Source organism: Engystomops pustulosus, chromosome 6 (genome assembly GCF_040894005.1).
Source record: "Engystomops pustulosus chromosome 6, aEngPut4.maternal, whole genome shotgun sequence".
NCBI lineage: Eukaryota > Metazoa > Chordata > Amphibia > Anura > Leptodactylidae > Engystomops > Engystomops pustulosus.
In genome coordinates this window covers 102,325,416-102,447,311 of record NC_092416.1, presented here as the reverse complement: position 1 = coordinate 102,447,311, position 121,896 = coordinate 102,325,416, and the positions used below count along the sequence as shown (strand labels likewise).

The 121,896-nt window shown below is 41.9% G+C and overlaps 1 protein-coding gene across 1 annotated transcript; it reads left to right on the top strand.

Moving 5' to 3' along the window:
- Positions 1–2,218: 2,218 nt before the first annotated feature.
- DBP (D-box binding PAR bZIP transcription factor) lies at positions 2,219–64,678 on the top strand. Its single transcript, XM_072110506.1, has 4 exons — positions 2,219–2,832; positions 15,931–16,263; positions 54,154–54,374; positions 55,166–64,678. The coding sequence occupies exons 1-4, from the start codon at positions 2,670–2,672 to the stop codon at positions 55,379–55,381; spliced, it is 933 nt and encodes a 310-aa protein (XP_071966607.1). The 5' UTR covers positions 2,219–2,669; the 3' UTR covers positions 55,382–64,678.
- Positions 64,679–121,896: the final 57,218 nt, after the last annotated feature.

Sequence of the window (121,896 nt, the reverse complement as noted above, 5' to 3'; positions counted from 1 at the left end):
TGAGTCACTGTTGCCTTTTTATCAGCTCGAACCAGTCTGCCCATTTTCCACTGACCTCTGGCATCAACAAGGCATTTCCGCCCACAGACCTGCCGCTCACTGGATGTTTTTTCTTTTTCGGACCATTCTCTGTAAACCCTAGAGATGGTTGTGCGTGAAAATCCCAGTAGATCAGCAGTTTCTGAAATACTCAGACCAGCCCTTCTGGCACCAACAACCATGCCACGTTCAAAGGCACTCAAATCCCCTTTCTTCTCCATACTGATGCTCGGTTTGAACTGCAGGAGATTGTCTTGACCATGTCTACATGCCTAAATGCACTGAGTTGCCGCCATGTGATTGGCTGATTAGAAATTAAATGTTAACAAGCAGTTGGACAGGTGTACCTAATAAAGTGGCCGGTGAGTGTATGTGCGATCAGCACATTGTAATGAATGAGGAGGAAAATCCCCATATACTTCCATACTGTAGTATGGCAGTATATGATAGGATTGATCAGACAACCTTGGGTTTAAGCACCCTAGGGAGTCTGAAAAATAGGAAAAATTAAATAAAAAAAAAAAGTTTAAAAAAAATTATAATAAAAAATCCTAAGAATTCAAATCACCCCCCTTTCCCTAGAGCTAATATCAATATAAATAAACAGTACAAATCATCAACACATTAGGCATCGCCACGTCTGAAAATGCCAATGTATTAAAATATAATAACGGTTTTTCACTGCGTTTAACCCCTTAACATAAAACACCCAAAGTCGAAAATGGGACTTTTTTGCCATTTTAAAATTATAAGAAGTCCTAGAAAAAAGTGATCAAAAGGTCATACAGTCCCAAAAATTATAGAATTAAAAACGTGATCAAAAGTCGCAAAAATAACACTACTCACAGCTCCATACACTAAAGTATAAAAAAGCTATGATCGCCAGAAGATGGCAAAATTTTATTTATTTATTTATTTTGTACAGGAGGTTTCAATTTTTGTAAATGTATGAAAACATTATAAAACCTATTTGGTATCCCCATAATCGTACCGACCCAAAGAATAAATAATACATGTCATTTGGGGCGTACAGGAAAAATCCAAGCCCACAAGAATACTGCGCAAATGGGTTTCTTTCCTTGCATTTGGAATTTTTTTTCCGCTTCCCAGTACATGGCATGGAATGTTCAATACAATCAATATGAAGTGCAATTTGTTATGCAGAAAACAAGCCATCACACAGCTCTGTACATGGAAAAATAAAAAAGTTATAGATTTCTGAAAGTGGGGAGTGAAAAATGAAAATGAAAAAAGAGCTGTGGCCATTTTATGTAATGAAGAACATCTTTTGAAATTTTAACAATTTGAGCGCTTTTTATTATTTATAATAGGCACAAATGCAGTTATGTAGAAACTGAAGCTGCACATTACTGTGCAAGACAAGGTGCTCTAAGGGTGCGGTCATGCGTACCGCTTTGATTACGCTTATAAACTAAATCAAAGAGCATTGGGCCGTGCCACAGTGCAATCGCATATGCATTTCTAAGGACACAAATGTGGTCAGTGTCTTGTATTGTTTAAATGCAAGACACCGGGTACTGGTTACCGACCACGAGGTACGAATGACCAAACCCTGAGACGCTCTGGTGACATAGCCGAAGCGCCCCATTTTAATTAGCATAATTACTTCTTAGTAGGAGTCTACCATCAGTAAACCTGACGGTAAATGTCCTTTTAGCATCCTTGTGCCATGTGTTCAGTAGCTTTTAGTTATCACACAGGGAAAGCTGTGGACAAGCCTCTTAGGAAACGTTTTACAAGGCATTTTGACAGAAAGCAGACAGTCGCATGTATTATTTTGTTGTGCCTTTTGATGCAGGGTTTTATGTCAAAACTTTCTTTTCTTATTTATAAATGAATTTAATTTTCTTATATAACTTGCCTTTTATTGTCCAATCTTTGCTTAAAAAGTGCATACAATCCTGCATCAAACAGCAATTGTAAACCTTTCCTATAAGCAGCTAACACATGCCTGCACACACACATATAATCAGCTCTCTCCATTCCCAGAGAGCACAGCCAGGTGACACATGCCTGTCCATGTGTACCTAACACTCATCCGCCTGCCCATCCTCCATGTTCATTGGTTATAACTGGGTCAAGCTCCTCCTGCCTACACTGTGATTGGACAAAAATAGGTCAGAGTCCACCTGCCTCTCCCCATGTCACTGCCACATGACTATCCCAGTGAAACTTGGAAAACACAAACACATTGAGGCAGACGACACTGACAATACAGCGGAGGCACTGCTGAAATAGGAAATAAATAAATAAATGGTGCACAGAAAAAATGCTGCAAACTCAGGAGCTGATTGGTTGTCCAAAACGTCTCATTACATGGATGTAGCTGCTGCAGACTCCTCCTGGATTCTCACTGCTGGAGAGGAAAAGAAGAGAAAAAACAAACATTTTTCGATTGATCAGGAAATGGGGGAACTCCTGGTCTCTCCCCTTTCCCAGCACATCCAGTGCCAACTAGGACCCTGCTGAACTGCTGTCACCCTATGTGCTCGCTCCCTGCAGGCAGCATTCACATTGAGTCTTTCTGATTAGAAACAAGAGAAGAAGACAACCTGTAATAGGCCTTATTATCGGTCTCATTGTATTCTATAGTAGTGTCAGAAGTGGAGATGGCACGGCCAACAGCCCAGCTGGCTGGCAATGAGAAGCTCCAGGGCCAGCAGCATCACACGCCTCCTATAGGGGTACCAGGGGCTGGTATGGTAAGCCTGAAGAGCTTGCTGCAAGGACCTATTAAGGGGCAAGATCGCAGGGCAAAGGAACTATCCAATTGTAAGTACCACATAAAGCAAATCGTAAGTACATTTATCCTTAATGCAGATGTGTCAGTCCCACAGCTGTTAATGTATCCAATGTGTCTTTTCTGCTTCCTGCTATACTTTGTGTTGGAGCTAGTAAAAGACTATGAAACCCAAATTTCAATCAAAATGCATTTGGCTACCTGTATATTTAACCATTTTATTGTGTGTGGGTTGACTTTAGCTTACACAATCATATGCTATGTTATCTGAGAAGCATTTAAATTCAAACCAATGGATGGGTAAAGTATTTATAGAGCTTGTTTTATCATTCTCCATCTTATACCTATTGAGTGGTCTGTAGTATAGATGTGCATTAAAATTTTGGGTTGATCATGTCAGATGTGTAATTAAAGAGCTAGAAAATTGATTTATCCCATTACTTTGTATGATCCTTTTTCAAGATCTAAGATATTTAATCCCCCTTAATGTAATATACATGGAATGACACATTTTGTTGGCAGTTCTCACCAAATATCTAGTCTCTATTATGTTCCCACTACTCCTGATTCCTAAAGCAAGCACAGTGCCATTGGAATCTTTTATACATTTTTATATACCTGTGTTCCTGCCCTGCATCCTATACAAATGTCAATTTAAGAAGCAATCTTCTCCATTTATCTTCTCCATATATAAGTATATATTTCTTGGCCTTTGTCAGAAGAAAATAAAGCCTACACAGTCATGCAGTGTTTAATCACTATAATATATATATATATATATATATATAAATATATATATATATATATATTTATTTTTTTTATTTTTTTTTCTTTTCAGTATTATTTTACATTCATTAATATTTATGTCTATTTATTTCCCACTAGCGTGATATGGGGTCAGTCCGCATACCATAATTCACAATTTATTTCCACAATATGTGAATGGGATCTTTAAAATCCTATTCAGAGTCTTTGCTCTAAATTTTCCTTTAACTTGTGACTCATGCCTCTCAACCTCCGACACCTAAGTTTATTTGGAACCAAAATGACATTGATAATAAATATGTTGATTTAATGCCTGCATACATACCACCATATAATAGACAGACATTTTCTCTATGACATTTTCTCAAGTTCATAAAATTTCTATAATGGCAACAGACACAGACCTATGTTATCTACATATGGATTTTTTTTTTAGTCTATTACGGTTAAGCTGTAATAGTCGGGCCTCTTGCATACGAAAGTATTATGGGGACACGTGGCAGCCGTTGTTTCAGTGGCTTGCACACGTTCCAAACTACTTTTTGGGATTATGCCCAAGACTGTTGATTCCAAGACCGCATGCATGACTGCTTGGGCCGCATATTACAGAGCAGGTCCTTTTCCTGCCTGAGTTTGCTGCATGAGGCTCCCACGATTATGAGAGATGGGCCACAAACAAGGGATCTGGACCCATTGTTTGAACCCCAGAAATAGCACACATTTGTGTGGAAGAGGCTTCATCAATGGCGGATGGGCAGGCGCCTAGGGCCTTATATGAAGATCCGTGAACTTCTAAAAAAAACCCTCTATACTCAACTTTGGTTTCTTCTCCCTGGCTCCATCTTTTCCTTCTGGCCCAGGCGGTGTCGCGGCCGTGTAACGTCATATCGTGTGTGCGCCGCACCAACAGAAAGAAAAGAGGATGAAGCTGCGGGGTTGGGAAGAAGAAGCCGAAAGTGAGTATATATAGAGGTTTTTTTTTTTTCAAGAGGTCCCTGTTGTGGACTTTTCACTAATAGGGGGAGGGGGCTGTGGATATTCTGTAAAGGGGCCGGGGCGGCTTTAGACATGTAAAGGGGTGCATCTTTTCTTTAAAGGGGGCATCTGCTGTGAACATTTCATTAAATGGGGCATCTCATGTGGACATTTCTGTAAAGGGGGCTTCTCTGTGGACATGTTATTAAAGGGGAGCTCTGCTGTTGACATTATTAAAGGGGGTCTCTGCTGTTAACATTCCATCAACCTGTTACTGCTCTGCGTCCAATATATAGGACTCACAGCATTGGGCGCTAACGCTCAGCGTCCAATATATGGGACGCAGAGCTGAGACCGGAGCTGGGCCAACATCATAAAACATGGAGTAACACCGCCGTGGGTGTTAAACCCGTTAAATGCCGCTTTTGTGGAGTCTGGCAAAGGTCTCCCCCCCCCCACACCATCTTCGATTGTTTCTATGGTAGCCCTGAGGTCTGATCAGGACCCCAGGGATATCCGCAGGCAGTGCCTGTAAGATCTTGTCTGTGATGTTAAAAGGTGCAGTGTCAGCCTATGCATGTGCATATATCAGTATTGCAGGGTATTATCAGATGATTGCTTTATGTGCCATGGTGGAAGGAATAAAAAAAGTAATCCAATAAAACAGAAATTAATAAAAATGCCAAAATCCACATAAAATGACAAATAATGTCATGATTTTGTGAAATAGGTCAAAATCATAAAAAAAAAAAAAATGATTTGTACCTATTTATCCCAAAAAAAATGTAATTAAAAAACATATCTACTCCTGAATGATACTGGTACAAAGTAGTACATGTCCCTGCAAAAAAACAAGCCATCAACCAGCTACGTCGACAAAAAAATAAAAGTGCCACTTGGAAGACAGCGATGCAAAATCGATTGATTTTTCCCCATATTAGGTTTTATTGTGAGAAATGGTATCCACGTCATCATACTGACCCATAGAATAAAAATAAGAAGTTTATATAAATATGGTAAACATAAAAAAACTAAAGTAAAAAATCAATTACATAATTCAGGCTTTTTTACTCCTCCACCCCCAAAAAAGTTATTACGTTTTTAACAATGGGGCTTACCAACCACAAAGTGGTATCTTTGGAAAATACAAAAGGGCGCCAGTGAGGAAACTAAAATCCTCTAAGTTCTATAGGATAAAACTGGAAGCTGCAGGGTGCACCTTCCCTTCTGCAGCTCTCTGTACGCCCATGCAACAAGTAACATCCACATGTGGAGTGTCTCCGTACTCAGGAGAAATTGCATAACAAATTTTAAGATGGTTTTTCTTTTTTTTATCTTTTGGAAACATGTAAATTTTAGGGATAAATGAATATAAATTCAAATTAAATGTATTACTGACAAAATGAGACCATTCTAAATTTCAACTACATTTTGTTTTATTTACTACGCACCGCTCAAAGCAATCCTAAAAGCAGTTTTTAATAGTTTGAAGGGTGTGCTTTTGAAAATGGGGGATTCATAGGGGGATTTTTATATTTCAAACTCATTTAAAACAAAATTGATCCCAAAAACTGCTCCGAAGCCGGAGCTGCACAGACACGGGCCTGCTGTTCGGCGCATGCACAGACAGCAGATTCATCGGACGAGGGCGCGCAGTTCCTCGTAGCTGCGTGCCGAAGATTTTCGGTAGGAGGAAAAAAGAGGCTACCGGGGCGTGGAGTAGCCGCCTCGTGTAACCTCAGATGCGGCTACTCCACGCCCCAGTAGCCGCATAAGGAAATTTGAATATTGGGGCAATAAAACTTTTCTAAACATTGCAGGGACGTGAGGATTAGCCCTTAAAAGGGCTATCCTCACGTCCTATTGATCCACCTACCACCCGATCTACCTTTATAGGTAGATTTGTGGTGTTAGGTTCCCTTTAAGAAGTGCCTGCGCCACATTTGTGTCGTACACAACCCTTTTGCGACACCTGCCAGATTACAAGCCAGATTGCGTGTTGAAGGGGTTAAAGGGGAGCTCATCTGTTGACATTTCATTAAAGGGGGGCTTTGCTGTGGACATTTCATTAAAGGAGGGGGTTTGCTGTGGAGATTTCATTAAAGGGGGTGGGGGCTTTGCTGTGGACATTTAATTAATGAGGCGTGGCTGTTGCTGGACATTTTATTAGAGTAGGTTCTCCATTTCCTACCCTAAGGCTTTTTTCAGTTTTTTTATTGTTATGGTAATATAAGGAGCCTTGGCTTATATGCAAGTATTTACAGTATGAGGAGGAGTTCAGCTGCAGAGTGCACAGAGGCTGGGCCAGGGGCAGCATCCACATCTCCTACACTGTCTGGTAGATCTGTTCTGGACGGTTTCATGCAGTTAGGGAATGTGATTGGCTTTCCTAAATAGATGGGCCATAAGAGCACATTTGAAGTTCTTCATTAAATTACTTTTATGAACAGTACAAAATTAAGAATATAGAGTATTTAGAGTAGTACTAAAGTACTAACATCCGGGCATGTGTATTTTGGACGCTGGGGGGGCCCTAGTTGTGTGAACAGCGCAGGGCCCGTCGGACAATTAATCCACCACTGGGCTTCATCATGGTTCATCAATTTCATCAGAGGAAATACTGTAACATGTATTATAGCCTTACTTGGGTGGTTTACTTTACACAGTGCAAAATGAACAAAGCACAATAAATGCTCACAGTTTTACAATAGGGAACTATAGGTAATGTGTGTGTTTTGCCATACAGGCGCTACACTCAACACTTTATGCTGCACACATTTTAGGCCTCATGAGGATTTAGGTGCAGTGAACTGTATGGAGACAAACAAAGTTTCCTGCAGTACAACTTGCTTTCAGTTTCTTGGAATTTCATAGATCACAGTTGAATTTTGCAAATTATATTCTCAGAATTAGTTTCCTGTATTCAGAAAATGTTCTGAATCTATTTAATGTTCATTGTTATGAATATGTTTGGAGTATACAGAAGAGCTTTATTGCACAATAACTTGGAACAATGCCCATAAGCCATAGAAGGCAGGACGTAAGTAAAGGGCATTCCAGGTGAGAAAGGAAGCTCAAACTTGATTGTCTTACATCAGACTGGGTGACTTGCTGCATCACGTGTAGCGCTAGCGTTTACAGGACAAACCATGTGGTTATTTTAATGTATCTATAAGAAAAATCTGTGGACCGTTTATAGCAGCATGTCTTTAACAAGCAAGTAACATACTGCATAGTATCAGTATAGAAGAGCTCATTGTAGTAACTTTGGACTAAACTTTGGGAACATTAAAATGAAAAAATACTCAGTTGATATTCTCTTTTGTGGTCCTGAATCTCACATTATTATTTTATTTACAATGACAATTTAAATGCTCTAGAAGCAAGTGTACAAATTATTGGTGTTAATGTAGTATGAGGTATAAAACTACCAGTTTCATCATTATCCTAGCTTTTATATTTTACCTCAAAAGAGACACTTTTGTTGGATGGGATCACATTTTTATACTGGCAAACTGTAATTCAGTGAAATCCAAGTGAAAACAGCTCCTCATTTAATTATTGTTCAGAGGTTTTACACTCATTAGTTGATAATAATATTCATTACAAATTGACTAGTATTCCCCCTTTGCTGATATTAAACCTCATTCAGCATGATGTGTAGCAGGTTTTTGTTCATGGGCATTTTAGGGTATGTAGAACCCGTTTTCAAGTAACGCAACATTCAAATATGGCCTAATGCACACAAAAGCTAATGTACACTGAGCTAGGCCTGTAAGACAGGACCCTGTGAACCCATAGAACTCTCTGCTTTGGAAGTGTACATTATGTGCCTTTTGTATGAAGCAAATCCCAAAGGTGATAAAACAAGCTAATAAAGACGAGAGGGCACTGTCCCCGTTTGGAGAAATCAAGGTTTAATTACCAGAGACGACAGGGCTTTTTTACTATGAGAACTGTCAATCTGTGAAATAGCCTGCCTCAGGTGCTGGTCACAGCAGGGACAGCAGAGAGCTTCAAGAAGGGTCTAGATGCCTTTTTACACCTAAATAACATTGATGGTTATGTTTTATAGAATTGTTTCCCCTAAATCTCTTCCTCATCCAATCCCTTCCCTAAGACTAAAAAATGAACTAGAAGGAAAGCTGGAAGGTAGATCTTGATATGCGTCACAAAAATATATTTTTTCACAAAATATCATTGATTGATATGTTTAGCTGCCACAAAAAATTTAATTTGTTTGAAATTTGATATTTTTATTTTGCAAAAAATTTTTTTGACCTAATATGTTTGTTTTTAAAAACACAGGGGCAGATTTATCAAGCTGTCTGAAAGTCCTAGTTGCCCATGGCAACCAATCATAGTGCCCCTTTAAAATATTCATGAGCACTGGTAAAATGAGAGGGGGGTGTGCTACGGGACGGCGGGCACACGTTAATGTCAGTGTAGCCTAATATGGTTATCCAGCATATATGGTCTCGCGAACAATAAAATAATAGTAGTAGATCAAATAGATGATGGAAATAACATAAAATAAAACTAATAGTAAAAGCAATATATTGATAAAATGTTCAGTATTCTTATATGTAAACTGAGCCAGGCAGGGAAATACCGGTAGTTATGATAAATATGTGTATTTTTCGAATATAAGAAGCTCCTAAATTTAAGACCCCTCCCAGATTTAGTAATAAAAAAAAGGAGAAATATATTTGACACAAAAAAAATTCCCAGTGGTCACACAGCTCTGCTAAATCCATTAGCCCACATACAAAGTTGATTTTTTGTTATTTTCATTTATATTTTATATTGGTCAATATTTTATGTTATCACATAATATTTGATCTACATTTTAACTGCCATATATTTTGGTAACCATATGTTAGATGTATGTGTTTTTAAAAACAAAAATATTAGGTCAAAAATACAATATATAAATGACAAATTTCAATTTACAATTTACTTTTGATGCTACCAGCTAAACTTATCTATCTATGCAACATTTCCATGTTAGAATGTCATCTAACATCTTTCAGTTTGAAGAAAATTGTAGAGAAAATAAGGAAAGGTGCTCCTTGTATCCAATATTGCTGTCACAACTGTGTCCTAGGTGACTAAAAACCTCTGCTCAACCTGACCCAGATTCCAAGTATTTCATTATGTAATGAGGTTTGTAACATGTATGACATTATAGGAATGGGACATAATATGATGACATGACATTATTGAATAAAGTATGGACTGCTTTTTGGGATTATGCCCAAGACTGTTGATTCCAAGACCGCATGCATGACTGCTTGGGCCGCATATTACAGAGCAGGTCCTTTTCCTGCCTGAGTTTGCTGCATGAGGCTCCCACGATTATGAGAGATGGGCCACAAACAAGGGATCTGGACCCATTGTTTGAACCCCAGAAATAGCACACATTTGTGTGGAAGAGGCTTCATCAATGGCGGATGGGCAGGCGCCTAGGGCCTTATATGAAGATCCGTGAACTTCTAAAAAAAACCCTCTATACTCAACTTTGGTTTCTTCTCCCTGGCTCCATCTTTTCCTTCTGGCCCAGGCGGTGTCGCGGCCGTGTAACGTCATATCGTGTGTGCGCCGCACCAACAGAAAGAAAAGAGGATGAAGCTGCGGGGTTGGGAAGAAGAAGCCGAAAGTGAGTATATATAGAGGTTTTTTTTTTTTCAAGAGGTCCCTGTTGTGGACTTTTCACTAATAGGGGGAGGGGGCTGTGGATATTCTGTAAAGGGGCCGGGGCGGCTTTAGACATGTAAAGGGGTGCATCTTTTCTTTAAAGGGGGCATCTGCTGTGAACATTTCATTAAATGGGGCATCTCATGTGGACATTTCTGTAAAGGGGGCTTCTCTGTGGACATGTTATTAAAGGGGAGCTCTGCTGTTGACATTATTAAAGGGGGTCTCTGCTGTTAACATTCCATCAACCTGTTACTGCTCTGCGTCCAATATATAGGACTCACAGCATTGGGCGCTAACGCTCAGCGTCCAATATATGGGACGCAGAGCTGAGACCGGAGCTGGGCCAACATCATAAAACATGGAGTAACACCGCCGTGGGTGTTAAACCCGTTAAATGCCGCTTTTGTGGAGTCTGGCAAAGGTCTCCCCCCCCCCACACCATCTTCGATTGTTTCTATGGTAGCCCTGAGGTCTGATCAGGACCCCAGGGATATCCGCAGGCAGTGCCTGTAAGATCTTGTCTGTGATGTTAAAAGGTGCAGTGTCAGCCTATGCATGTGCATATATCAGTATTGCAGGGTATTATCAGATGATTGCTTTATGTGCCATGGTGGAAGGAATAAAAAAAGTAATCCAATAAAACAGAAATTAATAAAAATGCCAAAATCCACATAAAATGACAAATAATGTCATGATTTTGTGAAATAGGTCAAAATCATAAAAAAAAAAAAAATGATTTGTACCTATTTATCCCAAAAAAAATGTAATTAAAAAACATATCTACTCCTGAATGATACTGGTACAAAGTAGTACATGTCCCTGCAAAAAAACAAGCCATCAACCAGCTACGTCGACAAAAAAATAAAAGTGCCACTTGGAAGACAGCGATGCAAAATCGATTGATTTTTCCCCATATTAGGTTTTATTGTGAGAAATGGTATCCACGTCATCATACTGACCCATAGAATAAAAATAAGAAGTTTATATAAATATGGTAAACATAAAAAAACTAAAGTAAAAAATCAATTACATAATTCAGGCTTTTTTACTCCTCCACCCCCAAAAAAGTTATTACGTTTTTAACAATGGGGCTTACCAACCACAAAGTGGTATCTTTGGAAAATACAAAAGGGCGCCAGTGAGGAAACTAAAATCCTCTAAGTTCTATAGGATAAAACTGGAAGCTGCAGGGTGCACCTTCCCTTCTGCAGCTCTCTGTACGCCCATGCAACAAGTAACATCCACATGTGGAGTGTCTCCGTACTCAGGAGAAATTGCATAACAAATTTTAAGATGGTTTTTCTTTTTTTTATCTTTTGGAAACATGTAAATTTTAGGGATAAATGAATATAAATTCAAATTAAATGTATTACTGACAAAATGAGACCATTCTAAATTTCAACTACATTTTGTTTTATTTACTACGCACCGCTCAAAGCAATCCTAAAAGCAGTTTTTAATAGTTTGAAGGGTGTGCTTTTGAAAATGGGGGATTCATAGGGGGATTTTTATATTTCAAACTCATTTAAAACAAAATTGATCCCAAAAACTGCTCCGAAGCCGGAGCTGCACAGACACGGGCCTGCTGTTCGGCGCATGCACAGACAGCAGATTCATCGGACGAGGGCGCGCAGTTCCTCGTAGCTGCGTGCCGAAGATTTTCGGTAGGAGGAAAAAAGAGGCTACCGGGGCGTGGAGTAGCCGCCTCGTGTAACCTCAGATGCGGCTACTCCACGCCCCAGTAGCCGCATAAGGAAATTTGAATATTGGGGCAATAAAACTTTTCTAAACATTGCAGGGATGTGAGGATTAGCCCTTAAAAGGGCTATCCTCACGTCCTATTGATCCACCTACCACCCGATCTACCTTTATAGGTAGATTTGTGGTGTTAGGTTCCCTTTAAGAAGTGCCTGCGCCACATTTGTGTCGTACACAACCCTTTTGCGACACCTGCCAGATTACAAGCCAGATTGCGTGTTGAAGGGGTTAAAGGGGAGCTCATCTGTTGACATTTCATTAAAGGGGGGCTTTGCTGTGGACATTTCATTAAAGGAGGGGGTTTGCTGTGGAGATTTCATTAAAGGGGGTGGGGGCTTTGCTGTGGACATTTAATTAATGAGGCGTGGCTGTTGCTGGACATTTTATTAGAGTAGGTTCTCCATTTCCTACCCTAAGGCTTTTTTCAGTTTTTTTATTGTTATGGTAATATAAGGAGCCTTGGCTTATATGCAAGTATTTACAGTATGAGGAGGAGTTCAGCTGCAGAGTGCACAGAGGCTGGGCCAGGGGCAGCATCCACATCTCCTACACTGTCTGGTAGATCTGTTCTGGACGGTTTCATGCAGTTAGGGAATGTGATTGGCTTTCCTAAATAGATGGGCCATAAGAGCACATTTGAAGTTCTTCATTAAATTACTTTTATGAACAGTACAAAATTAAGAATATAGAGTATTTAGAGTAGTACTAAAGTACTAACATCCGGGCATGTGTATTTTGGACGCTGGGGGGGCCCTAGTTGTGTGAACAGCGCAGGGCCCGTCGGACAATTAATCCACCACTGGGCTTCATCATGGTTCATCAATTTCATCAGAGGAAATACTGTAACATGTATTATAGCCTTACTTGGGTGGTTTACTTTACACAGTGCAAAATGAACAAAGCACAATAAATGCTCACAGTTTTACAATAGGGAACTATAGGTAATGTGTGTGTTTTGCCATACAGGCGCTACACTCAACACTTTATGCTGCACACATTTTAGGCCTCATGAGGATTTAGGTGCAGTGAACTGTATGGAGACAAACAAAGTTTCCTGCAGTACAACTTGCTTTCAGTTTCTTGGAATTTCATAGATCACAGTTGAATTTTGCAAATTATATTCTCAGAATTAGTTTCCTGTATTCAGAAAATGTTCTGAATCTATTTAATGTTCATTGTTATGAATATGTTTGGAGTATACAGAAGAGCTTTATTGCACAATAACTTGGAACAATGCCCATAAGCCATAGAAGGCAGGACGTAAGTAAAGGGCATTCCAGGTGAGAAAGGAAGCTCAAACTTGATTGTCTTACATCAGACTGGGTGACTTGCTGCATCACGTGTAGCGCTAGCGTTTACAGGACAAACCATGTGGTTATTTTAATGTATCTATAAGAAAAATCTGTGGACCGTTTATAGCAGCATGTCTTTAACAAGCAAGTAACATACTGCATAGTATCAGTATAGAAGAGCTCATTGTAGTAACTTTGGACTAAACTTTGGGAACATTAAAATGAAAAAATACTCAGTTGATATTCTCTTTTGTGGTCCTGAATCTCACATTATTATTTTATTTACAATGACAATTTAAATGCTCTAGAAGCAAGTGTACAAATTATTGGTGTTAATGTAGTATGAGGTATAAAACTACCAGTTTCATCATTATCCTAGCTTTTATATTTTACCTCAAAAGAGACACTTTTGTTGGATGGGATCACATTTTTATACTGGCAAACTGTAATTCAGTGAAATCCAAGTGAAAACAGCTCCTCATTTAATTATTGTTCAGAGGTTTTACACTCATTAGTTGATAATAATATTCATTACAAATTGACTAGTATTCCCCCTTTGCTGATATTAAACCTCATTCAGCATGATGTGTAGCAGGTTTTTGTTCATGGGCATTTTAGGGTATGTAGAACCCGTTTTCAAGTAACGCAACATTCAAATATGGCCTAATGCACACAAAAGCTAATGTACACTGAGCTAGGCCTGTAAGACAGGACCCTGTGAACCCATAGAACTCTCTGCTTTGGAAGTGTACATTATGTGCCTTTTGTATGAAGCAAATCCCAAAGGTGATAAAACAAGCTAATAAAGACGAGAGGGCACTGTCCCCGTTTGGAGAAATCAAGGTTTAATTACCAGAGACGACAGGGCTTTTTTACTATGAGAACTGTCAATCTGTGAAATAGCCTGCCTCAGGTGCTGGTCACAGCAGGGACAGCAGAGAGCTTCAAGAAGGGTCTAGATGCCTTTTTACACCTAAATAACATTGATGGTTATGTTTTATAGAATTGTTTCCCCTAAATCTCTTCCTCATCCAATCCCTTCCCTAAGACTAAAAAATGAACTAGAAGGAAAGCTGGAAGGTAGATCTTGATATGCGTCACAAAAATATATTTTTTCACAAAATATCATTGATTGATATGTTTAGCTGCCACAAAAAATTTAATTTGTTTGAAATTTGATATTTTTATTTTGCAAAAAATTTTTTTGACCTAATATGTTTGTTTTTAAAAACACAGGGGCAGATTTATCAAGCTGTCTGAAAGTCCTAGTTGCCCATGGCAACCAATCATAGTGCCCCTTTAAAATATTCATGAGCACTGGTAAAATGAGAGGGGGGTGTGCTACGGGACGGCGGGCACACGTTAATGTCAGTGTAGCCTAATATGGTTATCCAGCATATATGGTCTCGCGAACAATAAAATAATAGTAGTAGATCAAATAGATGATGGAAATAACATAAAATAAAACTAATAGTAAAAGCAATATATTGATAAAATGTTCAGTATTCTTATATGTAAACTGAGCCAGGCAGGGAAATACCGGTAGTTATGATAAATATGTGTATTTTTCGAATATAAGAAGCTCCTAAATTTAAGACCCCTCCCAGATTTAGTAATAAAAAAAAGGAGAAATATATTTGACACAAAAAAAATTCCCAGTGGTCACACAGCTCTGCTAAATCCATTAGCCCACATACAAAGTTGATTTTTTGTTATTTTCATTTATATTTTATATTGGTCAATATTTTATGTTATCACATAATATTTGATCTACATTTTAACTGCCATATATTTTGGTAACCATATGTTAGATGTATGTGTTTTTAAAAACAAAAATATTAGGTCAAAAATACAATATATAAATGACAAATTTCAATTTACAATTTACTTTTGATGCTACCAGCTAAACTTATCTATCTATGCAACATTTCCATGTTAGAATGTCATCTAACATCTTTCAGTTTGAAGAAAATTGTAGAGAAAATAAGGAAAGGTGCTCCTTGTATCCAATATTGCTGTCACAACTGTGTCCTAGGTGACTAAAAACCTCTGCTCAACCTGACCCAGATTCCAAGTATTTCATTATGTAATGAGGTTTGTAACATGTATGACATTATAGGAATGGGACATAATATGATGACATGACATTATTGAATAAAGTATGGACTGCTAACAATTATCCAAAACCAAAGGAGCTATGGTGCTTTAAGATAATATTCTTAAACATACAGTGTAATGCTAAATATAGGTACGTAAGTGAAGAGGTTGTTTGTAATTTGCCAAAAAAAAACAAATAACTCTGTCATGTTTTACAATGTAATTTTTGTTTATAGTACCATAGTGTCTCCTTCATTTGGCTGCCAGCCTTTGCAAACACATATGCACACTTTATTCAGCCGATAATGCACATACTGTTATTGTGTTGAAGTAAAAACTCCTGACTTGAAAATCATAGACTTTACATGGCCATTGACTTTCTAGTCCAAAACCATAAGAATAAACCACAATCCTTACTTTTAGAGTTCAATTAAAAAAGTGCCAAGTCTTCAGACAAACTAACTTGTATTTATTTTATTTGTAAGAAAATGGAAATCAATATCAATGATTACCATCTAATTTTCTGAATTGCTTCTGTTGCAGGCATTATAAAAGACAAGGAGAGAAAACTAGAAGACGAAATTGCCGGGCCTCGTACTTCTCATTGTGCATTCCTTGGATCACTACTATGGGAACGCACTTTGCCATACAATGAAATAGAATATGTTGATCTCGATGAGTTCCTATTAGAAAATGGCCTACCCTCAAGCCCATCTCATCAGCCTTTTTCACCAGCTAACTTGACTCCACCACCATCAAACCAGTCAGTTGTTGACCTTAGTCGACCAGCCTCATGCGCCTCTTCTACCTCTGCATGTTCCTCTCCCGTGCAGAGTAGGATGGGTAGTGAATTTGAACATCCTAACTGCAAAGCAGGTAGTACACATTAAGCTATTGTAAAATATTGTGTTGAATACAATGTACAAAGTAACTAGTGATTTTCTTTATGGCATCTATATACACATCTCCTGCAGGTTGTTATTTGTAGGTTGCAACTTGCAAGGGAGGTTGATTTCTAGGGGTGGGTAAACCAAAGTACTGCTTGTAATTCATCCTTAAATGAGTTGACCCATCTATACAATCTCAGTGCATATGATCTATAAGGACATATGGATGACATATTAGTGGTGTCTATTTTGTTGTCTTCATTAGAACATATCAGACAATTGAACTTTTTTACCTTTTGTCACATTGCAAGCTTCAAACATAAAGATATAAAATTTTAATTTTTGGTCAGAATCAACAACAAGTCAGACACAGTTGTGAAATCGAACAAAATTTATTGGACATTATAAACTTTTGTAAAAGATAACACAAACTTAAAAGTTGGGTGTGCAATATTATTAGGCCCCCTTAAGTTAATACTTACCGCAAGCAACTTAAAGCTGTATAGTTATGTCCATATCAGTTTTGCACATCTAGAGACTGAAATTCTTGCCCATTTTTCCTTGGAAAACAGCTTGAGCTCAGTGAGGTTGGATGGAGAGCGTTTGTGAACAGCAGTTTTCAGCTCTTTTCACAGATTCTCGATTGGATTCAGGTCTGGACTTTGACTTGGCCATTCTAACACCTGGATATGTTTATCTGTTTATACGGAGTTCTGCATAGGGCCCCCTTCCCCTTTAAAAATATATACATATTTGTACACAATTATACAATCACACACATTTATGCACTCATAGACATACACACACATTTATAAAATAAAATATATACATATTTATATTATATACACACGTATAAAGTTCTACACTCACTTATATTTACTAGTACATACATGTATACACTTATACCCACACATTGATGAGTAATACATGCTACATATACAAACTCAAACAGTATATATACACACACAGTATACAGTTTGTAAACATCCATACATTTATACAGACATACTGTTTGGTACATAGACTATAGTATTTCACATCACAGGTGTGCCCTGTCAGGTTTAATAAGTGGGATTTCTTGCCTTATAAGGCAGAGTGAAGGCAAAAGGGCCAACAAGTGCTAATCATTTCAGGTGAAGCTCATGAAAGTCATGAAAATACATACAACTCTTCAAATGAGAAGGTGTGTCCAAACTTTTGTTCTGTACTGAATATACATATGTATATATACACAGATAAATAAAAAGTTATTTGCTTTCTCATTGCTCAGGAAGGGGGTGGTGCAGGCAGGCAGACAGCTGTGCAATTGGGTGGGTGTTCCGGCGGCCGTGCCAACTGATGTGCAGGCGTTCGATAATCAGTGCAGTCGGCTAGCTGTGCCAGGGGAGTTTGGGTGCTGAGATTGTCATCAGGAAGTTGGAAGTGGATTGCTGTTGCGCTGGGGGCAGGGTGATAGCTGTGCTGTCGGCCAGGAGTGAGGGAGAGTGGCTGTGCCGTCGGCTGGGTGGAAGTTGAGGGCGGCTGTGCGGGCGGGAGAGTGGGTGATCCGTACAGGTGGGCAGACCTGGTCAGTACAGCAGGCAGACCTCATTACTACTGTGCTGTTGCCGTCAGCAGGGTGTGAGGGCCTGGGAGAACAGCAGTGATGAATTTGGGTTCTACCATCCATCTTGGGCCCCTCAACAACACGGGCCAAGTAGCAGCTGCTACAGCTGTTGAAATGCCCCTGAACTCCGCACCAGTCTTTTGCAGACTCCAACAGTTTTCTTAAAAAAATGGTCCTTTATCTGGCTCCATCTATCTTCCCATCAATTTTAACCATCTTCCCTGCCGAAGAAAAGCAGGCCCAAACCATGATGCTGCCACCACCATGTTTGACAGTGGATGTGTGTTCAGGGTGATGAGCTATGTTGGTTTTACACAAAACATATTATTTGGCATTGTGGCCATTTGGCACTCTGACGAGAGCAGCTTCTTACACATGTTTGCTGTGTCTCCCAGGTGGCTTGTGGCAAACTTTAAACAAGACTTTTTATGGATGTCTTTGAGAAATGTGTTTCTTCTTGCCAATCTTCACAAAGGCCAGATTTGTGAAGTGTATCACTGATAGTTGGACAGACTTTCCCACCTCAGCTGTAGATCTCTGCAGTTCATCCAGAGAGATCATAGGCCTCTTGGCTGCATCTCTTATTAGTCTTCTCCTTGTAGAGATGTTAGTTTAGTAGATTTGGTAGATTTGCAGTGGTCTGATACTTATTCCATTTTAATATGATCACTTATACAGTTTTCCTTGGGTTATTTAAAGCTTGTGAAATCTTTTTGCATCCAAATCTGGCTTTAAACTTCTCTACTACAGTATCACGGACCTGCCTAGTGTATTCTTTGGTCTTCATGATGCTTTCTGCTCTTTAACCCCTTAGTGACCAAGCTCATTTGCGCCTTGATGACCAAGGCCTATTTTTCAAAACCAGCATGTGTCACTTTGTCTGGTTATAACTTTAGAATGCTTTAACTTACCCAAGTGTTTTTGAGTTTATTTTTCCGTGTCATTTTCTACTTCAAGTTAGTGGGAAATTTATTTATGAAAAATAGGTGAATTTGGTAAGCATTTTGAAAAAATTTGCTATTTTCAAACTTCAAAATGTTCTGTTTTACAAACTGATAGTCTTACTACCCAAATTACAGTGGTTACTAACTAACATTTACCATATCTTAGCTTTGGCGTCATTTTAGAAGTATACCTTTTGTTTTATTGTAATGCTAGAAAGATCAAAAGTCGAACAGCATTCTCTCAAATTTTTAAGAAAATTTTAGGATAAATTACTTAAGGGACTATTTAATTTCTATTGGGGCTTTGGAAGTTCTGTTAATAGAAAGCCCCCACATATAATTCCGTTCTATTAACTGCACCCCTCAAACTATTCAAAACAGCAGATAGGAAGCTTGTTATGTATTTTACAGAAATTCTAACAAAATGAAGGTTTGATTTGGAATTCACTAATATTTATCATTAATACATTTACTTAGCTGCAAAATCTACCCACATTAACTGAATAAAAGTAGAAAATGCATCTAGCAATATATTCAGCAGTTTTTTCCGAGTAAGAGGAAACCCCACATGTGGATGTAACCCACTGTTTGGCCAATGGCGAAGTGCGGAAGGGAAGGAGCCAATGAGCTTTTGTAGGGCACAATAGTTTTTCAGGTGCCATGATGTGTTTTTAGGGCCCCTAAGGCATGAGGCCACGTTCACACATGCAGTAAAGCGCCAACAGGCAGTTTTCAGCTCCAACCACGTATCTTTACCTATGTGGGCTGTACTTCCCGTAAATTCAAAACAAGAATGCTAGAACATTTAAATGACATTGTGGACAGAGAAAACAGAAGCATTAGTGGAGCATCTGCACTTTCGAAACATTCATAATAAACAGATTAATAATTTTACTGCATTTATCATTGAGAAGGTGTCTGTCTCCAGAAGAGGTGGTGATGTTAGGAGGCTTCTCTTAGATCGGGAAGCATACTGGATCATGCTGTTGGACACCATGACACCAGCAGGCATGAATGTGAGAAATGAATTGATGTTACATTATCATTAATTTCAATTCTTTCACACATATTTTTGTTTAATTCCACTGCTCTCCCTCCCCCCCCCCTCTTCTTTTCTTTGCCTGTATTCATGGTGTGCCTAAAAGCATTGATATTCTAAAATACTGATGTAAACTCAGCACAGATCTTTCTTTTAACATTATTATATTGTTCTTACCTTTTATTTTGTCACGCTATAATCTCTGAAAAAATATGTGAACAATGTTCCGATTTTTGAGGAACAGTCTGTTTTTGCATTGTGCACTGCGCAACCACAGATTTTATTTCTGTGTTGCCTACCAAGTTAGATTGCTTCATGTTTTCTCAAAAACAAATTTTTACTATCTTGTGATTAAGTACATACATTATAGCATGTTAAACTGATGTGTACCAACAAAACAGGATCATCACAGAAATACTATGTTCACGTGTTGTGACTGGGCACTCCCCTCCGGGAAGTTTACTTTTCCGTAACCTAGGAGATTGGTGTTAATTTCCTGTATGACGCCCACAGGCACAAGCCCTCTCCAATGGGAGTGTCCACCTTATCACGTGTCTCACACAGATGATTTAAATAGCATACTTTGTCACAAAAATGTATCCATGATTAAGGGCACATACTGCGCCTGAAACGTGTTGGAAATTACGGTGTGTCCATTGTATTTTATATGATGTCCGAATAAAGAAAAGTTTTTATCCAATTCCTTGACTCGTGGGATTTGAGCTGGAAACGTACTGTTTACACGTTCACACATGGCATTTTGGTTGTGTTTTGAAACACAGACCTAAGGCTGCACCTGCATGGCACGTTAAGCTAAGATTTCATTTACTTTGCGTTTAGTTAATGTGTTGGAAACACAATGTTACCTAAATATGTGTTTGGATTGTGTTTCCAAACGGAACCAAAATGCCACGTGTGAATGTGGCCTCAGGTACCACAAACCATTATTATAGAGAAATTGTAAACTTTTTATCTTGTGGTACAGGGGGCATACTAACCCCTTGCCACTGATAGGTTTTCTCCATTTTACTTTCTGTTTATCGCTCCTGACTTGCTTTTTTATTTTTCCATGTAGAGAGCTGTATGACGGCTTATTTTCTGCATAACAAATTGTACTTCCTAGTGACTGTATTTTATATTCCATACCTTGTACTGGGAAGTAGAAATACAATTCCAAATGCAGTAATATTGACAAGAACCCACATTTGCACCATTTCCTTCTGGGCTCTGTTTTTACTTCTTTCACTGTACATTCCAAATAGCATCTCTAATATATTATTTGGTTTGGTATGATCACAGGAATACCAAATTCATATAGGTTTTATTAGGTGTTTATAGATTTTACCAAAAATTACAAATTTTTGTACCCAAAACAAATTATTACTTTTACAACATTTTGACTCCAATAACTTTTTCATACTTAGGAATACGGAGTTGGCTTAGATGTAATTTTTTTCTGGGACAAGCTGACATTTTCGAGACTGTGAGATCTTTAGATCAGTTTTTATTACATTTTATTTGTGTTGTGAAAGGTCAAAAAAGTGGCGAATCGGATATTTGAGCACATTTTTCTGTTACAGGGTTCACCACCAGGAATAACCGTTTTTATATTTTTATAGATTGTGATTTTTATCTTTTCCACTTTTTTAAAAATTATTTATTGTTTTATATGTGTTAGGGGCTTTTGAGACATTCTGAGGCATCTGCTCGATCCAGCCCAGCAAGCACATGCCGATGGCAGACCCAGGGACCTTCATTAGGTTCCAGTCTGTGTGGCTGAGAAGACTGCACCCCGCAATTGGATTGCAGGATGCCATGAGGAGAGGGAGGGAGCTCCCTCCCTCTACAGGTATCTAGAACCCACTATCACATTGACCGCGGGATCTAACAGGTTAACAGCCGGATCCGAACTCTGTTGAGAAACCTGTCCGCCTAGCCTAAGGCCTGTTAGTGACGGAGAAATCCGTATGGGCTGTCACTAAGGAGTTAAACAGAACCCTGAGACTATCACAGAGCAGGTGTATTTTTATACGGCGAATTGATTACACACAGCTAAATTATATTTATCATCATTAGTAATTTAGGACAACATTGGATCATTCAGAGATCCTCGCTGAACCTCTGGAGTGAGTTTGCTGCACTGAAAGTAAGGGGGCTGAATACAAAAGGTATTGTTTTTTCACTATAAAATTTACAATTTTATATCTTTACGTTTGAAAGAAAAAATATAAATGTTATTCCCATTAATACATGGTGATGCAAAAACAAGCAAATTTCTCAAAAATGAGTTCTATATTCTATATAATAATAATCTTTATTTATAAAGCGCCATCAAATTCCGTAGCATTTTACAAATCATAGGGGGCATACAGTATACAAATATAATGTTACATTACTGAGTACAATTCATATGGAACAATAGGAAAAAAAGCTGTTTATTAGCTATTGAACCCCTCGTAATTAATGTACCTGAAAAGTGGAACTCCACAAAAAAATAATCCCCCATATGTCCAAATTACAAAAAAATAAACCTTCTATAGCCTGTAAAATGTGACAATGCAGATCTGCCCTGAATGGCGCTCCTTCATTTCTATGCCCGGCCGTGTGCCCATACAGCACTTTACCAACACATATGGGGAATCCTCATACTCTGGAGAAATTGGGTATCAAACTTTGTGGAGTTCTTTATCATTTACTATTTTGCGACAGCTTAATTTTTGGCCAAAATTAATGTATTATCTAAAAAAAATTACAGCTTGTAAATTACACCTATATTTTGTTTTAACCCCTAAGAAACATCTAAAGCGTTAACACATTTCTTAAAGTTGATTTTTCACACATTGACAGGTGTTGCTTCTGAAATGGGATCATTTACGGGGTTTAACTGCTATTTAGGCATCTCAAAGTCACTTAAACCTGTGCAGGTGCCTCCAAAATAAGGTTTTTGCGATTTTCCAAAAAATGAGAAAAATTGCACCCAAAATTCTGAACCTCCTAACCTGAAAAAGAGAGAGGATGCATAAAAACCCATGCCGATATAAAACAGACATTTGGGAAATGTGAGAAATAAAGTTACTTGGGTGCTCTGACTATCTGCCCTAAAACATTTTTGCAAAATTTCCATTTATTTTTTTCATAACTAAATACAAAAGATATCATCAAATTTTTTCTATTACTATGAAGTACAAGAAAGTGACAAGAAAACAAAGAAAGCTCTAGTTCTCGTGATTAAAACGTACCCCCATATTTAGGTACATCAGGTTTGGAAAAATCTCATGAAAAATACAACTTTAACCGCGCTCCCGGTAAATAAAATTCATACACTAACTTTCACAGTGTTAGTAGTAAAGATGGTAAAGTTTGTTAAAAGTACCTGAACTCCTTCTTTATGATAGATTGTTTTCTAGATGTGTTGTGTACTCCACAATACAGCAAAATCCTCCTGCTTGGTACCGGTATCGCCCCGGCCAGTGGCTATATCCGGATGCCAACAAAAATGTGCCCGAAACGATACACTATCGGTTCATGGTGACATCACCTTCTTGGCTACGGAACGCCGTTTGGAACAAAAAACATCCAACGTATTTCTGAAAAGAATCATCTTCCTTTGTCAGGGATGCCGTCTCCTGTCCTCCTGGTTCCTTTTATAGCCTCAAGTGGATCTGATCGCTGCAACTTTTTGTCAGCAAGGATGATAATGCTATCTGAATGCAAATCTCTCTATTTCGCTGTTCAACCCCTCCCCGTTTTTGCATTTTAATTTTTTTTGTAAAAAAAATGACATATTTCATGCCGTGTACTGGGAAACGGGAAAAAAATTCCAAATGCAGTGAAATTGATGAAATAATGCATTCGTGCCGTATTCTTGTGGGCTTGGATTTTACAGATTTCACTGTGTGCCCCAAATGACATGTCTACTTCATTCTTTGGGTCGGTACAATTACGGGGATACCAAATTTGTAAAGGTTTTATAATGTTTTCATACATTTACAAAAATTAAAACCTCCTGTACAAAAAATTTGGGGAGGATTTTACCATCTGGCGCTAATAACTTTTTTATACTTTGGTATACAGAGCTTAGGGAGGTGTCATTTTTTGCGACTTTTGATGTCGTTTTCAATGTTATCATTTTTAGAACTATATGATCTTTTGATCACTTTTTATAGAATTTTTTATATTTTTTAAAATGGCTCTATTTTCCATTACGGGGTTAAACGCAGTGAAAAACCATTATTATATTTTGATAGATCGGGCATTTTCGGACATGTCGATACCTAATTTTATTTATATTTACAGTCATGGCCATATGTTTTGAGAATGACACAAATATTATATTTTCACATGATCTGTTTTTTATTTGTGTTTGTCAGATGTTTTTATCACATACAGAAATACAAGTGCAATCATATTATGAGTAACAAAAGCTTTTATTGACAGTTAGAATGAGTTAATGCAGCAAGTCAATATTTGCAGTGTTGACCCTTCTTGTTCAGGACCTCTGCAATTCTCCCTCTGCAGGACCTCTGCAGAGAAAATTACTTTATCCCAGTCCTCAGGGAGTACAGGTACTCCCTGTACCTTTTGCAGAATATCAATCTGTCTCTGATGTTTATTTCTGGAGAGAAGTGGCTTCTTTGCTGCCCTCCTTGACACCAGCCCTTTCTCCAAGAGTCTCCACCTCACAGTGCGTGCAGATGCACTCACACCTGCCTGCATCCATTCCTGAGCAAGCTCTGCACTGGTGGTAGCCCGATCTTTAAGCTGAAACACTATGAAGAGACGGTCCTGACGCTTGCTGGTCTTTCTTGGGCGCCCTGGAGCCTTTTTGACAACAATGGAACTTCTCTCCTTGAATTCCTTGATGATGCGATAGATTGTTGACTGAGGTGCAATCTTTCTAGCTGCGATATTCTTCCCTGTTAGGCCAGTTTTGTGCAGTGCAATGATGACTGCATGTGTTTCTTTAGAGATAACCATGGTTAACAGAAGAGAAACAATGATGCCAACCACCAGCCTCCTTTTAAAGTGTCCAGTTGTGTGATTCTTACTTAATCATGACAGATTGATCTCCAGCCCTGTCCTCATCAATACCCACATCTGTGTTACTGGAGCAATCACTGAAACAATGTTAGCTGCTCCTTTTAAGGCAGGCCTGCAATAAGGTTGAAATGTGTTTTGGGGAAAAAAGGTAATTTTCTAGACAAATATTGACTTTGATCAGCTTAACAGCAATTAATTGCACTCTTTGAACCAAGCAAGATTTGAGAGGGGAAAATAATGCAATAGACAAATAACACATCCAAATAATGATACTTTAGAAAAGAGAGGGAAAGCGGATGTGCAAACAAGATAAATTTTATTATTTCATCAATATACAAAGATAAAAACATTTAAAAACCCAAAAAATGGGAAAAAGAACACAATGGTCTCTCCTCTTAGAAATATTTCATATATGTACAACCAACAATGGATAACAAAGCTGCTAAATATAAAGGTGTAAAAATATGCACAAAATCACATGTAATAATAAGGTGCAAAGTGCCTAGGCTGAATACATACAAAGGTTCTTGGACTGTGTGCTGTGTGGTGTACAAGACAAGTAGAGACAGTGTCTCAATGCAAGGTGTTTACATATTATGAGATCAAAAAACGAAACAAAACATAGATAAAGTGCTGCGTGCAGAAAATAGCAGCTAGTGGTGTAGATACACAATTCAAGTAGATACAATAAAGCAGTACATCACATTATATTACCTAATGTAGAGCATGAAGAGGAGAGACCACAAAAGGCTGGCAGGTTAAAACATTTTGGTGCCAAAGATTGTAACACTAGTTCAGTGTTCACTGTTCACTGGGCAAAGGGTAATTATATAAAAATATATGAATATATTTATACATAGGAATACACATGACTTCATGCTATCTGACTTCACCCTATCTTTTTGAGTGTAAATGTAAGCTAGGTCTATGAAATGAATCGAGAGAATAAGTACCAAGATAGTACATGGACTATGTACTCCTGCAGGCAGCAAGGAGTCTTCTAAGTTCATCATGTTTCATACACAAGCTTAGGGAGGAGCCGAGCCAACGGTAATCTACCGTTGACATCCCCGACTAACACCCGCGGTCGGAGTGGGCTCTGATCGCGGGTGTTTAACATGCCTTCTGGGGGTCTTTACCCGACGATCGCCCACCCCCCCCCCCGCGCACCGTTTTCGAGGGGGGGGGGCGATCGCTGTTTTGGCACCTCTGGGGTCCAATCGGGACCCCATAGAAGCCTGGAGGGATTGCCTTTAAGATGGCGTCTGTGACATGTTTAGATGGAGGAGGGGGTCCTGCTATAAAACCCAAAACAAAAATTTGCTATAAAATCCAAAACAGAATGTGTTTGCCAGGGAAAGAATTAATATAGTGTTTCATCTACTAACAGTATTTATGGTCAGTATAGAACAGGGTATATAGTAGGGCTGCACAATGTATCAAAACCTCCATACTTATTCAATACTTTCAAAGTGGTTCAATACAGGCTTTCTTTCATTTTTTGTACTAAAAGACTCGTGCTTTTCTACAGACTCCTAGTATCTGGCTGCAGGGGATTCCTCAGAGAACACATCGGGCCAGGGGATCCTTTGAATAGATGTGTTGGGCCAGCGGTAGAGCAGGAACCACATCATCAGAGAAATATAATGAACTGTCCATATATGGTGTATCTCTCAGGGCTTCCCCTGACACAAGGAGTGATATATATCACTCCTACGCTGTTCTCCCCTTTGTCACGGCAAATAGGTCTACTGATGTACCCTGAGGACAGCACGGGCATCAAGCAAAACTACGCCAGTTTAGAAAGAATGCAGGCAAGAACGCAGGCCCGTGGCTGAGCAGCCACAGCTCCAAGGCCGGAGCTACTGCGCATGCGCAGTAGCTGGCTTGTAGGACGAGGGCGTGCAGCTCCTCGTAGCTGCGCGCCGCACACAACAGGATAGGAGGAGTGACGTGGCTACGGGGGCGTGTAGCCGCACAACAAAATTTACATATTAGGGGAATAAAGTTTACCAAAAGTTAGCGGGGACGTGAGGATTAGCTCTAAAAAGAGCTATCCTCACATCCCTTACATCCACCTACCACCCGTTCTACCTTTAAATTGTAGATCCATTTGCTTTCTGCTTGTGACAATTCGTTAATGTAATCTCCCCCTTTTCAGTCGGGTTTAACCTTTTCTATGTTTGGCATAGATCAACCCCTTACCGACATGTGACGTAATATTATACCTAATAGGCAGGGCAATACTTCTGTAGATGTAATAGAAGGTGACTTAAAGGCAGGGGCGTTGCTAGGGTGGTAAAAGATTCGGGGCACGGGCCCCAATGCATGTGTATTGTACTTTCAGTAATGCCCCCTCCTGTACATAACCCCCTCACATGTGGTTGTGCCAATAACAAGGTTACTTCTGGTATATACAGCTACAGAGAACAAAGGAGAAATCCCCATCACCACATCTTATGTTCCTCATTGTTCCTACATCTTTGTTCCCTGGCAGTGTTATCCTGCTGCCGCCCCTAACAATCTCCCCAAATACTGTAAGGCTGCGTTCACATGTTTGTCTTGCATTTAAACAAAACCAGGTGCGTGTTACCCATCACTTGTGTGTTACTGGAAAATATAGGATTAGAGACTGGGATCGGCACCACTAAAGTAAAAAGCATACAATGGCCCTGAGGACCCCTGAGGAAGCTAGGCGACTAGCGATACGCGTGGGGTCTTCTCCCCAGCTCTTCTCCTTCCCCCCACCGCATTCTACGACAGTACTTTGATCTTTACAGGTAAAACCGAGCGTGGACCCTGGGCTAGCGCCCATCACCCTTTTTTTAGTATCTTGGGTTTTTTTCCCCCCAGACTTTGTACATTTGTACACTTAGTCAAACCGCACCTTGGTTTTGGGACATAGCAAGGTTTTTTCCAACTGATTCATCATCGTACATTGCCTTACACTTGTGCAGAGGAAGGGGTTCTCTGCAGGTAGGGGGAGCTGGTGGTGTGCAGAGCAACCAGCACTATCATATGCTGGGTTGCTCTGCCTGTTGAATTTGTGTGCTTCGCACACTTTTTAATGGTTTTTATTGTTGTTTGTTCTTGCTGTGCTCTTTTTGCATTATTAATAAAATTGTATATCTTTGGTCATATAGCGTACATCTGTGTTCATTTATAATTTTACTGGAAAATATGTGATCAAACCAAGGCCTGTCCTAGTGCCATGTGTGAACACGCTCCAAGAAATGTCCCCCACACAGCCCCCCCAGTAAGTAATGTCCTCACACAGCCCCCCAGTAAGTAATGTCCTCACACAACCCCCCAGTAAATAATGTTCCCCACACAGACCCCCAGTAAATAATGTGCCTCACACAGTCCCCCCAGTAAATAATGTGCCCCACACAGACCCCCAGTAAATAATGTGCCCCACACAGTCCCCCCAGTAAATAATGTGCCCACACAGCCCCCCAGTAAATAATGTGCCCCACACAGTCCCCCCAGTAAATGATGTGCCCCAAACAGTCCCCCCAGTAAATAATGTGCCCCACACAGTCCCCCCCCAGTAAATAATGTGCCCCCACAGTCCCCACAGTAAATAATGTGCCCACACAGTCCCCCCAGTAAGTAATGTGCACACACAGCCCCCCAGTAAATAATGTGCCCCACACAGTCCCCCCAGTAAATAATATGCCTCACACAGCCCCCCAGTAAATAATGTGCCTCACACAGCCCCCCAGGAAATAATGTGCCTCACACAGCCCCCCAGTAAATAATGTGCCCCACGCAGTCCCTACTACTACCTGTTGGAGCAGCTCACAAGGATCCCATCCCAGCCTTTATCTAGTTATTTCATACATTATTCATTGTAAAATCACATATTTTTTATCATGTAAACGAGGCTGGTCACATGGTCAGAGGCAGTGATGTCACCCGTTACCCCTCCCCTCTCCTCCCCCTGCTCATGTCTGTGTAATGTATAGTAAAGTATTGCTAGTGTGTGTGCTGCATCTGCTGACATGTGAGAGACATCAGCTACACATGAATCTGACATGTTCTGCTGTAACATGGCTGCATCCTCCTAATACACAGAGACACAGACATCAGCTACACATGAATCTGACATGTTCTGCTGTAACATGGCTGCCTGGAGCTGCTGTATCTCTCCTAAACACACACACACATGCACACACAGGCTGCAGGGGGTGTGGCCACCAGCACCAGGAAGCACATCATTATACAGCCTCACATCATTATACAGGCTGTCAGTCATGCACTGGGGGTGTGGATGTGCCTCCCACTCATGAATAAGGTGGACAGCTTGAATATGCTAATGCTTCATTGGACATTTCACAGGTCATTTGCATACAGCTTTAGGACCTCATTGCTTAGGTTTACAGGCATGTAGAAAGACAATGAAGGGATAGAGGCAATGCTCTCTAATGAAAATATATTTAGTTTAGGGGGGTTATTTTGCATGACGGGTTCTCTTTAACTCGAATAATAGTCAGCAGTTTATATACAGTGCAGTACAGAACAGTGTTATTTTCCGATAACAGCCAAACTTTATCTGTTTGCTACAAAGCTGAATCAAAACTGTTACATTCTATCTTCTCTGTTGTTATATCAGCATATACATCAGAGACAACTTAACACTTAATGGTCAGTGGCATACAGAAAACACTTTTTTAAAAGTGACCTTTCACCAAACTGCTGTAAATTATTCTTTATCCTCACTTCTGTTACCCATACCGTATATACCAGCGTCCAGCAGCAGAGATCTCATGCGGAGGCCATGCAGGCCCAGCAGGAGACAAACCAACTTCTGGTCTGACAGCTTGCCGGACTAATAGAGACAGTCAGAAAGGATGACATAACTCCTGCTGGAAAAAGTGACAGAGTATGGAAGTCAGTGAGGGATGCACTACAGAAAATGACACCTATGGATGATGTTGAGGCCTTTTTAACCATCTTTGAAAGATTAGCTGAGAGAGAAAAGCTGCCACCAGAGCAATGGGCAGAAGTGCTGGCTCCCTATCTCAGTGGGGAACCTCAAAAAGCCTATTATGATTTAATCTAAAGTTATTAAAACACACTGGCGCAATCAGTATATGAGTGAACTTGACGGTGTGAATTGCCTTCGCTGGTAATGACACTATGCCCTTATACTGACAAAATAACCAAAGGTTATATTACTTAAACGATTTATATAAATTACCTGCACTGGCTATTAATCGAAGTTATATTTTAAAAAATCACACTGAATGCAATGGTATTTGCGCTAATCTATATTGGATGTTGTTCAGATGTTGCTGCTTCCTCGTTACCGTTGTGTGTTGAGGGGATCATCTGCTTAGTTGTGGGACACTGGTGCTGCATCGGATGATGCTCAGAAACTTGGGTAAACTTGGACCAAATCGTGATCTTTTTGGATAATCCTCATAGATCGATAATTTTTGTTGGAACAGTTGCCGCGTAGAATCCCCGGCCAGCGGCTTTGCTGGCACTGTCGGAGGTACCTGTGACATCACTTTTATTGGTACTGAGAGTTTGATGGAGCAAGACACACTACCATCTAATGTGTTTTCGAAAGCTCCAGCTTTCTTCCTTCACGGTATGTGATTGAGTGGTCAGTACAGTGCTGGGTTGTTCAGGGAGATCCTCAAAATGATGATGATGATCTGGTGGGCCTTGTGGAAATGTACCAGGCAGTGGAAAGCTCCTTGACAGACCAGTTGGCGGAAGATTGTTGTCCATGCATTCCAAGCGTGGCTCAGAACCCCCAAAGAAGGGACTTAAACCCTCTTCAGAGTGGTGTACCAAAAACCTGTAGGGGCCACAGGTTGTTGAGGGGGAAAGACTCGCCCTGGGTTGCTGTGTATTCTGAGGTAATAGATGAATTTCCTCTCACAGTGTTAGTAGGGGATGAGGGTGAAGAATTATCCCGAATGACTAAAATCACTAATCTCGAGGTGTCCCGAGAAAATTTTGGGACTGCCCAGCTCAGGGATCTTACTTTAAAAAGTGCTTTGGACAATGTCAAGGTATTGAATGGTGTTCCCCAAGAACCAGGTGCAGATAACAGGTTTTTACACTTGTTATATCATGTAAACAAAATGAGGGATGTGGTCATAGAACAACTCCTGGTACCAGATCCATATAGACAAATGGTGTTAGACATGGCCCACTTCCATGCGTTGGGTGGTCACTTGGGAGTAGATAAAACCCAGGAGCAGATTTTACAAACGTTTTACTGGCCAGGCTGTTATCGAGAGATATCTAATTTTTGTCAGTCCTGTCCTTATGCTAATTAACTGCTCCAGTCTCTCATTTCCAGAGCCCTATAGTACCTCTGCCCATCATAGAAACTACATTTGAGCACATAGCCATGGATCTGGTAGGTCCACTAATAAAATCTGCTAGAATGCACCAGCATATCTTAGTCATCATGGACTATGCAACAAGGTACCCAGAAACAGTGCCTTTAAGAAATGCCTCTTCAAAATGTATAGCACGTGAGAGTTGTTCCATATTTTTACCAGAACAGGTCTGTCTTTACTGATGAGGGAACACCCTTCATGTCACATGTTATGAGGGAGCTTTGGTTTCCCAAGAGGTGGAACGAATGCTAAAGTAAGGGGTCATTGAGGAATCTAAGAGCGGATGGTCAAGTCCAATAGTGTTGGTGCCCAAACCAAATGGGGAGTGGCGTTTCATTAACAATTATAGAAAGCTTAATGAGGTCTCCAATGTGGATGCCTACCCATGCCAAGAGTGGATGAAGTAGTTGAAAGGTTAGGGCCAGCCCGTTACATTACTACATTAGATCTCATGAAGGAGTATTGGCAGATCCCACTGTCAAAGGAGGCCAAGGAAAAGACTGCCTTTCCACCTCTGAAGGATGCTACCAGTACATAAGGATGTATTTTGGGCTGCAGGGGGCTCCTGCCATGTTTCAAAGGGTAACGGATTGCATACTGCTTCTTCATAAGAAATATGCCACTGTATACCTAGATGAAATTGTTATATTCAGCCATGATTGGGACAGTCATCTTAATAAAGTACAAGCAGTTTTAGATGCTTTAAGGAAAGCCGGGTTTACCATCAACCCAAAGAAATGTGCCATTAGCATGGAGGAAACAAAATATCTAGGTTAAATCGTAAGAAGGGGCTTAATTAAACTCCAAATAAGCAACGTTGAAGCCATTAAAAATTGGCCATGCCCACTATAAAAAATAAAACAAGTGAGGGCATTCTTGGGCTATTATAGGCGGTTTGTCCCTGACTTTGCCACCATTGCTGCCCCACTAATGGAGCTCACAAAAGGGACAAAATCAGTCATGGTGTAGTACAGACAGAAGCTTCTAATGAAGGGTTGGGTGCGATATTGTCACAGGAAATAAATGGTGAAAAGCACCCTGTAATGTAAACTTTCCCCAGCAGAAAATTATTATTTCAATAATTATTCCATAGTAGAAAGAGAATGTCTGGCCATTAAATGGGCAGTAGATTCCCTTAGGTATTAACTACTGGCCAGAAAGTTCAAATTGGTCTCAGATCATGCCCCACTGAAGTGGATGAGAAGGGAAAAGGGGAATAATGCCCGGATAACATGCTGGTTTCTTGCATTACAGGACTTCAGGTTTAATGTGGAACACAGAGATGGTAAATTCCATGCAGATGCAGGGTGCACTGTTTGCTGGTTGAAGGTGCCCAGCCCCTCGGCTTTGGGCAAAGGAGGGGGGTATGCGACAAGGCACAAGGTATTGTGGTTGAGGACCGATACGTGTCATCGAGGTACCTGACCAATTTGGCATGCTTTGTGCAGCGCTGCGTAATCTGTAGGTGCTATATAAAAAAAGAATTACTGTTATTACTAAGTAAGCTGCTACTCTTTTGTCAGTAACCTTGGGTTGCTGACCCTTATTTAAAAGTAGTATAGCTGATTACTGCAGTTGATCCGGGTTGGCTTTTAGTGGAGTAGTCTGAGAGTTGGGTGGGATGCCTACTCCCATGTATCCAGGCCAGGAGTTGCCTTGCATTTATTAGCCAGGATGTTTAGCAGAGTTGAGAGTGTGTGGTCTGGTGTCCTTCTCCTGCTGTTGTCTTAAGAAGGGGTGCACCTGCCATGAAAGGAAGTTGAGAATTTTGCCTCAGGCGGCACGCCACCTGCTGGACGAGGGAGGGGCGTCCTGCTCCCGCCCGCCTGTGCTGCCGCTGGCCCGCTCATGCTGCTGCCCATGCTGGCGGGCACATCCCCCATTCCAAGCGGTCGGCACATCCTCCCCAGCCTGATGTGCAGCCCCACCTGTCCGCTCCTGTCCGCCTCCCCACCCCACATAACCCCCCTCCACTACCGTTGCATGCTGTATGCATTTTATACTACATGGCGGCACGCTGTATGCATTTTATACTACATGGCAATATGCGGTATGCATTTTATACTACATGGCAGCTTGCTGCATGCCTTTTATACTACATGGTGGTACGCTGTATGAATTTTATATTACATGGCAGTACGCTGTATGTATTTTATACTACATGGCGGTACTCTGTATGTATTTTATACTACATAGCGGTACTCTGTATGCATTTTATACTACATGGTGGCACGCTCTATGCATTTTATACTACATGGCGGCACGCTGTATGTATTGTGCATTGCTTTATTTTCACACTAAACCAATATGATAGATGTGGTCCTGACATTCCCTGATATATTACATACATGGGGGGGCGTCTCTTTATGGCACGCCTCGGGCAGCAAAAAGGCTAGGTTCACCCCTGGTATCAGGACTGGGTCAGAGACGCTGGTGGACTCTGCTGCCTGAAGAAAAGTCAACTTTATGTTATGCCTTCATTTTGCACCCTGTGGAAGAAAGCTGGAATAGCTAGCATTCCATATTTAAATGTAGACTACAATGATAATGGAAGTATGTGGTTTTACATTTAGATTTTTTTAGGATGAGGAGGCAGCAGGCAGGTTATAAGCACTGTGGTGGGAAAGCTGAAGCCAGAGCCCAGAACAACCACACCGCAGCACCTCAGGCTAATTTAAATTAGGAGTTTACCAGCAATAAGCCGGTAATTATCTTTTATAAAAGTTTGGTGTCCTTCGGATTATTAACCTCTACAAAGCACTGGTGATGCTTTGTAGAGGTTAAGTAATGTATATAATGTGGATTTTGAACATTTTGGGTTGTCATATTTAAAAGGAGCAATAATAAAGCTTAATTTTAGACATCTTTCTTAACTCGTACAGTTCATTATTGCAGCCTGGGACAAATTACAGTAAGTTACCAGCACCCAGTTGTTGCAGTGGCAAGGGTAGTCCATTTGTAACTAGGAGTCATCCAGTGGCGTAACAAGACTCTACTTTGCCCTGGTGCAAAGTTTGGATTGGGGTCCCCATACACCTAAACTCTCACTGCCACCCCTGACCTGCGCAATACACATATATGCTACACAGAATTATACTCATAGAACCAAACTCCATATACACCTTATATGTAGTGTCCAGCAGCCTCCCTTATTAATATACTTTCCAGAAGCTCTTATTACAGAAATACTCACAGCAGAGACCCTCTTAACGAAATGTCAGCAGACACCCTCTTCATGAAACAAAAACAATAAACTCTGTACTCGCCTCACCCAGCGATCCCACGGCTTCCTCTTCTCTCTGGCAGCAGAGAGAGCAGATGTACGGCCATTAGTGTGTGCAAGCACAGCACATAGACGTGCATCTGCCTGCGCTGCTATTGTTTTCAATTGTATGTGTGTCTGACATGCATAGAATTGGTTCACTTCACCTCTGAGGGGACCCATCAGGCAGTCTGTGGGCCCAGGTCCATCGTCGGGCCTGGTTGAGGACGGGCCCAGGTCCATCGTCGGGCCTGGTCGAGGTCGCACCTGCTGCAAACACGATCATTACGCCATTGGAGTCGTAGTAATAAAATCATATTAAATTAGTTGACCAATGTAATACTGAACTGTGGTCTTTTAGGGTTCAGAAGTTGATAAGGATTCCTCATCAAAACTGTTGTCATTTACACTCACTCATTACAAATGACTCATTTGGCAAGCTCTGTGTAGGAGTGAAAAAGTTAAAGATTTAAGGACTAACCAAAACATGATTTATATTGAGCATTACATGCTCTTTAAAAAACTGAAAAATTCCCATTGTGATGGCAGGTTCCCTTTAAGATCCTGAAGTATTTGCTTTCTGCTTCCAGCAAATCTGCTATACGTATGGGCTATAAAGGAAAGCATCCTCCACAGAAAGTTACCTGAACAAATGCATCTAGCTTGCTAGTGTGCTGCCAAGGTATTAGTGGTGTACCTGTGTTCCTGTTGCCACCCTGAGCTTGTTCCAGCACTTCTGAATTTGCTCTGCCTGCCTTGACCTGTTACCTCACTTTTGTCTTTTTACAAACTTTGCCTGGCTTGACCTTGGATTTGCTGTTTGACTACATTCTCTGCCTGTCCCTTTGTGCCAAGTTTCTGAGATATTTACTGTGCCTGTGCCAGCTGCCACTAGCACAAAGTCGGTCTGGTGGTACAGTGGGTCCACAACCTGAAGCCTGTTAAAATTTTAATCTGCTTCAAAACCTTGAAAGGACCGAGTCGCGAACTTGCAGAAATTGGATGTTTCTTGATGACAACCAGACCTGGAGAAAATTGCAGTGGAGATTGCCATAATTTTTCGTCATTTGGATGTATGACTGGACTAAATCAGATTGTGGAGACGCAGGCCACCAATAACTGGATAGAATTGCAGCCATGTGAAACAGAAAGATTACCGTATATACTCGAGTATAAGCCGACCCGAGTATAAGCCGAGGCCCCTAATTCTATCACCAAAAATTGGGAAAATCTATTGACTCGAATATAAGCCGAGGGTGGGAAATGCATTGGTCACAGCCCCCCCCCCCAGTATATAGCCTGCCAACCCCCTGTAGTATATAGCCTACCAGCCCCTGTAGTATATAGCCTACCAGCCCCTGTAGTATATAGCCTACCAGCCCCTGTAGTATATAGCCTGCCAGCCCCTACGCCAGTATATAGCCATATAGCCATATAGCCCTGTAGTATATAACCTGCCAGTCCCTACCCCAGTACATAGCCATCCAGCCCCTGTAGTATATAACCTGCCAGCCCCTGCCCAGTATATAACCTGCCAGCCCCTGCCCCAGAATATAGCCATCCAGCCCCTGCCCCAGTATATAGCCATCTTGCCCCAGTATATAGCCATCCAGAACGTGCCACAGTATATACCCATCTAGCCCATGCCCTACCTTTGTATAGCCTGCCAGCCCCCGTGCACCAGTATATAACCATCACCTACCCCGTAATGCAGAGGCCCCCCCCGATCTGTCTGCCTAAAAGACCGCGTTATGTAGCCCCTACCCTGCCCCGTTATACAGACATTAGATTTTAAAAAAACAAACAAACCTCACCTCTCCGGCGCCCCTGCAGGTCTTCTGTGTGATGCATCAGTCAGCGGCAATCCCGTGCAGCGCACACCTCTGACGTCAGCGGCCGCCGCTGACATCAGTGTGTGTGCCGGCTACCGGCACACACAATACTATTCCAGCGGCCGCCGCTGACATCAATGTGTGTGCCAGTAGCCGGCACACACAATACTATTCCAGCGGCCGCCGCTGACATCAATGTGTGTGCCGGTAGCCGGTGTGCCAGAGCCTGCGACGTCACAGGGACCTGCCGGGGCGCCGGAGAGGTGAGGGTTTTTTCTTTGTTTTTTCTTTCACTCGAGTATAAGCCGAGTTTGGGCTTTTCAGCACATTTTTGTGCTGAAAAACTCATCTTATACTCGAGTATATACGGTAGTTCTAAATTATATTGCAGTATCCTGCCAAGAATGGTCAGGAACTAGAATTGGTAGTAGTAAAGCAAACAACAATTCCCTTGGAATCTTATACAAGGCACAACTGAGACATGTGAATGAATGGTCAGGAACTAGAGTTGGTAGTATTAGAGCAGCCAGCAACCACTTTCAACTAGCTGAGAAAGATGTAAAAGGCAATACATTATCCAAATTTTTTTAGACCATTGATCAATCTGCAGAGTGCCCATACATCAGTGATCTTCCCTGTATTATCTTGCTTGCTTCGGTTCAATTAAAGGAAATCTACCATCAAAATCAAGCATGAATAAACCAGGTGCACTCACTCATAGATCCAGACACTGTGATTGTGGTTATTTGTTATCTAGGGTGCCCTTCCTTATAAAATAAACCTTTAAAATTATGCCAAAGAGTCAGAGGGGCTTTGGTGGGTGTTTCCGGAGCCCCTCAGTGCTGCCTTTTTACAGGCTGTTACACTGAGCAGAGCAGGTCTCCACCCCGGCATATTGCAGAAAACACCCAACGGTAACAACCAAGATTGGTGCTAGCCATATTGGCTTAGATTGTCACTCCCCTTGACGTCATCGGGGAGCTGTGATCTGTTATCACGACAGCCTCGGGTTATACTGTCTCGTTTTAGCCTATTACAGTGTTTCATTGTAATAGATGATGTGGAAAATCCCCATATACTGGCATACTGTAGTATGGCAGTATAAGGTAGGATCAATCAGACAACCTGAAGTACTCTAGGGGTAGTAAATCATTGAAAAAAAACCTGAAAAATTAAAATCACCCCACTATCCCTAGAAGATATAAAAATAAACAATCAAAATATAATAAAAACGGTTATACCAGGTGTTTCACACTGGGAAAGGCAAACATAGTCCAGCTTCAAGCAGAGTCCACGTGGAATAAAATCAGACTTTTATTGAAGTAGCTAAAAACAGCTTGTGACACATAGTTTGGACACAGGTATGAGCGTAGGGTAGTGAGCAGACCACAATTTCCTACGCATTTCGGAAAACCCTTTCCTTATTCATGGCTCAGCCATGGGAAATGTTATTCAGCAAATTATTTAGGTGGTAAATCTATGTGCCTGAAAATGAGATGATTTCGAATTTCAAAAATGACACATTTTACTATAATTTTTTTTCATTTTTTTTGGAAATAAACGCAAAACTTATCAGCCAAAATTTACCACTAAAATGAAGTACAGAGTGTGAGTAAAAAAACTATCTCAGAATCGTTTTGATAAGTACCAGTGTTCACAAGTTATAACCATATAAAGCGGTGCAAGTCAGAATCCAAAAAATGGGGCTTAGCCTTAAGCTATAAAATGGCTGCGTCCTTAATGGGTTAAATACCGTTACTATGAAGTGCAATTTGTTACACAGAAAACAAGCCCTCACAGAGCTCTTTACATGAAAATATACAAAAGTTATAGATTTGGAAAGGTGGTGAGTGGAAAAAAAAATGTTAATGAAAAAACAAAAAAGGCCTGGTCTTTAAGGGGTTAAAGAAGCTGTGTTTATGAAGGGATAATGTTACCATTGATATTTTAGGAATCTTTTAGCAAACCGATTTATTTGTGCTGTTGATTATGACGTGAGATTATCATGCTCGATTTTGATTGTAGATTTTCTTTAAAAATACATGTTAATTTAACTGATGCCAATGATTGATGTAATCATCAGTTTAAATGATTGATTTGATCATGTTTCCCTCTTGTTTTAGCCTTTATACCACCCACTTCCAAAGCAATTTCTGTGCAGGGTACAAGGAAACCTACTACTGTGCCATGTCTTCATAGTATGATGGCAACCTTAACCATGTCATAGTGTATCATACAGCTTTAGTGGGCATACATCCTTCCACATGAGCTAGCAACAAGGCTGTGCAGTAGGATAGCAGTTTGCTCTGCCCCCTCCCATGGAATGTGGGATTTCACATCAATTAGTCTCGCTCTGCCGGCTTCCTTTGTACAAGCTCTCTCGCTGTGCCGCCCCCCTCCTTTGCATTCCCTTCCCTGGGGCCGCCTCACACTCCAGCTCCATGTGCGTGCTCACTGCAAACAAACCGCGCCCTCCCTGCCGCCTCCAATAGAGCGTGGCCAGCCAGGGAAATCCGCTCTCACGAGGAACAGCTGCAGGAGCAGCCATGTGCTCGACCTGTGTGGGAGGCGGGGAGGACTCGGCACATGGCAAGACATGACTAAGCTCAGCCGCAGCATGACACTAGCACACTCCTCCAGCAGGGAGCGCAGCTCATGACTGGACGAGTCATGGCTCAGAGGGACACAAGCTGCACTCCAAGTGGACTGTTGCGCAGCAGCTATTAAGGAGTGCTTGTGTTTGGCCAAAGGTCTAGGACAGTGATGGCAAACCTTTTAGAGACCGAGTGCCCAAACTACAACAAAGACCTGCTTATTTATCGCAAAGTGCCAACACAGAAATTTAATTTGTGATTTATACTCCCTTCTTTGTCAGGGCACGTTCACACGTTGCGTTTTGACCTGCGTTTTCATTGTGTTTGAAATGCATATACAACAGCTAAGGGGGGGATAATTTGTCTAATTACATCACTGTTAACATTTCCGTTGACAAAAAGCATCATAAACGTGATGTTAACGCATGCGTTTTGTTAACACATGCATTAACCCCTTAACGCTGAAGCCACTTTTCACCTTCCTGACACGGCCCATTTTTTCAAATCTGCCCTGTGTCACTATAAATGGTTATAACTTTGGAACGCTTTAACATATCCAAGTGATTTTGAAATTGTTTTCTCGTGACACTTTGTACTTCATGTTAGTTAAAAAATTTTGGTGGTATGTTTTGCATTTATTTATGAGAAAATCAGATATTTGGTGAAAATTTGGAAAAATTAGCAATTTTCAAAATTCTAAATTTTCTACTTTTTCCATACATAGTCATAACCGCAAAAAAACGTAATAACTAACATTCACTAAATGTCTAATTTATGTGGACATGGTTTTTTATGCATACTCTTATTTTTGTAGGATGTTATGGGCCTTTGAACATTAGGTGCAATTTTTCACATTTTCATAAAAAAAGCAAAATCCTGCTATTGAGGGACCTGCTCAGGTTTCAAGTCACTTTGAGAGGCCTAAATAAAGTAAAACCCCATAAATTACCCCATTATAGAAACTAAACCCCTCAACGTACGTAAAACAACTTTTATGAAGTTTGTTAACCCTTTAATTGGTTTACAGGGGTTAAAACAAAATCGGATGCAATTTCGAAATTGCATTTTATTTGGCTAAATGAATGTGTTTTTCATAAAATGTACAAATTCTCAGTGGATAAAATTCCAAAACGCTCCTCAAAATTTGATCCCCAATCTCTCCCGCGTATAACAATACCCCATATGTGGTGGTAACCTCCTGTATGGGCACACGCCAGGGCATTGAGGGGGGAGCTGTGCCATTCAGAGCAGATTATGCATGGTCACTTTTTATTGGCTATACAATCTTTATTTTTTTGGCAATTTGGACATATAAGGGCTTATTTTTTGCGACATGAGATGCACTTTACAAATACTTCATTTAAGTGGATCTGTAGCTTTTCGATGAGATTTCATTAACTCTTTAATGTATGGAGGAAAAGAAAATTGTCAATTTGGGGTTTCTTTTTTTTTGTATATTTTGGGGGTCGTACACCATACACTAAAAATACTATAATATTTTCATTCTACAGATCACTACGATTACGGTGATACCTCATTTATATAGTTTTTCATTTATTTTTACAATTTTACTGGAGAAAAACTAATATAGAGGAAATCTCATTTGTTTCTGCATCGCCATCTTTTCGGGAACTTAACCTTAATATTTTTTGGTTGACAGAGCTAGTTTAGGGCTTATTTTTTACGTGTTGAGTTGTTCTTTCAATTGGTACCATTTTGGGGCACATAACTTTTTTTGATCACTTTTTAGAACATTTTTGTGAAGGGATTTTATGAAAATTTATATTTTTGGCGAGTTTTTCGGGTTTTGTTTTTACGGTGTTCACCGTACGGGTCAAATAATGTTTCTAACTTATTGTACAGATTGTTACGGACGCGGCAATACCAAATATGTGGGGGGTTTGGGTGATTTTCAGGTATTTTTACTTTATTAGATGTGTATAGGGAATGTTTGTGTTTAGGGGACTTTAACTCTATTTAATTCATTATTTTTATTAAAAAATGTGTTTATTCAGTGTTTTTAACTTTTTTTCTTTACTTTTACAGGTTAGCTTGAACAAGTGATCCACTGATCACTTGTTCAAGCTATTCTTCACCTAATACAGTGTAATACAGATGTATTACACTGTATTATGTGAAACACTGAGCATGCTGCGCATGCTCAGTGTGTCACAGCCGGGTCCTGCCAGGAGGCAGGACCCGGCTCCCCGGAAGGAGATCGCGCAGTCCCGGGGCTGCGATCAGAGGAGCGGGACCCCCCCGGTAAGCGCCGCGGGGGGGTCCGAATCTAGTTAAATGCCCCTAGCACGCCGCGGTCAGCGCGACCGCGGCGTGTTAGGGGTTAAGACCGCGATCGGAGAAATCTCCGATCGTGGGTGTTAGAGGAGGGTGTCGGCTATAATATATAGCAGACACTCGCAGCTTCTGGCCCCGGCTCCATTCAGGAGCCGGGGCCAGAAGTTTGACGTACTATTACTGCATATTGTGGGAACGCACCTCCCGCCATGCAGTAATAGTACGTCAAATGTCGGGAAGGGGTTAACATTGCGTTTACAAACATAAATGGTAATGTCATTTGGCAAATCACCTCTCATCAGCTCTTGTATATGCGTTTCAAAGGCAATGAAAATGCGACCAAAACGCAACGTGTGAACGCACCCTCACAGTTTTCATTGACATCAGCACTCTGAGGACACCAATAAAGCAGAAAATAGTCCCAGGTCGAGCTGTCACTTTAAAATAGCTCTGTAGACAGTAAGGCCTGGGCTGTCTGGGACTGCAGGAAGATACCTGGTGTCATCTCGGGTGTTTTGCGTTAAATTAATGCAAAACACCGGCGGCTTGTTCCCGATCGCAGGCGTTTACATAGAAATGGCGATGCGATCGGGCCGTGGCCCGCCCTGGTAGGCGAGGCTTCATCTGCGTTTGCGTTTTTCAAACGCAGACAAAGCGGTGCGTGTGGCACTAGCCTCTGGGGTGACAGGTTTGACTAATTATCTTAATTAAAACTGGTTAAAAACGGATGCGTTTTCAAAAAATGCATGCGTTTTTTAACGGACTGCTCAAAAAGGGACCAAAAACGGGTTGCAACACCCTAATGAGGCAAATCTCCTCTTCGCACCTTATGGAAACTTTCTCACATTATCAGGGATCAGGACTTGAGACTATGGTTTACTATGTTTGATTGTGCTGTGTCATGCTGTAAAGCACACCCAATGTACTTCTGGAACCTAAGTACAGCACGGTCCTAGCTATCCAAGAAGGGAATGTCCTTGGTGAAAGGGTGTGTGTGTGGATTTACTGGAAGGAGCATATTGTACAGTAAGCTGCTGTGTGTGTCTGAACTCGTGCAGAGTGTAATGGTTTCCTCCCATACACGTGCATTCCCCTGTCTCCCAGCTGTTCAGCTGCATGCTGTAGGCTTGCTAATCAGTAAAGAAGTTGATGTGTAATGTGCAGGCCATAAACTGCTGCTGAAAACATGGGATTTCAAATATATTTACAGATACATAATGTAATAATTAATGTACAACAGTTATGGAGGAAAGCTGCTGATTGAAAAACTAGTAGCATTTGTCTATTGCAGAGGTAGCTTATATGCGTTTACAGCAAGAGATTATTAACCAGCCCCTGGTATCTTGTATTTAACCCTTACAGAACCCTTTTTCGTTTTTGCGTTTGCTTTTTACTCCCCTCATTCTAAAAGGGGAGGCCCCCTGCGCTTTGAATCGCAGCACTAGCAGAATTGTGTGCCTTACCCTGAGGACGCGTTCACACATTCCGCTAGCGTCGCGTTATGAACGCACAGGGGTCGGGGCACAGGGCAATCGCATATGTGTTTCCAGAGAAATGCATGCGATCGCATTATCAATCGCATGCATTTCCCGGGAAACGCATATGCGATCGGCCTGAGCCCCGCCCCCTGTGCGCTAGCGTCGCGCTATGAACGCGCTGCTCGATAAGTTTTTGACACATTCAAAAGGCTTCGGCCTTGATCACACGCTGAGGTTACATTGCATTTTAGCAAATGCAGTCGAAATGTAACCTAAGGCCGGCGCCACACAGGGCGCTTTGTCTGCGCTTGCAAACGCAAACGCAGACAAAGTCGCGCCCACCGGGGCGGGCCTCGGCCCGATCACATCGGCGTTTCTATGGAAACGCCTGCGATCGGGAACGAGCCGCCGGTGTTTTGCGTTAATTTAACGCGAAACACCGGCGGCTCGTTCCCGATCGCAGGCGCAGACACAAACGCAGACAAAGCTGCACCTACCAGGGCGGGCCGCGGCCTGATCGCATCATCGTTTCTACGGAAACGCCTGCGATTGGGAATGCGCTGCTGGTGTTTTGCATTAATTGGCGTACGTGTGGCACCAGCCTAAGCATGTAATCAAGGCTGAAGCCTTTGGGTGATGCCACACATGGCGTTTTGAAACCGTTTTGGTCCGTTTTTAAGCAGTCCATTAAAAATTGTGTGCGCTAAAAAACACATCCTTTTTTTTTTTAAAGGCATCAGTTTTTGACAGGTTTTCCAAATTTGCGCAATAAAAAAACGAACAAAAACGCATGCGTTTTCAAAAAACATATGCATTTTTTAACAAGGTGCTTAATAATGGACCAAAAACGGTTTCAAAATGCCATGTGTGGCATCACCCTTTGGAATGCATCAAAAGAGGGAAAATTCACACATTCCGCTAGCGTTGTGTTCATAACGCAATGCTAGCCCACAGGAGGCTCAGGCCGATCGCAAGTGTTTCTCGGGTTATGAATCGCATGCATTTCCAGGGAAACACATATGTGAGCCTCCTGTGGGCTAGCGTCACGTTATGAACGCGACGTTAGCGGAACGTGTGAACGCGCCCTGAGGGTGATCTCATACATGGCGTTTTGAACCCCTTTTTTGGTCCGTTATTTAAGCAGTTCGTTAAAAACTCATGCATTTAATGACGAAGCCTGTTTTTAAGTTAATGCTCAGACTTTTTTTTTTTAAATTTGACTAGTGTCTCTTCCTGTGGTAATAACTTTTCAAAACTTTGGCACTAGTGCCATAGGTTAGCCATCACTGTCCTAGAGGTGGCACTCAGAGCCCTTTCTGTGGGCACTCAGGCCATCACCAGAGATTACTCCAGGTATCTTCCTGCAGTCCTAGACAGCCCAGGACTTGCTGTGCACAGAGCTATTTTAAAGTGACATCTGTACCTGGGACTATTTTCTGCTTTATTGGCGTCCTCAGGGTGATGGTATCAATGAAAACTGTGACAGAGAAGGGAGTATAAATCACAAATTAAATTTCTGTGTTGGCACTTTGCGATAAATAAATGGGTCTTTGTTGTAGTTTGGGCACTCGATCTCTAAAAGGTTCCCCATCACTGCTTTAGGATATCTCTGTGATTTTGAGATTGTTTGTTTTCTCGTGAGACATTGTAAATTATGTTAGTATTATCATTTCGGTGATGAATTTCTTTTTTGGGGGGTAAAAATTCAATAATTTAGGAAAAAATTTTTAAAAATGACAATTTTCAAAGTTTCAAATCTTCTACTCTTTAGACAAAAAGTCAAAACAATTTTTTTTTGTAGAAACCTTTTGCCATTGGTCTTCTTTTTATTTCCATAATCTGTTTTACAGTTCCCTATTTTTTACGGATCTGAGAAGGTTTCAAGTTTTAGTAGCAACTTCTCATATTTTCAAGAGATTTGAAAAATTATACATTTTTAGTGACCAATTCAATTTGGAAGTGCTCTACAAAAGCGTATGTGCTATATACCCCCACAAGTAACACCATTTTATGAACCCAACATCTCAATTCAGCATTTGAGAAGTCTGCAAACCCTTTAAATCTTTCTCTGGAAGCAAACAAAGATGGATTGGAAATTTCAATTTTTTAATAAGATTATTCTCATTTAGCCCTAAAATTGACACATTCAGAAGGAACTTGACGTAAACATACATCCTAAAATATCTGCTCTGCTTCTTCCGAGTACGGTAATACCAACCATGTGGATGTCAGCTGCTTTTTCCCTGCACAGTGATGTCCAGAACAGAGTTTGTACCATTGGGTTTTTGGAATGCCAATTTGGCTGCAAATGTTTTGTGGTGCCACAGTGTACTTGAAGAGCCCCTGAAGTAACCGTACAATAGAAAACTTCCAAAGATGTCACCATTTGGGAAACTAAACCCCTCCAAGAATTTATCTGGGGTTGGGGGGGTGAGCATTTTAACCCCCAACATGCTGGCCAAAATCTAATGCAAAGTAAATGGTGCAGAGTAAAAAATGCGTTTTTATCTCAAAAAATTCATTTTAGTGCCTAATATATTGTGTCCCACCCATGCCACTTTAGACAAACACCCCAAAAATAATTCTGTGGGTCGTCCCGAGTACGGCAATACCACATATGTGCCAATAATTGACAGGCTGGGCACACGGCAGGGATGAGAATGGAAGGAGCGAAATTTTGCTTTTGCAGCTCCGTTTTCACACGTTTGGATTTGGAGTGCCATGTCATGTTCGCAGGGCCCGTGAGGTACCAGTGCAATAGAAACCCCCAAGAAATTATACCATTTTGGAAATTAGACCCCTCAGAGAATTCACCTGGGGTTGTGGTGAGCATTTTAACCCCCAAAATGCTGGTAAAAATCTAGTGCAGTGCAAAAATTGCATTTTTATCTCAAAAATGTCATTTTAGTGCCTAATATATTGTGCCCAACCCACGTCAATTTAGACAATCACCGCAAAAATCATTCTGTGGGTTGACCCGAGTACGGAAATACCACACATGTGCCAAAAATTGACAGACTGGAGTCATGGCAGGGCTGAGAAATGAAGGAGCGAAATTTTGCTTTTGGAGCACCCTTGTCACTAGACTGGTGTTGGGGTGCCCCTAAAATACCAGTACAATAGAACCCCCCCCCCCCAAGTAGTGACCCCATTTTAGGAAATTGGACCCCGCAAAAAATTTATCTAAGGTTGTATGAACATTTTAACCCCTGAGAAATGTAATACAAAATGATGGGGGCAGTTTAAAAATTGCATTTTTTTCTCAAATGTGCGAAAGTAGAAGAGATTTATTCATCCCAACTCATGCCACTGCAGATAAACACCCCAAAAATCATTCTGTGGGTTACTACGGGTATGGCAATGCATGGGGCAATAGTGTATCAATAGTCTACAGGCTGAGGACACAGCAGGCCTGAGAGGTGACAAACAAAATTTAGCTCTTGGAGCACCCTTTTCACTAGCCTGGTGTTGGGGTGCTCCTGAGGTACCAGTACAATAGAAACCCCCAAGTAGTGACCGCATTTTAGGAAAGGGCATTTTATTTAGGGTTGTATGAGCATTTTAACCCATAAAATTCTGTCTTAGGCCCGTTCCACACTTGCGAGTGTGATGCGATGAACTCGCATCACACTCGCAACGCATGCTGCCGGGAATGCATGGCCCGAACGCTGCACCGCGGGAGTGAACTGACATGTTGAGTTCACTCCCGCGGTGCAACGTTCGGGCCATGCGTTCCCGGCAGCATGCGTTGCGAGTGTGATGCGAGTTCATCGCATCACACTCGCAAGTGTGGAATGGGTAACACAAATTGAATGGTGTCGAATAAAATTTGCTTTGCAATTTCTCTTACTTTCTCATTGTAGTGTCAAAAGTATTTTTCCCAATTCATGCCATTGGAGACAAACACCCCAAAAATCATCAAGCAAGTTCTCCTGGATACGTGGCAATAATCGACAAGATGGAGACATGGCAGGGCTTGGAAGAGAATGGCATTTACCTTTTTTTGGCACCATAAAGCATTTGTAGATGTCCTTAGGGATCAGTACAGTAGAAACAGAACAACGCCTGCCTCTCCACACAACCTACGCAGAACAACGCCCTTCCCTCCACACAACCTACGCAGAACAACGCCCGCTCCTCCACACAACGCCTGCTCCTCCAAACAACGCCCGCTCCTCCACACAACCTACGCAGAACAACGCCCGCTCCTCCACACAACGCCCGCTCCTCTACACAACGCCCGCTCCTCTACACAACGCCCGCTCCTCTACACAAAGCCCGCCCCTCCACACAACGCCCGCTCCTCCACGCAACGCCCGCTCCTCCACGCAACGCCCCCTCCTCCACGCAACGCCCGCCGTTCCACGCAACGCCCGCCGTTCCACGCAACGCCCGCCGCTCCACGCAACGCCCGCCGCTCCACGCAACGCCCCCGCCGCTCCACGCAACGCCCGCCGCTCCACGCAAAGCCCGCCAATCCACACAACGCCCGCTTCTCCACACAACGCCCGCTCCTTCACGCTACGCCCGCTCCTCCACGCTACGCCGCCCACTCCTTCACGCTACGCCCGCTCCTTTACTCTACGTCCGCTCCTTCACGCTAAGTCCGCTCCTTCACGCTACGCCCACTCCTTCACGCTACTACTACTCCACGCTACTACTACTACTCTCCTCCACGCTGCTGCTACTACTCTCCTCCACGCTACTACTACTACTCCTCCACGCTACTACTACTTTCCTCCACGCTACTACTCCTAACAGATTGCACTTGAGCGGTTGTGGGGGATAGGGAAAACCTACAATGGGGGGGGGGGGGCATTGTGTGTTTTTGTGTACAGGAAAGGGACAGATCACTAGCACAACTCACTCCAATACCACTCACAAAATGGCGATATTGTAGAGCGTTTGACTAGTAAGATATGCCCAAAAAATCGTCACAGATCGATGTCATTGGCCAGTCTGTATTGACTGGCCAATGGCGACGATCAAATTGGTCCTGTGATGTCATCAGAGGGGTGTCGGCTGGCAATGTCGACACCTCCCACAGAGGTGTCACCCTGTCTCACGACAGGGTGACATCCAAAATGCTAATGGCGCTCGCATCCGATATATCGGACACTGAGCATTATGACACTGTGCTCAGCGTCGGAGATATCGGATGCGAGCGCCATTTGCGGAACGTGAACGGGTTAATTTTTTTTGTGTGTGTTTTTACTTTAGATGTCCCCCATCAGGTCATAAAAGACCCCTGGGGGACATTATCACTTTTTTTTTTTAAATTGTATTATTTTTTTTTTTTCTATTGTAAGTTTTCCCCTGTAACTGAAGCATCTATAAGAGCCTCAGTTACAGGGGAAATGCCCACCTGTCACTGGGGACAGATGATCAGAGCTGGAGGCTCTGGGCTCCTGTGGGCTCCTGGCAGGACCCGGCTGTAACTAACTGAGAATGCTCAGTTACTTGCATTGTACACTGCAATACAAGTGTACCGCAGTGTAAGGACTTAAACAAGCGATCGGATGAACTCTTGTTCAAGCCCAAGAGTGGAAAAATTTAAAAATGTAAAAAAAAAACCCTAGTAAAAATTATTTTATAATAATTAAAACAATAACTAAAATAAAAGTCCTCTAGTCACCACAGCTACATATAAAATCCAAATAGATGTATATAGAACACAAAAAAGTAAATTTTGGTATCACCGCGTCTGTACAATAAATGTATCAATCTGTACAATAAATCTAAATCAATATTGAACCTGCTCAGTGAATGACGTAAACAAAAACATGAAAAACTTCCCGTGATATACAATTTTTCATCAAATATCCGCACAAAAAATGTTCTAAAAAGTAATCAAAAAAATGTATGCGCCTTAATACTATACAACTGTAAAGAACTACTCTTTAAAAAAAAAAAAAAGCCCTCAACCAGATATTTCAAATACAGAAAAATACAGAAGTTATGGCCCTGAAAAATGTTGTTGATAGTAAGTAAAAACAATGGGATTTTCTCCAATATTGGTTTTGCTCAGTAAAACTCAGCAAAGATAAGAAAAACTATTTAAATGAGGCATCAATGTAATCGTAGTAAACCAGAGAATAAAGATAAAATACATTACAGTCAGCGGGAAAAAAATTTTTTGCTAAAAATCGAAAATAAAAATGATTTTGTTAGTGTCCCCCTTGAAATAGTTGATAAAATTTTGTGAATAAGCTAAAGACCCCCATAAATGAATTACCTATACATTGTATCTCACCCCACAAATAAAAAGCCATCATATGTTTGCATTACCAAAAATGTTTTATTTTAAAGCCTGTACAATGCAGTCACAACCACATAGGGTATGGGGTATCAGTACATTCGGGAAAAATTGGGCATCAAACTTTGCAGAGCATTTCATCATTTTATTAATTGTGTAAGTGTCATTTTTGGCCTAAATGAATGTATTTTTTTTAAAAATTAAAAAGTTTCTAAATAGCACTTCTATTTTGTTTTACCCCATGTGAAACACTTAAAGGGTTAATAGACTTGATAGAAGTTAGTTTCTATAATGTATATTGTAATTTATGGGGTTTTACTATTATTTAGGCCTTTCAAAATCACTTGAAAGCTGAGCAGCTTTGGCAAGTTTCATGAAAATTCTAAGTTCTAGGCCTCATAGCATCCTAGAAAAATGAGAGGGCGCATAAAATATAATTCCAACATAAAGCAGAGGAGACTGCAACAAAAAATAAAAGGACTCAAAGGCGCTCATAGGGAAAACACCGTTGGTTCAATGGAATCCTTGCCTTGGAGAGAGAGTGTTAGCCACTGCAGTGGAACGTGATTACCACTGCTTTTCAGTCTGCAAAATTCCTCCTCCAATTAGATCACAAATATTTAAGAACCTGACGAAGGGAGTGGTCCGTCCCCGAAACGCGTAGTTCACTATTCGATACTTTGTGAATAAAGTGAATTTGTGATCAAACATTGGTTGAGCCTGAAATCGGATTAGCAGCACAGTCCACTTTTTTCCCTTTAATCCAACATAAAGCAGATATTCCGGATGTGTTAGTTACCTAGCTTTTTGGGAATTTTAACTATCTGCCTGGAAAGCAGAACATTTCATACTTTGAAAATGAAGGATTTTTCCTAACTTTTGCCAAATTTTACATTTTTTTTAAGATTGAAACACAAAATTTATCAATTCAAATTTTCAATTAACATGAAGTGGAATGTGTCTCAAGAAAACAAATCTCAAAATCACGTGGATATGTTAAAGCATTCCAAAGTTATAACCAAATATCGTGACACTTGTCAGATTCTAAAAATTGACTCTGGCCACTTAGCTGAAAACAAGCGTTGGTGATAAGGGGTTAACGCTTTGTTAACTTATGCATTTTGTAAACACATTGTTGACAGCTATGTAATTAGGCAAATCCCCTCTTCTCAGCTGTTTTGATGCATTTGAAAACGCATGCGTTAACGCAAGCCAAGCGTTGTTCTCTCTATTGCCTCTATAAAAAAATAAACTTTTATACTTGCTTAGTATAAGTTCAATAATATCATTAAGTACTACACCTTGGCTTCTTTGCACAATCTCCCTATCTATAGCACATACGCAGTAAAGCAGGAGTGTAATGTGTAAGATCATTGGCTGACTGGGTAAGCGACGGGAGCAACATACAGTACGAATGTAAGTATACAAGTTTTTTGCCACCCATTAAAAAAAAAACGTACTTACAGGTTCCCTTTAAGGGTGCGTCCACGTGTTCAGTTTTTTAGATGCAGTTTTTGAAACCAAAAGCAAATATGGATGATAATGGGTTGAGACAAATAATTGAAAGGTGCTACTCCTCTGCCTACTTTAACTCCTTTTCAGGTTTGGACATCGAAAACTGCATCTGAAAAACTGAAGGTGTGGTCACACCCCATGGAGGTTGTTTAGTGAGAGACAAATGGTAAAGGGTTCTACTTCTTGATGATCTTCAAACAATGATTGCCTGGGCAGACATTTTATGTGTGTTGACATGGAAACAAGAAGTGGAAGTCAACTGGGACCAAGTGGGGGAGATGTTTCAATCTGTCCAAGCCAGAATATTCTGCATTGGTACAATACATCTCCCTAGTAGGCATTTGAATAGGAAAGGCCGGGGACAGGCGAGTAACATTTCTTTCATTGTAATAAAGCAATATTCCCTAAGATAGATATGGTCTGTTTTTATTTACAACAGTTTTTACTGTAATATAACATTGACCCCTTTCAGCACCAAGACTTTCTCCAACACCCGCAAACGATGCCACAATCGGTGCCCCCCCCCCCACCCCCACTCCTGTACATTGTCGGGAGGGGGGGGCAATCCATTGCTGTTACTGCTGGGAGTCTATGTGAGACTTCCAGTAATGTCATTAAGCACAATCTGCAGGGTGTAACATAAAGGTCTGAACAGTGGTATATCTCTCAAATACACAACACATTGAAAGACTAAAAGTATAGGTTTTTCAAAAATGTATCCAATGATACCAAACTCGCCTGCCTAACCCCACCATCTTTTTCCGTCTACAATATGAATAGTGACAAGTGTGTACTCTTTCTACAATGTCGCGCACAATGCACTCTTATGGCAACTCTATGCTAGTTGCTGTTCATATGGCTAGCATACAGCCACCATATAGGGTTGTGTGAAAGGGGCCTAAAACTCATATTGACTGAACTGTTGCTCTACAGCTTCACCTGCAAAACAAGAGTTGAGTTTAGTTACATTGACATTCAAATTCTAGTTTCTTGTGTTGATTTTTGAAACCAGGAATTAGAACAGATCCCAGCTGAAACAAGGAAAATATTTGAAATTTGGAAACATTTTCTTTTTGCTCTCTCATGGGACCTGTTCCCATTTTAGGTAAATAAATAAAAAAAATGGAGAACTATGCCCCTGGGCAGTCATGGGTAGAAGACGGGCTTTCTACATTGAACAGCTCCTTTCATGCAGAGAAACACTCTGGAAGCCATTGAGTTAAGCTCTGTGATTGCTAAAGTGCCGCAGTACTGTACACTCAGATGTAATGCTCCAGCTTATCAGCTCCTTAGTATTGTCGGCGTGGGAGTTTCTGCTTCAAGCAGACTGCGATGGGAATAAAAATAGACATGGCTTGCATTTTACAGGCTTTATCTGAATTATGTTCACTTGAATTACTAGCATAGCTGCAATAGAGCTCAAGCATATAACATTTTCAGCCTAGCTAGTCTTAATGGCACAAATGGATAGCTGCTATACATAGGAGTTTTTCTACCTTAAAGGGGTTTGACCATGAAAGAAAATTATCAAATTTCAACCCCTAGTGATGATTGCACAATAAAGATAATATTTAACACCTTACTTTACAATTTTACTCAGTTTTATTGCGGTTTTAGCTCCTATAACTCAATGATGGTTAGTGTAAGATTTTTGGATGGGGACTCTCCAACCAGACACTTAATGATCCCTCTAGTGCTGTGTGGTAACAATGTAATTGGATTATCAGGGTAAAGGTTTATACACACTTTAATTTAGCTTCTGAACATTGTACTAGTATCTGACACATAGAAAGAGAGATGAGATAGATACTCAGATGAGATCCATGAGATGGATATAACACATAATGACACTGTCAGCTCTGCTAACTCACCTATGGCATACACAGTTCTGCTATATACCTTCCTCCCCTCCCCCTCTCCTGGATAAAGATCTTAACTGTCTGTAGCTTGTAGCTTTACTCTCCTCTTGTGTTGCTTGCCAGCGAGAAGTCAGTGTCTGTGTGAGCTCGTCCTGGAATGCAAGACGTTAGACAGAAAGACAAGATGTCTGCTGACCCTCAACCCAGGAGATACAAAGTTGGGTCTGGGGGCAACCAAAATATTGTGCACCAGGACTGATAGAGACAGGTTGGAATTATATGTGTGAAATGTTATATTTATGAAGAAAAACTTGGCACTCCTTTATGTGAAATCAGAAAATCTTATTTTATTTTTTGTTCAAATTTGATCGAGAAGAGCAATCCAAATAACAATTTATGCAACGTTTCGGTCTTAATTCAGACCTTCATCAGGCACTATGGTAAAACAATGAATACAAAATAAACATGAGTACATAATATCAATATAACAGCATTGAATATTTATAATGAATAATATACAAAGAGCGAAAAAATAGCTATGACTGCTTCAGCGCTTGGAGCGAGGTGTAGCAGTCATAGCACTGCACTTCCTCTTTACACTCCTTATACCTAGCAATCCGGTAAGTATCTGCTTTCTACCATACATACACTACTTATTGCAGAATATTGTGCATATTCTGTTTGTGCCTTGAGTTAGACTGTCTTTGCTCTACCATACCTCTCCATTTTTTCCTTGTCATTTGCCTACCATGGTCGTACTTGCTAGTACCTATGATGCACTGTATTACTGTCTCAACTAACCTGACATACATAAGTCTCTAATCACGACGCCTTTATTTCCAGTAATACTCACCCACTCTCGTGTTATCATATACACCTTCTTACACCATTCAGCTTGGAACCCAGTACACCACTCCACGTACCAGCCTCCGGCCATATTTAAACCCCATGCTGGACTGTATTTTTTCGCTATTTTTTCGCTCTTTGTATATTATTCATTATAAATATTCAATGCTGTTATATTGATATTATGTACTCATGTTTATTTTGTATTCATTGTTTTACCATAGTGCCTGATGAAGGTCTGAATTAAGACCGAAACGTTGCATAAATTGTTATTTGGATTGCTCTTCTCGATCAAATTTGAACAAAAAATAAAATAAGATTTTCTGATTTCACATAAAGGAGTGCCAAGTTTTTCTTCATTGATGAACAGGGTTTGGTAACCTACTTGTGCACCCGTCAAGCTCTACATATTTCGAGTGACGTGTATTCTTTGTACTATATTTTTATTAATAACATTGAATTAGAGAATGTGTTATTTTGTTATCCTGTGTGCATTTAATAAACTTGTCTTTGTGGGAATACCCCTTCAACAAATACTCCATTTATAATATTTTGCTTGTAGGATTCCTACTAATATACAGAAAACATTGCTTATGAGTTTAAATAATTTGTGTGGGTTTGTGCATTGCTTGATTACAATAAACAATGATTTATGGAAATCAATGTAAAAATATAATCCAATCCATGAAAATAACTATGCAAGCACATATTATCCATAAAGTTACCATCTTTCTGTTGTTGCCACTTTCCCCCACTATATTTCCTGAACACCAAACACTTAAATAAAGGTATAGAAGGGTTTGCACAGATGTAGATGTACCATAGTATTCTATACAGCCTCTGGGATCCACAGGAGTGAAAAAAAAAATTGTGTGGTTAAAGTGGGGTAACAGTATTACCTGTAGTATAAAGTATTGTTATATTTATGCGTGCTGTTTTGCTTTATAGGTCAAATAACACCTTTATCCAGAGACAGTCCAAGTCCAGTTGACCCAGAGTCTGTGGAAGTAATGATGAATTTTGACCCAGACCCGGCTGATCTTGCTCTGTCCAGTGTGCCAGGACATGAAACATTTGACCCTAGGAAACATAGATTTTCTGAAGAGGAACTGAAGCCTCAGCCGATAATGAAAAAAGCAAGAAAAATCCAGGTGCCTGATGAACAGAAGGTAAAAGTAGACCCCAGACATGCCTGTACTATTATAGCAAAATATGCTTTTTTAGAAGGCTGGACACTGTTTGAAAGACTATGCATCCTACTATGCTATTATTTGCCTTATTGGTGCATTAATCACAGTTTCTTTGCTATATACTCGCATAAAAAAAAAAAAATCAACTTTGTATGTTCCTTCTGTTATTTCTCCTAGAAATGTATGGGAAACTTCATAGCTGGATATTATGAGTTGGTTGTGTCGCAGTCTGTCATCAGTGTTCACAGTGTAGGAACACTGTGCATTTGTTACTCTTGGCAAGGGACATATAAACACCTAGTTCTTTAAGGGATCATCTTAGGGTGATTTGGAACACTGAACCACAGGTCCATAAAGACCAGTAGTTGATTTAGTGTCCCAAAACGGCCTGTAACATCTGTCAGTAGCGGCTGTGAAAAAATAAAATTGATTCTGATAAAGTGTATTTCATATATATTTCATATGTTTCCCAGAGGGATTACTGGGAAATCATAAGTTCAAAATTTCTAGGGAAACAATAAATGTTTGTATTATACACATCAGACTCTTTCAGACCCTTTTAAATTTTTTAGTCAATTGGTAAGATCCAAAAAGTTCTTTCACTAATGTACACTCTGCACCCCATCATGACAGATAAAAACAGAAATGTAGATATTTTTTCTAATTTATTCAACAAGGAAAAATTTATTCAACAGTTCACGATATTGTATAATTGTATTTATATTTGATAGATTATTGGCATGTTATACACTTGTTTGTTTTCCTGTTAGGATGAAAAATATTGGAATCGACGTTATAAAAACAACGAAGCTGCAAAACGGTCACGAGATGCTCGTCGGCTAAAGGAAAACCAGATCACAGTCCGGGCTGCCTTTCTGGAGAAAGAGAATGCCGTTCTTCGGCAAGAGGTAGCCAAAATTCGCCAAGAACTCTCTCGCTACCGAAACATTCTGTCCAAATACGAGTCTCAGCATGGAGCCTTGTAAATAACTCATTTGCACAAACCAACACAACATCACAAGAATCTCCCCCCACAACTCCTTTTTTCTGTCCAGAAGAATGGCCTTTGTACAATCACAAGACTTAACAGGCACAAAGGACATATGGGAAGCAGGCCATCGCACAACTCTTTTTTGCCTTTCTTTCTTCCTCCAATTGTCAACATTCCATCTTGACATCCCTTTCTGCAGAACAAAGGGTGCTATAGTGACAAATAAACATTATGGGGTTTCACCAGCAATTAGGCAAATAAATGTGAGGAAAAGGAAATGGAAGCCAAAGCTGATTTTGAACATAAGCACCATCCAATACACCAGCTACCACATAAAGGCTAATTTCCTTGTTTTTGACAATCCTTGCACACAGCTGTCCAGTAGCATTGCATTTTTTATTATTATTACATTGTCGGAGAAAGTTTGATGGCTACAGCATGGATGATGTAAAAAATTGTAAATATACGAAATGAATATGTTAATTGAAAGGTATTGCAATTAGACAAGCAGGCAAATGGTGAACAAATCTCTTACAAATAATTGTTAGATCTGCAGGGATTTCATATTACAGTATCTTATTAAAGCAAGAATGGACAATCCTCCAGCACATTAGCTCTTGCAATCAGCATGCTCCACATCTGTAAGCCAGACACTGACCACTACTGTGACAAATGAGCACTATACATTACTTCATTTCTATCAATGATAACTGAAGGGTATTTATGAAAATGATAGTGGTGGGTATACCATTTATGCTGATACTCATACTCCCTAATAACAGTAATATATTTGCCTTTCTTCCTTGGTATTATCATCCCATCTGGCATTTAATAGAGCAGTGGTGACCTGCCTTTTCTACCAGATATCAGAGAAATATTAGTAAGAGCTCACTTATTGACAAACCTGCCCTATTAGTAAAACAATATATATTAAGATCTGTTAAGTGCTCAAAAGCCTACACCCAAAAATCGAATTTCAAATTAGTCTCTCTGCCTCCAGTTTCTCTGTGGCTCTCTCACTCAGTTCTGTGTAAAGACAGAAGTCTTATCGAGTCTTTCAGCCTACATGACCATTGTTTCCTTGTGGCAAACTGAAACTGCATTTTCCCCATGTAGCTTCTCCTTCAGACTTCCTGTACACTCATGGTGATATGTACGGGGTATTCTTGCTACAACTGAGTGGTGCTAAGAAAAAGTAGAAGAGGTGCTCATACATAGAAATCAGCTAATTTACATTGCACTTGCCTGCCTTGTGCAATGAGGATGGGTTTAAGTACACAGGACATAAACAACATCATCTATAAATATATTGATGTGTCAACCTGGTAAAAATTGTATCTTACAGTAAAGAAACAGGTATAAACAGGATATTTTTGTGGCTCATTCTAGATTATGGTATACACATATTTTTAACAAGGTATTATTGTATATTTCAAAGTATTTTTATCTGTAAGTAGAAGTAAACATAGGACTGACTCTTCGAGAGCTTCTGTGAAAAGCCCCTTAAAGGGGTTGTTTGGAATTTGAAAAAGAGTCTTCACTTTAATGGGGTAAAGTTGCAATACCATACCAGTAGTTCGACTCATTTTTTATTCTAAACTATTGCTTTAAGATATGTTTGTAACTAAAGGAATATTTGGTTAATGCAATCAGTGAACTGTTTTTGAAAAGCTAGTTATAAGACAAGCCAGCGCTCAGACCCTGTCACAAATTAAAGAAAGAAATACCTGTATACGGACTAAATGACCCGTGGTGGGGAAAGGATTTTCAACTGTAATCTAGTCTAGAGGGTTACAATTATACAAGCTGTATTATAGCAGTAGACTCATAATGGCCTTCAAAATTATCTTAATGATGTTAAAGGGTAACTAAACTTTTAACACAATTATATAAATCAATAGTGCAGATGATAATAGTAAACTTTGTAAAACAAATTAAAGAAATATGTTCCTTCTTCTTCCCCTGACTCCTGACTGTGCTGATATCTCCTGTTGTTTCATAGAGTTTTTTTTAGAGTTATGGTTTTACAAATAGGTTGCTGCTTCCTGCTCACAAAGAAGGGGGAGGTCATGGGACAGTGCTCCTTTTGTGTATCTGAGCGTGTTCATTGATAAGAATGCAGATATCTCCTACACAGAATAGTGAGGAACAAGATTTCCACTCTCCAGTATTAGTCTCTCCATCCTACTCTGTGATTCTGCAGAACTTTCTCAGTCTCTCTCTCTGCATGCTGTTTCATAGACTGCTCTTCAGCTCCTCTACCACCTTCTTCTCTCCCCGCACTTTCTGTGCAGTGCAGATAGTTATTAACCCTTAGTACTCAAATGGGACAGACTATACACTTCATGCAACTGTTTCACTGCTGTTTTCTGTTACTCTTTACATGCTGCATGTGCTGCATGAAAGCTTCAAAGGCCATGCATCTGTATGTACATTTTGCAGTGTTCAGTGGATTTACTTATAGCAATCTCACTGGATTTACTGCAAAATTACTTAAAAAGAGAACACAAGGCATCATGGAAACTGTTGGCAACCTAAATTTGACTCTGGGCAGATACAGGAAGAGGTTAGTCTTCACCCTCTTCAGTGCTGCTGAGAAAGGCTTTTGACATGTAACTTCAGAACAGAAAACACCACAATATCGGCATTGTTCTGTTTCTTTTAAAGGGGGGATCACAAATGACAATTTAGTAAAAATAATTATGACATCAGAGTTACGCTTTAACCAGTTTTTGTAAATCACCTTTCTGTCCCGTATAACATTGACAGCAGATGTTTCTAATTAATTCTCTGTTTACTTTTTTTAATCTCGAAACTGTGCATGTTTCTTCAGGCACACTGCTCACTGTAAAAAAAGGAAGAGCAGAACACAGCATATAGAATAGGTTTTTCTTAAAGGGAACCTGTCACCAGGAGACCCATTTTTAGCACTCCCCCAGTCCCCACAGAGCATAGTACATACACTGCCAAAGAGTTTTTGTATAAAAAAATAGGTTTTACAGAAAAAAAAGATATGTTATATTGTACCTTTCATTAGCATCTGCTGTGTGACTAGGCACTCGTCACCTGGGAGTGGCTGAAAAGGAGCAGTCCCCCCCCCCACCCTTGGGAAACAGCTCCTCCATGTGTCCTTTTCAAATATATGAAAACACCCATCACTTGGCATAGCAACGCCCCCTGCTCCTCTACAGCCAGATAAGGCTTACAAGTGCTGAGAGTTCCATTTGCTGTACGGGCAGTCCTCCGTAAGGTTACTTACAAGATAGGTTCCTTGGGTTTGTACTTAAGTTGAATTTGTATGTAAGTTGGAACTGTATATTTTATAATTGTAGCTCCAGACAAATTTTTTCCTGTCCAAGTGACAATTGGATTTTCAAATTTCTTTGCTGTAATGTGACCAAGGATTATCAATAAAGGTTCTTTACAGACACCTTACAGCTGATCATTGCAGCCTGATACTAACGGAAAGCATCCAGAGAGCTGTGGGCAGAGGGGTCCATCTGTAACTAGGGAACTGTATGTCGGGTGTCCTAAAGTAGGGGACCGCCTGTACACATACGCATGCACCTTGTGCAGATTTTTGACATTATCAACAAATCTTGTAAATGGTTACTAAATGAATGTGAACACAGCAGTGGTTCCCAGTGATTGGGCCATTGGAAAATTGTTATCCATGCAAGTTAATATGAACTACAGTGGAAGCCAAGTATGGTGTTTCTAGCTTGGCATAGATGTGTGGATAGCAATATGACTATATATTTATGGATATATTTTAATATTGTAAAACCTGTGGATAACTAGGACTGCTTACCAGGTATAAGACTGGAATTAACTGGAGTTAGAAAGCATTTAAATGGACTATGGGACCACATGTTACCCCATTATACTACAAGGAAGCTTCAGGTAGGCTAAGAAAAAAATATTTCTAGGATTCCGTCTTTTATGTGAAATCTCGCCAGTTGTCATGTTAAAATTAAAAGAGAAGAGTCATACTTGTCCAGAAGAGTCAAGGTTTTTGGTGTTATATTACATATTACAATCTGTGGGCTATATAATCAGCTTTGAAATACAGGTAGTTTTAGAAATTTGTGGAAATTGGATATTGTGTTTCCAACTATTTCTTAAATTGTCTGCATCTCTGTATTGGTTTGTAGGTACTATAATACCAATATGGGGCAACTGAAATGACACTCCTCTTAATGGCATCTAAACTTGACTTATCTCAGGACCCTTTTCCGTTAAATTCAATAAGACTTTTTTTTTTAAGTAAACAGGCGAGATATTAAAGAAGAGAAGAAATTCTAGAAAGGATATGTTAATCCCTACCTGGGGATGCAAACAGTTTACAGGTTAAAATCTATTGATAATGTTCCCTGAAGATATGATCTTAAATTTCTAGCTTTTTATTATGATTTTTTTTAATCCATACTGTAGATTACAATGCATCTGCATTTGGACCTTTGTAATGTTGTATGACAAGTCCAGGCTAATTATTGATAAACTGGTTATCTTGGCCATGAGGCATTTTTAAATGGGTATCACACTGAACATTTTGGTTGTGCTTTTATTTTATAGTGATCTTGTTCACTTGCAGTTAGATAGTATATTATGACATTGTCCTTTTAATTTAAATCTTTTTTTAGTCTGGGCTAGACCTTGTCCTCTCTCTCCACCTTTGACATCTAAAAGGCTTGGGCGAATTCCTTTGTTGTTTATATGCAGACAGTGTGTATATATCTGTGATTTGCACTAGTTTATAATGGATACTGAATAATTATTATAATTATTGGTGTTTCCACTTTTCAGATATAAAAAGAGCATGACATTTTTTTTATTACCTAATGATGTTTGTATTTTATAGATACTTTCTATATTTACATTTAAGTCCAGATGTACTTGTCTTTAAATGACAAGCCAAAAATATGTTTGACTCACTTGGCACTTTTTAAAAATATAGTATGTGGTAAATTGGATGCACCGTATGCACTATTAGCAGTTCTCATAGCAAATCACTTGGTGACAAATAATTGCCATTAATAACTACTATACAATAAGTTATAAGTTGTTTGTTAATTGCCGTTTTTAGCTTTTTAGCCCTTGTGATAACTGGAATTACTGCAATAAAAAAGCTAGATTTATTGCACACTTACTGAAGTTCCTACTTTTGATACTTCTGATAACCAAACAATCCACATCCCTGGGTGCCTTATTGTATGGTACAGATCGTATGATAGCCTTCAGTAACCTTATGTTTTCTCACTTGATATAGTCTGCTCTGGGAAGATAAATGGTGGAACTAGTGTATACAGTCTATGAGCACCCTAATATTAGTAGTTGATCCCCTGTGCAATGTCAATGATAGCACAGGCGTTACTTGATAAATTATCTGACAATGTGTTCCATAAGTCTGTATTTTTTTACATAGCACATACACTGTAAGTAATAAATATATATTTTAAATCTCTTTATACAGATAATTAGTCTAACTTTATTGTGACCCCCACTGCAAACACAAAAGAATAACCAATGAACTATTGTAATTCCTGCTTCTTAATAGATTTCATGTAGCAACAGGATTTTTTTTTCTACAGTATAGGTTTACTTTAATACATAAGATTGAATTAGTAGGAGAACATAAGGCCTCTTTATATAAAAAGAGAGAGAGAATTTATCTGTAGCAAACCAATTGAAGACTAAAGACTTGACTAAAGACTTTGAAAGGGTTAGTGATTTGATCCGCACAAGTTTTTTTCCTTGAGCATATACCTTTATTTAAACTATATTCTATTTCTATTATGGGAAATGCTTGAACCAAACTGAAAAGGTGCACTTTCATTAGTCCAAAATTTTTACATTTTTAACCCTCTTTTAAACGACATGAATAACAGGACAGTGAGCATCATGGTTCTTATAGTTAAAGGGGTATTCTCGTCTGGGCATTCACATTCAGTTTGATAAATTTGCCGTATATAAACATTTCTTCAATTAGATGTTATTAAAAAAAATGTTCCTGTGTGAAGATAATTTCTCATAAATGTAGTCATTTTGTCCCTTAGAAACGAGATGGCTTCCTCGGATACGGCCACGTCTGCTGGAGGGATTGCACAAAGAAACAAAAGGTTTTTGTATATGAAATGTCCGGGAGTTACTGTATATACTACAGCTGCCCTGTGGTAATGATGGCTGAATCCAGGTGGTCAGGCAGGACTCAATAGCTCATGTCTGGCCACCGCTGCCAGAGTGTGACGTGGTCGTATCCGAGGAAGCCATCTCGTTTCTACATTTATGAGAAATTATCTTCACACAGGAATATTTTTTAATAACATCCAATTGAAGAAATGTTTATAAATGGAAGACTAGTGAAACTGAATGTTAATGCCCAGGCGAGAATACCCCTTTAAGGGTGTCTACCTGTTGATAGCTGGTTCCTGCTGCACTATGTATACACTAGCGTAAATAAATGTTCTCAGGGAAGCTGAGGATCACAAAAAAAACCCTTGAACAATCACATTGTGATTTTTTTTGATAATGAAACTATTGATCTATATTCCTTTTGATGTACTTGAAACCATAATTGTCAGGTTATTTGATGCATTGTTCCTCTACTCTAGTCTATAAAAACTTTTGGTATCTCTGCATTGTCCCATTAAAAACTGAGAACATATAGGTATCATATTTAAAAAATAAAAAAATCCTTCAGCATATCACTCCATTTAAAAGTATGAGTTCATGTATTCTATGTAAGCACATACAAGAAAAACTGGCACATTTCAAGCTTATCCTTTTCTAAAGAGCACAATACACTCTAAAGAAGTGCACCAGCGAAGTTGCTCCTAATTAAGCCTAATTTTTCATGCTGTTGTCATGTTTTCCATCATTTAATATTCCATTGAGAATGGAATGTTAAATATACATTATGATAGTAAAAAAATATTTATATATGTATTAAAGTTATATGCCTAAAGTCTGAGGCTGGACCACAGAGACATTTGGCATATTTATTAGAAATATCTGATGCTGAATGATAAGTCTAGTTAAGCTAAAGAGTATTTAGTCTAACTTTCAACCTTCAATATGTTTTGTTATCTGGCATTGTTAATGTCAGAAAATGTGTGGTGTTTTACATTCTGTCTAAAATGTCTTTTACCAAATTTATCAAGGGTTTTGGATAGTGTTTTGGCACAATTCTGACAATTTTTTTGTCACAAACTGATTGATAAAAATGCCCCAATTTGTCCTGTTTTGGTGAAGTGTTGTGATAAAACTTTGTGTAGTTCACTTTGAGCGTAATGAGACTCCAGTAGAATAATTAGGAGAATGTGGCACATCTAAGCAGATGTTGTTTGCCAGAATTAAAATCTTGTTTTCTGGCGCAAAAAATTGGACAAATTATTTAGCAAAAGTAGTAGAAATAAGCCAAAAAGTCACAACTTTTTAATGCACAAACACAGCATGCATCAAATATTGCAACTCTTTATACACCAGAAAACTGGCATGTAAAGCAAGATAAATCATCTCCAATGTATTCACAACAATGCTACACCTGACAGTAATCAAATATGGGCATGTCATGACCCAGCCTTGAGGCCATATTTGCCAATTTTTATATAGAATATTGAAGAGTATTTTTGTCAACAGGTATCTTACATTCATGAATAAATAATGAATAAATAATGGATTTGTATGTAACCCTCATTATCACACCCCTGTTCACACATCATTGACTTCTATATTTTACAGTTACCTGGATCACCTCTTGTTTTACGAAGCTGCCAAATGAGGGTTATATTTAGCATAAGATAATATATTTAGAGAAGAGAACAATATATAGAGAGAGATATATAATATAGATGTAAAGATATATTTATTTTATCATCCAAGAATTATATTTGTAAGCAATAAAGGTTACTGATAACGTGGGTCATGTTTTCCTCTAAGATAAAGATGTATGGTTCAGTGCTTGTGTCTTCTGTTTATTCCTTTGCTGTTGTTATTGCTAAAGAATATTGTGGATGGAAAATTTTGTACCAATTATTGAAACCTTGTAATACATAGTAAAGCTTCTGTGCTTTGTGTTTTTCCTGCATTACACTTTCATTTCTATAAAATTCTAATTATATTGTTTGATGTCTATATTGCAGATATGATTTTGCACTGTTATGTTTAGCATGAACATGTAGTCTGAGCAGAACAGTGATATGTTAGTACACAGCCGTACTATCAAGTAATGCAACAACCTACAAAATAGTGAATAAAACAGCATATGTTCTGACAGCATTATGGGAAAGGGATATTAAACTCTTTTAAATCTGGGTTTTAATAAAAGCATATGTCCACTACCATATTACACTTTTGTAAAACCTCTTACTTCTGAAAAGTACTAAAATGGGGATATACCCCTTGTTGCGAAAGTCACTTTTCACCTTCCAGACACAGCCCTAATTTTTTAATTTGCCATATGTTACTGTAATTGATTATGACTTTGGAACACATATCCAGGTGATTTTGAGATTGTTTTCTTGTATTGGGTGTCTTTGGATGATATTTCTCAATTTTCTAAATTCTAAATTTTCTACTTCTGATATTACCAAAACATTAACAGACTGCCTGCTTTATTTGGCATGTTTTATACAAACAAAACACATGCAAACACACATTATATCTTGTTTGGTGTCCCACAAATGTTCATGTGACTAATACTTAAAAATCTTACAATCTCTTTTTTTAATAATTTACAGTTAGAGTAAGAAAAGGGCCAGCATATTTTTAAGCATCCTCTTATTTTCCTTCTATGTTATGAGGCTTATAACTTTGGTAGTGATTTTCACATTTCTTACTAACATCTTAAGTTTTTGAGGGGCTTGCTCATCGGGGCATCGCAATACATGCGATGCTGCCGGCTTCTCCTACAGGTCTCCGCAGACAAGGGGCGTGGAGGGGGTGTGTCGGCCGGCCCCCTAATGAATAAGGCCAACTGCCCGGGCACAAGATAGGAGAATCCGACCTCTTATTTAGTAAGAGATCGGATCGCTTTAAAGAAATTTACCACAAATACATTTTTTTTAAAACTGGGGAGAAAGGGGCTGAGGTGAGGATTATGGGGGGGGGGGGGCACATTTTGTGTGGGTCATTTTCGGGCTGACAGGTCCTCTTTAAGTGTTTCACAGCGTAGAAGTTATAAATAGAGCTACAATTTAGAAATTGTGATTTTTATTTTTGTCTAAACAAATTTTCCAAAAATATTTCAGATTCACAATGGATTAAATGACAAAATTCACTTCAAAGTTTGATACCCAATTTCTCCAGAGTATGGTAGAACCCCATATTTGGTGGTAAACCATTGCATTGCACATGACAAGGCACGATTAGGAGGGTGCACCATTGCAAAGAAGATTTGCATTGTCATCTTGTACAGGCTATTACATTTTCATTTTCTTTTATTAGTATACGAGGGCTTTTTCTGTCAGATGAGTTGCACTTTTCAGATCCTTCATTTTGGGATGTCTATATGATGAGATTTTATTAATTCTTTCTGGGTAGAGGAAAAATTCTTGTTTTGGATGTTTTTCGTCTGTTCACCATATCATAAAAATAATATCTCATCTTTTTTCTATGGATCACCACGATTACTTATCCATTAATATATTTTTTTATATATTTTCCCATTTTTACTTAATAAAAACTAATTTGGAGAAAATCTCATTTGTAATGTGTGATCACTTTTTATAGAAGCCTTTGTAAAGGGAATTGAAGGAAAATTAGTTTTTCATTCTTTTTTCACACTGTTTACCATGCAGGTCCTATAATTATTCAGATGTATTGGACAGATTGTTCCAGATGTGGCAATAGTTGTATTGTGATCTAGTTTTTTTTTTTTTAATTTGATTTATGTAAAAGTAGTGTTCTGGGTACTTTCTCTATTTAAATTTAAAAACTTTTTCAACTTTTTTTTTGTTAGCTAGAATTGAACAAATGACCTTCTGTTTGACATAATTGCACCGAATGTTGTGGGGAGTCACCTCCCAACAAGCAATACTATTAACAAAGGCGTATCTTCATATAGGCTAGGTCCTATATGAAGATCTGCCAGTAGTCTTAAAAAAATAAATCTATACTCTCCTTTGGCTTCTTCTCCCTGGTCCCATGGCTCCATCTTCTCCTCTACCTGCCTGAACTGGAAAGGGGGAGAGGCTAAACAGGTGATGTTAGAGTTCCTCATCAATGACCACAGCGATTCAGAATCAAATAAATTTTATTGGCGATATATAAAATCCAATGGTAGTGCGTTTTGGAATTAACCCTTTGTCAGACCAAAACTACAGATAAAATAAGATAAGAAAATAACGGTAAAATAAAATTGAAAAACATTTTTGATATGCACATACAGAGAGGAGCGTAACTGCAGAATACTAGGGTACAACACTACAGCATATATCAATATAGAGTGTTAAGATGAAAAAATAAATAAATACATGAACAAGTTAATAAATATATATATATATATATATATATATCAATATAGAGTGCTTAGATGAATAAATAAATACAGAAACATAGATAAATACGTATGTGTATAGTCATTAATGCGTATACAAGGTGGATAGACTGCATATTAGGAAGCATGTAACAAAAGTTGGGAGACATGCAGTGAAAATTAATAATTAATTAATCAATAGTTAAAAATGTAGTGAAGATTAATAATTAATAGTGGGAAATGAATAGACATGGAATTAATGGACATAGAAATTAATTAATTAATTGAATTAATGGACATAGAAATTAATTAATTAACTATGGATCACTGGACAATAATCCACAAAAATATATACCGTATATGCTCGAGTATAAGCCGACCCGAGTATAAGCCGATACCCCTAATTTTACCACCGAAAACTGGGAAAACCTATTGACTCGAGTATAAGCCGAGGGTGTAGTATACAGCCAGCCCCCATGTAGTATACAGCCAACCAGCCCCCATGTAGTATACAGCTTGCCCCCAGTAGTATACAGCTTGCCCCCAGTAGTATACAGCTTGCCCTCAGTAGTATACAGCCTGCCCCCCAGTAGTATACAGCCTGCCCCCCAGTAGTATACAGCCTTCCCCCAGTAGTATACAGCTTGTCCCCTTGCAGTATACAGCCTGCCCCCAGTAGTATACAGCTTGCCCCCAGTAGTATACAGCTTGCCCCCAGTAGTATACAGCTTGCCCCCGTAGTATACAGCCTGCACCCAGTAGTATACAGCCTGCCCCCAGTAGTATACAGCCTGCCCCCAGTAGTATACAGCCTTCCCCCAGTAGTATACAGCTTGCCCCAGTAGTATACAGCCTGCCCCCAGTAGTATACAGCCTGCCCCCAGTAGTATACAGCACAGCCCCCAGTAGTATACAGCCTGCCCCCATCAGTATACAGTCTGCCCTCAGTAGTATACAGCAGCCCCTATTAGTATACAGATAAAGAAATAAACTTAATACTCACCCTCCGTTGTCCCGATGTTCGTCGTGGCTCCTGGCGGCTTCCGATCCCCATCGCGGCTCCCGGCGGCTTCTTCACTCTTCACTCTTCTCTGGCTGGGAGATCGTGCTGGCCGTCGCACACTGTGATGCCGTCATCCGCGGCGACAGTGTGCGACGGCCAGTGCGATCTCCCGGCCAGTGAAGAGTGAAGAAGCCGCCGGGAGCCGCGACAGGGATCGGGAGCCGCGAGGAACATCGGGGACACCGGAGGGTGAGTGTTAATTTATTTTTTTTTATCATTGACTCGTGTATAAGCCGAGGCGAGGTTTTTCAGCACATTTTTTGTGCTGAAAAACTCGGCTTATACACGAGTACATACGGTAAGTCAATAAGGGAAGATGTGCCTTAAGTTAAGGGATAAGGGAGGGAGATGCTGGGAAGTAAAGGGGGGAGATCAGGAGGACTTACATGGAAGCGTTGAGCGACAGCTTGAATCAGCTGCAGGAAAGTATGCAGGTCAAATTGATGTGGACGCCGGCACCTGCGCAGAGACTCGGCCACCGGCACCTGCGCACTGGGGACAGCGATCCGCAACATAGGAGCGAGAAGACTGCAGTGTGTCGCTGAAGAGAGACAGTGGGGCAGATTTACTTACCCGGGCCATTCGCGATCCAGCGGTGCGTTCTCTGCGGTGGATTCGGGTCTTCCAGCGATTCACTAAGGTAGTTCCTCCGACATCCACCAGGTTACGCTGCTGCGCTGAAGAGCATCGGAACGCACTGGAGTTCACCGAGCCATCCTGGATGAAGGTAAGCGCGTGTCCCGCAAAATTTTCTTTTAAATGCGGCGGTTTCTCCGAACCCGTCGGGTTATCGTTCGCGTGCATGCCGGCGCCGATGTGCCACAATCCGATCATGTGCGCCAAAAACCCGGGGCAACATAGTGCCTGAAATCTGTTACAGCAAAAACTGTAAGCGCTTGTTCCCTTCCAAGCCGCAGTGTGTGCTCATACAGCAGTTTGTGTTCACATGTGGGATATTACTGCTACCAGGAGAAACTGGGTAACAAATTATGGGATTGCATTTACTTAAAAATCTAGGGGTCAAAGAAAGCTTTTTTGGAAAAAGATTTTCAATTGCACAAGCGAATGTAAATACTTTCTATAAAACATCAATAATTTATAGGGTGGTGTGACTGTTACTTTTCAAATATATAACGGCACCTGAAAACAACATACAGTAATCAAAAAGTTCAATGCCTCCTTCCGTTCTGCGCTTTGCTGTGGGACCCTAGGGTATTTTATATAGACATGTGGGGTATTGCCCTACTCGTAAGAAAACGCACAACAAAATCTGAGATGTGTTTTCTCATTTTATCCTGCATGAATGGGTAAATTTTACAAGTAAATAATAATTCTATAGCTTAAAGGGTTAACAAGCTTACCAAAAGCTGTTTTAGATAGTTTGAGGGGTGCAGATTAAAAAAATGGGGCGATTCGTGGGGAGTTTATAAAAAATAGAACTTTGAAAACCCTTACAAAAATGAATTGTCTTCTAAAAATATTGAATCTGAAATTTGGTTAATGGTTAATGTTAGTTAGCAACCATTTGCGGCAGTTAGACTAACTGTAAGATAAGTATAACATTTAAAAATCACAAAAATAGTAAAATGTTTAAAAAGTATATTTCAACTAAAATATAGCATTAATGTGAAGTACAACATGTCATAAAAAACAGTCCGAAAATAAACACTGGAAGATAAAGCGTTCCATAGTTATAACTGCATATAAGGGGATTTTGAAAAATCAGGCTGTGTCCTAGGGGTTAAAACACTAACACATTAATACTTTGTCCAATCATGAGAAACAATTTTAACTAATTAATCAATGGCAGGTTCTGAAACCCAAACGGAAAAGAAAATGTATGAACATTGTGATATGCAGGTAAAAAGCGTTCACTCTATGGAGGCTGCCAGACAAGCTGGGGTGTTCCATATTTTTCCTACCTCCAGAGATTCAAGATTTACTGTAATTTGTAAGTTTCTGTTATTTTTCTCCCTTTCTGTTTTACAACTGTTTTTTTTACTTTTTAAACTTCCTTTTAAAGGAACTGAACTCCCTTTTGTATTAAAGCTTTTCACTTTAACCCCTACGGGACTCGGCCTCTTTTGGCCTTTAGGACATGGTCCCATTTTTCAAATGTGCCCTGTGTCACTATAAGTGCTTATAGCTTTGGAACGCTATAAGATTCCGCATATTTTACTAGAATGTTATGAGGCTCAGAATTTGGGTGCCATTTTTCACATTTTTGGGAAAATCACCAAAACTAATATTTAGATGGACCTGCTCAACTTTTAATTGACTGCGAGAGGCCTAAATAATAGCTAGACTTGTAAATTATCCCATTATAGAAACTACACACCTCAACGTATGAAAAACCCCTTTAGGTGTTTTATAGGGGTTAAAACAAAATGGAGGTGGGGTCTACAAATTGTAATATTTTTTGACAATACATTCATTTTGGGTGGAAAATTAAATATTTGTTATGGATTAAATAAAAAAAGGTTCCACATAGTGTGATACCTAATTTATCCCGAGTACACTGATACCCCATATGTGGTGGTATCCTGCTGTATGGGGGCATGGCCGGGCATAGAAGGGAAGGAGGTGCCATGCAGATCAGATTTGCTATGTCACATTGTACAGGCTATAATTTTTCTTTGTTTTTTTATTGTGGACCTATAGGGGCTTATTTTTTTGCCACATGAGATGCACTTTTCTGGTACATAATTTTGGGGCATCTATAGCTAATTAGTGACATTTTATTAACTCTTTGTTGGTGGAGGAAATGAAAATCATCAATTTTTAGGAATATTTTTTTTGTGGTTTTTTTTGGCCGTTTACCATGCCGTAAAAATAGTATATAATTTTTATTCTATGGGTCTCCACGATTACAAAAAGACCTCATTAATAAAGTTTTTAAATTTTTTTCCGATTTTTACCAAATAAAAAGTAATTTGGCGAAAATTAAAAATTATCGTTTTTCCCCCCGGCGTTTACCGTGCATGTCCAGTAACAATTCTGTTTTATTATACAGATTGTTATGGATGCAGCAATACCAAAAATGTTTTTTGTGTGTTTGTGTTTTTTATACTTTATTAACCCCTAGAAGCACCTACATGTTATAATACTGGTGAGTGCTTCATTAGCACACTAGGGCGCACTATATCACAAACGGAGCCGGCACCAGAAGCAGCGTCTGTCAGCTGTCAAGCATGAACATGAATTTTAAAAAATGCTCTAAAAAGTGAAAAAAAGTGTTACATACTCTAAGATGAGACCACTAAAAAGAACAACTCTTTTTGCAAAAAATAAGCCTCTAACCCAGTGGTTCTCAACCTTTCTAATGCTGTGACCCCGCAATACAGTTCCTCATACTGTGGTGACCCCAAACCATGCAACTCGCAGTAAAAACACAGTAAAATTGTGGCTCCGATGGCTTTAGGCGACCCCCGGTTTTGGTCGTTCGACCCCCGCTGGGGTCCTGACCCACAGGTTGAGAACCACTGCTCTAACCAGATTTGTCAGCCAAAAAATAAAGTTATGAATATGAAAAGATGGTGATGTTATAATGAACAAGATTTTCTCCAAATTAGTTTTTATTCTGTAAAATTGAATAAAATACACAAAACCCCCATATATTTGGTATCGCTGCGTCCGTGCATAATAAAACTGAATCGTTATTATATCCGCAAAGTGAACCCCGTAAAAAAACCCACAAAAAAAGCTCCAAAAGATCATTTTTAATTAATACCCTTTAAAAAATGCTCTAAAAAATGATTTAAAAAATGTTACGCACTCTAAAATAAGACCACCAAAAAGAACAATCCTTCTCGCAAAAAATAAGCTCTTAACCAGATTTGATGATGGTAAAATTAACATTTTTGCCAAATTAATTTTATTCAGTAAAAATGGGGAAAAATAAAAAAATCTATATAAATGAGGTATTTTCGTAATCGTGGAGACCCATAGAATAAAAATAGCATACTATTCTTATGGTATGGTTAACGGCCAAAAAAAACACACAAAAAAATCTTCCTAAAAATTGATGATTTTCATTTTATCCACCAACAAAGAGTTAATAAAATCTCACCAATTAGCTTTAGATGCCCCAAAATTACGTACCAGAAAAGTGCATCTCATGTGGCAAAAAAAATAAGCTCCTATAGGTCCACATTAAAAAAACAAAAACATTATAGTCTGTACAATGTGACAATGCTATGGATGGCGCCTCCTTCCATTCTATGCCTGGCCAAGCGCCCATACATCAGGTTACCACCACATATGGGGCTTCAGTGCACTCGGGAGAAATTGGTTATCAAACTTTGTGGAGCCGTTTTTCATTTAATCCACTGCAAATGTTTAATTTTCCACCCAAAATTAATGTATTGTCAAAAAATATTTCAATTTGTAGACCGCACCTCCATTTTGTTTTAATCCCTATAAAACACCTAAAGAGTTAACAAACTTCTTTAAAGTGCTTTTTCGTACGTTGAGGGGTGTAGTTTCCATAATGGTGTAAATTACGCTACATTAAGTTGAGCAGGTTCATCTAAATACAGGGTTTGCTGATTTTCCCCAAAATTTTAAAAATGGCACCTAAATTCTGAGCCTCATAACATTCTAGTAAAATATGTGGAATCTTAAAAAAACATGCCAACATAAAGCAGACATTTGGGAAATGTAATTTATGAATTTATTTGGGTGCTATGACTAAAATTGACTATCAAAATTTTTTCCAAATGTAGGTTTTTTTCATAACTAAACACAAAAGATATCATCCAAATTTTAAAACTAATTTGAAGTACAATGTGTCACGAGTAAACAATCTCAAAATCCCCTGGATATCTTATGGCGTCCCAAAGCTATAAGCACTTATAGTCACACAGGGAAAATTGGGAAAAATGGGACCGCGTACTTAAGGCCAAAATAGGCTGAGTCCCGTAGGGGTTAAGTGTTTTTATGGGAAAGTGACATTTTAGGGGCATTTATTTTTATGTATTTTTTTTTTTTTTACTTATACATACTCAAACTTGAACCAGCGATGCTCTGATCGCTGGTTCAAGTCCAATACACTGCTCTACAATACTTTTGACTGGTGGCCCAGTCCGACCCTGTCTCAAGGTCTATTAGCGGGTTACTGGGTTTGCTCTTATCAGATGGGTTTATCTTCTGTAGGCAGGGCCCTAGTCTGCAGGGACCTTGAAGGGTTAGTTCATCACCTCCTACCCCGTCTGATAGCTTGTGCAAAATCTGGATGAGGTTGCGTTTTTAGCTGATCAGGTTCTTAATAATAATAATTCCTTTATTTATATAGTGCACACAGATTAGACAGCGCTACACACAGCATGCCAAATCGGTCCCTGTCTCCAATGGGGCTCACAATCTAATCTAATCCTATTAGTATGTTTTAGAGTGTGAGAGGAAACCGGAGGACCCAGAGGAAACCCACGCAAACACGGAGAGAACACAAACTCTTTGCAGATGTTGACCCTGGGATTTAATAAATTCAGTTTGCAGTAAAATGTTTGATCATGATTTTTATGAGTTACAAAATGTCCAAAAGTGGATACAGGGATACCTAGAATGTCTGTGCTTTTTTTAATTTTAACAGACACACTGTTAAACATAAAAAAGACAAAACAGTAAAACATCCCAATCCCCCCCTTCCCTGCCTACTTCCCTACAGCAGACAGATAGGAGCCTAGATTTTATCATTGCATAAGGACCAATTATCCGATCCATATAGAGCTTATCTAGAGAGTAAGTAACCTAGTATCATACAAACTCACGGTCACCAAGGCAACAGCCCCTTGAGGAAACCTAGAATGGTATTAAGCCCTTCTTTATGCTCTCAGCATCATCAATTGGTAGTGAGAAATAACTCGCAGATCCTCTAATGATCTATTCGGCAGTCCCGCTGTATCCAACCACCTTCCCCATAGCTCATCAAATTTTTTGGGACATTTCTTTTTTAAGTATACTCCCCATTCCAACCTGATTATATTGTTAACTTTGTCTATAAATTCCTGCATTGTAGGTGCCGAGGTCTGAATCCAACGCTATAGATTTGCGTGCCACATACAGTATTTTTTTTTTTTGTGTGTGTACACAACTGGGTAACTCCTTGTATGGCGTCATTGTCAATTAAACCCAGCAAGCCAACCCTCGGGTCCGGCTCCAGATCTACTGATAGTACTCTCTGGATTAGGTGCAGTACCTGTTTCCAGAATTCCCCCAACTCTCTACACTCCCACATCATATGTAGTAGCTTAGCATCTGGAATCGAGCACAAATGAATCTGGGATAATCGCTTGGCCTCTGACGGAGTTAATGGTATCTCCTCTAGGATCTCTTCCCATTGGGGAGATTTCCCCTAGATCTGCTTCCCATATTTCTTTTATGGTGAGAGGGTATTCCTTTAGGTACTCCTCCAGGAGACTAGAATAAATAATAGATATAATTCCCCTATTCGGACCCCCTCCCATTTCTCCCTTATTTGGAGAAATTTATAAAACTGCGTATGTGGTAGGTTTAAGGTTTCCAGCAGCTGTCCAGCAGGATTTAAAAACATTCCCATCCAGTAATTGATGAAGTAACCCTTGGTCGGACTGGTCTTCCGGGGGAGGGGGGAGTGTATCCCCTGCTGGGTCCTGACACCGGGCACTATGGCAGGGGCCTTTGTTGCCATAGGAGGCCCCTGCCAGTTTTAGTGACAGTACACGTTGCGGCCGCTACAACTGAAATGTAAAACTGTAAAATTACAATGCGACACACCCAGTGAGAATTCCCCGGTGCACATCACACTTTGACCCAGGATGTGCGGCTGCATGATGATGACATCACACGGCCGTGCATCCTTTCTCAATGATGGCTTCCGAGGCAGGCAGCTGAACGGAAGAGGAGCGCCAGCAGGAGGTAAGTACAGAGGATGGGGCCAGGAGGAGGATGACTGAGGGTCCTGGTGAAGGAGGACAGTGGGCCGGAAAGAGAAGAAAAGAGGGGCCTGAAGGAGGACAGGGGACCTGAAGCAGGATAAAGGAGTCTGGGGGAGGACATGGTGCCTGAAGGAAGACAGGGAGCTTGAAGGAGTTCAAAGAGGCTGAAGTAAGACAGGGGGGGCTGAAGAAGGACAGGGTGCCTGATAGAGGACAAATTAGTCTGGGGGAGGACAGAGAGGCTGAAGGAGTACAGGGGGGCTGAAGAAGGACAAGGGGCCTGAAATAGGACAAAAGAGTCTGGGAGTAGACAGGGGGCCCAAAGGAGGAGAAAGGAGACTGGGAGAGGACAGGGGGCCTGAAGGAGAACAAAGGAGTCTGGTGGAGGACAGGGGCCTGAAGAGGAGAAAGGAGTCTGGGGTAGGACAGGGGGCCTGAAGCAGGACAAAGGAGTCTTAGGGAAGAAAGGGGGCCTGAAGGAAGACAGGGAGCTTGAAGGTGGACAGGGAGGCTGAAGGAGGACAGGGGGGCTGAAAGAGGAGAAAGGAGTCTGGCCAAGGACAGGGGTCTGAAGGAGGGCAAAGGAGTCTGGGGGAGGACAGGGGCCTGGAGGAGGAGAAAGTAGTCTGTGGGAGGACAGGGAGCCTAAAGGAGAAGAAATGACTCTGGGGGAGGACAGGGGGCCTGAAGGAGGACAAAAAAGTCTGGGAGAGGACAGGGGGCCTGAAGGAGGAGAACAGAGGAGTGTAGTGAAGAAGAAACAGAGTAATCTGAAGAAGGAAGAATGCAGAAGGGCCAGAAGGAGGATGGGTGGTGTCTGGAAGAAGAGGAGAGAGGAGTCTGAAGGAGGAGGTCAGAGGAGTTTAGAGGTGGAGGAGGACAGAGGAGTCTGGAGAAGGACAGGGCCTGAATGTGAACTGAGGAGTTTGGTGGAGGACAGGCAGCCTGAAGGAGGAGAACAGAGGTGCTCGGAGAAGGAAGAGTACAAATGGTCTAAAGGAGGACAGATGAGTATGGAGGAGGAGCACAGAGGAGCCTGCAGTAGAGAAGAACAGAAGAAGGACAAGGGGCCTGGAGGAAGAGGGCAGAGGGGTCTGGAAGAAGAGGACAGAGGGCTCTGGAAGAGAAGGACAGAGGGGTCTGGAAGAAGAGGACAGAGGGCTCTGGAAGAGGAGGACCAAGGGGTCTGTAGGAGGGCAGGGAGATCTGGAGGGGAAGGACAGAGGGGACTGAAAGAGGTCAAAGGGGGGGTAGGGGGTCTGGAGGGGGACCAGGAGTGTCTGTAGATTATAATAGGAAATTGTGTATAAAAACAGGGACATTTCATATGAAATAATTGATTAGCGGGGCTATGTAATGAGTAACTGATTCGAGGACACTGAATATAAATAAGTAAGGAAAGCATTTTCTACAACATAATTAATTAGAATAGAGCAATAAAGGAGCCTAGTTTTGGACATTATTATTCAGATGATGCTACACTGCATGTGCATGTTTAGTTGCACAGTGTGGAGGTGTGCTGCTTGGGGCTGAAGATTGTGACAACAGGGAGGAGTCTTCATGCAGTTCTGGACCAAATAAGAAGACATGTCACCTGTAGGGTACTTGATCCCAATTCTACCTGTGTCTGATTACTACTACAGTCACTGACTAACCATTGAGGTAGTGAGACATCTCTCAGCATCTCTTTATCCATAATGTTAGTGGTTTAATCACCTAGCCAGGACCATTCTTATATGCATGAATGCTATACTAAGGTCCTAGCAGGGTGATTATGGTCAGACAGAGATCACATGACCCATGACACATGTCTGGCTACCTTGGCAAAAGACAGGAGGCTTCACTTTACGTATCAATAAAGCCGAGCAGAACTATTAATACATTTATACAAGAGGTCCCCGGGTTACGTACAAGATAGATTCTTCATGTTTGTTCTTAAGTTGAATTCATGGAAATTCATATGCAAGTCAATACTGTATATTGTATAATTGTAGCTCCAGACCAAATTAATTTTTGTCCAAGAGACAATTGAATTTTTAAAATTTCCTTCTGCAATAGGAACAACGATCATCAATAAAGCTTCAGTTCAGACACATTACAGCTGATCATTGCAGCCTGGGACTAAAGTAACATCCACAGAGCTTCACCAGAGCTCACAGTGGTCAGAGATACCAAGAACCTCACACTTGAAGAAAGAAAAGTATTTTTCTCTTCTTCATTTTACTGCCCCCCCCCCCAATCCCCTTTGCATAGAAATTCCCTGATCCCTGACTCCTGCAATGTAGATAATATTTCTGAAAAGCAGTAGCTGGACCCCCAGAATCATTTTCACTGGTGGGCCCCAGGCACCCCATTCGACCCATATTCCTTAACCCTCCCGCGGCGAGAACCTTTCCAATCTGAACATCTAAGGGAGCTGTGGGTTATTCCAAATAGGGAAATATTCACTGTGACCCTGGACCCCCAACATACTTTTAATCTTGGACCAGGCCTTAGATAACAGAGCCAAAGTCGGGCACCTCAGGCCACTAGTTGTTCCTGTTTTCCCTACTTCAACTGCTGCAATTGGCAGTATCATTCCAATCTTTGGAGACACCAATCTCCCAGTGGGCCCTGCTCCATCCAGACCCTGCGCCCATCCTCTCAACTGTTGTGCTTGTGCTGCTTGAAAATAGAACCATGGATTGGGTATAGCCAGTCCCCCACTATCTTTGGCCATCTGTGAGGACTCCATTTTAATCATTGGATGTCCCTTTTTCCATAGCAGTTCCTGGAACATACTCTGTATACTATAAAACACCCTAAATGGTATCCATATAGGTGTATTATGAAAAATATAAAGCAGCTGGGGCATAAGCACCATTTTTATTAGGTTTCCTCTACCTATCATAGATAGTGTAAGTCTACACCATGTGTTAGCCTTATCCCTGCATTTATTCAGTAAAGGCATCAGATTATCTTCCTCAATATAGTACCTGGGGTCTGGGGATACCATGATGCCAAGATACTTTCTGACTATCCGCAAGAGAAATGTATGGACCGAAGAGTCTGGCAAGAGTACAGCCAATGGAAGAATCGACAACTGGTCCCAATAATCCTTAGACCTAACCTATCACCAAACTGCCTAACCACCTCCATGGCCGGACCTATAGATTTATCCACATTCCCCAAATACAACAGGGTGTCCTCAGCGTACAGTGAAATACGCTCCTCTCTAGTGCCCATAGGAAAGCCCTGTATTTCTGTATTTCTGATGCATTGCGTATTAGACCAGCCAGGGGTTCTATAGCTATCGCAAAGAGTAGGGGGGGGGGGCAGGGGACAACCCTGCCATGTACCCCTCCCCAACCCAAAAGCTTCTGGATATTCAGATACAGGCGTCTAATTTTAATTGCTGTAGATCTATCCAGCATAAAGTTGATCATTGCGGATCAGAGATGAAATCACTGGTAATAGGCATCTGGGTAAAACTTTCGCTAGCAATTTAACATCAACTTTTAATAAGGATATAGGCCTATAGGAGTCTGGATCTGTACTTTCCTTTCCTGGCTTTAGTAGTACAACAATCATGGCCTCACTCATTGATCTACGTAAACAACCCATGGTAAATGCCTCTCTAAAAATCTGTAATAGTGGTGATAACAGGAGAACCTTATGTAATTTATAAAGTTCTGCCGGCAGCCCATCACACCCCGATGCCTTGTCATTGGCAAGGTCCGCCAGTGTCTCCTCCTGCTCCTCTAAAGTGACTTATCCCTCTAATTGATTACTAACCTCCAGGGTGAGTCTTTTATAGTAGTCATAAAATCTACCCAATATACCATGTCCGAAGTAAGAGTAAAGCCGTCTGTATCTGTCAACCCTGCTATATAAGATGTACCTTGCTGGGAACGGATAATCGTTGCCAACAAGTGGCCTGCACTCTCCCCTTCCATAAAGATTTTCTGTTTAGAAAAGAAATGTTTATTCTCTGCTATCAGCCGTACATGTTCCGCATAATGCTCTTGGGCATCTACCCACCTCTTCTAATTATCAGCAGTTGGATTAGTTATATAGGATGACTCCGCTATGGTAACTGCCTGTGATAAAGATTTAGTTAGTGCGGAGCTGACCGCCTTATGGGCACAGATTTTATGGATGTGCGTGATCCCGTTTAAGAGGAGGATATTGGAGAACCGGCGCTCAGAGGTCTTTCATCCTCTGAGTGCCGGTCCTCCATCATCCTCCTCCCAAATGGTATCACACACATTCTCTCCCTCGACAAAGTGGTTTCCTGGATCCACTCGAAACGAGGCTACAGTTTGGACGGGCTGCCATTGTTTTATCCTAAGACTCACACTCATCTGGAACCAGGTGAGAGACTTTACCATGTTTATACATGTAACACATTTGACAACTACGTCAACACACTAGGGTTGCGCCCTTCTTTGTGCTTGTCCCCCGGTGGTTCAACACGCAGAGAACTCTGCGTGCCACCACTCTCCAGGTTTTCAGCTCCAACAGATTTTATGGAAGAAATGATCTTGCAGTGTCCCTTTTAAACATTGTGTTAAGACATAGAAACTCTTCTATAACTTTCTCTGTTACCGCTTCTCCTTCTACAAGCTGCAGCCAAAAGGGATGAAGTCACCAAAGAAGACTATGTCTTGGTTCCTTTTCCCCAGTCGTAAGCCAACTTTTAGTGGACTATGGTCAGATACACTCCATAGATGATACTCCACCATCCCCAGAAAATTAAACAAATCGTAAGAGCCAATAGCCAAGTCAATTCTAGACACTGACCTATAAGAGCTCGAATAGCACAAGTACTGTTTGGTTAAGGGGTTTTGGGCCCTCCAAATATCGCTTAGTCCACACTCCTGCAACAACCTATCTAGTACTGTGTGTGTGTGTGTGGGGGGGGGGGGGTATTCAATGGTATGGAATCCGTATAATATATTTATCCAGATATGGATTCAAGTAATTATTAAAGTCCCCCACTATTAGTACTGGAAGATCAGGAGACGCGACCACAAAAGAGAGCACCCTCTTTAAAATAGTATTGGAGAATGAAGGCGGGATATAAATTGCAAATAGGAAAATCAACGTTCCATATATATTACATTTAAGACACACAAAATGCCCTCCTGTGTCAATTAGTTTTTCTACACAGGTAAATGGAATAGATTGGTATATTAATACACTAACTCCCCAAGAGTGAGTAGTATATGTAGAATGGAATTCATGAGATATCTGCAACACCCTCGCCGATGCAAGGCAGAGGAGTGGTTGCGAATACGTCCCACCATGTAGCTTGCAGCCTTTGTAGGGTCTAGTCAGCCCCACAGCATGTCACTACATCACACTACATAGTCCTTATAGGACACAGGGGAACATTGCAGTGGTAGATCCTGCCTGGTAAGGCAGGAGTTAAGTGTTTTGTCTGATGTCATATGTGTCAGCCAATCACCTGTGTTACACACTGTTTCTGTGAGCTTAGATGTAATTGGAGGAGTAGCCACCACCTGACCAGTGGGGAGTAACAAAACCCCTGGCCAGGAATGTTCTAGATAGGAGTTCCAGTCAGACCAGGGAGTCTGAAGAACACTTCTAGAGAGCAGTCAGACCTAGGAGTCTGCAGAAGCAGACTGGAGTTACTCCAGTACAGACTCTGTACAGCTAGCATACCAGAGCAGGAAGAGCCTAGCCCCTGCCTGAAGAGTGGAACTAATAGCTAGTATAGTGAGGAAAGGGGTTTCATCCTACCTTTAAGGGTGATACCTGAAGCAACCAAGGACAAGCTGAAGCATCCTTCCAGGACACAGCTACCTCCCAGCCTGCCCTCTGCATCCAGGCTGGTGCTCTACATCCTGTGGCTCCCTCCAACTGCATCTCAGCACTCCACTACTCTGTTAAAGGCACGGTGCTGCGGTTCCTGTCGGTTCCAATAAAGAACTGTAAGTTGTTTTTGTTCAACCTCTGCCTCCGTCTGGTCCCTGCTACTACGGCTGTCACCATCACGGGCACCCTGTCCACTACACAGAGACTTATACTCTAGACACCAAAGGGTTGCCCCAGGGAGAACCGCTATAGCAGCCTCTCCCTCATCATTTCTTGCCAACACCACCCTGCTGGAGACCTGCCAGGCTGTAGGACAGCCCTCCGGTTCCCTCATACCAAGCACCGTGACACTAGCGTGCCTAGGCCGCAACCGCCAGCCACTCAGGTACTGCGGGCCCCGGCTGACTCCAGGCCCCAAGAAAAGGCTAGGCCCCGGTGGGGGATGTTGCATATCCATGCTCTGTGAATAACAGATACATTATCCTTCACTAGATAGGTCTCTGCTAAGCACCATATAGCCGGTTGATATTGTTGCAATGTAGAAAACACAGCACATCTCTTGGCAGCGTCTCCCATTCCCCTTACACTCCAAAAAGAGCACATTGAGTATATACGTCATATTTCCCAATATAAGAATGACATTAAAGGTTCCCACTCTCTAGTACAAGTGAATATCTGGTCCGCTAGAACATATATCCTATAAGTACTTGTAGCCCCTCTGTCTGCGTTAAACATTTTCCTCACAACTAAAACTGCAACAAGAAACATATAGACATAGATAGTCACAAAAGACACTTTAGACATTTCCAAGCAATTGTGCCCAAAACCTGAAGCCAGGAATCAGATACATAGTTAGAATTGTAGAGTTGTCAATCAACACATCCACAGACAAATATCAGTAAACCAACTCATTTCAGCACCCAGTTAATATCTTATGGGTTTTTCCTGTTAAAACAAAAATGGTTATACCCGCATTTAATCAGCAGGTGGCACCAAAGTTGTTACTCAGGATCTCAATGTCTCTGTCTTTTCTCATTCTTATCCAGCCAATCTAGCGCATCTGCCGTTGTACTGAACACATGTGTTTCTTAAAATGCCACCTCTCTCAGAGGTGCTGGGCAGCAGGGCCAGTTCTAGAAAAAGTGGGGCCCTGGGCAAAACTAAAAGTGGGGCCCCAAAATAAAACTATTTTATGACCAGTCACAGTCAGCAAGGGCAATTGTATGGTAAAATAATCTGTAATATGGGAGAATTTTATAGGAGATAGATGGGGAGATTGATGAGCAGCGCAGTGGCTCAGTAGTTAGCACTACAGCCTTGCAGCGCTGTTCACGTCTGCAAAGAGTTTTTATGCCCTCACTGTGTTTGTGTGGGTTTCCTCCGGTTTCCTCCCACACTACAAAAAATTGGATGGTCAACTGGTAATCAACTAGTAGGTTGATTATATTGTGAGCCCCAGGGGGACAGGGACTAATGTGGCAAGCTCTGTGCAGCTCTGCTATATAAATAAAGGAATTATTAATTATAATTATTATGATAGAAGATAAATATGAAAGATGATAGAGATTTATAGATGCAGAACTATAAAGTAGATGATATATACAGTACTTGTAGAAAGTTCAAGCAGCACACAAACAAAGGTGCAGGTGGGTGCAAGCTCGCTGAGACCATGCTCCAGGTCCTTCAAATGTAATACACGAGAATCAAGCAGCACTCCAGGGCGTCAATGGTTAGGTGAAGAAAGTGAAAATGCTTTATTCCATGTTCAGAAGTACAACAAGGTACAGCAGCAACGTTTCGGCTCCAAGGAGCCTTTTTCAAACCAAGTGACATAGGTGAATAGGATACATATATACCACAAGTAAGTGATCACATGATCAAAATGAACCCCACCCCCTGAATTAACATATTGTGTCAGTTTATCAAAACATAATCCCCCTTACATTGCATAAAAGGTTATATACAGAAAACTGGATAAAGTGCTAGTGCATACATATACAGTGCTAGTGCATAAATATATAAATTATTTTTGCACATGATCAATCAATTGGAAACGTAAATCTCTTTCGAGATGTCCTGCCTCAATAAAATGTTTAGACACCGGTAAATCCCTTCTACCATTGCGTATTGTGTACCTATGTTCATTGAATCTGACTTTAAATTCAAGGGTCGTTTCCCCAATGTAAAGAAGACCCCACGGGCAGCTCAGCATGTAGATCACAAAACAACTAGCACAGTTGAGATAATGTTTAACTCGATACTCAGTATTATTATGAGTGAATGAGGAGCCTCTGTTCATCTGTTTACAGTTGATACAGTTGCGGCAGGGGAAAGATCCCCTGTTCAACTGTCCAAATATGGCAGTTTGCCTGTTAATGCGTGTCGGGCCCACATCGGATTTTACTAGTCGGTCTTTAATGGATTGGGATCTGCGATAGGAGAAAAGGGGGGGATTTTGGAATTCAACAACCGGGACAGGACTGCCTGACAGCTTAGACCAGTGTTTCCAGATGATATTGGAAATAGCAGTGCTCTGCTCGTTATATGTAGACACAAATGGTATTCTATTTGCACTGGAATTTTTAGTGGAGGGAGTTAATAGGGAGACTCTGTCGATTTGCTGTGTTTCGTCCAAATTATTCTTCATGACTCTGCGGGGGTAGCCGCGTGCGGAGAATTTATTGGCCATTGTCGTTAAATTAGTATTCGTCTTGTGTGGGTCACTTATGATCCTTTTGACCCTCAGTAACTGGCTATAGGGTAATGTTTTTACCATCTCACGAGGATGGTGGCTCTCATACCTAAGTAAGGTGTTCCTATCCGTGGGTTTTACGTAGAGATCAATCTCCACCATGCCGTCATGTAATGTAACTTGGACATCTAGAAATTGAATAGACTCTCTAGAATGTACTAGGGGGAATTTGATGGATTCATCAATGGTGTTCAGGAAGGAGTGCAATGCAAGGAGTTCAGGCTCAGTGCCTGTCCAGAGGAGGAAGACGTCATCTATGTACCTCCACCACCGCAGGCAATGCCTGAAGTGAGTGGAGACATAGATGGCGTCCTCCTCCAAGGCTTTCCTGACAATGTTGGCATATGTGCGTGCCATATTAGCCCCCATTGCCACACCCATCAACTGCAAATAAAATCCATCACCAAAAAGAAAATAATTGTTTTTCAATACCAATGGGTGTGGCAATGGGGAGAGGTGGAGATAGGGAACGCATTCTCAAAAGAAAGGAATTGCAGTGAATCTACACATTAGACACTTTGAGACCCAAGGGGTTAAATGTCGACTTTAAATTGAGTAACATCTGATGGTTTAATACTACGTATAGTTCTGTGTCTTAACTTGCGGAGTTTCCGCCTGCCCTTACTGAGATATAGGTTGACAGTGACTATAACCTGTTTTACATATCTCAATATTGTTACATGTATTTCAATTTTGTCAATTAATTTGTCATTAATTATTTTTTCTGCTTTTGCGTATTGTATCACGTCTTAAAGGCCACATTGGGACCATTCTCACCATCCCTTCTCCTGCTGATGCTGCCTTCCCTCTGCCCAACGGCCGCCAATACCATTTTTATGGAACTCTCGAATCATGCTTTTTCTTCTTTTTTTGGTTATACTGCATTAAAGATTATATTATTAATATACCTTTGAGAGATCATGTTATGCGCCATGGGAGTGGCTACTATTGGATTTCCTGCTGAATATCGTTGGGGCATTGTGACAACATATCTATAGTCCCTTATGGACCCACAATTGGTGCCAGGGACATTATCTCTAAGCCATTGGCTATATGCCTGCACTCTTTACGGGGGTGAACCCCAATTATACGCTGCCCACACTGCCTTTGTTTTTGCAAAGCCCTCCGCTGTGCCATTGATCTTCTCATATACATTTCATGCTTACCTTCTCTGCCATAGTGTACACAGATGGCTGGTGCGGTGCCCGGGACGCTCTGGATGTCAATGTATGTTTACACATGACGTAGGTGGTTCCCTAGACAATGCGGCACGGCCCCTGTTATGCACAGACCATCCTCATTTTAGCAGCGCTGTGTTTGACAGCTCCTGTCATGCGCAGTAGACTTCCCCCTTTTTTTGCAGCTTGCGTTCCACCTGCGTTCCTCATTCGTTTTTGGTCGGCGTGCGCTGGGCGTCTACATTGCCCTTTTGTGCACTATCGCGGCTGAGAGGTGGTGAGATACCCGATACATGTGTTTTTAACCCTTTCTTCTTGTACACTGCTTGCATTTATACTTGTTGCACTTGTCACTTTATTTGCACTTTACACAGTAGGTGCATTACAAGTTTACAAAAATAATTTATATATGTATGCACTAGCACTGTATATGTTTGCACTAGCACTTTATCCAGTTTTCTGTATATAATCGTTTATGCAATGTAAGGGGGATTATGTTTTGATATCCTGACAAGATATGTTAATTCAGGGGGTGGGGTTCATTTTGATCATGTGATCACTTATATATGTATCCTGTTCACTTATGTCACTTGGCTTGAAAAAGGCTCCTTGGAGCCGAAACGTTGCTGCTGTACCTTGTTGTACTTCTGAACATGGCATAAAGCATTTTCACTTTCTTCACCTAACCATTGACGCCCTATAGTGCTGCTTGATTCTCGTGTATTATGATATATACAGTAGATAGATATGAGAGATAAATACAGTAGAAGAGAAATAGAAGATTGATTGAAAAATAAATAGAGAAAAAGCGAGATATATAAATGGTTATAGGAGATGGATAACTAGACAGATAGATATATATACAGGAGATAGATGATAAGCATCTTCACCCGGGAATTCAACCAAGGGGCATTAACCCTTTCACCGCCCGGCATTTCTCGATATTTTGTGGATACACCACACGTGTATGTAAGACGTAGAAAGTAGCAGCACTCACCAATACAGTGCGAAATATATCCTTTATTGAGGTGCGTACAGGAACAGAGCGGGGCCAGGCGACGGGCCGTTTCGCGCTTGTCTAGCGCATCATCAAGCCAAATGACACCACACGTGTATATTCACCAAAATATGCAGCGAAGGGAACGTTAAATCCACAGGGGACACCAAACTATTTTTGCAAAAATTTGCACTGAGCTTCACACAGATATATCATTGTATGCTCCCTTACACAATGGTAACCCAAATAAATAACTATATATCCATAAACCAAGCTAATGAGATAATAAAAGTCACGTTTAGATGTGCGCCATTGTATTAGCCGCACAATAACAGAACCCTCCGCGCTTCATAAAGATTTGAGAGAAAACGTCATAACATAGGTATAAATAATGAAGGATGGTGTGAAATAAAAACTTTATTCCAGAACATGTGAGTGTTTTTGGTGTTACATATAGCTTTATGGACATGTTCTGGGTTGCGGTGTTAATATGTAGTGACATTAGGCGAAGAGGTTCGAATGTTCATCGTATTAGTCAATTTTCACAAAAAAAAAATAAATATCACGAAATAAAAGGCAATAAGAGAGAAAGTGTGTTCTCAGATAGTTCTGCATAGAGAAGAGTTAAAAACATGAATATTAATTGATATTATCCCTTCTCAAAATGTAGTAACCTATAAAGTGAATATTTCCATTATGTGTGAAGTGCAGCAGCTCCTGTGTGCAGCAAATTCTCCCTGTAGCTGCTGACTAAGAATCTGGGAGGGGCTACACTTGACGGGGCTGTATCTCTGGCTCTGTAAAACATACAACCTTACTTACTTACTTTTTCCTAAGAAGAGAGTATCCTTTTTTATATGAATCTAAATTTGTGTTTCTAAGTGTCAGGAAAACTGAGATATTAACTTTTAAACTGCAGTCTGGAGTGATTTTTATATACAAAAATGGCACCTGATATTCTCACTTTAAACCTGAATATCTCTGGATCCATGGCACCTAGAAACAAAATTCAAGGTTCATTTGAAAGAAGAGATTTTCTCCTCTCAGGGGGCCCTGGGTAATTGCCTACTTTGCCTACCCATAGCGCTCTGCTGGGCAGAGCATAGCATAGGGTAACTGCAGGACTCTAAGGCGCCTCTTCATATCCAAATATTGTGCCTTTTTCTTTTGGACCTCTGCTGAGAAATCCGGGAATATTGAGACTCGGCGTCCACCAAGCATAAGATCAGGATTATCTCTGGTTGCTCGCAATATGATATCTCTTTCTCGATAATGGAGTATCCGGAGAAGAAGTAACTGCGAATGTGCACGAGCCAGGACCCGATGTGCCCTCTCCATAGCAAATAGAAGGCTTAGGGTATCTTTGTCAAACTGAGTAATAAACCACTCCTCTTAAAACTCAGCAGGTCGTGGCCCCTCTACTTTTTCAGGAACTACAATCAGCCGTAAATTATTTCTCCTCAAACGATTCTCCTCATCACCCGCTTTGTACTGCAAATTAGAGAGGTTGTGCACCACTCTGCCCATATCACGATGCATTGGCGGTGTCTTATCTTCCAGAACTCCCACTCGGTCCTCCACCTGTCGCACTCTCATTAATTTTCAGTAAATCATGCCTAATAAGGCCCACTTCCTCAGTTAATCCTCCAATCTGAGTGACCAGAGCACTTATAGCAGCCCCACTCTGTTTGACTACCTCAAATATGTCCTGCAGAGAGGGTCCCTCAGGCAAGATGGTGGCTGCTGCAGTTTCTTTTCCCTGCGCTCCTATCCCAGCACTGCTGGCTCCTGAGAATGACCCTGCACCTGCCACTCTGGTGCGGCTGTGCCTCAGCACAGGCTACCGCCTGTAGCTGATCCGTGGGAGTGGCGCCATGTTGCTTGGCCGGCATGGCCATCATACTATCTCTCCCCTCGCCTCCTTTGCCCTTTTGCCAGCTCGGCATGGCAATGTTCCGCTGCCCACAAGTCCAGTGATGCTGCACCACTGTTCCTGTATGCTAGGGACTGGGCCGAATAACCCGGGATATTAGCAGGATGGTGAGTCAGGAGCGCTGTTACATGCAGCCACTCACATCGTGTGTCAGGCCACGTCTATGCTTTTAATAGTTCATTTTATTTTCAATTCTAGGAAAAGATACATGATTTGAAAGTTTGGTTTTTATGTCATTTTACATTTTTTTTTACATTTTTACACCAAAATTTTTGGTTTTATATTTTTAAGAACCCCTTGAACCCTAGGGGTCTGATTACTCCTATCATTTATTGCAATTCTACTGTATAGCAGTATATGAGAATTTTCGTGCTGCTCTGTAACTGTCTGCTGGAGGATGAATGACAAACCTGGGAGTCTAGGAAAGATACCCAGTTGTCATATAAACCAATTGTTACAAGAAAAAAAGTTTTGTGCCGTGTTAGCTAGTTGAAGAATTTCCTGTTGCTTTTGATAGGTCAAATAAAGTAACCTTCTTGAGATTGTGATACCTTTTAATGGCTAACTGAAATATAAGATGTTATATTTCAGTTAGCCATTGAAAGGTATCACAATCTCAAGAAGGTTACTTTTTTTGACCTATCAAAAGCAGCAGGAATGGTTCATATTGCATTTAAATGGTGAGCCCTCCCCATACTCCCTTCCTGACGCTGAGTAGTAGTAGTACTTCACACTTCAGAACAATCATTGTTATTGTATGTATTATGAAATGTGTAGATATCTGCTTGATAAAGAGTAGTAGAGAAATCTGCAGCAATGCCATAAGATGAAATTCCATGGAGTGTCTTTAATCACCATATAGCAAAGTCTTTTTGATGCTTGACATGGTATCTGGTGAATAAAGACACCAAGCAGTGTTGCAGCTTTCTCTACTACTCTCTGAAATGCAAATGGATCCCTAAACAGGGTCAAAATACCTTGCATAAGGGTGTGCTGTCTACACTTTCCTTCGCAGGTGTGAACCCTTTGATTTGCACTGTCAGCATTTAAAAAATGTCAGTGCGTGAGTGCCACCATCTATATTGTGATCCTCGCTCCCTAGGATGTCATCATGGAGCAGCGATCTGTTGCCATGACAGCCTCGGGTCGTACAAAGACCTTAGGCTGTCTCGTTTTAAAGGGAACCTACCACCCAGATTCTACCTATAAAGGTAGAAGGGGTGGTAGGTGGATGGATGGGACGTGAGGATAGCATGCGCAGAAGCATGCGCAGAAGGCCAAAGATGCCGAGGGAATCGGACGAGGGCGCGCAGCTACCAGGAGCTGCGCGCCGAAGATTTCCTGGTAGGTGGAGTAATGCGGCTACTGGGGCGTGGAGTAGCCGCGACTAGTAGCCTCATGTCCGGCTACTCCATGCCCCAGTAGCTGCATAAAAAAATTTGCATATACATGCAATAAAGTTTTCTAAAAGACACCCGGAACGTGAGGATTAGCCCAAAAAAGGGCTCTCCTCACGTCCCATTCATCCACCTACCACCCCTTCTACCTTTATAGGTAGAATCGGGGTGGTAGGTGCCCTTAAACACATGTATTAATAATGTGAGATTTGCACATTGCAATAGATGATGTGGAAAATCCCCATATACTGCCATACTGTAATATTGCAGTATATGGTAGGATGAATCAGACAACCTAGGACACCAAGAGGGTCATATAAATTATAAAAAAAAAAAATTAAAAAAAATAATAAAACCTAAAAGTTCAAATCATCGCCCTTTCCCTAGAACTGATATAAAAATAAACAAGTTAAATCATAAACATGTAAGGTATCACTGCATCCAAAACATAATAACTAGAGATGAACGAACATACTCGTCCGAGCTTGATGCTCGTTCGAGCATTAGTGTACTCGAAACTGCTCGTTGCTCGGACGATTGCTTCGCCCGCTCGAGAAAATGGCATCTCCCGCCGTATTGCTTTTTGGCGGCCAGAAACAGAGCCAATCACAAGCCAGGAGACTCTGCACTCCACCCAGCATGACGTGGTACCCTTACACAGCGTTAGGCTGTTCTATTAGAATAGTGTTAGGCAGGAGTGATTCTACAAGAACCCAACAGCCCTTCTTAGGGCTACAATAACATTTTATTTTACTTTTTTTTGGTTTGCCTGTGGATGGGCTTGCTGCCATTAGTAGTGCAGCTAGTACCATATTGTGAATAATTTGCAGGGAGACTTGCTACCGTTGTGTTTAGCTCTTAGTGACACACATATCCACCTTAAACACCAAAGTGGGACAATTTATTAGGGGTTTGATTTGAATTAGGCACAGTCTTCTGATTTTTTTTTTTACGTTTATTTCTTTTTATAACTCAAAGTAATGTGGCAAAGCAGTGTGCTTTCAGTGTAGGCTAGAAAATAGCCATAGTAGAACCCCAACGGCTTACTTAGGCCTACAATAGCGTTATATTTTACCTTTTTATGTTTGCTTGTGGCTGGGCTTGCTGCCACTAGTAGTGCAGCTAGTACCATATTGTGAGGAATTTGCTGGGAGACTTGCGACCATTGTGTTTAGCTCTTAGTGACACACATATCCACCTCAAACACCGAAGTGGGACAATTTATTAGGGGTTTGATTTGAATTAGGCACAGTCTTCTGATTTTTTTTTTTTTACGTTTATTTCTTTTTTGAACTCAAAGTCATCAGGCACAGCACAAAATCCAGTTGTGTGCTGTCAGTGTAGGTTAGAAACTAGCCATAGCAATAGGATAGCATCGTTTTGTTTAAAATAATAAAAAATAAAAAATAAACACAAAAAAAAATAAAAATGAAAGTTTACACTTTAATTTGGAAAATGTTTAACCCGAGGGCTAGGGGTAGAGGACGAGGGCGTCCAACTACTGCAGGGGTCAGAGGCCGTGGTCCTGGGCGGGGTGAGACACCACCTGCTAATGAGGGAGCAGGGGAACGCCGAAGAGCTACACTCCCTAGGTTCATCATGTCTCAAGTTACTGGGACTCGTGGTTGAGCACTGTTGAGGCCAGAACAGTGTGAAGAGGTGATGTCGTGGATTGCGGACAATGCTTCTAGCCATTTATCCACCAGTCAGTCTTCCACGCAGTCCACCCATGTCACCGAAATCAGCACTCCTCCAGCTCCTCCACCTCAGCCTCCTTCCCCCCAGTCTGCCCCCTCCCAGCAAAATTTGGCATTTGAACCGGCATACTCTGAGGAGCTGTTTTCTGGACCCTTCCCACAGTCACAAACCACTTGTCTGGTTGCTGCTGAGCTATTTTCCGATGCCCAGGTTTTCCACCGGTCGCAGTCTGTGGGTGATGATGACATTCTTGACGTAGTGGAAGAAGTGTGTAAAAAGGTGTCGGACGATGAGGAGACACGGTTGTCAGACAGTGGTGAAGTTGTTGTCAGGGCAGGAAGTCCGAGGGGGGAGCAGACTGAGGGATCGGAGGATGATGAGGTGACAGACCCAAGCTGGGTTGATAGGCCGGGTGAACACAGTGCTTCTGAGACAGAGGCGAGTCCTATAGCAGAACAGGTTGGAAGAGGCAGTGGTGGGGCCAGACGGAGAGGCAGGGCCAGAGCTGGTGCATCAGCGCCAAATGTTTCCTGTAGTCAAGCTCCCGTAGCGAGGGCTAGATTTTCAGAAGTCTGGAGGCTCTTTAAAGAAACACCGGATGACCGACGGACTGTGGTGTGCAACCTGTGCCAAACCAGGATCAGCAGGGGTTCCACCACTACTAGCTTAACTACCACCAGTATGCGCAGGCATATGAATGCTAAACACCCCACTCAATGGCACCAAGCCCGTTCACCTCCGGCCGGGCACACCACTGCTCCTTCCCCTGTGTCATCTGCTAGTCATCCCCCTGCCCAGGACCCTGGCCCAAACACCTCCCGTGCGAAAACCCCATCTTCGCCTCCACGATCCTCCACAGCATCCACCAGCATTCAGCTCTTCATACCCCAGACGCTGGAGCGCAAAAGGAAATATAGTGCAACCCACCCACACGCCCAAGCCCTCAACGTCCACATCTCCACACTGCTTAGCCTGGAGATGCTGCCCTATAGGCTGGTAGAGACTGAGGCCTTTGAAAACCTCATGGCAGCGGCCGCCCCTCGGTAATTGGTCCCCAGCCGCCACTACTTTTCTCGATGTGCCATCCCAGCCCTGCACAAGCACGTGTCAGAGAACATCATCCGTGCCCTGACCAACGCCCTTTCTGACAAGGTCCACCTGACCACGGACAAGTGGACGAGTGTTGCAGGGCAGGGCCACTATATATCGCTGACGGCACAATGGGTCAATTTGGTGGAGGCTGGGACCGAGTCTGACCCTGGGGCTGGTCATATACCGCTGACGCCGAGGATTGCGGGGCCTACCTCGTTCCAGGTCTCAAAGGCCTAATATGCCTCCTCCTCCTCCCACCCCTCCTCCTCCGAATTACCATCCGTGGGCATGGCGCCATCAGTCGGTAGCTCTAGGCATAGCAGCAGTGCCATCACTAAGCGACAGCAGGCGGTGCTCAAACTGCTGAGCCTAGGCGATAAAAGGCACACCGCCCAAGAGCTATTACAGGGCATCACGGCGCAGACTGATCTGTGGCTGGCACCACTGAACCTGAAGCCAGGCATGGTTGTGTATGACAACGGCCGTAACCTGGTGGCGGCTCTGCAACTCGGCAGACTGACACATGTGCCATGCCTGGCCCATGTGTTAAATCTCATAGTTCAGCGTTTCCTCAAGACATACCCCAATCTGTCTGATTTGCTCACGAAGGTGCGCCGCATCTGTGCGCATTTCAGGAAGTCCAGCACAGATGCTGCCACTCTCAGGGCAGCGCAGCGCCGCCTCCAACTGCCCGCTCACCGACTGTTGTGCGACGTGCCCACGAGGTAGAATTCAACATTAACCATGTTATCCAGAGTTTACCAGCAGCGCAGAGCGATTGTAGACTGCCAGATGTCAACTTCCACCAGAACTGGTAGTCAGGTCAGTCAGCTTCCTCAAGTCTACAATGAGGAGTGGACGTGGATGTCTGATATCTGTCAGGTGCTGAGTAACTTTGAGGAGTCAACACAGATGGTCAGGGGCGATGCCGCCATCATCAGCCTCACCATCCCGCTGCTTGGCTTGTTGAAAAACTCTCTGGTCAGCATGAAGTCGGAAGCTTTGCGCTCGTCACAAGAGACGGGGGAAGAAGATTCCCTTGTTGATAGCCAAAGCACCCTTAGGTCTGTTTCTCAGCGCATATCGGAGGAGGAGGATGAGGAGGAAGAGGAGGAGAATGTTGGCAAAACAGAAGAGGGGACCATTGTTCAGTCCTTCACTGTTCAGCGTGTATGGGCAGAAGAAGAGGAGTTGGAGGAGTTGGAGGAGGAGGAAATGGAGAGTCAGGCCAGTGAGGGGAGTGAATTCTTGCGCATTGGGACTCTGGCGCATATGGCAGATTTCATGCTAGGCTGCCTATCTCGTGACCCTCGCGTTCAAAGAATTTATTCCAGCACCGATTACTGGGTATTCACTCTCCTGGACCCACGGTACAAGCAAAATCTTTCCACTCTCATCCCTGGAGAGGAAAGGAGTGTGAGAATGCATGAATATTAGCAGGCCCTGGTGCACAAGCTGAAACAGTATTTCCCTTCTGACAGCGCTAGCGGCAGAGGGTGTACTTCTGCGGGACAAGTAGCGAGGGAGAGTAGGCGAGCAGGCAGCTTGTTCAGCACTGGCAGGGGTACGCTTTACAAGGCCTTTGCCAGTTTTATGTCACCCCAGCAAGACACTGTCACCTGTCCCCAGTCTCGGCAGAGTAGGGCTGATCTTTACAGAAAGATGGTGAGGGAGTACATAGCTGACCATACCATCGTCCTAAATGATCACACAGCTCCCTACAACTACTGGGTTTCAAAGCTGGACATGTGGCACGAACTGGCGCTGTACGCCTTGGAGGTTCTTGCCTGCCCTGCCGCTAGCGTGTCGTCCGAGCGGGTTTTCAGTGCAGCTGGTGGCATCATCACCGATAAGCGTACACACCTGTCGACTGACAGCGCTGACAGGCTGGCGCTTATCAAGATGAATAAAGCCTGGATTTCTCCGGATTTTCATTCTCCACCAGGTGAAAGAAGCTCAACCTGAATAATGTATGCACTCCTCCTCCTCATTGTCCTCCTTCTCCTCCTCTTTGTACACTAAAGCAGAGGAAACTGGCTATTTTTTGCCAGGGCCAACTGGCTCTAGCTATAGTACTCTATGTATTTAATTTTTCTGGAGGGCCACCTACCCGGTGCTCTGTTTTAAACAATTTTTGGGAGTGCCACATACAGGCACTCAATTTATTTAATTTTTCTGGAGGACCACCTACCTGCTCCTCTGGTTTGAAAACTTTTTTGGACTGCCACATACAGGCACTATCCAAATTAAATTGTCTCCATAGCAGCCTCCACGTGTCGTCTTTTTAGCTGCCTCCACACGTTGTCTCCATTGCTACCTCCACACGTCATCGCCATAGCTGCCTCCAAAAGTCGTCCATATAGCTGCCTCCATACATGGTCTCCTTATCAAACGAACTGTGTCAGGCAGAATTTTGGGTTGTTTTCATGGCTTGCACATCAAACTTGTTAACTTTGTCCCCACCCTGCTGTGTAATCCACAAAATATACTGACAAACTTTTATCATTTATTTCAGCGCTTCTTGTGCATCTGTTTACATTCCCCTCACCCGCCATAACCCAAACTTATAAGAACGCTACTACACTTAATCTTATACAAAAGGTTCTTAGAAGTGCTGTTTGGGGAGTAGCCTAGAGACAGGGGCTTGGATTGGCGAAAGCTCGCCTGGCAGCGGAGCGCCAGGTCCATCCCAAGATCCAACTAACATAGTTTTAACTGCAGCACCTTTAATCTACTACTAGTTCACTGCCTCCATACATGGTCCCCTTATCAAACGAGCTATGTCAGGCAGAATTTTGGGTTGTTTTCATGGCTTCCACATCAAACTTGTTAACTTTGTCGTCACCCTGCTGTGTAATCCACAAAATATACTGGCAAACCTTAATCATTTACCGATATTATTTCAGCGCTTCTTGCGCATCTGTTTACATTCCCCTCACCCGCCATAACCCAAACTTATAAGAACGCTACTACACTTGATCTTATACAAAAGGTTCTTAGAAGTGCTGTTTGGGGAGTAGCCGAGAGACAGGGGCTTGGATAGGCGAAAGCTCGCTTGGCAGCGGAGCGCCAGCTCCATCCCAAGATCCAACTAACATAGTTTTAACTGCAGCACCGTTAATCTACTACTAGTTCACTGCCTCCATACATCGTCCCCTTATCAAACGAGCTGTGTCAGGCAGGATTTTCAGGTGTTTCACCAGATACATAGTGGAACTCGGCCCATCTGTCGCCGCCTTGCTGGAGACCTGAAGTTGCAATCATAGAAGCGCAATATGAATGCCCCATACTGTCGCTCTTAATCATGGAACCATTTCCGTAAAAACAATTAAAAATAGAACCACTATGCTATTCCATTATTCCTAGGTAAAATATTCAAACGACCCGGCCTGCTTTGAAAATTATAATTTTTTCAAAGTAAACGCTTCTGGCCCCCAGGCCCATTTTGGGTGGGGAGGAGCCGAGAGACAGGGGCTTGGACAGGCGAAAGCTCCCCTGGCAGTGGACCGCCAGCTCCATCCCAAGATTAGGCAGCCTCAGAGGCATCCATGCATGCTGCCCCTGCTGTTTCCTGTCCATTTTGCCTCCTGTCCATTTTGTCTCCATGGCTGCCGCCACATGTCGTCCCCTTATCAAAAGAGCTGTGTCAGGCTCATTTTTCGGGTGTTTCACCGGATACGTTATGGAACTTGATCACTATGTGCCACCATGCTGTGTTATCGACTAAATATACTGTCAACCTTTTGTTCACATAGGAAATCATTTCAGCGCTTCTTGCTCACCTCCTTTGGTGAAGCCTGAGTCCATTTAGGGTATGTCGCCATGACACTCTCTAGCCTGCCGCTGCTGCCGCTGCCTCTGCATGCCGTCCCCTATAGTGTCAGGGTCAATTATTGCATGTTTTAGATGCTATCTAGCCTCATTCGGTCACTCTGTCATGGCCATGCTGTTGCCCATAATTTTGGCATAATGGTACGATTAAGCAGCCTCAGAGGCATCCATGCATGCTGCCCCTGCTGTTTCCTGTCCATTTCCGTGGTGTTTCCATCCTTTTCTGAGGTTCCCAGGTGTTTGGCCAAGCTTCCCTGTGCAGAGCCTTGGTCCCCTTGAAAAATGCTCGAGTCTCCCATTGACTTCAATGGGGCTCGTTATTCGAGACGAGCACTCGAGCATCGGGAAAAGTTCGTCTCGAATAACGAGTACCCAAGCATTTTAGTGCTCGCTCATCTCTAATAATAACCGGTCTATCAAAATATAATAACGATTATTACCATTGTTGGACCCGGTAAAGAAAAATAGAGCCCAGATGTCCAAAACATATTAAAATTTTAACAAAACATTATCAAAAAGTCTTACATTCCTCAAAATGGTAGCAATAAAAACTTCATCTCGCAAAAAATGACACCTTACACGGCTCCGTACACTGAAGTATAAGAAAGTTATTAGCGTCAGATGTCAAAGTAAATTTTTTCGTTTTCTTACAAAAGGTTTTAATTTTTTTAAAATGCATTAAAGCACAATGAAACCTGTATAAATTTAGTATCTACATGATTCTACCGAACCAAAGAATAAAGTAAAGTTGTTATTTGGAGCGCACAGTGAAAGCCTTGATGTGTTTTTTTCACCAATTTCCCATCATTTGGAATTTTTTTTCCGATATCCAGTGTAAGGCATGGAATAATTAATACCAACACTGCGAAGGGCAAATTGTTACGCAAAAATATGCCAATTACCATCACGGTGAAGGGCAATTTGTTACGCAGAAATAAGCCAATAAAAAATTAGGGAACACTTTCAGCCTGCAAGTTATTGGTATTAATCTGCCACCTGGTGCTAAATCCCTTAATTCTCTGACAAACTTATTTAACTGGCAGCCTTACTTTCCATTTTTTCACTGACGTTGCCAATATGATGTGATCGGAGTGACTCAAAACCCTCCAGCCAAAGGTGACCATAGGGGTGACCCCATCAGCCATAGCAACTGAAGTTGCTTTTTACAAGTATGTGATTTCTAGATTATTTCATCTTTACAACAGCACAGGCTCATTCAAGTCCTCCAAGAAGGCTGGTCGCCCTGGATAGACAATTGCAAGCGATGACAGGATTATGCAGAAAATCTCCATCGGTAATTTTTCCAACCCTGCAGCTCGAATTTCTTTCCAGTTCAACACTGAACAGGGTAAAGATCTGTCTCATCATACACTGTCACAACATTTAAGAGCATTTGGTCTGAATGCCCACTCTGCAGTGACCAAACCACTAATTTGCAGAATCAAAAGGCTAGACTCACCTTTGATGAGGAGCATGTTGTGTGGACGGACGAGAAGTGGAACACAGTTTATTTTAGTGATGAAATGAATAACAATTTATTTGGATCTGACAAACATTTGGATCAGGGCACATTTACTAAGGGCTGTGCCCCAGTTTTCTGCCGGACTTTGTATGGTCTTTTACTTTACCTAAAAAGGGGGTTTTAGGGTGAAGGTATACGGCCAATAACCAACCCCTCCAGAATAATACAGAACACCTACTATACGTGTAAAGAGTAAAAAATAATAACAAACACAGTGGTAGAAAATGTAAACATTTATTAAATCCAAAAGATTTAAAAGTAGCCCATGGATAAATACACATCTATAGAGGAGTAACAAACAGACAGGGGTGGTTTTTCCCTTGTTCCGTGGTTGGTATTTATTCATTATGTTCCCCTGCTGGTTTATTGTCTGTTGTAATTAGACATTCTCCTTCTTCATCCCTAAACCATGTTTAGGTGATGGTTAGCTTGTCCTTCTTTACATAGTATTTTGTAGGCTTTGTTCCACAATTAGAACATTTTGATACAGTATATCCAGCACTTTATAAGTAGACCAGGGGCTCATTAGTATAGCAACTTGTTCACACCCGGGCATTGTGTAATACTTTTTCTGTTTGTTACACCTCCATAGATGTGTTGTATATATCCATGTGCTACTTTTATCTTCATTTGATTTAATAAATGTTTACATTTTCTACCACTGTATTTGTTATTATTTTTAACTGTTTACATGTATTGTAGGTGTGATGTTCTTTTACTTGAAAACTGCTTGCACCACAATTTGGTGGCGTACCAGTGCTCATTCAGACCGTATGCCAGATTTATCATGCAAAGTCCGACAGTTGCGTGTTGCACGCCCTATGTTAAAGGTACACCAGAAAAAAGTTGGAACACTCTTTTGGGGCAGGGAGCGCCAGATTCATGAAGAACGTGCACCAGAAATCATTTAGTGCATTCAGTGCAGTTTGCCCTTTTCTTAGTAAATGTGCCCCATTATGTTTGTCGACAAACTTTAGGAAAAACTGAGGGTGTATTCACACGGTGCATTGAGTCACGTTTTTTTAACCCCTTCACGCTCCGTGGCGGATATATCCGCCACGGAGCGCAGTGACTTAGCGCTCAGTGGCGGATATATCCGCCACGGCGCTTATGCCGGCTCGGCTCTGGATCACAGCCGAACCGGCATGGGGAAACACGGGGTGCCGGCTGTAACTAATAGCCGGCACCCCAGTGTAACACCCGCGATCGGAGTCGGCTCCGATCGCGGGTGTGTAACCCGTTAAATGCCGCGGTCAGTACGACCGCGGCATCTAACATGTCTCTGGGGTGTCTTTCCCCCACGATCGGCCCCCCCGAACCGTTTTCGGGGGGCGCCGATCGTTGCTATAGTAACTCTGGGGTCCGATCTGGACCCCAGAGTTACCTGCAGGCACTGCCAGTAAGATGGCGTCTGTGACGTCATCTTACTGGCATAGTGCCAGCCTATGCAAGTGCATAGGCTGACACTGATAATACTCTGCAATACATGATTATTGCAGAGTATTATCATGAACAAGCAATCAGATGATTGCTTGGTCATTTCCCATGGTGGAAAAAGTGAAAAAGTTAAAAAAAAAATGTTATTCAATAAAAAATAAAGTAATAAATCAATAAAAATGCCCATAAGCCCCATAACATATAAAGAGACATATAACCCCAAAAAAGTCTAAATCATAACAAAAACCCCACATATATAGTATCACCGCGTCCGTAACAACCCGTAGAATACAAGTAAATCATTATTGAACCCCCACGATAAACGCCGTAAAAAAAAACTGCTATAAACCTTCCAAAAATTATGATTTTTAGCTATTCAATCCCACAAAAAATGCTATAAAATGTGATCAAAAAACCATGTGTACTCCGACATGATACTGGTGCAAAGTACAACATGTCCCGCAAAAAATAAGCCATCAACCAGCTCCGTAGCCAAAAAAGTAACAATGTTATGCCACTTGGAAGACGGCAATACATAAATGATAGATTTTTCCCCACATTAGGGTTTTGTTTGACAAATTTAGTAAAACGTAAGAAAATATATTCATGTCTGGTATCCCCGTAATCGTATCGACCCATAGAATGAAGATAATATGATTATTAGTCTATACGGTGAACACCAAAAAAAAAAGAAGTAAAAAATCCAGTACAGAATTGATGCTTTTCTACTCCTGCCCTCAAAAAAAGTTCCTAAATTTTCAACAATAGGTGATACTAACCCCAAAATGGTAACAATGGAAAAAGCATCTCATCGCGCAAAAAAAATGGCATCACATGGCCCCAATAACGAAAAAGCAAAAATTTTATAGCCTTCAAAAGGGGCCAATGAGGAAACTAAAATCCTGGCAGCTGCAGGGTGCTCCTTCCCTTCTGCGCCTCGCTGTGCCCCCATAACACAAGTAATGGCCACATGTGGGGGGTCTTTGTACTCAGGAGAAATTGTAGAACAAATTGTATGGTGGGTTTTCTCTTTTTATATTTTGGAAATGTGTAAATTTTAGTGCTAAATGAACGTATAAGGGAACAATTTGACCATTCTAAATTTCACCTCCATTTTGATTCAATTACTATGAAGATCTCAAGGGGTTAACAATCTTCGTAAAAGCTGTTTCTGATAGCTTGAGGGGTGCAGATTTGAAAATGGGTTGGTTATATTGGGGGTTTTGATGCTAAATATGTAAAATTTCATTCAAAACTGTATTTATCCCCAAAATAGTCAATTCTGAAAATCCGGAAAAGCGATATTCTATTTGTAGGCCGCGTGACATCAAAATAAATTATCCACACATTTCAGAAATTATGAAAATGTAAAGTAGACAAATGGGAAATGTTATTCAGCAACTTATTTAGGTGGTAAATCTATCTGCCTGAAAACGCAATGATTTTGAATTTCGAAAATGGCAAATTTTTCAAAAAATTTATCATATTTGCTTTTTTTTTGTAAGTAAACGCAAAACTTATCAGCCAAAATTTACCACTAAAATGAAGTACAACATGTGGGGAAAAAACAATCTCAAAATCGTTTTGATACGTAACAGTGTTCAAAAGTTATAACCATATAAAGCGACGCAGGTCAGAATCCAAAAAATCGGGCTGAGCCTTAAGCTACAAAATGGCTGCGTCCTTAAGGGGTTAATGCGTTTTTGACGTATTCTAAAGGCTTCAGCCTTGAACACACATGGCTCTGTACACAGAAAAATAAAAAAAGTTTTACATTTTTTAAGTTGGGTATTGAAAAATGGCTGGGTCCAAAGCTGGAGTTTGTCAACTCCCATTATTAACGAATATCTATAGTCATAGTTATTTTGGAAAATTCAAGTACAAGTTTCCCTTTCAATTTTCATATTCTTTTGAAATCAAGTCATACCATGTGCATCATCTGAGTAGTCAAGCATTTAATAGAATTACTTTCCTCCTTAATTACCCGCATTCTAGAATTTCAGTTACCGTTATATTATATTTCCTATATACCATCTTCCAGTTATTTCTTTTACAGGATATAAGAGGCATGGTTTCAAAAGATTGAGCCTATACCGATACAGAATGGTCTAAGTTGACAATAATCAACAGCCTCCTCGCCAGGCCCTGGAAGGCTACTCCCCTCTGGGAAAGAAAAATGCCGGCCAGAGCCTCTTTCTTCACTGAGTTCCGGTCTGTCTTTGAGGAACCTGCAAGGGCATCCTCTGCTGAGACTGCTTTGCTTAACCTGCGTTAAGGGGACTTGTCTGTCAGTGATTTTGCTGTGTAGTCCTGTATTCTGGCTTGTGAAATGTCCTGGAATGAAGCAGCATTGATTGCAACTTTCAAAAATTGGCCGGTCAAAAAAGCACTGGCTGCACGTGACCTGCCGTCTACGCTGAGTGGTCAGCTAAACGTTCTGAGGAGCAGCGTCTGGAACAACTGCAAGTCAGGACTCCAAAGACCGTGCTTGCTACCTTCCGTGTCTACCGCAGAGGAACCAATGCAGGTTGATAGACCACCCAGGAGCGTTCCAGACGAATACAGGAGAACCTCTGTCTATATTGTGCCTGCTCGGAACACTTTCTTGGGACATGACCCGTATGTCCTCAGCGTCTGGGAAACGCACGCACCTAGGGTTCTTAGGAGAATTGTCTCTAGGTGAGAGCTAAGCTTCTCCACATCTGACCATTCCCATTATGCTCAGCTCTGGGACAGGTAGCCAGTTCTAGATTTCTGCCTTCTTGGATTCTGGTTCTACAGGAAACTTTGTGGATGCTGCTATAGTCTCCCAGCAGTGAGCCTTTGTTCCTGTAAGTTGGAGCACTATACAAAGAGAGACTGTCTTTCTACACTCACCGGCCACTTTATTAGGTACACCATGCTAGTAACGGGTTGGACCCCCTTTTGCCTTCAGGACTGCCTCAATTCTTCGTGGCATAGATTCAACAAGGTGCTGGAAGCATTCCTCAGAGATTTTGGTCCATATTGAATTGATGGCATCACACAGTTGCCGCAGATTTGTCGGCTGCACATCCATGATGCGAATCTCCCGTTCCACCACATCCCAAAGATGCTGTATTGCAGTGATGGCAAACCTTTTAGAGACCGAGTGCCCAAACTACAACAAAGATCCGCTTATTTATCGCAAAGTGCCAACACAGAAATGTAATTTGTGATTTATACTCCCTTCTCTGTCACAGTTTTCATTGATACCAGCCCCTGAGGACACCAATAAAGCAGAAAATAGTCCCAGGTAGAGCTGTCACTTTACAATAGCTCTGCACAGCAAGTCCTGGGCTGTCTGGGACTGCAGGAAGATACCTGGAGTCATCTCTGGTGATGGCCTGAGTGCCCACAGAAAGGGCTCCGAGTGCCACCTCTGGCACCAGTGCCATAGGTTAGCCATCACTGCTCTATTGGATTGAGATCTGGTGACTGTGGAGGCCATTTGAGTACAGTGAACTCATTGTCATGTTCAAGAAACCAGTCTGAGATGATTCCAGCTTTATGACATGGCGCATTATCCTGCTGAAAGTAGCCATCAGATGTTGGGTACATTGTGGTCATAAAGGGATGGACATGGTCAGCAACAATACTCAGGTAGGCTGTGACGTTGCAACGATGCTCAATTGGTACCAAGGGGCCCAAAGAGTGGCAAGAAAATATTCCCACACCATGACACCACCACCACCAGCCTGAACCGTTGATACAAGGCAGGATGGATCCATGCTTTCATGTTGTTGATGCCAAATTCTGACCCTACCTTCAAATGTCGCAGCAGAAATCGAGACTCATCAGACCAGGCAACGTTTTTCCAATCTTCTACTGTCCAATTTCGATGAGCTTGTGTAAATTGTAGCCTCAGTTTCCTGTTCTTAGCTGAAAGGAGTTGCACCCGGTGTGGTCTTCTGCTGCTGTAGCCCATCTGCCTCAAAGTTCGATGTACTGTGCGTTCAGAGAAGCTCTTCTGCCTACCTTGGTTGTAACGGGTGGCGATTTGAGTCACTGTTGCCTTTCTATCAGCTCGAACCAGTCTGCCCATTCTCCTCCGACCTCTGGCATCAACAAGGCATTTCCGCCCACAGAACTGCCACTCACTGGATGTTTTTTCTTTTTTGGACCATTCTCTGTAAACCCTAGAGATGGTTGTGCGTGAAAATCCCAGTAGGTCAGCAGTTTCTGAAATACTCAGACCAGCCCTTCTGGCACCAACAACCATGCCACGTTCAAAGGCTCTCAAATCACCTTTCTTCCCCATACTGATGCTCGGTTTGAACTGCAGGAGATTGTCTTGACCATGTCTACATGCCTAAATGCACTGAGTTGCCGCCATGTGATTGGCTGATTAGAAATTAAGTGTTAACGAGCAGTTGGACAGGTGTACCTAATAAAGTGGCCGGTGAGTGTATGTGCTTCCATTCTGATGGGTCTTCCGTGGTTGCAGCTCCACGCACAACTGGAAGATGGAGGAGATTCTTTGTTGGGGACCAGATTGCCAGTCTTGCTGTATGGTGGCTCCTCATTCAGTACCTGTCATAGTCTCTTCTGTGACCAGCAATGTCGGCCTAAGTCCAAGAGAACTTGCAGAGGAGCTTCATATGTAAATCCTCTTCTCCAGCTGGTGCAGGCTTCTTCTTTGTGACCAAAAAGGATGGGTCACTCTGTCCATGTATAGACTATAGCGGTCTTAACAAAGTTACCATTAAAAACCGCTATCCATTGCCGTTGATTACTGAAGGGTTCAACCGCCTACGTGGAGCTAAAGTCTTCTCCAAACTGGACATAGGTGGGGCCTATAATTTCATCCGTATCCGTGAAGGTGACTAGTGGAAGACCGCCTTCAATACTCGCGTTGGACACATTGAGTACCTGGTTATGCCGTATCCTGGTTATGTAACGCACCAGATGTCTTTCAGGAATTCATCAGTGACATCTTCAGAAACTTGCTGTATACCTGTGTTGTGGTGTATCATAACGATATCCTGGTGTTTACGGACCTTGAATCCCATTGGTCTCACATAGGGCAATCGCCTCTACGCCAAACTTGAGAAGTGCCAGTTCCATCAGAAGAGTCTTCCCTTCCTCGGCTATATTATCTCTGACAGGGGCCTAAAGATGGATCCTGCTAAGTTATCTGCAGTTCTTCAATGGCCACGACCAGTAGGACGTGCAATACAGAGATTCCTGGGCTTTGCAAATTACTACCGCAGTTTATCCGCACCTCTCCTCTCTTGTGTCTCCCATTGTAGCGCTCACCAAGAAGGGTGCCAATCCCTGACTTTAGCCTCCGGCAGCTGAGGAAACCTTCTCTAAATTAAAGTCTGCCTTTGCTTCAGCCCCAGTTTTCACATGGCCTAATACAGAGAAGCCTTTCCACCTGGAAGCTGATGCCTCCTCAGTAGGAGCTGGGGTGATGCTCACCCAGAAAGGGCCCATAGGCAGAACTCACTTGTGGGTTTTGTTTAAGTCTTTCTCCTCCACAGAGAGGAGTCCATAGGGACCGAGAACTATCAGTGATTTAACTTGCCTTAGAAGAAAGGAGCTATCTCCTGAAGGGAGCTCATTTTCCCGTCTGTATATACACAGATCACAAGAATCTCCAGACTGCTCAGCGTTTCAATCCACAACAAGGTCGCTGGTCACTCTTCTTTTCCCATTTCAAGTTTCTTATCCACTTCCTTCTGGCTGAAAAGAATACCAAGGCTGATGCTCTCTCTCGTGCCTCGGATGTCATTGGGGAAGAACCAGTTGCTCAGGAGGGATGTCATCCTTTCTGTGCCCAAAATAACCCATCTCATCTCAAACCTGCTGGTCTTCTTCTGCCATTGGTGATACCCAGCTGCTGCTTTCCTCTGGCAATACCATCTGGGTGGTAACTGACCGGTTTTCCAAAATGTCCCATTTTGTTCCTCTGCCAGGTCTGCCATCTTCTCCATGCCTTGCCAGTATGTTCTTCTATCACATCTTCCGGCTCCATAGACATCCTCAGCACAGTTTGTTTCTGATCCCTGTGCAACCAACTTCAAGTAAAATTGGACTTTTCTTCTGCCTATCACCCACAGTGGAATGGTCAAGTGGAAAGAGTTAACCTGACTCTGGGCTGCTATCTCTGCCATTTTATTTCTGCCCGTCAGGATGTCTGGTTCTCCCTCTTACCTTAGGCAGAATTTTCATATAATTCTCTAAACTCTGAATCTACTTCTGCTCCCTTCTTCATAGTCCACGACATCCACCCCCTCCTCTGCCTCCTGCCATTCCTTCTGAAGTTCCTTCTGTAGAAGAACTAATACCTGTCGGCCTGCGTTTTGGTGCGGGCGGATGCCCGAAGTAAAGTGTGGCTGTCCTCCAGATATGTGCGGCTGAAGATCCCTGGCTACAAACTCAGTCCTTGTTTTCTGGGCCATTTTGAGCTACTAAGGCGCATAAATCCCATTGCATACAAACTTCGTCTTCCTCTTACCATGCGCATACCAAACTCCTTCCATGTCTCCCTCCTGAAACCGGTCGTCTTGAATCGTTTCACCCAGCAAGTAGCTCCTCCTGCTCCTGTGGCTGATTCCACCAATGTCTATGAAGTCAAAAACATCCTGGACATGAAGTTGATTAGAGGGAGATGGTACTTTCTCGTTGACTGGAAAGGGTTTAGGCCGGAGGAGAGATCTTTGGAGCCCTAGGACAATATCCTGGACCGTGCCCTTCTGCAGAGGTTTCTTCAGACCAAGAAGAGGTGGAGGCCAAAGGTGTTGGGGGGAAGGGGGGTACTGTCACAGGTGCTCCTGCGTGCCATGTTCCTGGTCGCAGATGCACCCGTGTTCCTCTGAGTGCCCCTCATGCCAGCAGCCATGTGTGCGCCGGTCATCTGAAATTTAAAGGGCTAGTACACTGCTAATTGGCACTGGCCACTTGACTACCTATAAATGCTCAGCCTCTTCCTGTGACCCTCTTCCTGTGATCTTAGTCCCTTGTGCCCTAGAGAAACCTTTGTTCCATGCCCTGTGCTGTCATTGTGATTTCCCGTTGTGACCCCGGTTCTGTTCCTGACTACGCTCCTCCGCTGCTTGCCTTGACCTATTGCTACGTCCCAGACTTTGATGCCAACTTTGTACTGTGCCTTGGCTGCCTCCGTGGGCAAACTTGCACCTGTGGAACGACCTGGTGGTACCACGTCACAGCAAGTACAACCCGCTTAGCGGCGGACTCTGGTGAAAACCAGGTACCACATAAGATTCCGGGCCCAGGTGTCGTCTTACATCATAGTCTGCGGTGGTCCAATGGGTCCACTACCACTAGAGCCTGTCATTTATTATCTGAATTTATTAGTGATATAGGATGATATGAGTCAAATTTTTTTATATCTTTTTGTGGTTTAAGGTTTAATATAATCAAGGCAGAGCATTCAAAATTTCCTTTAAAATCTGTAACTAAGGATCCATTGTCTTTCACCCAAATAAAAGTCTTTATTTTTAGACTCTTCATTACATTAGCTAATTTCTACCCATAGGAATTCTCTTCCATATTGTATCTGCAAGTCTGCATTGAGATTTTCCTTCCAGACTGCAGGTATCAAACGTTTGAATAAGCAGTTTACAAGTTGAAATATTTATGTCTTGTATAGACTCCTCACGAAAGCTTTCACAGTTTCCCATACTACATTTCCCGCAGTCCCATTATTTATTTTAAAAAATTCTTTAAATCTTTCCAATAATTGTGCATTATTGTCAATTTATCCCCAACCACATGGTAGATATTTTATATGCTGTCTTCTAAAAGGGTGCACAAAGTAATAATACAATAATCAGTGGATAATCCCTTTTACTCCATATTCCACCTTAGTTACATAACCGCATCACACCAAACTTGTGAACAACATATCTTGTCTAGAGGTGATACAAGCCGGAAGAAGCCTGGTACACGTGAAACGTTGCTTGACTGTATAGAACCTCTGCATCACTCCCTATCCCTGGAGCAATCTTCATTTATCAAGCTGGAATAAGAATTTATTGAACTACCAGGAAGGGTGAGTGCCAATACCTGCCTCCCTATTCTGATAAGTGATAAACCCCTGAAATATAAAGAATAACATGTGTGATAAACTGGACCAAACCATTTATCCCTAAATTAGAATGCATTTTTTTCAGTTGTAAACAGGATTATTAAGATGTAAAGGGCAGATATTTAGAGGAATTTTGCATGAGATCCAATATTCTATAATCAATCGAAAAAATGGACTCACATATTTGTGTGTTGGGCTTTGCAGTTTATCAGAGCCAGGCAAATTCAGTTTTGGAAACAGGAATACTTGTTCACACTAACATCCTGAGACAGATTATCAGGATTTACTGTGCGTGAAACAAAAACAACATAATTTATGACCTCTCAAAAATTCCTTCCTAGAGCCTTAATTGTAGTGATAAGATTTTTTTTGAGTATCAAGAATCTGAGCTATGAACCATGTACTTAAATTTTTGCATTAGTTGCAATGGGATCCATTAATTCTTGGTTACTCATGTTTGTTTCACACACACATTCAGTTGCAGGTCGCAGGGTAGTGGCATTCTCTGTTAAACAACATTTGAAATTGTCGGTATCAGTGGAAGTGGATCATCTGTACCACCGCGGACGGAGTCTAAGTGGTACCCGGTTTTCACCAGAGCCCACTGCAAAGCACAAAGTCACCTGGTAAAGTCGTGGTCGGGACAGGCAAGGGGTCGAAACAGGCAGCACGGGATCGGAGTCAGGAATGGAATCGAGGTCACAACGGGAAATCTGGATAATCACAGAGGGAATGGAACAAAGCTTTCTCTTAGAAATAGAAGCACAAAGATCCAGCAGGGAACCCAGGAAGAGGCTGGGAATTTATCAGGGAAGGCGGCAGGCTAGCGTCAATTATCAGAACGCTGGCCCTTTAAATCTTTGCGAGCTGGCACATCCGTGCCCTGGGAAACAGGACCGCACATGCCGGACCATGGGAGCAATGGGACTGCTGCTGGAGGCAGGAGAGTTGAGTTCTCCCGCAGGGGGGCTTGAAATGGCAGAAGAAGAGGGACCAACGAGTGTGTTGAGGGTTGAGACGGTGGGCGGTCTGATCCGTGTAGATGCAGACTGGATGAAGAGCTTCATCCAGCAGATAACGCCACTCTTCCAAGGCATGTTTTATGGCTAGAAGTTCCTGATCACCTATGGAGTAGATCCTCTCTGCAGCAGAAAAAGTCTTTGAGAAGAAACCACAGGTGAGCATTCGGCCATTGAGTCCTTTCTGAGTGAGGACGGCTCCAGCTCCTACAGAGGAAGCGTCAACCTCAAGCTGGAACAGTTTCTCTGTATCAGGCCGCGTGAGAAGAGGAGCCGAGACAAAAGCAGACTTCAATTTAGAAAATGCTTCTTCAGCAACCAGGACAGCGCTTAGGGTCAACGTTTTTCTTTGTTAACACCACAATAAGCGACACGAGGGAGGAGAAATGTAGTATAAACTGCAGGTAGTAGTTAGCCAAGCCTAAGAATCTCTATATAGCTCGTAGTCCTACTGGGCGAGGCCAGTGAAAAACCACAGACAACTTGGTGGGATCCATCTGTAGACCCTTGTCAGAAATGATAAACCCTAAGAACGGAAGACTCTTCTGGTGGAATTGGCACTTCTTGAGTTTTACATATGACGCCTGAGAACTTGTCGTATGTGGGCCTGATGGGATTCGAGGTCAGTAGAGAACACTAGAATATTGTCCAAGTAGATTATGGCAATATTTATGTTTATATTTATTATGGCAATGTAGCGATATATAACAAGTCTCTGAAAATGTCGTTGACAAATTCTTGAAAGAGAGCAGGCGCATTGCAGAGTCCGAAGAGCATGACCAGATACTCGAAGTGCCCATCTCGAGGGTTGAAGGCAGTCTTCCATTCATCCCCTTCACGTATGCAGATGAGATTATATGCCCCCGAAGGTCCAACTTAGTGAAGGCCTTATCTCCACGGTGGCGGTCAAAGAGTTCCGTGATCAAGGGTAGTGGGTAGCAGTTCTTCACGGTATCTTTATTAAGCCCACAATAGTCTATGCAGAGGCGAGAGAATCATCCTTCTTGGCCACAAAAAAGAATGTGGATGAACCCTTTCTGCAGATTCTCCTTGATATAGGCTGAAATAGCCATGGTCTCGGGTATGTGCCCGGAAGCAGCTCTATAGGGCAATCATAAGGACGGTGTGGTCTCTGCTTGTTTCTCCAAGAAGACAAGTCCGTATAAGCAGCGTGAAGACCCACCAGAGGCTTGGAGGATAACGAAGCAGACAAGGTGCACAACAGGTGAAGAGCCAAGAGACAGCGAGACTGGCACTCTGGACCCCAGCGAAGAATCTCGCCAGTTGAGCACTGGAGCGTGTTGCTGCAACCACGGGGGACCCAACAGAATGGCAGACGTAGATCAGGGAAGCACATAAAACAACAGTCTCTCCGTGTGCATAGCCGCAATTTGCAGAGACAGAAGCTTGGTGTGGTAATATACTGGATCGCTAAGGACCTGCCCACTGACGGAGGCATCTCTAGACGGACCACAGGAAGGTGATACTGGGAGACCAGGGTAGCATCCATGAAATTTCCTGCTGAACTAGAATCCAAGAAGGCTGTGGCTTGAAACTGAGTACCTGTCCTGGAGTAAAACAGGCAAGTTCAGTGGTGGTGAAACTTTGTTCTCACCTAGGGACGCTCCTCCCAGGAACTCTAGGTGCGTGCGTTTCCTGAAAACCTGAGGACGGACTGGACAAGACTCAAGAAAGTGTTCAGGGCTGGTACAAAAGAGGCAAAGGTTCTCCTGTCTTTGTCAGAAGCGCACTTGGGGCATCAGATGAGCTTTATCCACCTGCATGGGGTTCTCACCAACAGACCGGGAGGGCGGAAGAGGTGGATTTTGGAAGACAGGAGCCAGACGGGGCATTCAACGGATCTTGACTTGCACTTGTTCAAGATGCTGCTCCTTAAATCGCTCAATAAACCGTATGTCAATCTGAGTGGCCAGAGAGATGAGATAATTCAGAGTAGACGGGAGGTAGCGTCTTTAATTTGTCCAGAGAGCACCTTTTTAAAGGTTGCAATCAAGGATAGCTCAGAAGCCACGATGCAGAATTATATTGAAAGTCCAAGAACAGAACAGCACTCAAAGGAGGTTTGACAAAGCGCTATACGCTTGGGGGTTAGCTCAAGTGTGCCCCTAGAGGTTGCAGGTTGCAATGCCAAAGATAGCAACACTGATAAGTGTGCTGTAACTAATGGCAACCAAGATGGCAATGCTGCCATAATGGTTTCTTGTGAAGCTAATGTAAATGATATTGACCATAGTTACCCACCAGCTCAGAGTAAAGTGAGCAATGATAACCACAATATTGTGGATAAGCTTGCCAATAGAGATACGGTCTATAAAGCTGACAAAGTATTTTGGCCTACTGATAAATGTTTCACTAAATGCTTTTGTACCCCAGAATCTGTGGAATGTGAGGATACACAGTCCCAGTCACTGGTTGATGAGCAAGAAGGTAGAATGTCCGATGACAACCAGAGGTCTGCTGCACCTACGTTCTATGAGGAAGTTTGTTTTATAAATGTGAGTGTGAACAATGCCAAGAAAGTCACATACAAACTGAAAAGTCATAGGATAAGTTGTTCAGGTGGAAAACCTTATAAATGCCATATCTGCCATGTTTGCTTTGCCAAAAAAGCTGCCGCAAAGAGGCACATGTTGCAGAAGCATACTGAAATGATTGATTTTTTGCAATGTCTGTCCCATGATAAGGAGCTTGGAGACATACATATGAGCATCCAGGTCGGATTCAGGTTCCAAGGTCAAGACAAGAAATGTGGGGTTGTCGCCTGTGAGTGTTTTAACAGCATTTTGCACCAGAAATCTTGCAAAAATGTGGCCAGGCTGAAGCCAGACCAATGTGAACAGGTCTGTAAATCAGCATGATGCATAATTGTACCCAGTCTGAGTTTGTGTATGACCAGGGTGAAAGTGAGACTACAAGTCATGGAATTGCTGAGGTGTATCCTGATTTTATAGAAGATGAAAATACGGTGAAGGAACTTGGAATGGAGACCACAGCAGCAAATGGATGTGAAGCAGAACAACCCATGACTCCATTCCACTCCGTTTCTTCTAGTAAACCCAGAGGTAAACTGTTGGAAGAATCAAATCTGCCAAACGGCACTGTTGCTTGTAACCCAGTGCATGATCCACATACAGGAGCAAGTGTACACTCCAAACTCCAAGTGATGAGATGATCAATAGCAAAACAGCTACTAGCAGATGGTGAAGACAACTGTGTTATTCCAAGTCTAGTTGTGAGTGACCTGTGTGATGGTTTAAAAGGTGTTATATAGAAGCAACATTACTCTGGAAAACCTAAAATGGAAACTGAGGTCATGGATTGTGTCTTTCACCCAGAAGGTGATTGTGATGTAGGTGCTGTACCAATAAGAACCCTGCAAGTTCCAAATCTAGAGAAAGCTCCAGCAGGTACCTGTTGCTGTTACTTGTAGAGGTAAGCTATATTGTACAATAAAAAGATGCCTGTTAAAGCTTTGACAGAAGAGGAGAATCTGTTAGGTCACACATTACCTCTGACGAAAGAGTACCAGGCGTTTCCAGCCAAGAAAAATGAAGAGTGGGAAACATAGCCTAAATCAAATTTCTTATCACCAAAAGAGCCACCAATGGATCCAGTGTGTGCACCACCCATAAAGAAGAAAAACTTAAAGTAAACTACAAAGGGAGAAAAAATGGTTTTGGGAAACCATGGAGAAGTCTGTGCTCCAAATTTCATGATGGATGTACAAGATCCTCACAGCCTACAAGACTAAGTGTAAAGTTTCAGGGGACAAAGCATGGTTGTCCTAGAGAGTTAATACTTCCTCATAATGAGAATTGTGCGAGTCCTGCAGTAGGGCAGTCTAGACCATTGTCTGATACACATGTGGAGAGTAACTACCATCTGATGCTTACTGTAGGCAAAACTGTAAGTGTTATACCCCAATGTAGGAGCTTTGACCCAGGAGGGAGGGTTGTTCTTAGTGACAAGTCCTATGGCCTTTATCACAGGGGGGAGATGTGGCAGGATTGCTGCCACTAAAGCAGATTTTGGGTATGGAATGAATATGTTTCTGGTGGGCTCCTTCCAACGTGGCGTTTTTCTTGCGTTTTTGAATGCATCCAAAACGCCAGTGGGAAGGGGTTTGACCAAAATGCATATGCGTTTGCAATGAAGCGCATGCATTTCATAGGATACACATGCGTTTCAGGTAAACCCCCCCTCCCACTTGCATTTTGGATGCGTTTAAAAATGCAAGAAAAACGCCACGTGGGAAGGGCCCAGATGGATGTGGGAAAGCTGGGTGTTTTGCCACTAAAGAGGATTAATTTGCATCCAGCTGGAGGTCCTGTACAACTCCCTGGTGCAGACTTCCCAGATTGGCTCCACCCTGGGGAATAGAGACAGGCTACGTCAAAGGCCTGTGGAGCTGTGGCAGTGAACTGATACTGTTAGTTTTTCGGGTGCATGGCAGTAGGCCAGCACCTGGTGAGGTAGGCTTAGACTTTATTTTTTCTGTTTTGTTTATTTTATTTTACTGCCGAATAAAATTGGCTGAGGTCTGTTGTACCCAAATCGCACAGTGTGGACTGTGAATTTACTGGTGTGTTGGTGAATTGTGCCCGTCTACGCCAGGAGACTACGATTCCGGACCTAATCCCTTACAATATGGATAAGTATAGTACGTATGGAGTAGAGCTTAAGGAATTCATCTTGTTGGCCAAAGAATTTTTACTTCTACATAATTTCTTTATATATTTGGCATATATTACTTACAGGTAAGAGGACCCCCAATGGAGGCCAAATTTTCCCCATCTCTCGCTAATATTTATATGTCCTAGTGGGAGGAGCATGTTATCTTCTGTCCTGAGAACCCTCACCAAGAGTCTATAGTGTGGCTTGGCCGTTACATACACAACCTGGTGTGGGTATGGAAGGACTCAGAAGACTCTTTCAATAATTTGGTTTTATACATAAATCATAACACCATGAATCAGAATTTTTTAGGGGGCAACAATATTAACTTTCTGGATATAAATTTATCGGGTAGAGGTAACAAAGTACACATTTCCCCTTATAGAAAACATACTGCAGGAAATTCTATTCTCCTAGCCACATCCCTCACATGTTATTCCTCACATGTTATCAGTATTATCCCCTACAGGGAAATGTTACGTCTAAGAAGAAACTGCAGTGATCAAGAAACTTTTTTATGAACGTAACTATAAACGTAATATAAAAAACCAGATGTGACAAGGGCTGAAGAGTTTCCAATATACAGCAGACTACTTTATTGAAAAATTATATGGGGACAAATAGAAGGAAACAGACCTCTGGTGTTCTCAACCATGTATAGTAATCATTTTTTTAGAATCAGAAATAGTATCGTTAAACGCTGCTTCCCCATTTTGTTACACGATGCATCATTGACAATACTGGCAGATCAAAGCATTAAGTGTGTTGCAAGAGCACGGACAATAGGCAGGAGTGTGTCTCCTAGTCTTTTAAGTAGCCAAAGAAACATAAATAAGGGCTATACATGGGTGGATTTTCCATGAACACATAAATGTGGGCACAAACCGTGTAAAGCGTGTACCTACATTAGAACGGGTAATACTATTACATTGTGTACAAATAACAGTCATTTTCCCATTATAACATACAATAATTGCAACACATGTAACAGCATTTATGTAATTGAATATTCTCTGTGTGAATAAAAAACAATATGTTGGTTATACAACAGGTCCTTTGAAAGTCCGTATCAGGAGAAATTTGTTAGATGTAGATAATGAAACGGTTAATGTGTCTGCTGCTTCAAAAAACTTCTGAGAATGCCACCAAAATAAACCAATGGGGGGGGGGGCATGGCCTACTGCCAATGGAGTATGACATGCAGCATTTGAGCTCCGTGGAATCCTGCACAAATCCTGACTTTTCAGCTGATAAAATGCCTCTGTGCTGCTCCCATTGGGTGCCCGAGGCCTCCCAGCTTCCTTGGTGCAGGGGGACCGACAATCTTTGCCCTCTGTCACAGTGTGCTGCATCCCAGGGCTCCCCCCCCTGTTCCAGCCTCCCTGCTTACCTCCTGTACATGTTGACAGCACTCTGAGGGCCTGGGGTTCATCGGTGTCAACTGCCAGAGCTACCCCTGAGTGAGCTCCGTGCCGGTCTCCTGACTCTCCATCCTGTCTGCAGACCAGAGGTGGGAGCCGCCATCTTGCTCCACCTTGGCCATCCCGCCAGTATTCCGCAGATACTGGCTTCTGGGGTTTTGACCTGTCTGCAGCCATGTGGTGGGGGCCACCATCTTGTGCCTCCTGGCCGGATGCTGCACATGCCTGGTGCCGCTCCATAGCTGGTGAGTGTTAGCAAATCCTAAAACTGAAAAGATTATGGTGGCCATTGCTGCATGCCAGGCATCTCTTAGTATGAAAATTTACCATGTTCAGGGGGATATTGCCCGCCTGCAGTGTGATGTTGACAAAATACGGGATAGGACAACTGAGGTCGAACGCTGCTTGGGAGATGTAGAGGACTCTGCAAACTCCAGAGAGCAGACGATCCACACCTTGGTGCAACAAGTAAAAGTCCTACATGAGCGGGCGGAGGATGCTGAAATCCGCAATCACAGAAGCAATGTGGGGATCCTGAGGCTTCCTGAAAGAGCAGAAGGAACTCAGGCGGTATCACTTGTGGAGAATATAATTAAGGACTTATTCCCTTAGCTATCTCCCTCACGGTGCTTTCTCCAGTGCCTTTTTTTTTTTTAAGATCCCAAACTAAAGGACAGAGATAGTATCCTGGCTGCAGCTTGTCACCAAGGGGAGGTGCTATACGAGAATACCATGTTGTCCTTTTACCCAGACTACACAGCTAACGCAAAAGGAGGCAATTTTCAATTGCTCGTGGCTGTCTCTGGGATCTCAGACTGAAATACTCCATGTTTTTTCCGACCCGACTCAGTGTTCAAGATGGCGACATGGTCCACTTCTTCACCACGCCTGAGGAAGCCACAGACTGGATAGACCACAGGGCCAGGCGTTGTTCTACCCTTGCTTGTTTTGCTAAGTCTATATTGCTGTGGAGGAAGTGTGGGGTGGTGGGTGGTAGGGGTGAGGGGAAAAATAACTGACATCTTCTGTTGCTGTTTATATGGTTATGGTTCGCAACTCCTTTTTCAACTTGTTATGGTGTAGATGGGTACACCTCCTGTTAGTTCACATATGACAAAATTTATTTATTGTTCAGGGGATCTAGACCCGACTGGGTTGGGGTGGTTTGGGCAGTGTGGGGGTGAGTGGGTTTTTATTTTGATAAAGGTTGATTATGAAGTATGTGTGAGATTGTGGACCCTTGTGCATGCTTGGAAGGATGAAGTGTGAATGAAGACTTATGAGTGGGAGTGGCTGTTGGGAGCTGTTCCGTCCTCTGCAAGTTTCTTCATTTATGCATCATGGCCGGATGTAAAATAGTGTCCTGGAATGTCTGAGGAATTGTAAGATTAAAAGAGCTCTCGCATTTAACTTCCTCAAAACCAATAATCCAGACATACTTATTTTTCAGTACACACAAGGCATACTAGCAGAGAGAAGAGGCAGAGGATAGATCACGCGTAACATTCTGTGTACTCGACCCACACCAGGGGGGTATTAATTCCAGTGAGTAAATCTCTCCTTTTCAACTACCCATTGTGCACCTTGACCCCTCAGGGAACTTTTTGGTTCTCCATGCTTCAATATGGGTTATCCCATATGTAATAGCAGGCGTTTATATCCCCCCTCAAGTTGATATATCACTGTTGAGGAAGTTGATGACCAAAATTACATTATATCCTCAGGCCCCGTACATTATCGTTGGCGACTTTAACACTACTCTAGACCCGCTATGGGATCGCCTCCAGAGGGCGATTGCCTCCCTGGATAATGAAAAAGCATTTGACTTGGTTGAGTGGGAGGTGCTTGCTAGACTCGGCTTTCCATCTAGGTTTGTAAAGTGGCTCCACTGTTCAATGGATACCTCTCTGATTGCTTTCAGCTAGGGAGGGGGACTAGGCAAGGTTGCCCACTCTCTCCCTTGCTCTAGTCATGGATCAAGTAGTAGCACAGCAATTCAGGGGTGGAATATTGCTTGAATCACTGAAAATTATCTTAGCTGACCCAGTCCTTCATTTGAGGCCCTACTTACAGTGGTGGATGAGTTTGGGAGTTACTCAGTGTTAAAGGTCAACTGGCACAATTCAGCTCTCCTTGTGGTGGGTGATTTTGACCCTGCTCTAATCTCAGCCCTCAGGTCTGATGGTGGTTGACAAATTTGTTTACCTGGGGATAGTTAATTAAAATATATATCCAAATTTGAGCCCCTTAATTTGACTCCTGTCATGCAGTATGTGGCTGCAAATCTTAAAGCAGGGGAGACCCTCCCTCTCTCCCTCTGTAGGTAGAGTTGACATTTTTAAGATGGTCCTCCTGCCCAAACTCCTCTATCTGTACCGTGCCGCTCCATCGCTGCTACCTAGGTCTCATTTGCTCTCTATTAATAAGCGCCTGACCCCATTTGTATGGGGGAATGGTCCGCCAAGAATTGTAAGAGATACTCTGAAGGCCCTGACTGACAGTGGAGGGCTAGCTTTACCCCAGAATTACTATTAGGCAATACAGTTGACTTGGGGCAGACTCCAACAATCCAGCTGTAGTCCTAAAAGTGGCACTTATGGAGTCATATGAGGCGTTGACTAACTATGTATACAGGAGAGAGAAGATTTGTGGGTTATATTACACTTCTAATATGGTGACAACTTTTACAATATGTAACAGAGTGGTGGACTGTCGGGGGGATGACTCTGGGGCTTGGTCTCCGGTTACCCCCCTGTAGTGCAACCCCTTTCTATCCAAGTTGAAATCCCTGTCAGACTTTGAGTTTTGGGCACATAGTTTCCTTAGGACCTTTGCATCCCTTAGTCAAGAGTTTAATCTATATTCAACAGCATTTTATAGGTATCTGCAATTGCGCCACACACTGGGGGTTCAGTTTGGGAGGGAGGAGCTAAAGATAGAGCACAGTCCTGTAGAGACCATTGCAGAACCAAAGACCTTGAGAAACCTACATCCATCTTTTATAAGCAATTGATGGATTCCCAACCTTTGCCTGTGTGAGAAGCTTTCATATAAGCCAATGTGATATCCCTGACCTAGAGGACCATCATCTCAAGTAAATCACATACAACTGGTGCTCAACAGTAATCATGATCAAGTCCAGTTGATACAGGTTAAGTGGCTGCATCAAGTATACCTGACCCCTCTGCGCATGCGTAAGATGCGTAAATGAGTATGGGTACTTTCTTTCACATGGTTTGGGAATGCCCATCCATTGAGAATTATTGGATGGAAATTCTTTCTTTCATTAACGAGCATCTGGGTTGGTGTCTGGTCCCATCGGGTGTGTCTCCTGGGCCTGGTAAGGAACATTCATTCTTCTGGCTAAATTTGAGTGGACTCTGTTTAGACTCCTAATGTTCTATGGTAGGAAGGTTATTTTGCTTAATTGGAAGCCTCCAAAGCACCCTACGCTAGCTAAATGGATCTTGCTGATTAATGCAGAACTCCCGGTTTATATACTCACTTACGCTACTAGAGGAACTCCAGTTTGTCATTTATCTGGGATGTGTGGGTGACAGCTCAGGCTGCTTTGGGTGTGAAGGAAGAATAGCTGTGTGTGAGGTGTGAATGGTTGGTTGAATGTGTGGTCTACTCCTTGGGGAAAGGGTGCCTCTTGAATGGGCAACTATCTCTTTGCTTCTGTATCATTGGTTGATGTAATCATCCTATGTTGATATTCAGGTGCTGATCGACAGTTGCTATAATTCTACTTGTACTTCCCTGAGGTGGATGTTTGCCTTTGTACACTGTTGTTCTGTTGTAAAACAGAAGTAAAGTCTTTAAAAAAAACAAAAAAATAAAAAAAATAAAAGTATGGGATTCCGATGGATAGCCATAGAGAAAGTGACCCCCACCAATTTGTGGTAATAACATTAAAAGGAAACTTCTCAATCGCGAGTCTTATTGGATTTTCGTCTTAGGAAGTCGTGCCCCTAATGGGTTAAATAAGAGAATGGATATGATCCCAACCTATTAAATACATCAACATTTTTAAATATAATGAGGAAAATCAGATCAGGGGTACATGTGGTATTGGTACATTATGCAACTTAACTAAACATGTGGAAAAAGGGTATAATACGACTTAGCCAACAGATTTATATGTTTGTAGGTTGCAGTTTCTAACCTGCTTATTTATGACCAGCAAGACGATTCTATATTCATATAATATGTCTCAATGTACATTCGTTTTTAGTACAAATTTGTTCATATGTTTTTTTCTATATTCTGTATTACCTACCTTGATGACACTTGCGGGAAGTAACCAGGTGTGTTTTTTGTCATCAACTCAAGTTGATTTAAACTACTTCAACAAGACTTGTGTTATCAGATCATGACTAACACGTGCTGTGTTGAATCACGTTGATCCTCTGCACATAAGTTTTATTGTTCTTGAGGCGCTAATAAAGAATACTGCTTTTACCTACCCTAGTGGCTTCTTTGAGTGCCGAGTATCATGTATTTGTCTTGTTTGGATTCTAGGCACATTTTACATACACTAGTTTTGTACTTGTAGACACTTTTGTGGCGTATAAATGAACAACAGCATATGCCACTACTGGAAGCGCAAACTGTACATCAGTGAGGGAAACTGCACTAAGGCAGTTTCCACCAGTTTTCATATATTTGGGGTATTGTTTTCTATTATTATGAAGCATGTGATTACGAACGCTAAACCATATTTAAAGAATATGATTTGCAGTAACAGCTCAGTATGTGGAAGACTTGTGTACCACAGACAGAAAAAGCTTAGAATGTTCACAGCTAATCTTCAATTCATAATGTAATGATTTGTTTACAATATTCTCCACTTTAAAAGGAGACAGAAGCTGATCTGAATGCATGAATATTTCTCAATTTTATTTAGAGAGTTCATGTACTTCCCTTTTTTGAGAAGGAAACAGGTGTTTCCAGAAGAGATGCAAGCTAAATCCACTGTGTATAGGGGTTTCCCTTGGTTTGAAAAGTTACAAGGACTGTTTTTACAGTCCATGCACAATGGATATATATGGTCAGGCAGCTATTGTGTTTTGAGCGTGTATCAGATTTCCAGGTGTAAATTTCTATTAAATTTAATGCCAGAAAATGTCTAATGGGAATGGGTACAGGGTCATTTGAAGGTGACCAGTTGCTTCTGTGTAATATAGAGAATCAGAAATGTGGTAAATACAACTGTAAAAAATTGAATTGAAAATATGAAATCTGAAAAATTATATCTATATGTATCTATCTATACACAAACATCAGGAACTGGACTCCTATTCCATCAAACTCAATTACACCAATGGCAATATCAGCGTAATGGTTGCATTTAGAGGACATTTACCACCAGGATGAAGGATTGTAAACCAAGCACACTGACATACTGGTTAGTTCAGAAGTCAGTCGCGGCGATGGGGGCTAAATTTTCCCCATCGCTGCTGATCACCGCTGAGCCCCTGTTGCCTACCGGACATCGGGAATGGAGTTCATTGTGCACCAGAGCTGTCCTGTCACCGGGGCTGATCCTGAGTGAGTACCGATGGGGAAGTTAAAGGGGGGATAGAGATTGTTTCCGACACTAGGTTAATTGGCTCACCTCCCAGGGAATAGTGACTGGATGAAGACACTGAACTGGAGCAACTCCTGTCTCCTGGACCCTCCTCAGGGTATCGGAGTATGCTAAACCCTCCAGGGAGCCCGTCCAGCCCTATTGCAGCCAGTGCCACCACCGTTATGCCCCTGATTATGCCCTACTATCTGGGGGCTCCCTGGTTACCCAACTATGAAGGACAATTGCACACACTATGAATTTAGAGCCAAAATGCTTGCTACCTTCACGCTGTATCCGCTCACAGAAGAACAGAAAGTGGGCATTCTAACCGGGCAATTAAAGGGACCCACTCTCCGGGAAGCCAAGCCCTGGCCCCGAGAAGAGTGCCAGAATATGGCCCAAATCCTCAATAGGCTGCGCAACACCTTTGAAAAATGTACTGCCTCTGAGTTGAAGCAGAAGTTCTTTGTTTACAGGAGACATGGAAGGCTATCATGCGCCTTGATCCTTGATCCTATAGAGCAGTGATTTGCAACCTGTGTGACACATGGTTGAGTGTGGCGCGGGGAAAGTTCCCCAAACTATGGTGCCCCTGTGTAGCTGTGCCGCTGCGCCCCCATGTTTACAAGTCCATACTTACAAGTCCCGCGTCGGCGATCCGCTCACCTTCTGTAGCTCCTGCATAGCGCGGCCCATGTCACGTGACTGACGCGACCTGACGTAAGTATATAAGTTTATTATTTCTATAGGGAAGGCAGCTAGGGTCTTTTTTTTTTATTAGTAAAGGGAGGCCCTTGGGGCTTTTTATTAGTTAAGGAAGGCCTCTAGGGCCTCTTAATTGATAAAGGGGGGCCTCTAGCGCCTTTTAATTATTTAAGGGGGGCCTCTAGGGCCTTTTAATTAGCAAAGGGGGCCTCTAGGGCCTTTTAATTAGTAAAGGGGGGCCTCTAGGGCCTTTTAATTAGTAAAGGGGGGCCTCTAGGGCCTTTTAATTAGTAAAGGGGGGGCTCTAGGGCCTTTTAATTAGTAAAGGGGGACCTCTAGGGCCTTTTAGTTAGTAAAGGGGGGCCTCTAGGGCCTTTTAGTTAATAAAGGGGGGCCTCTAGGGCCTTTTAATTAGTAAAGGGGGGCCTCTAGGGCCTTTTAATTAGTAAAGGGGGGCCTCTAGGGCCTTTTAATTAGTAAAGGGGGGCCTCTAGGGCCTTTTAATTAGTAAAGGGGGGCCTCTAGGGCCTTTTAATTAGTAAAGGGGGGCCTCTGAGGCCTTTTAATTAGTAAAGGGGGGCCTCTAGGGCCTTTTAATTAGTAAAGGGAGGCCGCTAAGGGCTCTTAATTAGTAAAGGGAGGGCGCTAGGGGCTCTTAATTAGTAAAGGAAGGCTGCTAGGGGTTTTTTATTAGTAAAGGGAGGCCGCTAGGGGTTTTTTTTATTAGTAAAGGGAGGCCGCTAGGGTTTTTTTTTTATTAGTAAAGGGAGGCCGCTAGGGGTTTTTTTTTTATTAGTAAAGGGAGGCAGCTAGGGCCTTTTTATTAGTAAAGAGAGGCAGCTAGGGGTTTTTATCAGTAAAGGGAGGCCCTAGGGGCTTCTTATTAGTAAAGGGAGGACGCTAGGGGCTTTTTTTTAGTAAAGGGAGGCTACTAGGGGCTTTTTATTAGTTTAGGGAGGCCACTAGGGGCTTTTTATTAGTAAAGGGAGGCCACTAGGGGCTTTTTATTAGTAAAAGGAGGCAGCTAGGGGCTTTTTATCAGGAAAGGGAGGCCGCTATGGGCTTTTTATTAGTAAAGGGAGGCAGCTAGGGGCTTTTTATTAGTAAAGGGAGGCAGCTAGGGGCTTTTTATTAGTAAAGGGAGGCAGCTAGGGGCTTTTTATTAGTAAAGGGAGGCAGCTAGGGGCTTTTTATTACTAAAGGGAGGCAGCTAGGGGCTTTTTATCAGGAAAGGGAGGCAGCTAGGGACTTTTTATTAGTAAAGAGAGGATATCCCTTTTGTGTTCATCGAAACAGGCCCAGGTTTCACACTGAGTGCGTAAAATAAATTTAGAATCTATATTATTAACTATATGTATAATATGACTGTTTTAGTGTCATTTTGTGCTATCTTGGTTGGTGGTGTGCCCCAGGATTTTCTAAGTATAAAAAGTGTGCTGCGGCTCAAAAAAGGTTGAAAATCACTGCTATAGAGGCTGATAATTCCGACCAAACCCCGCGGGAGCAATTCATTAATGGACTTTTGGATAGGCATTGCAAATGTCAGTTAAAAATGCTGTCTCTTCAACTTGCCCAGGCCTCTTTTCTTGAGTTCAAGGAGATTGCCATTGACATACTGGGAGAACACCTGCCTGCTGGACCACAGAAGGAATTTGAACCAGTGGATATTGAAGAACCTCTAAGTCTCGAGATTCTAACTGGATGCCAAGGCTCGTGGGGACTCGCCCCATGGTTCATGTGACCATTAACGGAGTCACCCGACTTACCTTAATTGATACCGGCTCTCAAGTGACCACCCTCCACAGTGCCACCTTCGAGAGATGCCAGGTACCCTTGACACAGCCTCCCAAGGCGTATTTGAATATTATTGCTACCAATGGGAAAGCTGTACCCATCCGTGGCTACTGGGAACCCACACTAACCATTGGAGACACAGAGTTAACCAGACAGGGTGTAGGGGTGACACAAGTGCCCGAAGATGGTAACTTCTCCCTCATACTGGGTACCAATGTCCTCCGCAACTGCTATCCTGAAGTGCTAAAGGCTCTGCACAACTCTCTACCAACAGCGCCCAGTGATTCTCGGAAGGTAATTCATGAGACCATGCTAGTCCTAGCGGCACAACAGAAGTTTGCTGGCCACAATGGAGTCCGGATCATAGATCCACAACCTGACCGCCTTCAACCGAGGAATGTTAGTATGGTGCCAAGCCTGCAGGGACATTCAAGGTCAAGACTACCAGGCTATGGTAGAACCCCTACCAGCTGATGGAGACCTGCCCATTCTGGCCACCAGGAGCCTAGGCACAGTATTTAAAGGACAAGTACCCATAAAACTGCTAAACGTGGGGGACTCCCCAGTGGATCTGAGAAGATACCAAGCCGTAGCCACTCTCTTCAGCATCCACCCTGAAGACTTAGTGGAAACCTCCCTGACTGCCTTCCAACAGCTGGAGGTGAAACAAAGCACTCAGGGTGAGCCTGCCGAGAAATCCTGGTGGCTTGAGCTCAATATTGGAGACAACGACATTACTTCGGCAGACCAAGTACAAGGCATCCTGGATGTCGTCATGGAGCACCACCAGGCCTTCTGCAAACACCCGCTGAATTTTGGGCAGATTACCCTGATTCAACATACCATCCCTACTGTCTCTCATCCTCATATCAAGGAGAGGTACCGGCCCATTCCTCCAGCCCGTTACTAAGAGGTGTAGAAGCTGGTGCAAGAGATGAAGACAGCCAATGTTATCCATGAGAGTCACAGCCCATGGGCTGCCCTGCTGGTCCTTGTGAAAAAGGATGGAACCCTTCACTTCTGTGATGACTATAGGAAGATCAACAATATCACCCACAAGGACGCCTACCCGTTGCCTCGAATAGAGGAATCCCTTGTAGCTCTAGGGTCGTCTGCCTA

Bases quoted from the DNA above. Each gene is read 5' to 3' on its own strand.
- DBP (XM_072110506.1), top strand. From the start codon at position 2,670: ATGGCACGGCCAACAGCCCAGCTGGCTGGCAATGAGAAGCTCCAGGGC. The intron at 16,264-54,153 runs GTAGTACACATT...TTTGCTTTATAG, and splicing joins ACATCCTAACTGCAAAGCAG to GTCAAATAACACCTTTATCC. The intron at 54,375-55,165 runs GTAAAAGTAGAC...TTTTCCTGTTAG, and splicing joins AGGTGCCTGATGAACAGAAG to GATGAAAAATATTGGAATCG.